The sequence below is a fragment of the Hyla sarda genome, chromosome 8 (assembly GCF_029499605.1).
Source record: "Hyla sarda isolate aHylSar1 chromosome 8, aHylSar1.hap1, whole genome shotgun sequence".
Lineage (NCBI taxonomy): Eukaryota > Metazoa > Chordata > Amphibia > Anura > Hylidae > Hyla > Hyla sarda.
In genome coordinates, this window is record NC_079196.1 from 12,824,944 (window position 1) to 12,969,122 (window position 144,179).

At 45.2% G+C, this 144,179-nt stretch overlaps 1 protein-coding gene across 1 annotated transcript; it reads right to left on the reverse strand.

Annotated features, from left to right (window-relative positions):
- Positions 1–16,542: 16,542 nt before the first annotated feature.
- On the reverse strand, positions 16,543–91,525 carry LOC130283808 (protein mono-ADP-ribosyltransferase PARP14-like). The gene is made up of 17 exons (XM_056533317.1): positions 91,016–91,525; positions 82,463–82,560; positions 69,869–69,929; positions 65,594–65,785; positions 65,132–65,368; positions 62,397–64,672; positions 58,883–59,119; positions 58,572–58,793; positions 52,617–52,692; positions 52,249–52,398; positions 45,785–45,847; positions 44,700–44,879; positions 35,889–36,095; positions 33,703–34,329; positions 32,535–32,677; positions 18,471–18,645; positions 16,543–17,466 (listed from the first exon to the last, which is right to left on the reverse strand). Exons 1-17 carry the CDS (start codon positions 91,203–91,205, stop codon positions 17,183–17,185), a joined length of 5,418 nt encoding a protein of 1,805 aa, XP_056389292.1. The 5' UTR covers positions 91,206–91,525; the 3' UTR covers positions 16,543–17,182.
- Positions 91,526–144,179: the final 52,654 nt, after the last annotated feature.

Consider the following 144,179-nt stretch of genomic DNA (forward strand, 5'->3'; position numbering starts at 1 on the left):
ATAATAGGACTAAATGCCCCCCAAAATTTGTAACCCCATCTCTTCTGAGTATGGAAATACCACATGTGTGGACGCCAAGTGCTCATTGACGTCATTGAGCGCCATTGAGATTTTGGAAAAAAATATTTTTGGAATGGAAGTCAGGGGCCATGTGCGTTTACAAAGCTGCCAGAACAGTGGACCCCGCCCCCCCCACATGTGACCCTATTTTGGAAACTACACCCCTCACAGAATTTAATAAGGGGTGAGTATTTACACCCCACTGGCATTTGACAGATCTTTGAAACAAAGAGCTGTGCAAATGCAAAATTAAATTTTTCATTTTCACGGACGACTGTTCCAAAAATCTGTCAGACACCTGTGGGGCATAAATGCTCACTCTACCCCTTATTACATTACATGAGGGGTGTAGTTTCCAAAATGGGGTCACATGTGGGAGGAGTCCATTGTTCTGGCACTATGAGGGCTTTGTAAACACACATGGCCTTCAATTCCGGACAAATTTTCTCTTCAAAATCCCAATGGCGCTCCTTCTCCTCTGAGCATTGTAGTTTGCCCGCAGAGCACTTTACATCCACACATGGGGTATGTTCTTACTCAGAAGAAATGGGGTTACAAATTTTGGGGGGCTTTTTTCCTATTTTCCCTTGTGAAAATGAAAAATTTAGGGTAACACCAGCATTTTAGTGAAAAATGTTTTTTTGTTTTAATTTTTACATCCAAATTTGATGAATTTTCATTAAAAACCTGTGGGATGTTAAGGCTCCCTGTACCCCTTGTTATGTTCCGTGAGGGGTGTAGTTTCCAAAATGGGGTCACATGTGGGTATTTATTTTTTTGCGTATATGTCAGAACCGCTGTAAAATCAGCCATCCCTGTGCAAATCACCAATTTAGGCCTCAAATGTACATAGTGCACTCTCACTCCTGAGCCTTGTTGTGCGCCCGCCGAGCATTTTACGCCCACATATGGAGTATTTCCGTACTCAGGAAAAATTGCGTTATAAATTTTGGGGGTCTTTTTTTCCTATTAACGCTTGTGAAAATAAAAAGTATGGTGCGACACCAGCATGTTATTGTAAAAATTATTAATTTTTTTACACTAACAAGCTGGTGTAGCCCCCAACTTTTCCTTTTCATAAGGGGTAAAAGGAGAAAAAGTTTGTACAAAATTTGTAGTGCAATTTCTCCCGAGTATGGAAATACCCCATATGTGGCCCTAAACTGTTTCCTTGAAATACGACAGGGCTCCGAAGTGAGAGAGCTCCATGCGCATTTGAGGACTAAAGTAGGGATTGCATAGGGGTGGACATAGGGGTATTCTACGCCAGTGATTCCCAAACGGTGACTCCAGCTGTTGCTAAACTCCGAGCATGCCTGGACAGTCAGTGGCTGTCCAGAAATGCTGGGAGTTGTTGTTTTGCAATAGCTGGAGGCTCTTTTGGTTTTGGAAACACTGACATACAGTAAATTTTTCATTTTTATTGGGGGGGGGGCAGTGTAAGGGGGTGTATATGTAGTGTTTTACCCTTTATTATGTGTTAGTGTAGTGTAGTGTTTTTAGGGTACATTTGCACTGGCGGGTTACGGTGAGTTTCCTGCTAGGATTTTTCGCTGCAACAAAAAATTTGCCGCAGCTCAAACTTCAAGCAGGAAACTTGCTGTAAACCTGCCCGTGTGAATGTACCCTGTACATTCACATGGGGGGGCTAACCTCCAGCTGTTTCAAAATTACAACTCCCAGCATGTACTGACAGACCGTGCATGCTGGGAGTTGTAATTTTGCAACAGCTGGAGGCACACTGGTTGGAAAACCTTCAGTTAGGTTCTGTTACCTAACTCAGTATTTTTCAACCAGCGTGTCTCCAGCTGTTGCAAAACTACAACTCCCAGCATGTACTTATGTCGTTCTGCAACAGCTGGAGGTTCGCAACTACAACTCCCAGCATGCTGAGACAGCTGTTTGCTGTTTGGGCATGCTGGGATTTGCAATTTTGCAACATCTGGAGGGCTACAGTTTAGAGTCCACTGAACAGTGATCTCCAAACTGTGGCCCTCCAGATGTTGCAAAACTGCAAATCCCAGCATGTCCAGGCAGCAAACAGCTGTGTGGGCATGCTATGAGTTGTAGTTTTGCAAGATCTATAGGGCTACAGTTTGGAGATTACTGTGCAGTGGCCTCTAAATTGTAGACCTCCAGCTGTTGCAAAACTACAACTCCCAGCATGCCCAAACAGCTGTCTGGGCATGCTGGTAGTTGTAGTTTTGCAACATTTGGAGGTCTACAGTTTAGACACCACTGTATAGTGGTCTCAAACTGTGGCCCTCCAGATGTTGCTAGGCAACTCACCGACTTCCGTAGGATCCAGGGAGCCAGCCGCACGACATCGCCACCCGCCAATCACCGTCTCCTGCAGCCTCCACAGATCGGTAAGTGACCTTTGGCGCCGGTCCCTGTTGGTTTTCCCGTCCTGCCCCGCCTATTGTGGGTGGGCGGAACGGGGAAACCGAAAGTAACCCCCCCCCGCCCCCGATCTGCTACTGCTTGTCGCGTTTATACGACCAATAGCAGGTATAGCAGGGGTGGCACCCCTGCCACTTCACTCCTATCCCTTCAGGGGGATTGTCGGTGTCTTGGACAACCACGATCCCCCTTATATTCCGGGTCACCATAGAGCCGTAATGACCCGGGAATCGCACAAATCGCAAGTGTGAATTCACTTGCGATTTGCCGCGATTGCCGACATGGGGGGGTCTGATGACCCCCCTGGGGGTTTTCACGGGATGCCTGCTGAATGATTTCAGCAGGCATCCTGGTCCGATCCCAGCCCAGCACGCGGCGTGGACCAGAATTCTCCATGACGTACGCATACGTCATGGGTCCTTAAGTACCAGGGTGTCATGACGTACGCGTATGTCAAGGGTCCTTTAGAGGTTAAAGGGGCATTCCAGTATTATTACGCAGGATTTGATGCACAGGATTTAATGGGCAGGATTTTATGCTGCAGATTTCAATGTAAACTAAATGACTGAACACAGCTTCAAATCCTCCACATCAAATCTGCGCAGGATACTGTAGAGTGATCCCTCAACTTACAATGGTCTCAACATACAATAGTGTCCACATACAATGGTGTTTTCTGGACCTTTGTAACTTGAAACCAGACTCAACATACAGTGTACAGACAGTCCAGATCTGAGAAACGTGTCAATGGCTGGAAGAACCGACCAATCAGAATGTTCATTCACTGGTATAACACCTGTATTACTGAAGTGCATGCACTGAATTCCTGTCTGTACAAGGAGGTACTACATGTTCTGTACTACTCTTTACCTGTGCCAGGGTTAGCTGGCGGCTCCATGTTACTTTTTTAGGACATTGCATGTTCTGTACAGGACCATGAAGAAGCTCCTGTCCTCTACATAGACAGTGATTACAGCTCCCAGCAGATCTTTACTACTTTTATATATCAGGATTTGCTTTATCTCTATTAGTTATCTACAAATTTTTCTATAATCCTGACTTTTTCCTATTTTTGGATGACAATTTGGGGCTTCAGAACCAATTAACAGGTTTCCATAGTTATAGTCTCAACATACAATGGTCTCACCATACAATGGTCATCCTGGAACCAATTAATATCGTAACATGAGGGACCATTGTACAGTGGGGATCAAAAGTTTGGGCATCCCAGGTAAAAATGTGTATTAATGTGCATAAAGAAGCCAAGGAAAGATGGAAAAATCTCCAAAATGCATCAAATTACAGATTAGACATTCTTATAATATGTCAACAAAAGTTACATTTTATTTCCATCATTTACACTTTCAAAATAACAGAAAACAAAAAAATGGTGTCTGCAAAAGTTTGGGCACCCTGCAGAGTTAATATCTTGTACTGCCCCCTTTGGTAAGTATCACAGCTTGTAAACGCTTTTTGTAGCAGCCAAGAGTCTTTCAATTCTTGTTTGAGGTATCTTTGCCCATTCTTCCTTACAAAAGTCTTCCAGTTCTTTGAGATTTCGGGGCTGTCTGTCACTCACTGCTCTTTTAAGGTCTTTCCATAGATTTTCAATTATGTTGAGGTCAGGAGATTGTGAAGGCCATGGCAAAACCTTCAGTTTACGCTTCTTGATGTAATCCCCCGTGGATTTCGAGGTGTGTTTAGGATCATTGTCCATTTGTAGAAGCCATCCTCTCTTTAACTTCAGCTTTTTCACAGATGGCATCAAGTTAGCATCCAAAATTTGCTGAAATGTTATTGAATCCATTTTTCCTTCTACTCGTGAGATGTTCCCTGTGCCACTGGCTGCAATACAACCCCAAAGCATGATTGATCCACCCCCATGCTTAACAGTTGGACAGAGGTTCTTTTAATTAAATTCTGTTCCCCTTCTTTTCCAAACGTACCTTTGCACATTCCGGCCAAAAAGTTCAATTTTAACCTCATCGGTCCACAGAACTTGTTTCCAAAATGCATCAGGCTTGTTTATATGTTCGTTTGCAAAGTTCAAACGCTGATTTCTGTGGTGAGGACGTAGTAATTTGATGCCTTTTGGAGATTTTTCCATCTTTCCTTGGCTTCTTTATGCACATTAATACAAATTTTTACCTGGGGTGCCCAAACTTTTGATCCCCACTGTACATGTGAACTAACCCTAAAGGTGTATTAACACGTACAGTATTCTGCGCAGATTTGAAGGGCAGGATTTGTAACTGCAGACTAGAAGCTGTCATTTAGTTTACATAGAAATCTGCAGCAGGATATCCTGTGCATCAAATCTGCACAGGATACTGTACGTGTGAACGCATCTTTAGGGTCATTTCAGACGTACAGAATCCTGTGCAGATTTGATGCGCAGGATTTGTAACTTCAGATTAGAAGCTGTGCTCAGTCATTTAGTTTACATTGAAATCAGCAGAAAATCCTTTGCATCAAATCCTGCGCATCAAATCTGCGCAGGATACTGTACGTGTGAACACACCATTAAGGGGTATTCCAGTATTAGAAAAATACAGCTTCATTATTTTTTTTCTACAAATACAGCGCCACTTCTGTCCACAGGTTGTGTGTGATATTGCAGCTCAGATCCATTGAAGTGAATAGAACTGAGCTGCAGCACTGCTGTTCTTAAAATACTGGAATACCCCTTTAGGGTCTATTCTCACGTACAGTATTCTGCACATATTTGATGCGGAGGATTTGAAGCTATGTTCAGTCATTTAGTTTAAATTGAAATCTGCAGCATAAAATCCTGCGCATCAAATATGCACAGAATACTGTACATGTGAATTCACCCTTAAGGAGTACCTCTCATTAACTTGATAACTTTTAGAATCCTCCCAGGTCACTGCCCCCATCTTGAGAAACCACCCCCCGCCTTTATTTTTTTTATTATTTGTTAGTTTTCTACCTTGATATTGCTCTGTATTTTCTGCTCAGTCTCAGTCAGATTCACAGACTGGGAAGGGGCGTTCCCCAGCAGGTGTGACATCATCTGAAGCCATACAGGGGAGAACTTCCTCCCTCACTCTGCAACCAACAGCAAACGGCAGTTAAGTGGGAAAGTAGCTATGATTGGATAAGGCTCCACACACCGCCCTCAGCACTCCAGGCTGCATTTCCTGATTTTGGACTTCTGCCAGGCCAGCAGGAGTCCAAAGTCTGTGCAAAAGATGGGGGGAAATGTGCTCTGGACTAGAGATGTCGCGAATTGTGATGTTCGATCCGCCACCTATTCATCATCATTGCAGTAAACTTTGACCCTGTGTGTCACAGTCAGCAGACACATTACAGCCAATCAGCAGCAGACCCTCCCTCCCAGACCCTCTCACCTCCTGCACGGACTCCATTTTAGATTCATTCTGAAGCTGCATGGTTAGAGAGAAGAGGGATAGTGAACCTGCTCCTCATTTAATAGGGAAAGCGATAGCTAGGTGGTTTATTCAGAGTCCACTACACTCCTGAAGCACTAATCTGATCTCTGCTGTAAGGACCGCACCCAAAAAAGCCTTTTTTAGAGCTCAAACATCAGTCTGCATTTTTTTTGTTTTCCCCCTGTGTACTCTAATAGCATTTGCCTGCCTGGCAGCGTGATTGGCAGGCTCACAACTTATATTGTGCCCACTTGCCCAGTGGCACCACTCATATCTGCTGTCACAATAGCTTGTAATATAGCAGTAGTATAGCAGTCAGTTCCTTTCACACATGTGTTTTGCAACAGCTGGAGGCACCCTGGTTGGGAACCACTGGTTAAAAGGGGTACTCCAGTGGAAAACTTTTTTTCTTTCAAGCAACTACAGTATTCTGAAGGACTCATCTGATCTCTGCTGTAAGGACAGCACCCAAAAAAAGCCCTTTTTAGGGCTCAAACATCAGTCTGCATTCATTTTTTCCTCCCAAAAAACACTTTCTTGGCTGTGAAATAATAACAGTCAGTTTCCATCACACAAGTGCATTTCAGGGCCTGCAAGGGCACAGTGTTACACCAGTGCTACTCAAATATGGTGTAACAGTAGTGTAAAAAATAAAATAAATAAATAAACTTTTTTGGCTGTGAAATAAAATCAGTCATTTTTCAAAACACTTGGGAGTTTTTGGGCCTGCAGGGCTCATTGTCACACTAGTGCAAGTCATATTTGGTGTAACAGTAGTGTAAATTTGAAAAAAAAAGGTAGTTCCTGGGTACTGAGTATCTAAATTCAGGTTCCAGGGTGCTCAATAGGCCCTGCCCAAAGGGGCACTGCCAAAAGACGTGCATAGATGTTTCCTCCACATAGGGGCACCTGGGGCAGTACCTGGTTTTTCACAGGCCACGGACATGCATGAATGACCTCAGAGATCGTCCCCCCTGAATGCCATCCATGACAAGTCCTTGTGTCCATTGGTTAGCCTTGCAGAGGCTACATTGTCCCAAACAATCTCTGCCGTGGCCTTAGGGAGCCCTGGAACTGGCAGCAAGTCCTTAGCTCTGATGAGCTTGTAAACAGTCTTAGGCTTCCACATATCGGGCTTGAGTCCCTCCAGTTGGTTTTCCCCTATGAACCGGACAACATCCCCATAGTACCAGGGAGTGGACCAGTTGTAAGGGATGGAGCTGTCCCACTTGTCCCAGCCGATCCTCTTCCAGTGGGGCAGGAGAAACAGGCGGGACATGGACCTGCCCGCGGAGCCTTTCTTATCGACCGAAGTCCTCTGCACGCTGGCACATGTAAAAGAAGCCCACAGCAGAGTCGGGACATCGGGGACTCCCTTCCCACCCTTGCTGGGCTCCTTGTACATAACAGTCCGTTTAACTCTGTCCATTTTGCCCCAGATGAAGCGGAACACGGTCCGGGTGATGGCCCTGCAAACGGTGGCAAGGGGGGGCATTTCCGAAAAACAGGTCCAAAGCGTAGGATCCGCATCAGGCACCAAATATAGTGCCACTCAACGGAATCAAAAGCCTTATAGATATCCAGGCTGACCACGTAACCAGGGGAGACTCTCTCCTTCGCTGCGGAGATGTTGAGCTGAAGTCTGAGCACAGGCCAGCAGAGAGGGGGTTAATGGAGCAGCAGCAGGATCAACTCAGCACCACTCAGGCTCCAGCAAGTCCTGCAGCCAGGACACTTCCTCAGCCCTTTATGGATTAAAACCAGACTCTGCATCATCTATGTAATTTTCCATGAGAGTTTTGCCATGGACCCCCCTCCGGCACGCCACAGTCCAGGTGTTAGTCCCCTTGAAACAACTTTTCCATCACTATTGTGGCCAGAAAGAGTCCCTGTGGGTTTTAAAATTCGCTTGCCTATTGAAGATTTGTGGAAATTCGCGTTCGCATTCGCGTCAAGTAGGGAACATCACTACCCTGGACAAGTAGGGAGACACATAGTGGCAGATTTTTTTTAACACAAATAAAACATAGAAAAGTTTTTTGTTTTTTTTAAATTTAAACAAAGGGTATTAGAAAGATTTTTATTTACCATAAGAAGTTCAATAGAAAAAATTACTTTTAATGATTGTGCCCATTGAATTCCAATTTGGGTCCAACAGCGACAGATGTTGCGATCTGACACTGAAGGACCTTGGCCTTGGCGTTCGTCTCTTATGTCTTTGGAACTTGTTTTTGGCTCTTTGGTCACCATTTGTGTTATACGTATTATTTTCTTCTTGCGGCCACATCCATGGCGGTCGTCTACAGTTCCGTGGACCTTAAACTTCTGCTTGGAGATGTCTTATGGCCTTTACCTGTAACATCCTTGTCTATCATTTTCTTTCTAATCTAAGACAATTATCTACTTTTCTTTCTGTGTCCATGATCAATGTTGTTCACACCATAATACCATCCAGCACAGGGACTACTTCTTACCCTATAAATAGGTGACCGACTTATTACAGGTTTGGAGACACCTGTGACCCTAATATCAGGACGCACCTTAGTCCCTATTGTCTGTTGAACCACAATTCAGAAGCAATGCCTGATTTTCATTAGTTAATTTTTAGTACATTTTTATTCATTATGACTTTTGTTCGTTTTAAGTCATTACGGAGCATTGTGGGGCTTTTTCTGTCTTTACCGGGTACCAACAATTTTGTTCACGTCTGTACAATGCACAAATATACCAAGAGACTAGTGGCAAGTTACTACTTTCTTCTTACCTAAGGTATATTTAAGAAACTGTACAATTTTCTCTGTAACAACCAAACTTATTTGCTTTGTATTGAACTGCACAGGAAGAAAAGAAAGTACTAAATTGTTTTCCAAAATCTCTGGCTTTTGAGGTTTTCTTTCCTGAGGCCTTATGTGCATTGAAGTAGTGGTTTGTGGGAATCCTCATAGTGATATAGGGTTCAACCACTCAAGCCACGTGATACTACAAACCTCATCCTATACTACAATATATATACACAAAACCCTATTTCTGGCATCAAAAACGTGACATTTTGCGTACTACAGTCATATCACCAAATTCGATAACCACACGCGCCTCATTACATTACTTTCTTTTGTCAGCCATTTGTAAAGGCCAAATACATGGACTATTTTCTTCGAGTATTAGCTCATAGTAAATTAACACTTGATACTCCTGGGTGGCGCAATGTACAGAGTGTGTGTATGTGCAGTGGCAGCTCCTGTTTATTATGGCATATAATGGGGTATGGGGTAGTTTTCTGGGTTCCACTAAGTAACAGATGCTTTTTTTTCTCAATGATCACACAGAGACGGGCAGTTTCAGTGTTTATTGAATTATTGCACATATCGTGATTGCACATATCGTGACAGTGTGTCAGCGGAGCAGCAACAGACTGGCAGAAAGAATAAGCTGGGGCATCTCTATAAGGCACAGTGTGGCCATGTCCAGTATCCAGACCTGCACATTGATCATACATTATTTTGTAGATGACAGGAAGGGGGACACCCCGTACCCCACAAGTAACATCCCAAGAAATCGGCCCCAAAAAGAGGCGGCTAATGTAGCCACAAATACAATGCGACACCCACAGTCCCTGAGACATATTTGTGAGTATTCCCCATGTAAAGTGAAGCTCCACCTGCTATTGGCCTCTGTAATCTGTAGAATAAAAACAACCACGTTTTTGCAATACAGTTCCCGTATCAGGTTTTGGATGAAAAACGGAATCCTCAAAACCAGACTAAACTGTATCAAAACGTGTGTACAAATTTTAACCCATATACGGTTTGAAAAATTATGTCCGGTTGCATCCGTTTTTTAACCCCTTAACGACAATGGACGTAAATGGACGTCATGGCGATGTGGTACTTAACGCACCATGACGTACATTTACGCGCCGCCATGATCGGCCAGGGACCCGCCGGTAATGGCGGCCATCCGCGACCGCGCCATTAACCCCTCAGATGCCGTGATCAATACAGATCACGGCATCTGCGGCAGTGCGGTACTTTGGATGATCGGATCGCCCGCAGCGCTGCCGCGGGGATCCGATCATCCAGCATGGCGGCCGGAGGTCCCCTCACCTGGCTCCGTCCGTCTCCCGGGGTCTTCTGCTCTGGTCTGAGATCGAGCAGACCAGAGCAGAAGATGACCGATAATACTGATCAGTGCTATGTCCTATACATAGCACTGAACAGTATTAGCAATCAAATGATTGCTATGAATAGTCCCCTATGGGGACATAAAAAGTGTTAAAAAAAAAAGTTTAAAAATTTGAAATAAAAAAGTAAAACAATTTGAAAAATCCCCTCCCCCGCAATAAAAAGTAAAATGTCAGTTTTTCCCATTTTACCCCCCAAAAAGCGTAAAAAAAAAAATGAATACACATATTTGGTATCACCGCGTGCGTAAGAGTCTGAACTATGAAAATATATTGTTAATTATCCCATACGGTGAACGGAGTAAACGTAAAAAAAATTTAAATGTCCAAAATTGCTGCTTTTTTGTCACATTTTATTCCAATAAAAATGTATAAAAAATTGATAAAAAGTAAAACCTCAGCAAAAGTGGTACAGATAAAAACTACAGATCATGGCGCAAAAAATGTGCCCTCATAATTTCAAACATACTAATTTTGTTAAAATGTTTTGAGATTTTTTTTAAGCAGTACAATTATAGAAAAGAATATAATCATGGGTATCATTTTAATCGTATTGACATACAGAATAAAGAAAACTTGTCATTTTTACCGGAAAGTGTACAGCGTGAAAACAAAACCTTCCAAAATTTGCTAAATTGTGGTTTTCTTTTAAAATTTCCTTCATAAATAATGTTTGGTTGTGCTGTACATTTTATGGTAAAATAAGTGATGTCATTACAAAGTACAATTGGTGACGCAAAAAACAAGCCCTCCTATGGGTCTGTGGATGGAAATATAAGAGAGTTACGATTTTTAGAAGGTGAGGAGGAAAAAACGAAAATGCAAAAATTAAAATTGGTCTGGTCCTTAAGGCCAAAATGGTCCTGGTCCTTAAGGGGTTAAGAAAAAAACAACATACATTTTTAAATTTCCACTCCATTTTGAATAAAGTTTCATTTGTTTGATTGAAATTCCAAGAAAAAAAAACAGTGCAAAGTCAAAAACCGCATGGTGCAAACCAGATGGAACCGTACGCACATACGGTTCTCATTGAGTCCCATGTTAAAAAAAAAAACAACAAAAAACGTATACGGTATAAGTTTTTTCACCCGGACCAAAAAACTTTGTAGTCTACGGTTTTCGGTAAGGGTAAAAAAAAGGACAAAACCGTATAGGATGCAAAATAGACTAAACCTGATGATGCGTTTGACATACGGTTTACAAGGTTAAGTCAATCTATACATACGGTTTTCTATATGGTTCCATACGGTTTTTAACTTGAAACCGTATACAGGAACTGTATAGCAAAAATGTGGTGTGCACCGGAGATTCTCAAATGTTTTCTTCAAGGTCTCGGCAGCGATGGGCTTAAAGGGGTATTCCTGACAAAAACTTTTTTTTATATATCAACTGGCTCCGAAAAGTTAAACAGATTTGTAAATTACTTCTATTAAAAAATCTTAATCCTTCCAATAGTTATTAGCTTCTGAAGTTTTCTGTCTAACTGCTCAATGATGATGTCACGTCCTGGGAGCTGTGCATGATGGGAGAATATCCCCATAGGAACTGCACAGCTCCCGGGACGTGACATCATCATTGAGCAGTTAGACAGAAAACAACAACTCAACTTCAGAAGCTAATAACTATTGGAAGGATTAAGATTTTTTAATAGAAGTAATTTACAAATCTGTTTAACTTTCCGGAGCCAGTTGATATATATATATATATATATATATATATATATATATATATATATATATATAAAAAGTTTTTGCCTGGAGTACCCCTTTAAGTGTTCAAAGAGCGACACTTTATTATGGTGTGAACAGTGTGCCAGTGTGTATGCCACCATAAGGCTATAGTCACACGCCAGAATTTCTGCATGGAATTCCGCATGAAAATTCTGCATGACTTTATAGCCAATACACTTCAATGGAATTCCGCTGACCCGTTCACACAGCAAAAATTCTGCTGCAGAATTTTGGCGGCAGGAGTTCCATTGAATTGAATGGGCAATTCATTTCTGCAGAATTTACGGCCGAATTTTTATGCTGAATTTCGTGGAGAAATTCTGCCGTGTGAACATAGCCTAACACTACAGACAACAGGACTAGCACTAGTACTAGCCTCATAGTCAGCACAGTCCTATCCTTCTCTATATTCTTGTCTCTTTTGAGCTCCTAGACCAGTGTTTCCCAACCAGGGTGCACCCAGCTGTTGCAAAACTACAACTCACAGCATGCCTGGACAGCCAAAGGCTGTCCAGGCATGCTGGGAGTTGTAGTTTTGCAATAGCTGGAGGCACTCTGGTTGGAAAACACCGCCCTAGAGGAAGGAGGATTTAACATTGGAGTTTAATAATATTGGCTTTCTCTCTTATTTTTTTTTTTTTTTTATGTGTAAATGTATTTATTGCTACATTCTATTACATGTACACTGTGTTTACACTGCTGCAGTTAAAGGGGTACTCCGGTGGAAAACGTTTTTTTAAATGAACTGGTGCCAGAAAGTTTAACAGATTTGTAAATTACTTCTATTTAAAAATCTTAATCCTTCCAGTACTTTTTAGCAGCTGTATGCTACAGAGGAAATTCTTTTCTTTTTGAATTTCTTTTTTGTCTTGTCCACAGAGCTCTCTGCTGACACCTCTGTCCATGTCAGGAACTGTCCAGAGCAGCATAGGTTTGCTATGGGGATTTTCTCCTGCTCTGGACAGTTCCTGATACGGGCATCAGGTGTCAGCAGAGAGAGCACTGTGGAGAAGACAAAAATGAAATTCAAAAAGAAAAGAATTTCCTCTGTAGCATACAGCTGCTAATAAATAAGGAAGGATTAAGATTTTTTAATAGAAGTCATTTACAAATCTGTTTAACTTTCTGGCACCAGTTCATAAAAAAAAAAAAAAAAAAAAAAATTATGTTTTCCACCGGAGTACCCCTTTAAACAACATGGTGCTGGGGAAATTCCAGCCTAGTGCACCTTAGAAGATAGAAGAGGCTAGCATAGTGATCCCTATTGGTAGTATCTGATTGTTGCGTGTGAGAGCAGGACTGTTGTGGTAGAGTCCCAATGCTCGCCATGTAAAGTCAGGGTGCCCACCCAAACTGTAAGGCTGAGGCCACCAAAAAAATCAGCTGGGGGTCAATAGGAAAATATGAAATGCCAGACCGACATGAGATTTTTATTTTTGCAGTTTTTTCACCCTTTAATGTCATTTTTAGGCTCAGTGGTAGTTCTTCTATGTTGCAGCATGCTCTTAGTATGGCGATTTTCCTCCCATGGTCCTTAAAGGGGTACTCCGGTGAAAAACTTTTTTTTTTTTAAATCAACTGGTGCCAGAAAGTTAAACAGATTTGTAAATGACTTCTATTAAAAAAATCTTAGTACTTATTAGCTGCTGAATACTACAGCGGAAATTCTTTTCTTTTTGAAGCACAGAGCACTGTGCTCATGATGTCAGCAGACAGCTCTGTGTTTCAACATGAAAAGAATTTCCGCTGTAGTATTCAGCAGCTAATAAGTACAGGAAGGATTAAGATTTTTTTTAATAGAAGTAATTTACAAATCTGTTTAACTTTCTGGCACCAGTTGATTTAAAAACAAAAAAGTTTTTCACCGGAGTACCCCTTTAACCTGTTCAGGACGCCGGGCGTATGCATACGCCCTGCATCCCGAGTCCTTAAGGACGTGGGGTGTATGCATACACCCATGGGAATTCTGGTCCCCGCCGCTAGCCGGTTGGAAACCGGACCGGAATGCCTGCCCCCCCCCCCATGTCGGCTATCGCAGAAAATCGCATGTCAATTCAGACATGCGATTTTCTGCTATTCCGGGCTGATCGGGTCTCTGGTGACCCGATCACCCGGAAAATAGGGATGATCGGAGCTGTCAGAGACAGCCCCGATCATTCTGAGGGCTAGGAGTGAGGTCGCAGTGCTGCAATCTCCTTCTATCCCATGCCATTGGTCAGAACTGATTCTGACTATGGTTGTCCATTTACTCTATCTATTTTAACATGTCTTTTGGGACTACTGGAAGGGTTGGACGGGGATAGTGGCTTGTATGTCGACATTAATAGGATCCTTTCTCAAGCCCGTAAACTGATAGCTCAGTATTGGTTGCGACCCTTACCGCCCACTATAGTAGAACTAATTGCTAAGCTGAATCACATTATTAGATTGGAGAAGGGGGTGTATACAAAAAGAAAAGCATTACATAAATTTGAATCTATCTGGGGTCCTTGGATAGATACCCCCGGGGTACCATCCACATACCTATACAGATCTTCTGTGGAAGTCCTTCTGGGGGGGTGATGGGGGCCCTGGCTGTTGATAATGTCTGTGTCTTTTTTAGCCAGCTCTCCTAATTTTTTGTTAATGCATTATGTGTGCCAGTCTGTTTGTGTCTTCCGAGTCTGTCTCCTTACTTGACCGTTTTTTTCATGTCTCTGTGCCTGTTGTACGCCATGTGTTTTACTTTTACTGTGTGATGTGTTTTATCCCTTCTATGGACCACCATTTGCCTCCTATATATGGCTACTGAGGAGAGGACACTGGGTTGGGGGGGGGGGGGAGGGACTTTGTCTATTTTGGTGTGGATGGGGGGGGAGGGTTTTGGGGAATGTCGGATTGTTTCGTATTGTATTGTATGTTTTTATTATAAAAATTTGTTTAATAAAAATTTTCTGATATAAAAAAAAAGAACTGATTCTGACCAATGGCAGAGCAGGGCAGTGGGTTGCCATGGTAATCCCCCGTTCTGCCCACCCCTGGATGTCTAGGGGAACATGGACAGAAGATGGAAGCCGGTACCTGGAGGAGAAGATGCCTGGGGACCCCCCGATCTTCGCTGGAGACAGACTGCTGGATCCTGGCTCAGGTAGGGAAGCGACGGTGGGGGGGGGGGGGATTGAAAGTAAAGTGATCTTTACTGTGGCAACCACTAGGAAGGCCAAACTGCAACTCCCAGCATGCCCAGACAGCCCAGGCATGCTGGGAGTTGTAGTTCTGTAACATAGGGCCCTTCAGATTTAGCAATTTTCATGAAATTTTTGAAAATTGCTGCTCTATAGAGATGAGCGAACTTACAGTAAATTCGATTCGTCACGAACTTCTCGGCTAGGCAGTTGATGACTTTTCCTGCATAAATTAGTTCAGCTTTCCGGTGCTCCCGTGGGCTGGAAAAGGTGGATACAGTCCTAGGAGACTCTTTCCTAGGACTGTATCCACCTTTTCCAGCCCACCGGAGCACCGTAAGCTGAACTAATTTATGCAGGAAAAGTCATCAACCGCCGAGCCGAGAAGTTCATGACGAATCGAATTTACTGTAAGTTTGCTCATCTCTACTGCTCCAGTTTGAAGCCCTCTAATTTTTTCAAAAAGCAAAAATATGTCCATTTTATGATGCCAACATAAAGTATTTGTGAATAAAAAAAAATTTTTTTGAATATCTATTTTCTTTAGAAGTAGAGAGCTTCAAAGTTAGAAAAATGCAAAATTTTCAAAATTTTTATGACATTTTGGGATTTTTCACCAAAAAAGGATGCAAGTAACGGCGAAAATTTACCACCAAAATAAAGTAGAATATGTCACGAAAAAACATGAGAATCAGAATATTCGGTAAAAGCGTTTTCGAGTTATTAATTCATAAAGCGACGGTGGTCAGAATTGCGAAAAAAGGGCTCAGTCCTTAAGGTGAAAAAGGTCTGCGTCCTTAAGGGGTTAAGCAGAAAAAGCATCATGTGTGCATGTATGTCGGCATTTTTTCCCTCCAGTCCTTCAACAGAAATCCTTAAGTCACATGATAAAAAAATCACATGACAAAAACAGCATCATGAAGGAGAAAAATGAGGGGACAGTTTTTCGTGGCTTTTTTTTATGCCACAAAAAATGCCAGACTATTGTGCCCATAGAGGGTCACTGCCAGGTCCCTTGTTATTTTATCACAAGCCCTAAGGCGTGATCCACATCACTTCACGCCTCCTACGGGTCTTCTCAAGTGGACTCCATATTGCTCCTGTTAGGACAGTCAGGCAGTCCTCCTTAAAGGGGTACTCCAGACCAAAACTTTTTTTTTTATATATATATCAACTGGCTCCGGAAAGTTAAACAGATTTGTAAAATTACTTCTATTAAAAAATCTTAATCCTTCCAATAGTTATTAGCTTCTGAAGTTGAGTTGTTATTTTCTGTCTAACTGCTCTCAGATGACTCACGTCCCGGGAGCTGTGCAGTTCCTATGGGGATATTCTCCCATCATGCACAGCTCCCGGGACGTGACATCATCATTGAGCAGTTAGACAGAAAACTTCAGAAGCTGATAACTATTGGAAGAATTAATATTTTTTAAAAGAAGTGATTTACAAATCTGTTTAACTTTCCGGAGCCAGTTGATATATATATATATATATATATATATATATATATATATATATATATATTTATTTATATATAAAAAGGTTTTGCCTGGAATACCCCTTTAATTCGGGAAGCTTGAAGAACTATGAAGCTATAATAGGATCTGTCAACAGCAGCCTCTCAGTGGTTTCCATGTAGCAACAGTACAGAAAAAAAATCTAAGTAAAACTACATAAAAATGGCCGAAAAAAAATATAATAGTGAGCTTCACATCTCACCTTGCTGTCATAACAACCAATCAGAGTTCCGCTTTTTACTTACTAAAGGAATTACGGTTGCTATGAAGAACAGGTCGATAGTAACAAGAGACAGTTTGACACTTGACAGCTATGGAGGCCTTTGTGGTTGGTGGACAGGGTTTGTTCCCCCCCCCCCCCCCCAGGATGTGGCAGTAAGGAGGAGGCCTGGGATTACTCCCTAGGTCTGTGGTCTTCAACCTGCGGACCTCCAGATGTTGCAAAACTACAACTCCCAGCATGGAGACAGACTGCTGGATCCTGGCTCAGGTAGGGAAGCGACGGTGGGGAGGGATTGAAAGTGAAAGTAAAGTGATCTTTACTGTGGCAACCACTAGGAAGGCCAAACTGCAACTCCCAGCATGCCCAGACAGCCAAAGGCTGTCTGGGCATGCTGGGAGTTGTAGTTTTGCAACATCTGGAGGTCCGCAGGTTGAAGACCACTGCCCTAGGTGATGGCCCGGCCCTCCGCCCCCATTGTATTATGACCGCTGCTTAGCAGAAAGTGATGTGATACTCTGGGTACGCTTGGATGTCATTGAATATGATGAACATGGAAGGGTTTCCTGGGTTGTCTGTGACGCTGTCATACAGGTCAGTAGAGTTAGATGGGTTCTTGGCCGGAGGAGCCACCATTCCTGACTGTCCCCCACAGAAGACTCCAGTAAGGACCCGGGCCAGGTACAGGTGCTTCTGTCCCTGTGCATCAGGTCGGGAGTAACCCCTAGCTGAGTAATTTGCATTTACAGCGAAGTACGTTCCATTTCCATACATTGCAGCTGTGAGGGGGAAAAAAACAAGAATTAGGAAAATTCTGCAAAACTACAGAAACTACAGGCATGACCGAGGGTCCCTGAGCAGGCCGGACATAGCTGGACAATGGACCCCAAAATATTTCAATAGTCTGGTGACCTCAGCTACTAAGACTTCATAACAGACAGAATGGGCATAGGGAGGCGGTGTGGCCCCTGGCCCTGTATTTCACCTCCTTTCTGTGATACCTGTGGAAATCTACATTGGCTTTATGATTAAAGCATTACAGCCATGGGCAGAGAATACCATATACTGCCCAAACTATGGGGCCCATTTGGTTAGCTCAGGTTAACCTTCTCCAGAACCAACCTGAAGGTGCTGCTGTTGCCTCTCCTAAAAGGGCTGTGAAAATGTATAAGGCCATGTTCACACGTGGAAATTTCCGTGTGAATTCCACATCGGAGATTCTGCTGCAGCAGAGTCCCATTGAATTCAACGGGATTCTGCTGCGCTGTCCACATGGCAGAATTTCCTTGCCAGCACGGAAATTCCGTTTTCCTTGTCTGCAGAAAGATATAAAAGGCTCATTCTTTCTGCGGACACCACACAGAATGTATAGGCATCTATGAGATGGCGCAGCATATTATGGCGTCCCGCAGTGTCTGGAATCTCCACACTGAGAATTCCATAGTGTGAACATAGCCACGATCACACGTCGGGATTTCCCTGCCAAATTCCACATTGGAATTCAGCCCGGAGATTCCACTGCGGCAGAGTCCCCTCACGAGAGAGAATCCCACAAAATAGGGTGGACCCTCTCTGTTTTTGGCACAGGAGCCTCTGTTACAGTCTCACCTCTCCCGCACCCTTTAACTTTGTCAAATGAATCACTTTGTCAGGTGGATTAATTTATAAACCTGAACGCCTATTTAACATTATTGTGTGCCCCCCATAAGAGTGGACATATCTGGAAGCCCCGGTTATGGGGTACACCTTCTGCTGCCATATTTGTGGGGCACTGGCTCCTCACCGTGTCTTCCTGCGTAGCCCCTGTTGAATCCATTATGATTAATATGTTTTACAGAGTTGAGGTCGGTTCCATGGAAGAGCTGCTTCTCGTTGTTCGTTGTCCCATTCCTGGTGTCGATGGTTTGTTTCTTTATCTGGTAATTTAGCCACAAATCCTTGTTCTGAATCCTTTGTATCTGTGAGGACAGAAAATTTTATATTTTACCAAGTGTAAAGTGGTTATAATGACGGAAGTAATAGGACTAGTACCCAGGACATTTGGGGGGAGATTTATCAAAACCAGTGCAGAGGAAAAAAGTTGCCCATAGCAACCAATGAGATCACTTCTTAAATTTTTCAGAGGCCTTGTTAAAAAATTAAAGAGGCAATCTGATTGGGTGCTATGGGCAACTTTTCCTCTGGACAGGTGGAATCTCCCCTAGAGATCACAGGACCAGCACCCATGACCTCAAGGGTTCACAGGATCAGCACCCGGGACCTCAAAGGTTCACAGGATCAGCACCTGGGACCTCAAGGGCTTACAGGACCATCACCCGGGACCTCAAAGGCTCACAGGACCATCACCCGGGACCTCAAAGGCTCACAGGATCAGCATCCAGAACCTCAAAGGCTCACAGGACCAGCACCCGGGACCTCAAGGGTTCACAGGACCAGCACCTGGACCCTCAAGGGTTCAAAGGACCAGCACCCAGACCCTCAAGGGTTTACAGGACCATCACCCGGGACCTCAAAGGCTCACAGGACTAGCATCTGGGACCTTAAAGGTTCACAGGACCAGCACCCGGGACCTCAAGGGTTCACAGGATCAGCACCCGGGACCTCAAGGGTTCACAGGACCAGCACCCGGGACCTCAAGGGTTCACAGGACCAGCACTCGGGACCTCAAGGGTTCACAGGACCAGCACCCGGGACCTCAAGGGTTCACAGGACCAGCACCCGGGAACTCAAGGGTTCACAGGACCAGCACCTGGGACCTCAAGGGTTCACAGGACCAGCACCTGGGACCTCAAGGGTTCACAGGACCAGCACCTGGGACCTAAAGGGTTCACAGGACCAGCACCCGGGACATTCTTTTTGCTCCTGGAAACTGCTACTAGGAACTATGAAGGAATCTTCTCCACAGGAAATTGTTGGTGAATAAAAAAATGGTGATAATGACCAAAGGGACCTGGAACCCATAGAGAAAAACACACCAGACGTCTCAGCCCTGGGTGCCAAAATCAGACATCATAATAGTGGACCTATTTTGATCTTTGCTATGGGACGCCCTTTCCTCTATGTATGCCATAGCATGCAAGGATGATCATACAAGGAATGTAGAAGTGGAGGGATGACTATATACACATAACATAAATAAAGAAAAAAACAACTGGCTAGTGCTCCGGGATATGTGACACAATATTCCAATATAAGCCCAAAATTATTGATAGTTAACTTACTCCACGATGGGGATGTGGGACTATCTCACTCTCCCCACTCCTGCTAGGCTCCATGTAATCCACGTAATATCTTGAATCACTGTAACCTCCCGGCCGGCCAGGCAGGCAGAATGGGGCAAACTGACACTAAAGATAGCGCCAGACGCAGGAATGCTGATTAAGGGGTTTATCAAATATGTACATACAGAGTCCAAAGGATAAGGCAACAGCAAGTCCAATAAATAGGCAGGGATAGGCACTTAGCAGTTCATGATACACGACCAGAATACAACCCTGCTGAGGCATCAGGTGTGGCTTCTTTATATCGGGAGGGTCTTGCAGGGATTGGAAGGGGAATCCTTAGGGGTTTCACAGAAGGGAAATAGTTAGCTTGCTTAAAACTTAACTTTTAGTAGTGTTTAGTAGTAAGATAAATGGTCCTCAAAGTACAAAAATAATTGGTAATAAGTATAGGTGAAGAGGAGCTCAGATAAATGTTATAGGGCTCAAAACTTCCCCCATTAAAGAAAATAAACAAGGATATGCAGCTGTGATACAATAACCGCCTGTTAGTGTGGAAAATAAGATGTCCGGTCCGGTGGGGACCACTCACTCAGACCCTAGGATACCGTCCTTGATGTGGGATGAAGGACCTGGGTGGCCGTATGATGAAGGCTAGTCCCCTCCTGGCAGCAGCCAATCATTAGGGAGCACACGCGACAGCCCTTAAAAACACAGCCAGGGCTCGCTAGTGGAAACAGCAGCAAGACACACATCAGAGCAGAAAATGCAGCAGAAACATGGCGCCGAGAATGTTGCACAATGCTAGTAAGACCCAGGACACATGGTATGCTAGTGGTTGTCAACAAACAGCATTAGATCCACAATCCGGCTGACTCTGGTGGAATTATGAGATAATTCAAACAGTCAAAACAACCTTCTCCCTATTAGGGTCCGGTAGTTTATTAATGTATAAAACAAAAAAATCCCATATAAAACATAGACCCTTAGGAGCAAAGCGTTTCGGGGGTAAAAGCAAGATCCCCCATCTTTAGAAACTAAACAATCTAATAAATCCACACTCTATTTCTCTGGGCCCACGCTACAGGAAGAAACAAGTTCTGGGGCGTCCGTGTCATGTGATGCCGCTCTCCGCTCAGCCGATGCACTCAGTGGAGCGCATGCACATTTCCGGCCGCAGCAGTGGAAAGCGATGCTATGTCCTGGTCTCAGCTGTTGGAACACATCCCCCCCCTTGGTGGTGGGACACATGGCATCGCATGCGCACCCTCCCAAGGAGCCATAGAAAACCCACAATTGGGCCGTGTTACCTCACACTATTGGATCTTACAACTGGATCCATGACCCTACATCAGGCTGATGAATGAAATAATATCCAATGGATGTATTTTCTTCATACACATTACATTTAATTAGTACACACCCCCATATATATAATCCTAAAAGTCCATCTAGGTTCATTAATCCATAAATCATATAAACATCATAAGTAAATCATATATACACTCAATCATAATAAATTAATAATAAATAGTTTTCATGATACTGAATTCATAATTCCTAACAAAATATATGATGCCCAACAATACCTATAGTTTATCTACAGGACAAATAGAACAATCGTGCCTCATCTCCCCCTCATAGGTCTCAAATAATAATTAGGAAACTAATCATGATACCAATATACTATATATACATTGTAAGAATATTTAATAAACTTGTTCTAACTCAATGGGCTCAATGTGCCCGTACGAAAGATCCAAAATGTCTCCCAGTTGTTAAAATACTTGGTATCCATATTTTCCATCCTTTCCAAAGGGGGTCACTGATAGTAAAGTATATATATTTTTTTTTTATGGTGTTCTACAAAATGTCACTATACACTAATGTGATGTCCTAGTATGGGATGTGACCCGTACTATCCTTCATCCCTATCAGGCAGAGTCCATGCATGTCCCCGGGGCTCTCCTGCAGCAAACCCCATTGTATATACAAGTTATGTGTTATAAATGTAATATCCCTTTAAGTGTTTGTACCACATGATTGTTACTTAGAGAACCCCACTTACCAGGTGAGCTCCTCGGTGACCTATGGGCTCGTTGCATAGCCCCCCTATATAACAAGGTCAGGAGCTGCAATCTCTCTTCTTTTAGCTCATGGCTACTTCTGCTGAGGTCAAGTGAAGTCAATTGTTCCAGTGTCTGTGTCCAGAGCATTGGAGGCCTCAAGCCTGAATTCCTGCAGCCACAAGTCTGTCATCTGTAAGTCATCTTTATTGTCTGTCACCATCTCAAGTCAGTCAAGTCATCTGTAGTCACCGTGGCCTGCACTAAAGTCAGTCTAACTACTGCAAGTCCCAGCAAGCCTGCGAGGTCCCCCTGTGTCACTGGTCACTTCTCTGGGATATTGGCCGAACTGCTTAGACTGTACTGTGGTACCCCGGCGGTGTAGTGCAGGTAGTAGTAGAGGCCGGGGGTAATAGCCCAGGGACAGATGGTCGTATAATCCCTTGTAGTGTTCGTGACGCCAGGATGTGGTTGTATGGTGTACGGCACCGCCGACAACCAACCCAGAAATGGCATATATTAAATGAGAGTCCAAAGCAGGTTTTGATGCATCTGGAAGTTTATTGAAGAAGGCCGTATAACATTTCTTACAGATAGCCAACTTCCACAGAGGCGACCGGGACACAGAGAACCTCTCAGGCTTGGACTTGTAGTGATAATAATGATGATGCAGCCACTGTGCTACTGTTATGACTTTGGTAGGAACAGTAGAGACTTGTAGACATAGATGAGGCAGATTAGATGTGGCTGCAGACTTGTAGGTGTTGGCCTAGCTGGACTGGATGGAGCTTGTACAGGACTGGTGCTTTACTGTCCAGGAACCAAGAGAGAGAGAGAGTGGAGACTACAGTCCTTTATATATCAGGGGCTGGACTGAAGCCCATTGGTAGCTGGTTCCTGTGGTTACCTGTGCCCCTTGAACTCTGGGTATCAGGTGATTACATATCACATGACCATGTCATATGACCTTAGGAAGGTCCTATAGAGTTTACAAATCCTAATAACCTTTGCACACAGTTTATTGTGGTGTCCCAGTACAGGACATGGTCCTGTACCATCCCTAAGTCCCATCAGGAAGACTCCCTGCAGTCCATAGGCCTCTCCTGCAGGGCCCACCCCTTGCTCACCTTCTATTGTCTCATATAAATGCATTGTATATATATTGTGTACATATTGTTCATTATACATAAAGTTGTACAAATGTATAGAGGTTAGCCATGTGAACCACTGTCATGTGACACTACCCAGAGTGCCATGGGTACAGGAACTCCAGGCTTAGCAACCAATGGGCTTTAGTCCAGCCTCCTTAGTATATAAGGGGCTGTAGTCTCTAAATTCACTCTCTTGTTCCTGCACTATCTTAGATCTTATCTCCAGGATTTCAGCACAATACCTGGACTATCTAAATTCATCTCATCTAGGCCAAAGCCTAAAGAACCTGCAGCCACTTCAAAACGTGAGTTATCAAGCTCTATCTACAATTCTAGTGACTACTACTCAACTCAAGAATATTATTAGTAGCACAGTGGCCTGCATAAATCATCTCGATACTACAAGTCCCAGCAAGCCTGTGAGGTATCCTGCATCCTGGTTGCCTCTAGAGAAACTGCATCATTGTAAAGACTGTTTAATAAGAATTCCATGTAAAAGTTCCAGTTCTTGCATAATCTTCTGTGCACATTCCTTTATTACAAAACCATTTTGGGTTGGTTGACGGCGGTAACCATACCGGAATAACCACATCCTGGCATCACGAATAATCAGGGGTTAATAACAACCTTACTCCACTGGGTTAATACCACCAGACCCTGCTACACTATTGCAACACCCCAGCACCACATTATATTCCCTGTACAATACCGATAATAAACATACATAATTAATGTACAATAGAAACCATAATAATGACCTAGGGGGATCCTGCAGGAGAGCCCTGTGGACTTGAGGGACTCTACCTGAGGGGACTTTGGGAACTGTACGGAACCATGTTCTGTACCGGGACACGACAGTACCTTCTGTCTTGCCTCAGTAAGGCTACCGTTATCCTTAATCTGGCCTTGGACTCTTTTATTGCCCCTGCCAAGCCTAGGATCAGCGGTACTACCTTTCGGGTGGTTTAGGCTAAACCACGCCCTGGCATCACGACAAGAAGGGGTTAATGCCATCTACCCCTTGGGCCATAACATCTTCCCCGCATCTACCTTACACTACACCCGTGGCACCACAGTAGGTTCAAGGTGTCCTCTGGTAATATTGGAACGATGCAGGTTTACTTTTTGTCGAAGACAGTTTTTTGTGGATCCAATGTATGTTAATTTCCAAGGACATTCTAACAAATATACTACAAATGTACTCTCACAGCCTAGATGTTGATATATGTAGCATGGAGATGGTTCACCCGATATACACACAACAAATAGACAAAGGGTGGACAGTAAGCTTCTTTATTGTTTTGTCCATTTTACTCTGGGCAATGCTTATCTTTGACCAGCCCAATCCAAGAACAGCAGACTCTGGAGGACGGCTCTGGCAGCCATTGTGTTATGTGTACGACCAGCGTTATGTTGAGATCCCCTCTACGTGTACGCCGGTCACACACACCAGACAAGGCAGGACATTTGTGCTTGAGTACAATTTGTCCATTGCTTTGTGGTCCCAGAGATCAGCGGCTCCCGGTAGTGTCATTACCTGATTTGTCATCACATTGGGCTAGTAAGTGTGTAAGTTGGATTTTTTGTGCCGAATTAAAGGGGTACTACTGTGGAAAACTTTTTTTTTTTTTTAAAGCAACTGGTGCCAGAAAGTTAAACAGATTTGTAAATTACTTCTATAAAAAAAAAAAAAAAATTTTAATCCTTCCAGTACTTTTTAGGGGCTGTATACTACAGACGAAATGTTTATCTTTTTGGATTTCTCTTATGTCACGAGCACAGTGCTCTCTGCTGACCTCTGCTGTTCATTTTAGGAAATGTCCAGAGCAGGAGAAAATCCCCATAGCAAACATATGCAGCTCTGGACAGTTCCTAAAATGGACAGCAGAGGTCAGCAGAGAGCATCGTGGTCGTGACATAAGAGAAATCCAAAAATATAAAACATTTCCTCTGTAGTTTACAGCCCCTAAAAAGTACTGGAAGGATTAAGATTTTTTAATAGAAGTAGTTTACAAATCTGTTTAACTTTCTGGCACCAGTTGGTCAAAAAAAAAAAAAAAAGTTTTTCACGGTAGTACCCCTTTAACCCCTTAAGGACCGGGGTTTTTTCCGTTTTTGCATTTTCGTTTGCCTTTAAAAAATCATAACTCTTTCAATTTTGCACCTAAAAATCCATATGATGGCTTATTTTTTGCGCTACCAATTCTACTTTGCAATGACATCAGTCATTTTGCCCAAAAATCATTGTGCGACAAAATTGAAAAATAAACGCCGTTTTGTAATTTTTGGGGGCTTCCGTTTCTACGTAGTACATTTTTCGGTAAAAATGACACCTGATATTTATTCTGTAGGTCCATACGATTAAAATGATCCCCTACTTATATAGGTTTGATTTTGTCGCACTTCTGGAAAAAATCATAACTACATGCAGGAAAATGTATACTGTTACGCCGAGCGCTCCGGGTCCCCGCTCCTCCCCGGAGCGCTCGCTACACTCTCCCCGCTGCAGCGCTCCGGTCAGATCCACTGACCCGGGGCGCTGCGATTCCGCTTCCAGCCGGGATGCGATTCGCGATGCGGGTAGCGCCCGCTCGCGATGCGCACCCCGGCTCCCGTACCTGACTCGCTCTCCCTCGGTCCTGTCCCGGCGCGCGCGGCCCCGCTCCCTAGGGCGCGCGCGCCGGGTCTTTGCGATTTAAAGGGCCACTGCGCCGCTGATTGGCGCAGTGATCCCAATTAGTGTGTTCACCTGTGCACTTCCCTATATCACCTCACTTCCCCTGCACTCCCTTGCCGGATCTTGTTGCCATCGTGCCAGTGAAAGCGTTTCCTTGTGTGTTCCTAGCCTGTGTTCCAGACCTCCTGCCGTTGCCCCTGACTACGATCCTTGCTGCCTGCCCCGACCTTCTGCTACGTCCGACCTTGCTTCTGTCTACTCCCTTGTACCGCGCCTATCTTCAGCAGCCAGAGAGGTGAGCCGTTGCTAGTGGATACGACCTGGTCACTACCGCCGCAGCAAGACCATCCCGCTTTGCGGCGGGCTCTGGTGAAAACCAGTAGTGACTTAGAACCGATCCACTAGCACGGTCCACGCCAATCCCTCTCTGGCACAGAGGATCCACTACCTGCCAGCCGGCATCGTGACAGTAGATCCGGCCATGGATCCCGCTGAAGTTCCTCTGCCAGTTGTCGCTGACCTTACCACGGTGGTCGCCCAGCAGTCACAACAGATAGCGCAACAAGGCCAACAGCTGTCTCAACTGACCGTTATGCTACAACAGTTACTACCACAGCTTCAGCAGTCATCTCCTCCGCCAGCTCCTGCACCTCCTCCGCAGCGAGTGGCCGCTCCTGGTCTACGCCTATCCTTGCCGGATAAATTTGATGGGGACTCTAAGTTTTGCCGTGGCTTTCTTTCGCAATGTTCCCTGCACTTAGAGATGATGTCGGACCAGTTTCCCACTGAAAGGTCTAAGGTGGCTTTCGTAGTCAGCCTTCTGTCTGGAAAAGCCCTGTCTTGGGCCACACCGCTCTGGGACCGCAATGACCCCGTCACTGCCTCTGTACACTCCTTCTTCTCGGAAATCCGAAGTGTCTTTGAGGAACCTGCCCGAGCCTCTTCTGCTGAGACTGCCCTGTTGAACCTGGTCCAGGGTAATTCTTCCGTTGGCGAGTATGCCGTACAATTCCGTACTCTTGCTTCAGAATTATCCTGGAATAATGAGGCCCTCTGCGCGACCTTTAAAAAAGGCCTATCCAGCAACATTAAAGATGTTCTGGCCGCACGAGAAATTCCTGCTAATCTACATGAACTCATTCACCTAGCCACTCGCATTGACATGCGTTTTTCCGAAAGGCGTCAGGAGCTCCGCCAAGATATGGACTCTGTTCGCACGAGGCGTTTCTTCTCCTCGGCTCCTCTCTCCTCTGGTCCCCTGCAATCCGTTCCTGTGCCTCCCGCCGTGGAGGCTATGCAGGTCGACCGGTCTCGCCTGACACCTCAAGAGAGGACACGACGCCGCATGGAGAACCTCTGCCTGTACTGTGCTAGTACCGAACACTTCCTGAGGGATTGTCCTATCCGTCCTCCCCGCCTGGAAAGACGTACGCTGACTCCGCACAAAGGTGAGACAGTCCTTGATGTCTACTCTGCTTCTCCACGTCTTACTGTGCCTGTGCGGATGTCTGCCTCTGCCTTCTCCTTCTCTACTGTGGCCTTCTTGGACTCTGGATCTGCAGGAAATTTTATTTTGGCCTCTCTCGTCAACAGGTTCAACATCCCAGTGACCAGTCTCGCCAGACCCCTTTACATCAATTGTGTAAACAATGAAAGATTGGACTGTACCATACGTTTCCGCACGGAGCCCCTTCTAATGAGCATCGGATCTCATCACGAGAGGATTGAACTTTTGGTCCTCCCCAATTGCACCTCGGAAATTCTCCTTGGACTTCCCTGGCTTCAACTTCATTCCCCAACCCTGGATTGGTCCACTGGGGAGATCAAGAGTTGGGGGCCCTCTTGTTCCAAGGACTGTCTAAAACCGGTTCCCAGTAACCCTTGCCGTGACTCTGTGGTTCCTCCAGTAACCGTTCTCCCTAAGGCCTATATGGACTTCGCGGATGTTTTCTGCAAAAAACAAGCTGAGACTCTACCTCCTCACAGGCCTTATGATTGTCCTATCGACCTCCTCCCGGGCACTACTCCACCCCGGGGCAGAATTTATCCTCTCTCTGCCCCAGAGACTCTTGCCATGTCTGAATACGTCCAGGAAAATTTAAAAAAGGGCTTTATCCGTAAATCCTCCTCTCCTGCCGGAGCCGGATTTTTCTTTGTGTCCAAAAAAGATGGCTCCCTACGTCCTTGCATTGACTACCGCGGTCTTAATAAAATCACGGTTAAGAACCGCTACCCCCTACCCCTCATCTCTGAACTCTTTGATCGCCTCCAAGGTGCCCACATCTTTACTAAACTGGACTTAAGAGGTGCCTATAACCTCATCCGCATCAGAGAGGGGGATGAGTGGAAAACGGCATTTAACACCAGAGATGGACACTTTGAGTATCTGGTCATGCCCTTTGGCCTGTGCAACGCCCCTGCTGTCTTCCAAGACTTTGTTAATGAAATTTTTCGTGATCTGTTATACTCCTGTGTTGTTGTATATCTGGACGATATCCTAATTTTTTCTGCCAATCTAGAAGAACACCGCCAGCATGTCCGTATGGTTCTTCAGAGACTTCGTGACAATCAACTCTATGCCAAAATTGAGAAATGTCTGTTTGAATGCCAATCTCTTCCTTTTCTAGGATATTTGGTCTCTGGCCAGGGACTACAAATGGATCCAGACAAACTCTCTGCCGTCTTAGATTGGCCACGCCCCTCCGGACTCCGTGCTATCCAACGCTTTTTGGGGTTCGCCAATTATTACAGGCAATTTATTCCACATTTTTCTACCGTTGTGGCTCCTATCGTGGCTTTAACCAAAAAAAATGCCGATCCCAAGTCTTGGCCTCCTCAAGCGGAAGACGCCTTTAAACGACTCAAGTCTGCCTTTTCTTCGGCTCCCGTGCTCTCCAGACCTGACCCTTCCAAACCCTTCCTATTGGAGGTTGATGCCTCCTCAGTGGGAGCTGGAGCTGTTCTTCTACAAAAAAATTCTTCCGGGCATGCTGTCACTTGTGGTTTTTTTTCTAGGACCTTCTCTCCGGCGGAGAGGAACTACTCCATCGGGGATCGAGAGCTTCTAGCCATCAAATTAGCACTTGAGGAATGGAGGCATCTGCTGGAGGGATCAAGATTTCCAGTTATTATTTACACCGACCACAAGAACCTCTCCTACCTCCAGTCTGCCCAACGGCTGAATCCTCGCCAGGCCCGGTGGTCTCTGTTCTTTGCCCGATTTAATTTTGAGATTCACTTTCGGCCTGCCGATAAGAACATTAGGGCCGATGCTCTCTCTCGTTCCTCGGATGCCTCAGAAGTTGAACTCTCTCCGCAACACATCATTTCACCTGACTGCCTGATCTCCACTTCTCCAGCCTCCATCAGGCAAACTCCTCCAGGAAAGACCTTTGTTTCTCCACGCCAACGCCTCGGAATCCTCAAATGGGGTCACTCCTCCCATCTCGCAGGTCATGTGGGCATCAAGAAATCTGTGCAACTCATCTCCCGCTTCTATTGGTGGCCGACTCTGGAGACGGATGTTGTGGACTTTGTGCGAGCCTGCACTATCTGTGCCCGGGATAAGACTCCTCGTCAGAAGCCCGCTGGTCTTCTTCATCCCCTGCCTGTCCCCGAACAGCCTTGGTCTCTGATTGGTATGGATTTTATTACTGATTTACCCCCTTCCCGTGGCAACACTGTTATTTGGGTGGTCGTTGATCGATTCTCCAAAATGGCACATTTCATCCCTCTTCCTGGTCTTCCTTCAGCGCCTCAGTTGGCTAAACAATTTTTTGTACACATTTTTCGTCTTCACGGGTTGCCTACGCAGATCGTCTCGGATAGAGGCGTCCAATTCGTGTCTAAATTCTGGAGGGCTCTCTGTAAACAACTCAAGATTAAATTAAATTTTTCTTCTGCATATCATCCCCAGTCCAATGGACAAGTAGAAAGAATTAACCAGGTCTTGGGTGATTATTTGCGACATTTTGTTTCCTCCCGCCAGGATGACTGGGCAGATCTCCTTCCATGGGCCGAATTCTCGTATAACTTCAGAGTCTCTGAATCTTCCTCCAAATCCCCATTTTTCGTGGTGTACGGCCGTCACCCTCTTCCCCCCCTCCCTACCCCCTTGCCCTCTGGTCTGCCCGCTGTGGATGAAATTTCTCGTGACCTTTCCATCATATGGAGAGAGACCCAAAATTCTCTCTTACAGGCTTCATCACGCATGAAGAAGTTCGCGGATAAGAAAAGAAGAGCCCCTCCCATTTTTTCCCCTGGAGACAAGGTATGGCTCTCCGCTAAATATGTCCGCTTCCGTGTCCCTAGCTACAAGTTGGGACCACGCTATCTTGGTCCTTTCAAAGTTTTGTGTCAGATTAATCCTGTCTCTTACAAACTTCTTCTTCCTCCTTCTCTTCGTATCCCTAATGCCTTTCACGTTTCTCTTCTTAAACCACTCATCCTCAACCGTTTTTCTCCCAAATCTGTTCCTCCCACTCCTGTTTCCGGCTCCTCGGACATCTTCTCTGTCAAAGAGATCTTAGCTTCTAAAAAGGTCAGAGGGAAAACTTTTTTTTTAGTGGATTGGGAGGGTTGTGGTCCTGAAGAGAGATCCTGGGAACCTGAGGACAACATCCTAGACAAAAGTCTGCTCCTCAGGTTCTCAGGCTCTAAGAAGAGGGGGAGACCCAAGGGGGGGGGTACTGTTACGCCGAGCGCTCCGGGTCCCCGCTCCTCCCCGGAGCGCTCGCTACACTCTCCCCGCTGCAGCGCTCCGGTCAGATCCACTGACCCGGGGCGCTGCGATTCCGCTTCCAGCCGGGATGCGATTCGCGATGCGGGTAGCGCCCGCTCGCGATGCGCACCCCGGCTCCCGTACCTGACTCGCTCTCCCTCGGTCCTGTCCCGGCGCGCGCGGCCCCGCTCCCTAGGGCGCGCGCGCGCCGGGTCTTTGCGATTTAAAGGGCCACTGCGCCGCTGATTGGCGCAGTGATCCCAATTAGTGTGTTCACCTGTGCACTTCCCTATATCACCTCACTTCCCCTGCACTCCCTTGCCGGATCTTGTTGCCATCGTGCCAGTGAAAGCGTTTCCTTGTGTGTTCCTAGCCTGTGTTCCAGACCTCCTGCCGTTGCCCCTGACTACGATCCTTGCTGCCTGCCCCGACCTTCTGCTACGTCCGACCTTGCTTCTGTCTACTCCCTTGTACCGCGCCTATCTTCAGCAGCCAGAGAGGTGAGCCGTTGCTAGTGGATACGACCTGGTCACTACCGCCGCAGCAAGACCATCCCGCTTTGCGGCGGGCTCTGGTGAAAACCAGTAGTGACTTAGAACCGATCCACTAGCACGGTCCACGCCAATCCCTCTCTGGCACAGAGGATCCACTACCTGCCAGCCGGCATCGTGACATATACGTTTAAATTGTCATCTTCTGACCCCTATAACTTTTTTATTTTTCCGTGTATGGGGCGGTATGAGGGCTCATTTTTTGCGCCGTGATCTGAAGTTTTTAATGGTACCATTTTTGCATTGATAGGACTTATTGATCATTTTGATCATTTTTAAATGATATAAAAAGTGACCAAAAATGCACTATTTTGGACTTTGGAATTTTTTGGCGCGTACGACATTGACCGAGCGGTTTAATTAACAATATATTTTTATAATTCGGACATTTCCACACGCGGTGATACCATATATGTTTATTTTTATTTACACTGTGTTTTTTTTTTATTTTTATGGGAAAAGGGGGTGATTCAAACTTTTAATAGGGGAGGAGTTAAATGATCTTCATTCACTTTTTTTTCCACTTTTTTTTGCAGTGTTATAGCTCCCATAGGGACCTATAACACTGCACACACTGATCTTTGTTATCCCATAGGGACCTATAACACTGCACACACTGATCTTTGTTATCCCATAGGGACCTATAACACTGCACACACTGATCTTTGTTATCCCATAGGGACCTATAACACTGCACACACTGATCTTTGTTATCCCATAGGGACCTATAACACTGCACACACTGATCTCTTATACTGATCTTTGTTATCCCATAGGGACCTATAACACTGCACACACTGATCTTTATCATTGATCATTGTTATTCCCATAGGGACCTATAACACTGCACACACTGATCTCTTATACTGATCATTGTTATCCCATAGGGACCTATAACACTGCACACACTGATCTTCATCATTGATCACTGGTTTCTCATAGGAAACCAGTGATCGATGATTCTGCCGCTTGACTGCTCATGCCTGGATCTCAGGCACTGAGCAGTCATTCGGCGATCGGACAGCGAGGAGGCAGGTAGGGGCCCTCCCGCTGTCCTGTAAGCTGTTTGGGATGCCGCGATTTCGCCGCGGCTATCCTGAACAGCCCACTGAGTTAACCGGCAGCTTCTACTTTCACTTATAGCCGCACGGCTCAGCTCTTAGCGCACGGCTAAAGGGTTAATAGCGCGCGGCGGCCGCGATCTGCGCTGCGCGTTATTAGCGGCGGGTCCCGGCTTCACTATGACGCCGGGCCCGCCGTGATATGATGCGGGGTTACCGTGTAACCCCGCGTTATATCACGGGAGCAGGACCAAGGACGTACCTGTACGTCCTTGGTCCTTAAGTGGTTAAGCAAATGTGCCATGGATGGACAGTGGAGCTTTTGCTCATCATATAGGGGAGAGGTAATTCTGGTGGGCCGAGGGATAATGGCTGGCCGCAGCATCAGTGACCTCCTTACCTTCAGTATCCTGTTTCCACATGTTTGTGCAAATTGCTGCTGAACCTGTGAATATTCAGAAGAACCGACCGGAAGATCGACCTCTATGACCAGACTGTTATTCATCGGCTGCCAGTGATCCGGTAACTTGAGAGATGTTTTTTCTGCAATACAAAATGTCTCATCAGTGCACATATTAGAACACTGCTGCCTGTGTTTCCATCATAAGGCCACTATACATGGGCCGATTATCGCGATCACAGGTGACTTATTGCCCTATGTAAAATGCCCAAAACAACCACCTCAGGAACTGCTCACAGCATAAACATTAAGGGCAGTAAACCAGGCTGAGACAAATTATGTTATACAGCATTACATAAGGATTTTCCATGAACAAAACTATAGAACCTTCTGGAAGGGATTGGAGCTTAGTGCCCAGGCCTCTCTTCAGGGGTCAGTCAGTGGTGTAGAGAGAAATCAAGAGGCAAATACTGTCTATGAAGATACAGTAGAAGCCTGTGAGAAGAAATGTAAGACAAAAGGACCTCACAGGCCTTGACTATGTTCTTGGGCTTCCATCCTGGCCTAGGATCCTGACAGCTGACCTGTTTCATCTATTTTGAGTATCTGCATCCTTCAGCTGGGAATTGCAGCACTGGATGAGACTGACTGGCAAGGAATTGCAGGATAAGCAGCTGTCTGCCTCTATGTGAGAAACCTACCTACTAAAGTTCAGAGAGAAGCAGAAAAATAGGGAAATTCAGGAAACCTGTTCCAGCCTCAGCAGAGGCTGGGTAGAATTTTTTTGGTTGGTGCCTCCATTTTGAATTGGAAGTGTTCACCTACTTGCCACTAAGTAAACTGATATTTTTTTTGTTTCAAGTTACCCAAGTCCACTGCCTATTTTGTGCACCTCACCATCAAGGGAACCCCAACTAACACTATCAATAGACATACACACAGGGAGTGCCCGGGGGACTGCTACCACCACCATAATGTGCCAGCCCAAGAATAATGGGAATTCTGGTGGAAAGACTCCATTCACCGTGACCAGGCCATGTCACCCAAGCACTACAACCTCCATCTTCCAGCCATCCCTGCACCACAGAAGAGTTGCGACACATGAATCACTTGCACACATGACACTTTCTTTGGGTTGAGGTCACCTCTAGAATCAGTGTGACGTTACCATGTTTGGGGGCTCGCCCGATCTCTATTTGATTTCCATGATTGTCTGTGGCCGTCAGGTTCTTCAGGTCAACAGTGATCTTCCGGTTTCTGATCTGGACGGTGACTTGGGTTTTATTTGCGTTTTTTGCCTCCTCCAGCTCCAGATTCGCCATATTATCGAATGGAATCATATTGGAGCCATGCTGGTATCTCCACTCCACCAGGTTCCCGGTGAGTTCCGCCGCCCGCTCTCTGCTTTTCCTGTCCTTCACACTGTTCACAATCTTTTGGATCTCACCAGACACCTCGAGAACATCCCGCGTGAGGCCGGATATCCGAATAGAAGGGTCGGGGGGCTTGTAGACTATAGAGACCTGGAACTTTCTTTGGAGAGTCCGTATTTTGTCGTATTCGATGTCCTCAAGCTCGGAGATGCACTCGTCTGTGAGCGTGGTCTCGTTCTGCTCGTATTCTATCTGCTGCTGCAGCCACTGCTTGGTCTTCTGCACATTCTCTTTATCATCCGAGCAGAGACTGAAGATGACCGGCTCTATGTTATCCAGGAGCTGGAAGGCCGTCAGCTTCTGCACCGGCTTCTTCTGAGCCTTTGGGATCAAGAAGGAAGGAACTGAAGGTAACAAAAGGTCTGAAGAAGAAGAAGAAGACATGAGAAATGTCACCATATGAGCTGAAAGGAAACAGAAATCTCAGATGTTGCAAAACTACAACTCCCAGCATTGAAAAAGAAAAAAGTTCCTGATACATGTAAATTATTTTATTTCCATTTCTGTTTTTTCATTTGTGCATTTTTGTGTATATTTGTGCATTTATAGTTCCATTTTTATATAGTTTATATGCCTGGATTTTTATATAGTTTATATGCCTGAAATATATTATTTTTGCATCTGTATTTTAGCAAAATTACCAAAAAAGCAAAAAATAAGCCAAAAAAGCTAGGGATGCATAGCATCAATACTTACCTCCGCCGGCTGTATAGTATTCAGTAGTGCATAGCTCCATCACTATACTGACATAAGTTCCTGCTCATATTGTGCCTGCAACTGTACAGCCGCGGGCACAGCTCATGCTGAGCAGTAGATATACACTGTATACCTCTTGCCCAACAAGAATTTACAGTAAAAAAAGCGCTGTATATACATTGCTGGTTTACAGCAACCCATTGCTGGGCTGAGTGCTATGCGCCAGCCCAGCAAGGAAGGAGTTAACTAGCGCTGGTGAGGAGTGCTAATTAACTCTTTGCGGCGTATACAGTATATCCAGCCATCTATAGATGTCTGCATATACTATATATCCCACAAAGAATTAACTTGCACTGCAGATCTATACAGAATGCAGTTTTTACTTTAAATTCATGCTGGGCAGGAGTCTCGGTCTCTGCAGGGACAGTTTCCAGCACAGCGCTATGCTGCGTTGGAAACTGTATGGCTGCGGAGGAAAGTACGGCTGCTATGCATCACTACTTCCCCCTGCTGCTGAGACGTTTTTTTTTCAAACTGCCAAATCGTAACAAAATGCCGGAGTCAGGCAAAAAATACGCCAAACCGACTAACACAAAGTGGGTTTGGCATTTTGCAGCTCCCTATTGACTCCCTACTAACATCTGGCTGAGGCTTTTTTCCTGTGGAAAAGGGTTATGGGGCAGTTTTAGTGGTTTTGGGGCCAAATAACTTAGCCTTACACGTGTGATCAGTTTTCTTCATACCTAAGCATGATTGAGACCTAAGGTTGTTCCCACTCACTGACAACAAGCAGAAGTCTTGAACACGAAGAAAAGCAACATCAGTGCAGGATTTTCGTTATACACCTATAAGGCTTTATATACAGACTGGGCACTTTAATCCCCATCCTAGTTGTTTAGAATGACTTCTGACATATTGGGGTTCCGCACTGAATTTGTGGACTAGAAATCTAAGATATTTAATGATTTTTTTAAATTATCATCACAGACAATTCATTAGCCAGGAATAGTGACTTATGTGTTTGTTTTCTTGGTTGGACATGTTGTTATTGAGTCATAGTATAAATGTCAGACTGGTCCAATATCCGGGACAAGCCATGTGCACCAATGAAGTGCCCCCTCATTCAAAATCATCAAAATAGTCTCCTCTGTGCAGCATCTCACTTTACTGCACCCTGTGCAGCCGCCTTGCCCCCCCCACACGTCCTATCACACGTAAATCTCACCAGTGAATTTACTGAACAGAGATTTGGGCCCCGGCAGCGCCGTCCCCTCCTTCTTCTTCATGCTCATGTAGAAGTCGTTCAGCATATGCTGCTGGAATATGACCACCTTCACTGTCTGAATGGACTTGGCTGCGCCGGAGTTGATAAAATCCATCACACCATCTAGAATAGCATCGGCCACCAGTGCAGGCGCTAAGCGACCGGCCCCTGAAGAAACAGAAGTAAAATCATTGATGTCGGTCTGTGGCCCAGGTCACATATAGGCTCAGTATAAGCAGGATCTAAGGTCATCTCCATAGGCATGGCTCTTTAGTAGAGGTGCACCGAAGATGACGCGCAGCCGGTCACTTACCAGGCCCCGGCCAGCGCGCGTTCTCCTGCGACGATCCTGCGGTCCTCCTGCGTCTCTATGGTTGTACGCACGGGACGTCAGTGACGTCCCGTGCGTACGACCATAGAGGCGGAGAAGCGAGGGACCGAAGGAGGATCGCAGGAGGACGCCGGGGAATGGTGATAGGAATACTTCTTTTTATGTGCCCGGGCCGGCTCCCGTGTGTGGCTGCAGGCGGGGGGCCGACCAGAGCATATAAAAACTAATACTGTATACTAAAAACCAGGGGGCCTCCAGCTGTTGTGAAACTACAACTCCCAGCATGCCTGGACAGACTTTGCCGGAGTGTCCTTAAAAATGATTTCAGGGACTTAGGCCGCAAGCTTAAGGCAAGGACCTCCAAGGTAGTATTTTCTGAAATACTACCAGTACCACGAGCCGCACCAGAGAGGCAGCGGGAGATCAGGGAGGTAAACAAGTGGCTCAGAAGCTGGTGTAGGAAGGAAGGGTTTGGGTTCATGGAGAACTGGGCTGACTTCGCTGTCGGTTACCGGCTTTACCGTAGGGACGGGCTGCACCTCAATGGGGAGGGTGCAGCTTTGGGAGAAGATGGCTAGAAGGGTGGAGGAGTGTTTAAACTAGGGACTTGGGGGGAGGGAACCTACAGCAAAGAGGGGGAAGATAGTGTAGATAGAGAGGTGGGAATTATAAATATACCTGGGGGTGGAGCGGAGGGAGGGGTTAGAATAGTTAATAGGAATAAGCTTCATAGGAAAATAAAACTTACACCCTTGAATCCCATTAACCCCAATAACATAAAGGATGGAAATGTAAAGTGTATGTTCACAAATGCCAGAAGCCCAGCAAATAAAATGGGGGAGCTTGAGGCCTTGATACTGGAGGAACATATTGATATAGTTGGGGTCACTGAGACATGGCTGGTGATATAGTTGGGGTCACTGAGACATGGCTGGTGATATAGTTGGGGTCACTGAGACATGGTTGGTGATATAGTTGGGGTCACTGAGACATGGCTGGATTCCTCGCATGACTGGGCTGTCAATCTGCAGGGGTTTACATTGTTTCGCAAGGATAGAATGAACAGAAAAGGTGGTGGAGTCTGTCTGTATGTAAGAAGTGGTATGAAAGTCAATGTGAACGATGCCATAGTGTGTGATGATTCTGAGGAGGTGGAATCATTGTGGGTAGAATTACAAAAGGAGGGAAATACTGAAAAAATAATATTTGGTGTAATCTACAGACCCCCTAATATCACTGAAGAGATAGAAGTTCGGCTTCATAAACAAATAGAGAGGCCGCCCGGGCAGGTACAGTGGTAATAATGGGAGATTTTAACTATCCAGATATAGATTGGGGTCCGGGGTTGGCTAAAACTACAAAGGGGCGACAATTCCTAAATTTATTGCAGGATAATTTTATGGGCCAGTTTGTGGAGGACCCAACAAGAAGTGATGCCTTGTGGGATCTGATCATTTCCAACAACACAGAGCTGGTTGGTAATGTAACTGTGCGGGAAAACCTTGGGAATAGCGACCACAATATAGTTACTTTTGACTTAAAATGTAGAAAACAAAGACAGACGGGGAAAGCAAAAACATATAACTTTAAAAAGGCAAATTTCCCTGGGCTGAAATCTGCACTACAGGACATAGACTGGGGGGAGGTGTTCTCAAATACTGATACAGAAGGTAAATGGGACATCTTTAAATCAACTCTAAATAACTATACAGCTAAATATATACCAAAGGGGAACAAATATAAACGATTAAAACTAAATCCTACATGGCTGACACATGATGTTAAAAGAGCAATAAACAACAAAAAAATAGCCTTCAAAAAATACAAATCTGATGGGTCAGCGATAACATTTAAACAGTACAAGGAGCTTAATAAAGTCTGTAAAAATGTAATAAAAACAGCAAAAATTCTAAATGAGAGACAGGTGGCCAAAGAAAGCAAAACTAATCCTAAATATTTTTTTAGATATATAAATGCAAAAAAACCAAGGACAGAGCATGTAGGACCCCTTAATAATGATAATGGGGAGGTTGTCACAGGCGATCAAGAGAAAGCGGAGCTACTGAATGGGTTCTTTAGTTCTGTATACACTATGGAAAAAGGAGCTGACATTGGCCAGGTCAGTGCTGGTAACACATCATGTACAGGTCAGTGCTGGTAACACATCATGTACAGGTCAGTGCTGGTAACACATCATGTACAGGTCAGTGCTGGTAACACATCATGTAATGTACTGAACTGGCTTAATGTAGAGATGGTACAAGGTAAGTTAAGTGATATAAATGTAAGCAAATCCCCAGGGCCGGATGGACTACACCCAAGAGTTCTTAGAGAGGTAAGTTCAGTAATATCTGTACCCCTGTTCATGATATTTAGAGATTCTCTGGTGTCTGGTATTGTGCCAAGGGACTGGCGCAAGGCGAATGTGGTGCCAATCTTCAAAAAGGGCTCTAGGTCTTCCCCAGGAAACTATAGACCGGTAAGTTTAACGTGCATTGTGGGTAAATTGTTTGAAGGACTTATAAGGGATTACATACAGGAATACATAGGGGATAATTGTATTATAAGTGATAGCCAGCATGGGTTTACTAAGGATAGAAGTTGTCAAACCAATCTAATCTGCTTTTATGAAGAGGTGAGTAGAAGCCTTGACAGAGGAATGGCTGTGTATATAGAGGGGGGCTGTGTATATAGAGGGGGGCTGTGTATATAGAGGGGGGCTGTGTATATAGAGGGGGGCTGTGTATATAGAGGGGGGCTGTGTATATAGAGGGGGGCTGTGTATATAGAGGGGGGCTGTGTATATAGAGGAATGGCTGTGGATATAGTGTTTCTGGATTTTGCTAAAGCATTTGATACTGTCCCTCATAGACGTCTGACAGGTAAGTTAAGGTCTTTGGGTTTGGAAATTTTAGTTGTAACTGGATTGAACACTGGCTCATGGATCGTACCCAGAGAGTGGTGGTCAATGATTTGTACTCTGATTGGTCCCCGGTTATTAGTGGTGTACCCCAAGGTTCTGTACTGGGCCCGCTGTTGTTTAATTAATTTATCAATGATATAGAGGATGGTATTAACAGCTCTGTTTCTATCTTTGCAGATGACACCAAGCTTTGTAGCACAGTACAGTCTATAGAGGATGTGTATATAGAGGGGGGCTGTGTATATAGAGGGGGGCTGTGTATATAGAGGGGGGGCTGTGTATATATAGAGGATGTGTATATAGAGGGGGGCTGTGTATATAGAGGGGGGTACAGTCTATAGAGGAGGTGTATAGGTTACAAGATGACTTGGATAGACTAAGTGTCTGGGCATCCACTTGGCAAATGAGGTTCAATGTGGATAAATGTAAAGTTCTGCATCTGGGTACTAATAACCTGCAGCGTCGTATGTCTTAGGGGGGCTGTGTATATAGAGGGGGGCTGTGTATATAGAGGGGGGCTGTGTATATAGAGGGGGGCTGTGTATATAGAGGGGGGGCTGTGTATATAGAGGGGGGCTGTGTATATAGTGGGGGGCTGTGTATATAGAGGGGGGCTGTGTATATAGAGGGGGGCTGTGTATATAGAGGGGGGGCTGTGTATATAGAGGGGGGCTGTGTATATAGAGGGGGGGCTGTGTATATAGTGGGGGGGCTGTGTATATAGAGGGGGGCTGTGTATATAGAGGGGGGCTGTGAATATAGTGGGGGGCTGTGTATATAGAGGGGGGCTGTGTATATAGAGGGGGGCTGTGTATATAGAGGGGGGCTGTGTATATAGAGTGGAGGCTGTGTATATAGAGGGGGGGCTGTGTATATAGAGGGGGGCTGTGTATACTAATAACCTGCATGCGTCGTATGTCTTAGGGGGGATTAAACTGGCAGAGTCACTGGTAGAGAAGGATCTGGGTGACTTGTAGATCACAGACTACAGAATAACACAATGTCAGGCTGCTGCTTCCAAAGCCGGCAGGATATTGTCATGTATAAAAAGAGGCATGGACTCGAGGGACAGGGACATAATACTCCCCCTTTATAAATCATTGGTACGGCCTCACCTGGAATATGCTGTTCAGTTTTGGGCACCAGTCCATAAAAGGGACACTGCGGAGTTGGAAAGGGTGCAGAGACGTGCGACTAAACTAATATGGGGCATGGAACATCTTAGCTATGAGGAGCGATTAAAGGAGTTACAATTGTTTAGTCTTGAGAAGAGACGTTTAAGGGGGGATATGATAAACGTATATAAGTATATAAATGGCCCATACAAAAAATATGGAGAAAAACTGTTCCAGGTTAAACCCCCCCAAAGGACGAGGGGGCACTCCCTCCGTCTGGAGAAGAAAAGGTTTAGTCTCAAGGGGCGACACGCCTTCTTTACCGTGAGGACTGTGAATTTATGGAACGGTCTACCTCAGGAACTGGTCACAGCAGGAACAATTAACAGCTTTAAAACAGGGTTAGATACATTCCTGGAACAAAATAACATTAATGCTTATGAAGAAATATAAAATCTCATCCCTTCCCCAATATCGCGCCGCACCCCTACCCCTTAATTCCCTGGTTGGACTTGATGGACATATGTATTTTTTCGACCGTACTAACTATGTAACTATGCCTAGTATTAAATTACCACATCTCCAACTCACACACAAAGGGGATGAGCCTGGAAAGCTACAAGAGCTTTATTAAAGGGGTATTCCAGTGAAAAAATATTTATTTATTTATTTTTCATATCAACTGGCTCCAGAAAGTTAAACAGATTTGTAAATTACTTCTATTAAAAAATCTTAATACCACCGGTACTTATCAGCTGCTGAAGTGGAGTTGTTCTTTTCTTTCTGACCACAGTGCTCTCTGCTGACACCTCTGTCTGTCCCAGGAACTGTCCAGAGTAGGAGCAAATCCCCATTGCAAACCTCTGTCAGCAGAGAGCACTGTTGTCAGACATAAAAGAACAACTCAACTTTAGCAGCTGATAAGTACTGGGAGGATTAAGATGTTTTAATAAAAGTAAGTTACAAATCTGTTTAACTTTCTGGAGCCAGTTGGAATACCACTTTAACCCCTTAAGGACGCAGGACGTAAATGTACGTCCTGGTGCGGTGGTACTTAACGCACCAGGACGTACATTTACGCCCTGTGCATAACCGCGGGCATCGGAGCGATGCCCGTGTCATAAGCGGCTGATCGCGGCTGCTGATCGCAGCCAGGGACCCGCCGGCGACGCCCGCGATCCGCCATTAACCCCTCAGATGCCGGGATCAATACAGATCCCGGCATCTGCGGCAGTACGCGATTTCAATGAATGATCGGATCGCCCCCAGCGCTGCTGCGGGGATCCGATCATTCAGAACGCCGCACAGGGCTCCCCTCTCCTTCCTCCGTCCGGCTCCCGGCGTCTCCTGCTCTGGTCTGTGATCGAGCAGACCAGAGCAGAAGATGACCGATAACACTGATCTGTTCTATGTCCTATACATTGAACAGATCAGTATTAGCAATCATGGTATTGCTATGAATAGTCTCCTATGGGGACTATTCAAGTGTAAAAAAAAAATGTTAAAAAATTTAAAAGTAAAGTAAAAAAAAAGTGAAAAATCCCCTCCCCCAATAAAAAAGTAAAACGTCAGTTTTTTCCTATTTTACCCCAAAAAGCGTAAAAAATAAATTTAATAGACATATTTGGTATCGCCGCGTGCATAAATGTCCGAACTATTAAAATAAAATGTTAACGATCCAGTACGGTGAACGGCGTGAACGTTAAAAAATAAAAAATTAAATTCCAAAATTGCTACTTTTTTAATACATTTTATTAAAAAAAAAATTATAAAAAATGTATTAAAAGTTTTTTATATGGAAATGTGGTATCAAAAAAAAGTACAGATCATGGCGCAAAAAATTAGCCCTCATACCACCGCTTATACGGAAAAATAAAAAAGTTAGAGGTCATCAAAATAAAGGGATTATAAACGTACTAATTTGGTTAAAAAGTTTGTGATTTTTTTTAAGCACAACAATAATAGAAAAGTATATAATAATGGGTATCATTTTAATCGTATTGACCTTCAGAATAAAGAACACATGTCATTTTTACCATAAATTGTACGGCGTGAAAACGAAACCTTCCAAAATTAGTAAAATTGCATTTTTCTTTTTAACACGATAACGACCACGGACGAGTATAGACGTCCAGGTTGGCGGGCGTTCCCGCACCTGGACGTCTATACTCGTCCATTCTTCTCGTGGGTGCTGCCCAGTGCACCCACGAGATCGCGGCAGGGACTCGGCTGTATCACACAGCCGGGACCCTGCTGCACTGCCAGGACCGAAGTAAACTTCGGTCCAGGCAGTTTTAACCCTTACAGCCGCGGTCGGAAGTGACCGCGGGCTGTAAGTGTTATGACAGAGGGAGGGAGCTCCCTCTTTCACTCCTGCAGCACCCCGCATCGCGATCACGGGGTGCTGCGTGTAATATGCGGCTGGCCGGGGCCTGCCGCACTGCCGGGAGTGAAGTTCACTTCACTCCCGGCAGTTTAACCCTTACAGCCGCGGTCAGAAGTGACCGCGCGCTGTAAGGAGTTCTGACAGAGGGAGGGGGCTCCCTCTGTCTCCTCTGCAGCACCCCGCAGCGCGATCGGGGGTGCTGCTGCATACCTGGGCAGCCGGGGGTCCTACAAAGACCCCCAGGTCTGCCCTGGGTATTGCCTGTAGGACATGCCAGAGGCACGTCCTAATATGCTGCCTGCTAGTGAAAACTGGCAGGCAGCATATAACTGCAATGCTTTGGAATACTAAGTATTCCAAAGCATTAAAAAGTGTAAAAAAAAAAAATATAAATAAAATAAAAGTGTAAATATGTAATAAAAGTGTAAAAAAAATAAAATAAAAAAAATAAAATATATATATATTTTATATATATGTATATATATATATATATATATATATATATATATATATATGTTAAAAATACATTTATTATCTAATTTACAAAAATGCATAATGTGTAGGATCTCATTGGCGGACATGTAATATGCTGCGGATGTCCACCATGTGATCCTACACATTATGCAGCAGTCACGGTATTGAGCTCCCTGCTGCGGCTGGGTAGCTTTGTGTGTCCACTCATAGCGGCGGATTTCCCGCCAGCAGTCATGAGCGGACACACTGAGCTACCCAGCCGCAGCAGTGATGGATATATTCGCCATGAGCGGGTGCTTATTCCCACAACATGGCGGATATATCCATGAGGAGCCTTAACTGTCACAGACAGACACGTTATACTGCCAGCCGACCAAGGACCAATCAGAGAGGTCCCTGGTCCAGCCAATAACTTGTAGGGGTGCGGTATAAAAATGGGGTCACTTGTGGGGGTGGGGGTATTGTTCTACCCTGAAAGCCAAATGGCGCTCCTCTCCTTCTGAGTCCTACCACGCGGCCAAGGAACCATATATGGCCAAAGCGGGGGTATTTCCGAACATGGGACAAGCAGCTAAATAAAATATAGGGTGCATTTCTTTCAACATCAGAAGTGATGTACAAAAAATATGCCCCCCAAATGATGCATTTGTTAAAAATTGCAAATTTCGAATTTTTAACACTGACTTTGTAATAATTCCTGCCAAAAAACTATGGTGTTAAAATACTCACTGTACCCCCTAGTGAATACCTTGAGGGGTCTAGTTTTTAAAATGGGGTCATTTGGGGGGTGTTCCTATGTTCTACTACCTTTTAATTTCTGCAAACCTTGCATAGCACACAAAAAAAGATGTACTTTTCAAATTTTCTAAATTTCAAGTTAAATTGTTAGGCTTCTAACGAATTTAAAATGTTAATTAAAAACAAAAAATGATGTAAAAATAAAGTAGACATCTGAAAGTATAAGTTTCATAAACTATTTGGTCAGTAAGTATAAATATATGCAACCTATTAGTGTTAAAATAGCAAAAAATCGTAATTTTTTGTAAAGATTTCATGATTTTTTGCATTGTAAAAAAAAACTACAAATGATATCGGCTTAATTTTACTATGTACATGAAGGACAACTTGTGACAAAAAAACAATGTCAGAATTATCGTGATTGGCAAAACGTTACCAGAGTTATTCTCTAATAAAGACAGACATCCCCGATTTGAAAAAACAGGCCTGGTCTTTCAGGGGCGTACAGGTTTATTTGTATTGGTCCTTAAGGGGTTAATTTCCCCACAAAAATAGTGTTTTTTGGTTGCGCCATACATTTTATGATATAATGAGTGATGTCATTACAAAGGACAACTGGTCGCGCAAAAAACAAGCCCTCATACTAGTCTGTGGATGAAAATATAAAAGAGTTATGATTTTTAGAAGGCGAGGAGGAAAAAATTAAAACGTAAAAATTAAATTGTCCTTAAGGCCAAAATTGGCTTAGTCCTTAAGGGGTTAACCTACCAATAACTTGGGCCTGATACACAATTTGTGCTTATACCTGTTCCCAGGGCCGGGAAGGCGACAGAAGTTGCCTGGTGCTTTTCGCATTCCCGCAGACAGTCCAGAACAATCTTCTTGATGTGTGTTGCCTGTGACGGCCCCGAAACATGAAGGATCCAGCTGCTCCCAACAAGATTCCCTGAGTTTGTGATGATGTAACCCTTGTGGGGCTGAGAACCTGAAGAAAAGGTACAAAGGATGAACAGAGCAGTCCTATATGAAGTGTGATGTGTACGATAAAGATGGCAATGTCACCTTAATATATTACTGCTTCTACCATCATCAAAGCCTAGAGCAATGCTTTCCAAATAGGGTGCCTCCAGCTGCTGCAAAGCTACAACTCCCAGCATGCCCGGACAGCCAAAGGCCATGCTGGGAGTTGTAGTTTTTCAACAGCTGGAAGCACCCTGGTTGGGAAACACTGGCCTAGAGACTACAGAAGAACCTATATATACTGTAGAATCTGCAGGTGTTAGCACCTAGTAAAGCTGGGTAAATGCAAAGCCTATTCCTATCCCTCCCGCTAAGTCTCCACTTGGTTTTTTGTGGCCCCAAAAAAGGCAAGAAAAAAGGCAACTGCATTTTCCTGTGTTTGGTGTTTTCTTCTGGCATTTTTTCTGGCGTTTTATTGCCTTTGAGTGGAAATTGCATTTTTGGCCTTTAAAAAAAAAAAAAAAAAAACATCTGGCCAATCACAGCTCTCTGCGGGAAATATGAATAGGTGTATATATACGGCAGCAGGGGACCATAGAAGAGCGGCTTCCGGCATCTATACATTATACAGAAGGATCGCAACAGGTGTCAGAAGTGACACCCGGGGCGATCTGTCTATTAGTATAGAAACTACTACTCCCATCATGGAACAGTGTGTTCCATGCTGGGAGTAGTAGTACTACCTGATGTCATGAGGGGGCGGGGCTGTGACATCACGAGTTCCCGGTGCTGGCTCTAAGCATTCAGAACATTTTCTTCCAAAATGCTGAGCAGTGGAGTACCCCTTTAAATCACAGATTGTATGATAACCTGAAGAATAACAAAATAATTCCTAAAAGACTAAAGTAAATAAAATCTGCATAATCATACCTAACGCTGCAGCAGCTAATTGGACATTCAGTCCAGCGGCTTCCAGAATGGCTTTCGATACACCTGAAAATCAAAAAGAATGCACAATTTTATACAGCACCAATTCAAAAGAGTTTATCTGGGAATCTCCTCAGAACTTGCTGTAGGATGTCATTTTTGTAAGGCAAGAAAGAAGTGGTACAAATTTGCGTTTTTTTTTTTTTAAGTTTGCGCATAAATTTTGCACCGTTTAAAAAAAAAAAAAAAAAAATGCAATTAATTAATCTCTCCCACTGCATAGTTAAGAATAAAGCACTGCATTTCACAGTCACTTTTGCCAAAGTTATCTATTATGAAAGGGCGCAAAATATATGCACTAAAATAAAATAAACTACGACAAAAAAGTGTCAGGAAGGCATTGATAAATTTCCCTTTATGTGTCAGTAGCATGGGGCTTTATGTGTCAAGTGTGGAGCTTATAGTAGCACAGGACTGTATATGTCTAGATTGGAGCTTATAATGGCAGCACAGGGCTTTATATGTCCAATTCGGAGCTTATTGCAACTAAGGGCTTTATGTGTCCAGTGTGGAGCTTACAGCAGCCAAGGGCTTTATGTGTTTTGTTTGGAGCTTACAGCAGCCAAGGGCTTTATGTGTCTAATGTGGAGCTTACAGCAGCCAAGGGCTTTATGTGTCCAGTGTGGAGCTTACAGCAGCCAAGGGCTTTATGTGTCCAGTGTAGAGATTACAGCAGCTAAGGGCTTTATGTGGCTAATGTGGAGCTTACAGCAGCCAAGGGCTTTATGTGTTCAGTGTGGAGATTACAGCAGCTAAGGGCTTTATGTGTCTAATGTGGAGCTTACAGCAGCCAAGGGCTTTGTGTGTCTAATGTGGAGCTTACAGCAGCCAAGGGCTTTATGTGTCCAGTGTGGAGCTTACAGCAGCCAAGGGCTTTATGTGTCCAGTGTGGAGCTTACAGCAGCCAAGGGCTTTATGTGTCCAGTGTGGAGCTTACAGAAGCTAAGGGCTTTATATGTCTAGTGTGGAGCTTACAGCAGCATGGGGCTTCATGTATCTAATGTGGAGCTCACTGCAGCTAAGAGCTTTATGTGTCCAGTGTGGAGTTTATAGCAGCAGAGGGTTTTATGCTTCCAGTGTCGAGCTTTCAACTGCTGAGGGCATTATGTGTCCAATGTGGAGCTTATAGCAGCATGTGTCTTTATATGTCTAGTGGGGAGCTTACAGCAGGCAAGGGCTTTATGTGTCCAATGTGGAGCTTACAGCAAAAAAAGGACTTTATGTGTCTAGAGTGAAGATTACGGCAGCACAGTGCTTTATGTGCCCAGTGTTGAGCTTACAGCAGCATATGGCTTTATATGTCTAGTGTTAAGCTTACAGCACCATAGGGCTTTATATGTCTAGTGTTGAGCTAACAGCAGCATAGGGCTTTATATGTCTAGTGTTGAGCTTACAGCAGCATATGGCTTTATATGTCTAGTGTGGAGCTTACAGCAGCATATGGCTTTATATGTCTAGTGTTCAGCTTACAGCAGCATATGGCTTTATATGTCTAGTGTGGAGCTTACAGCAGCATATGGCTTTATATGTCTAGTATTAAGCTTACAGCAGCATATGGCTTTATATGTCTAGTGTTAAGCTTACAGCAGCATATGGCTTTATATGTCTAGTGTTAAGCTTACAGCAGCATAGGGCTTTATATGTCTAGTGTTAAGCTTACAGCAGCATAGGGCTTTATATGTCTAGTGTTCAGCTTACAGCAGCATAGGGCTTTATATGTCTAGTGTGGAGCTTACAGCAGTATAGGGCTTTATATGTCTAGTGTTAAGCTTACAGCAGCATATGGCTTTATATGTCTAGTGTTACGCTTACAGCAGCATAGGGCTTTATATGTCTAGTGTGGAGCTTACAGCAGCATAGGGCTTTATATGTCTAGTGTGGAGCTTACAGCAGCATATGGCTTTATATGTCTAGTGTGGAGCTTACAGCAGCATATGGCTTTATATGTCTAGTGTTAAGCTTACAGCAGCATATGGCTTTATATGTCTAGTGTTGAGTTTACAGCAGCATAGGGCTTTATATGTCTAGTGTGGAGCTTACAGCAGCATATGGCTTTATATGTCTAGTGTGGAGCTTACAGCAGCATATGGCTTTATATGTCTAGTGTTAAGCTTACAGCAGCATAGGGCTTTATATGTCTAGTGTTAAGCTTACAGCAGCATGGGGCTTTATATGTCTAGTGCTGAGCTTACGGCAGCATAGGGCTTTATATGTCTAGTGCTGAGCTTACGGCAGCATAGGGCTATATATGTCTAGTGTGGAGCTTACAGCAGCATATGGCTTTATATGTCTAGTGTTAAGCTTACAGCAGCATATGGCTTTATATGTCTAGTGTTAAGCTTACAGCAGCATAGGGCTTTATATGTCTAGTGTTAAGCTTACAGCAGCATATGGCTTTATATGTCTAGTGTTAAGCTTACAGCAGCATATGGCTTTATATGTCTAGTGTTACGCTTACAGCAGCATAGGGCTTTATATGCCTAGTGTGGAGCTTACAGCAGCATAGGGCTTTATATGTCTAGTGTGGAGCTTACAGCAGCATATGGCTTTATATGTCTAGTGTGGAGCTTACAGCAGAATATGGCTTTATATGTCTAGTGTTAAGCTTACAGCAGCATATGGCTTTATATGTCTAGTGTTGAGCTTACAGCAGCATAGGGCTTTATATGTCTAGTGTGGAGCTTACAGCAGCATATGGCTTTATATGTCTAGTGTGGAGCTTACAGCAGCATATGGCTTTATATGTCTAGTGTTAAGCTTACAGCAGCATAGGGCTTTATATGTCTAGTGTTAAGCTTACAGCAGCATAGGGCTTTATATGTCTAGTGCTGAGCTTACGGCAGCATAGGGCTTTATATGTCTAGTGCTGAGCTTACGGCAGCATAGGGCTATATATGTCTAGTGTGGAGCTTACAGCAGCATATGGCTGTATATGTCTAGTGTTAAGCTTACAGCAGCATAGGGCTTTATATGTCTAGTGTTAAGCTTACAGCAGCATAGGGCTTTATATGTCTAGTGTTAAGCTTACAGCAGCATGGGGCTTTATATGTCTAGTGCTGAGCTTACGGCAGCATAGGGCTTTATATGTCTAGTGCTGAGCTTACGGCAGCATAGGGCTATATATGTCTAGTGTGGAGCTTACAGCAGCATATGGCTTTATATGTCTAGTGTTAAGCTTACAGCAGCATATGGCTTTATATGTCTAGTGTTAAGCTTACAGCAGCATAGGGCTTTATATGTCTAGTGTTAAGCTTACAGCAGCATATGGCTTTATATGTCTAGTGTTAAGCTTACAGCAGCATATGGCTTTATATGTCTAGTGTTACGCTTACAGCAGCATAGGGCTTTATATGCCTAGTGTGGAGCTTACAGCAGCATAGGGCTTTATATGTCTAGTGTGGAGCTTACAGCAGCATATGGCTTTATATGTCTAGTGTGGAGCTTACAGCAGAATATGGCTTTATATGTCTAGTGTTAAGCTTACAGCAGCATATGGCTTTATATGTCTAGTGTTGAGCTTACAGCAGCATAGGGCTTTATATGTCTAGTGTGGAGCTTACAGCAGCATATGGCTTTATATGTCTAGTGTGGAGCTTACAGCAGCATATGGCTTTATATGTCTAGTGTTAAGCTTACAGCAGCATAGGGCTTTATATGTCTAGTGTTAAGCTTACAGCAGCATAGGGCTTTATATGTCTAGTGCTGAGCTTACGGCAGCATAGGGCTTTATATGTCTAGTGCTGAGCTTACGGCAGCATAGGGCTATATATGTCTAGTGTGGAGCTTACAGCAGCATATGGCTGTATATGTCTAGTGTTAAGCTTACAGCAGCATAGGGCTTTATATGTCTAGTGTTAAGCTTACAGCAGCATAGGGCTTTATATGTCTAGTGTTAAGCTTACAGCAGCATAGGGCTTTATATGTCTAGTGTTCAGCTTACAGCAGCATAGGGCTTTATATGTCTAGTGTGGAGCTTACAGCAGCATAGGGCTTTATATGTCTAGTGTTAAGATTACAGCAGCATATGGCTTTATATGTCTAGTGTGGAGCTTACAGCAGCATAGGGCTTTATATGTCTAGTGTGGAGCTTACAGCAGCATAGGGCTTTATATGTCTAGTGTGGAGCTTACAGCAGCATATGGCTTTATATGTCTAGTGTGGAGCTTACAGCAGCATATGGCTTTACATGTCTAGTGTTAAGCTTACAGCAGCATATGGCTTTATATGTCTAGTGTGGAGCTTACAGCAGCATATGGCTTTATATGTCTAGTGTGGAGCTTACAGCAGAATATGGCTTTATATGTCTAGTGTTAAGCTTACAGCAGCATATGGCTTTATATGTCTAGTGTTGAGCTTACAGCAGCATAGGGCTTTATATGTCTAGTGTGAAGCTTACAGCAGCATATGGCTTTATATGTCTAGTGTGGAGCTTACAGCAGCATATGGCTTTATATGTCTAGTGTTAAGCTTACAGCAGCATAGGGCTTTATATGTCTAGTGTTAAGCTTACAGCAGCATAGGGCTTTATATGTCTAGTGCTGAGCTTACGGCAGCATAGGGCTTTATATGTCTAGTGCTGAGCTTACGGCAGCATAGGGCTATATATGTCTAGTGTGGAGCTTACAGCAGCATATGGCTGTATATGTCTAGTGTTAAGCTTACAGCAGCATATGGCTTTATATGTCTAGTGTTAAGCTTACAGCAGCATAGGGCTTTATATGTCTAGTGTTAAGCTTACAGCAGCATAGGGCTTTATATGTCTAGTGTTCAGCTTACAGCAGCATAGGGCTTTATATGTCTAGTGTGGAGCTTACAGCAGCATAGGGCTTTATATGTCTAGTGTTAAGATTACAGCAGCATATGGCTTTATATGTCTAGTGTTCAGCTTACAGCAGCATAGGGCTTTATATGTCTAGTGTGGAGCTTACAGCAGCATAGGGCTTTATATGTCTAGTGTGGAGCTTACAGCAGCATATGGCTTTATATGTCTAATGTGGAGCTTACAGCAGCATATGGCTTTATATGTCCAGTGTTAAGCTTACAGCAGCATATGGCTTTATATGTCTAGTGTTGAGCTTACAGCAGCATAGGGCTTTATATGTCTAGTGTGGAGCTTACAGCAGCATATGGCTTTATATGTCTAGTGTGGAGCTTACAGCAGCATAGGGCTTTATATGTCTAGTGTTAAGCTTACAGCAGCATAGGGCTTTATATGTCTAGTGCTGAGCTTACGGCAGCATAGGGCTTTATATGTCTAGTGTGGAGCTTACGGCAGCATAGGGCTATATATGTCTAGTGTGGAGCTTACAGCAGCATATGGCTGTATATGTCTAGTGTTAAGCTTACAGCAGCATATGGCTTTATATGTCTAGTGTTAAGCTTACAGCAGCATAGGGCTTTATATGTCTAGTGTTAAGCTTACAGCAGCATAGGGCTTTATATGTCTAGTGTTCAGCTTACAGCAGCATAGGGCTTTATATGTCTAGTGTGGAGCTTACAGCAGCATAGGGCTTTATATGTCTAGTGTTAAGATTACAGCAGCATATGGCTTTATATGTCTAGTGTGGAGCTTACAGCAGCATAGGGCTTTATATGTCTAGTGTGGAGCTTACAGCAGCATATGGCTTTATATGTCTAATGTGGAGCTTACAGCAGCATATGGCTTTATATGTCCAGTGTTAAGATTACAGCAGCATATGGCTTTATATGTCTAGTGTGGAGCTTACAGCAGCATAGGGCTTTATATGTCTAGTGTGGAGCTTACAGCAGCATATGGCTTTATATGTCTAATGTGGAGCTTACAGCAGCATATGGCTTTATATGTCCAGTGTTAAGCTTACAGCAGCATATGGCTTTATATGTCTAGTGTTGAGCTTACAGCAGCATAGGGCTTTATATGTCTAGTGTGGAGCTTACAGCAGCATATGGCTTTATATGTCTAGTGTGGAGCTTACAGCAGCATATGGCTTTATATGTCTAGTGTTAAGCTTACAGCAGCATAGGGCTTTATATGTCTAGTGTTAAGCTTACAGCAGCATAGGGATTTATATGTCTAGTGCTGAGCTTACGGCAGCATAGGGCTTTATATGTCTAGTGCTGAGCTTACGGCAGCATAGGGCTTTATATGTCTAGCGTTGGGCTTACAGCAGCATAGGGCTTGTTGCCTAGATTAATGGATGGAGTCAGTCCAACTGTCCTACATTTTAAGCTAGGTAGCAGGTTGGATAAAATTCACAGTGCTAAGAACTGAGCATGTGAGAATGACCCCCCCCCCCCCTCCCCCTTCCCCCCCTGATCTTGATATCCCGACACGGGCCTCCATTCCATCCACTCTTTGGGGCTGATTGTAGGATACCTAGGGATATCAAGGTCCGTTGTGATATTCTAGAAGCATTTCGAAGGATCACCTGAGTTAAGAGTAAAGTTGTTATTGGAGGAGTTGACAATGACGTCAGACGCTTCTTTGGTTATATCTCCTGTCTTGACTTGGAAGGTCAGGGATCCGATCCTCATTTCATGAACTCCCAAAGACGGATTTGTGACTGCACTATAGAAAACTACAAGACAGAACAAGGTCAAGGAATATCTGACAAAAATATGACTATTCCTACAGGTAACCTTCTCCAGTGCATCGCAGCATAACAAAGGTACCATGTAAACCTGCCTGACAAGCCCTATTTAGCAGTGCCGGGAGTTTCATTTGGCTAAACAATAGGCCTATCTGAAATAAGAGAGTAAAACCCAGTGACCAATAATATTCCCATCTGGAACTTACTTGATCCTGGTCGGTAGTTCTGCTTCGTGCTTGTCAAGCGATCATCAGTGTAATTAACCAACTCATTGTTAAATGCCTTAAAAAAATCACATAAAAATATAAAGTCATATAAAGTGACCATTTCACATCGACTAAGGGTTAAACATTCAGGGGCAGTATAACAGCAGTTATATTCTTGTACATAGGAGCAGTATTATAGTAGTTATATTCTTGTATATAGGAGCAGTATTATAGTAGTTATATTCTTGTATATAGGAGCAGTATTATAGTAGTTATATTCTTGTATATAGGAGCAGTATTATAATAGTTATATTCTTGTATATAGGAGCAGTATCATAGTAGTTATATTCTTGTATATAGGAGCAGTATTATAGTAGTTATATTCTTGTATATAGGAGCAGTATTATAGTAGTTATATTCTTGTATATAGGAGGCAGTATTATAGTAGTTATTTTCTTGTATATAGGAGCAGTATTATAGTAGTTATATTCTTGTATATAGGGGGCAGTATTATAGTAGTTATATTCTTGTATATAGGAGCAGTATTATAGTAGTTATATTCTTGTATATAGGAGCAGTATTATAGCAGTTATATTTTTGTATATAGGGGCAGTATTATAGTAGTTATATTCTTGTATATAGGAGGCAGTATTATAGTAGTTATATTGTATATAGGAGCAGTATTATAGTAGTTATATTCTTGTATATAGGAGCAGTATTATAGTTGTTATATTGTTGTATATAGGAGACAGTATTATAGTAGTTATATTCTTGTATATAGGAGCAGTATTATAGTAGTTATATTCTTGTATATAGGGGCAGTATTATAGTAGTTATATTCTTGCATATAGGAGCAGTATTATAGTAGTTATATTGTTGTATATAGGAGCAGTATTATAGTAGTTATATTGTTGTATATAGGAGCAGTATTATAGTAGTTATATTCTTGTATATAGGAGCAGTATAATAGTTGTTATATTCTTGTATATAGGAGCAGTATTATAGTTGTTATATTGTTGTATATAGGAGCAGTATTATAGTAGTTATATTCTTGTATATAGGAGCAGTATTATAGTAGTTATATTCTTGTATATAGGAACAGTATTATAGTAGTTATATTCTTGTATATAGGAACAGTATTATAGTAGTTATATTCTTGTATATAGGAGCAGTATTATAGTAGTTATATTCTTGTATATAGGAGCAGTATTATAGTAGTTATATTCTTGTATATAGGTGCAGTATTATAGTAGTTATATTCTTGTATATAGGAGCAGTATTATAGTAGTTATATTCTTGTATATAGGAGCAGTATTATAGTAGTTATATTCTTGTATATAGGAGCAGTATTATAGTAGTTTTATTCTTGTATATAGGAGCAGTATTATAGTAGTTATATTCTTGTATATAGGAGCAGTATTATAGTAGTTATATTCTTGTATATAGGAGCAGTATTATAGTAGTTATATTCTTGTATATAGGAGCAGTATTATAGTAGTTATATTCTTGTATATAGGAGCAGTATTATAGTAGTTATATTCTTGTATATAGGAGCAGTATTATAGTAGTTATATTCTTGTATATAGGAGCAGTATTATAGTAGTTATATTCTTGTATATAGGAGCAGTATTATAGTAGTTATATTCTTGTATATAGGGGCAGTATTATAGTAGTTATATTCTTGTATATAGGAGCAGTATTATAGTAGTTATATTCTTGTATATAGGAGCAGTATTATAGTAGTTATATTCTTGTATATAGGAGCAGTATTATAGTAGTTATATTCTTGTATATAGGGGCAGTATTATAGTAGTTATATTCTTGTATATAGGAGCAGTATTATAGTAGTTATATTCTTGTATATAGCAGCAGTATTATAGTAGTTATATTCTTGTATATAGGAGACAGTATTATAGTAGTTATATTCTTGTATATAGGAGCAGTATTATAGTAGTTACCGTATTTATCGGCGTATAACACGCACTTTTTAGGCTAAAATTTTTAGCCTAAAGTCTGTGTGCGTGTTATACGCCGATACACCCCCAGGAAAGGCAGGGGGAGAGAGGCCGCCGCTGCCCCGTTGCCTCCCCCCATCCCCGGTGGCATAATTACCTGAGTCGGGTCCGCGCTGCTCCAGGCCTCCGTCGTGCGCCCCCGGCGTCATTGCTATGCGCTGAACGGCGCGGCGCATGATGTCAGAGCGCCGCGCCGTGCATAGCAACGACGCTGGGGACGCACGACGGAGGCCTGGAGCAGCGCGGACCCGACTAAGGTAATTATGCCACCGGGGATGGGGGGAGGCAACGGGGCAGCGGCGCCGGCAATGGGTGCCGCTGCCCCTTCTCTCCCCCTGGCTGTCGGCGCCGCTTCTCTCCCCCTGGCTATCGGCGCCGGCACCGATAGTCACGGGGACAGAACGGGCAGCGGCGCCGATAACCAGGGGGTGAAAAGGGCCTACAGCAGCGCTCTAGACCCCAGGAGAGGCAGGGGGAGAGAAGCGGGCAGCGACGGCCTCTCTCCCCTGCCTTTCCTGGGGGTATATCGGGGTATACACGCGCACACACGCACCCTCATTTTATCATGGATATTTGGGTAAAAAACTTTTTTTACCCAAATATCCTTGTTAAAATGAGGGTGCGTGTTATAGGCCGGTGCGTGGTATACCCCGATAAATACGGTATATTCTTGTATATAGGAGCAGTATTATAGTAGTTATATTCTTGTATATAGGAGCAGTATTATAGTAGATATATTCTTGTATATAGGAGCAGTATTATAGTAGTTATATTCCTGTATATAGGAGCAGTATTATAGTAGTTATATTCTTGTATATAGGGGCAGTATTATAGTAGTTATATTCTTGTATATAGGAGCAGTATTATAGTAGTTATATTCTTGTATATAGGGGCAGTATTATAGTAGTTATATTCTTGTATATAGGAGCAGTATTATAGTAGTTATATTCTTGTATATACTCTTGTATATAGGAGCAGTATTATAGTAGTTATATTCTTGTATATAGGAGCAGTATTATAGTAGTTATATTCTTGTATATAGGAACAGTATTATAGTAGTTATATTCTTGTATATAGGAGCAGTATTATAGTAGTTATATTCTTGTATATAGGAGCAGTATTATAGTAGTTATATTCTTGTATATAGGAGCAGTATTATAGTAGTTATATTCTTGTATATAGGTGCAGTATTATAGTAGTTGTTACGCCTAGCGCTCCGGGTCCCCGCTCCTCCCCGGAGCGCTCACGGCGTCTTTCTCCCTGCAGCGCTCCGGTCAGTCCCGCTGACCGGGAGCGCTGCACTGTCATGGCCGTCGGGGATGCGATTCGCACAGCGGGACGCGCCCGCTCGCGAATCGCATCCCAGGTCACTTACCCGTCCCGGTCCCCTGCTGTCATGCGCTGGCGCGCGCGGCTCCGCCCTCTACGGCGCGCGCGCCAGCTCTCTGAGACTTAAAGGGCCAGTGCACCAATGATTGGTGCCTGGCCCAATTAGCTTAATTGGCTTCCACCTGCTCCCAGACTATATCTGCTCACTGCCCCTGCACTCCCCTGCCGGATCTTGTTGCCTTGTGTCAGTGAAAGCGTTTAGTGTGTCCAAAGCCTGTGTTACCTGAACTTCTGCTATCCATCCTGACTACGAACCTTGCCGCCTGCCCCGACCTTCTGCTACGTCTGACCTTGCCTCTGCCTAGTCCTTCTGTCCCACGCCTTCTCAGCAGTCAGCGAGGTTGAGCCATTGCTAGTGGATACGACCTGGTTGCTACTGCCGCAGCAAGACCATCCCGCTTTGCGGCGGGCTCTGGTGAAAACCAGTAGCCTCTTAGAACCGGTCCACTAGCACAGTCCACGCCAATCCCTCGCTGACACAGAGGATCCACTACCTGTAAGCCGAATCGTGACAGTAGTTATATTCTTGTATATAGGAGCAGTATTATAGTAGTTATATTCTTGTATATAGGAGCAGTATTATAGTAGTTATATTCTTGTATATAGGAGCAGTATTATAGTAGTTATATTCTTGTATATAGGAGCAGTATTATAGTAGTTATATTCTTGTATATAGGAGCAGTATTATAGTAGTTATATTCTTGTATATAGGAGCAGTATTATAGTAGTTATATTCTTGTATATAGGAGCAGTATTATAGTAGTTATATTCTTGTATATAGGAGCAGTATTATAGTAGTTATATTCTTGTATATAGGAGCAGTATTATAGTAGTTATATTCTTGTATATAGGGGCAGTATTATAGTAGTTATATTCTTGTATATAGGAGCAGTATTATAGTAGTTATATTCTTGTATATAGGGGCAGTATTATAGTAGTTATATTCTTGTATATAGGAGCAGTATTATAGTAGTTATATTCTTGTATATAGGAGCAGTATTATAGTAGTTATATTCTTGTATATAGGGGCAGTATTATAGTAGTTATATTCTTGTATATAGGAGCAGTATTATAGTAGTTATATTCTTGTATATAGGAGCAGTATTATAGTAGTTATATTCTTGTATATAGGAGCAGTATTATAGTAGTTATATTCTTGTATATAGGAGCAGTATTATAGTAATTATATTCTTGTATATAGGAGCAGTATTATAGTAGATATATTCTTGTATATAGGAGCAGTATTATAGTAATTATATTCTTGTATATAGGAGCAGTATTATAGTAGATATATTCTTGTACATATGAGCAGTATTATAGTAGTTATATTCTTGTATATAGAAGCAGTATTATAGTAGTTATATTCTTGTATATAGGGGCAGTATTATAGTAGTTATATTCTTGTATATAGGAGCAGTATTATAGTAGTTATATTCTTGTATATAGGAGGCAGTATTATAGTAGTTATATTCTTGTACATAGGAGCAGTATTATAGTAGTTATATTCTTGTATATAGGAGGCAGTATTATAGTAGTTATATTCTTGTATATAGGAGGCAGTATTATAGTAGTTATATTCTTGCATATAGGAGCAGTATTATAGTAGTTATATTCTTGTATATAGGAGCAGTATTATAGTAGATATATTCTTGTATATAGGAGGCAGTATTATAGTAGTTATATTCTTCTATAAAGGAGCAGTATTATAGTAGTTATATTCTTGTACATAGGAGCAGTATTATAGTAGTTATATTCTTGTATATAGGAGGCAGTATTATAGTAGTTATATTCTTGTATATAGGAGGCAGTATTATAGTAGTTATATTCTTCTATATAGGAGCAGTATTATAGTAGTTATATTCTTGTATATAGGGGCAGTATTATAGTAGATATATTCTTGTATATAGGAGGCAGTATTATAGTAGTTATATTCTTCTATATAGGAGCAGTATTATAGTAGTTATATTCTTGTACATAGGAGCAGTATTATAGTAGTTATATTCTTGTATATAGGAGGCAGTATTATAGTAGTTATATTCTTGTATATAGGAGCAGTATTATAGTAGATATATTCTTGTATATAGGAGCAGTATTATAGTAGTTATATTCTTGTATATAGGAGCAGTATTATAGTAGATATATTCTTGTATATAGGAGGCAGTATTATAGTAGTTATATTCTTGTACATAGGCGCAGAAGTGTTCCTCAAGTGTTGTGAAGCTAGTTATTTCAGTGTTACACCCCTTGCACCCCAAGCACTGACTCTCCCTCTCTGCATGGGAATTATGGGGGGAGATTTATCAAAACCTGTCCAGAGGAAGTTGCTGAGTTGCCCATAGCAACCAATCAGATCGCTTCTTTCATGTTTGAAAAGGCCTCTGAAAAATGAAAGAAGCGATCTGATTGGTTGCTATGGGTAACTGAGTAACTTTTCCCTTGGACAGGTTTTGATGAATCTCCCCCTTTATCCCTATTTGTTCGTACTGATGGAATGAATAAAGCCTACATTCCTACATTTCTTCTGATTCTACATTGGTGACATAACCATTACCTGGATTGTGTCGGTGTCACTTGGGTGAAGAACAATTTCTACTTCTTGAAGATTTTGGGGTTTGTTTCTAGTGCTGAACTGGCAAATTGCATCAAACATTAAAGCTGCTACTTGTACTTTGGGGAAGCCCAGATTACCCGTTCCCAGGGCTGGGATGGACAGTGACGTCATACCCTGCTGTTCAGTCCATGTCAAGCACTGCTGGATAATTTTTCGCAATACCTGGTATAAGGATTGGAAGTGATAATAAGATTCAGTCCTTGTGTACCTAGTAATAACACATGATACATCTCAGAAAGGAATTAGAGTACCGTCTCTGAAGTTCCTCGTCCTTTGTCCCACTGCGGAGTCACAACATGAAGAACCTTATTGCAGTTGAGATTGCAGCCATCGGTTGGAATGACTGTGCCGGGGGATACCTGGGCCCCCATATTCTCATCTATAACAAGCTGCTGGAGGTCAACGCCAGCCCGTTTGTAAATGGCCTTAGACACCTGACCCTGGGTGAGAACCAGATCAGTCCCCACGCTGTTCACTATCACATTTGTCTGCAATAAGGAAACACAAGTCATACAGAGTCTGGAATATAGAGGCATTTATCATACAAAGACATAATAAGGATGGGTTCACACCACGATTTTTCGATACAGTTTTTGATACTTTTTTATTTTTTTAAACGTATGCAACCGTACAGCAAACCGTGGCCATAGACTTTCCATTCAAAACCGTATGCACCATATTGTATACGGGTGTCTCCATTTTTCAAACCACACGGTTTTTGACTTTTTTTTTTCTGGACAGAAAACCGTGGCCTACCGCAGTTTATGGTCCGGGTGAAAAACCGTATTAACACGTATACATTTTTTTTTTTTTTTAACATGGGAGTCAATGGGAACCGTGCAGAACTGTATGTGCGTACGGTTCCATCCGGTTTTCACTATACGGTTTTTGACTTTGCACAGTTTTTTTTCTTGGAATTTCAATCAAACAAGTGAAACTTAATTTATAATGGAGTGAAAAGTTCAAAACGTATACGTTTTTTTTCTTAAAAAACGGATGCAACCGGACATCATTTTTCAAACCGTATACGGTTTTGAACCGTATACAGATAAAACTTTGTGCATACGTTTTGATACAGTTTAGTCAGGTTTTGGGGAATCCATTAAAAAAAAATAAAAAACCTGATAAAAAACTGTATTGCAAAAACGTGGTGTGAACCCACCCTAACTTTCTGTGCAGCACTTCTGCTTTTCTAGGTTCCTGGGATGTGTACTGAACATGGCTTATCCACCATATGTGACCCTATTATGGCCATATAGCCCTGTAATGTGTCCGCTGTATATAAACTGTTACCACTGATTCCACAAGCATCTTACGTGGACACTAGAGATGAGCGAACTTACAGTAAATTTGATTCGTCACGAACTTCTCGGCTCGGCAGTTGATGACTTTTCCTACATAAATTAGTTCAGCTTTCATGTGCTCCAGTGGGCTGGAAAAGGTGGATACAGTCCTAGGAAAGAGTCTCCTAGGACTGTATCCACCTTTTCCAGCCCACGGGAGCACCTGAAAACGGAACTATTTTATGCAGGATAAGTCATCAACTGCCGAGCCGAGAAGTTCGTGACGAATCAAATTTACTGTAAGTTCGCTCATCTCTAGTGGACATCTTGGTGGACATTTTGACCGCAGCGCCTTTCTCAAGCCGAAACATCACGTTTGTTGTTTTTCAAACTTCCGGCCCTCTGCTTTCTTACTGTGATCGCATTTCACTTGTTTTGATTACGTTTCCAGTTTGGCATACCCGTTGGTCACCTGCGTTAACAGATGGTGTCTAGTGCTGACTTCCCTTAAATATTATGGTATAGTGGAACCGATATTGCCAGCCCCTGCAGACCGCCATCCATGACATTCCGGCTACAGGAACCCACTACAACAATGTATTTAGGCTGTTATCGTGTTGTAAAGTTGCAAAGTTGTTCTTATTATGTTGTTTTGGGTCCTGTTTACATTTAAAGGGGTACTCCGGCCCCAAGACATCTTATCCCCTATTCTAAGGATAGGGGATAAGATGTCTGATTGCGGGGGTCCCGCCGCTGGCGACCCCCGCAATCTAGCATGCAGCACCCACCTGTAAGTACTGCCGGAAGCGCTGGAGGTTCGCAGTCTTTTGCCTCCCGACCACGGGGACGGAGTATTGTGATGTCACGACTCCGCCCTGCGTGCCGTCATGCCCCGCCCCCTCAATGCAAGTCTATGGGAGGGGGCGTGACGGCCATCACGCCCCCTCCCATAGACTTGCATTGAGGGGGCATGACATCACACGGGGGGGGCGGAGTCGTGACACCACGATACTCCGTCCCCGTGGTCGGGAGGCAAAAGACTGCGAACCTCCAGCGCTTCCGGCAGTACTTACAGGTGGGTGCTGCATGCTAGATTGCAGGGGTCCCCAGCAGCGGGACCCCCGCAATCAGGCATCTTATCTCCTATCCTTTGGATAGGGATAAGATGTCTTGGGGCCGGAGTACCCCTTTAAAGTGTACCTGTCACAAAATGTTACCCTATATAAGAGTGGCAACACGTAATAGAGGGTAATATCATGTGTCCTATCATGCCTGAATGTCTGCTGGTCTGTAATTGTGGAGAAAACTTTTATAAATGTCACACGCAGTATGTAAACGAGGCTCAAGTAGTCTTGGCACCCCGGGCTGTAATCACGCCTATTTAGGCTCTAATAACGCCTATCCAGATATGATTTACAGCCTAGCTGTGAGCAATGACATCAGGCCCTGACTAAGCTGCTCAGTCATACCTTGAACCTGAATAGGTGCGATTATAGCCATGGGGGGGGGGGGGGGGGTCGTGACTACTTGAGCATGCCTGGTGACTACTTGAGCCTCGTTTACATACTGCGCGTGACATTTATTAATAGTGGTTTTATCCACATTTTTAGACCAGCACACATTCAGGTATGGGAGGACACGTGATAATTACCTCTATTATGCGTCACCACTTGCTATATAGGGTAAAACTTGGTGACAGGTTCCCTTTAAAGCCTATACACTGCAGGGACAAAAGACCACCAGGTATGGCTGTACTGCTGACCCCTGCTTTATAAAGATATCTTGACAATAGGGAGATATTTAAGCAAATAAAATCTATTAAAAAGGTGCATAAAGTACATAGTGAAGACGTTTAGCTGGGCCTGGATGAGCCAGGTTCATCAGCCATGTGAAGAAGTTACCATGTATGTTTTGTGCAGTGAGTGGTGAATCCTGGCTAAAAATCTCCTCCTGCCCCGCAGCTACATAATGGTTCTGCTAACTTTATAAACAGAGTATTAATCCTGGACTATAATATCTGTAACAGGCCCCCCACCTACTATGTGCCATCTATAATACTGCTGTCTTCTTGTATGGCAAAGAGGCCTTTGGGCCCCGTCAAGCACAAGGGTCCCTGGGCGACTGCTGTCTTTGCACCCCTACAGCTGCATCCAAGGACATACGTACCATTGTGGCCGACCATGCAGCTAATATGAGGCCCTTGTATAGAGGGGGCCAAGTCCCAGTTGTTCGTATACCTTTTTCTATTGTTATAAATGTGCAGAACTCCTCTCTCCAGTTATCTGTATTGTCAACAAATTAATGGATGGAGGAATTGAACAATGGGTCACAGAAAGTAATAGGAAAAAACAGACCTTTCTGTCCCGAGGGGACAAAATCAGACACCACAATAAGGGGGCTTGTTTTGACCTTTGTTATGGGCCCCCACTGTCTCCCATGTAAGCCATTGGCTGCACCCCTGTTAATAAGTTGAGGTACGTACTGTGGCATCTTCTATTTTCTTCTGAACAAGCTTGATGATCAGCCCCATTGGAGTTGCCACTGTCACGTCTTCCCTGCTCACTGTAACTTGTGGCTTCTCACTTCTTCCTGAACTGATATGGCCCTGGTGCCCACTTGCTACAGGGGCCCCACTGCTCTTTTTGTCTCCAAATCTGTTTCTTAAAAGCTCAGAAAAGAATTGTGTTGTCTGTACATTCATATCAACAATGTGTATTCGCTTTAAACTGGTGCTGCTCCCCTGCTTCTCCATATAGTTTTCTATGCCGTCCAGTATATTTTCAGCACATTGTTTAAGGGGGAAGCCATAAATTCCAGAGCTGACGGCCGGGATTGCAATAGAGCTGTGGCCGTTTTCTGCAGCTAGGTCCAAGCTGGTAGTTATTGCTCTTCGCAGATGTTTCTCACATCTCACTTGGGTCTGAGGGTCCCACCGGGGCCCAACTGTATGTATGACCTGTTTGCATGGCAGATTTCCCGCATTGGTAATGACTGACTCCCCTGTGGGCACCTTTCCCATCTTCTTGATTATATGATTACAATCGTCTTGGAGTATGGGTCCTGCTGCTTTCAGCAATGCCAGGGCCAGGCCCCCACAGTGTTTCAGGTCTTCATTTGCAGCATTAACAATGACATCCACATTGTGGCGGCACAGATCGTCTTGATACACTGCGATGGTCACCCCACTTTGTATCTTCACTTCATATTCGGCTTTATGTATTGGTTTGTATTCTCCATCTCTTTCTAAGAGAATCACACAATTGAATTTGGTCCTTGCTGTAGTAGCGTGAATTTCTTCATAGTTCTTACAAAATTTCCTGGCTCCTGGTTTATCTATACGCAGGGAGTCACAATATAAGGAGGACAGAAGAACGAGGACCTGAGCAGCTGCCTCCTCAGCCTGAAGTCTTGGGGCAAATATTGACAAACTGTTCTCATTCTTCATGAGTTTCACCTTCGTGTTAATCTTCTGCCATGTCTGCTGGTTTACTTCTTCAATAAACCGCAGCATGAGCCTGGACGGGACAGGAACCTTCACTTCCTTCTCTGCATTATTGTCCACAAAATCTTTCAGTTGTTGGTAACCAAGTTGTACATTGGAGGACAAACCAGCGACCACCACATCGACCACATTGTTCTTTACTTTGTGGGGGAATTCTTGGATTAGGACTGTGCAGGTCTCAGAATTAAAGGAGTCATGAAGATGTGATTTCAGATTTTTCCACTCTGGACTTTGTAGGAGATCCTTGTCCTCAACTGGAATCACCTGACAACTTAATTCTCGATCAATTTGTTCTTTAGCATTCATCCAGTCTTTTTTTGAGTAACCGGTCAGTTTTATCCCATTATCTTCCATTTCAATTAAAGCATTGATATTGTGACGTATGAACAGGAAACACAAGACCTCTTTATGGTCAGTGAACTTCAAGAACTGGAGGATGTGCGGGTCCAGCGGGATGGATTTGGATTCCAGCTGCTGTTTAACACTAAGTATTTCACACTTGGCTTGGAGAACTTCATCTCGCAGTCCGGTAAGGTGGATATTTTGTGTGGATGGGTCATATTCCATCTTCAGCTCTGGGACATCTGCCAGTATCTTCTTCTCCACACCACTGTTACGTATAATATGATAGAGAGCTGCAGACATCGGTTCTGTCATGGTGGACAGCTGACTTTTTCTTTCTGTTTTTTTGCTAATTTTCTCTACCAGTTCCCTGAAGGTTTTCTCCATCTTATTAACATCCTTCATTGTGCCCGCCAGGAAGACCTTCTCAGCCTCAGGGTTGGGTTTGATCAGTACTCCTTCATAGGCAGAAGTGGAGGTCTGTTCCTTTATGTCCTCCCACGCTAAAGGGTTAATTTTACAGTCTATGACTTTATACCTTGAAATAATCATTGAGAACTCATTGGAGACCTTCTCGGTCCATGTGCGGGCAACCTTTGCCATAGTCCTCAGATTAGAAGATAGGGTCTGAGATATCTCAATTATAATGACGGGATTCTGGCAGTCAGGACTTGGCCATTTGATCATACAATCTTTGTCCTCCATCTTGCTATCTATGCTGTGTTTAATCTGGTTATTATTCAGGATGTACTCTAATATATATGGACTGATATCAAACTTGATAGGATCCGGTATTGCCACATGAGGTTGATTCTTCCCGTAGAGATGTATATTTAGTGATGGGTAGTAAGGATACACATTTATGGCAATCCTATTAAACACATGCTGCTCCTTCTTCAATATTTTCTTCACAGCTGGAAAAGAGCGGGAACAAGAACAAAGTCAACATCACAGCATCAAATTTGGAAACAGGGCTTGGCTTCCCAGCTGACTGTCAATTAAGCAGGGATAGGGATGGGAGGGGAAGGGAGTAGGGGTTCCTATCATCAGCATTCCTGGGGCTTGGGAACGCATCTTTGACACTTAGCATTAGAATAGATAAGGCAGATGGCAATATACATTACTGAACAACATGATAACATTACTATTCATCACTGCACCCCTTTATACCTCTCACCCTACCTTTATACCTCTCTATACATCTCTCTACCTCTTTATATCTCTCTATGTTATTATACATTGCATGTGAAGCCAAGGTCCACCACTGAGGCCTCCATTGTGTGAAAGGTGGCCCAGCACTGCTATAAAGTCTTTATGGAGGACCGTCTACTCCTTCCCGATAGTCCTCCAGGCACTGCCAGACGACCCTTTACCTTCTGTGTCACAGAACTGAAGCAGTGCGGCCCCCTCCTCTTCTAACATCACAGTTTCTTGAACTTTTCCTCCTCCAAGTCTGGGGCTCTCAAAGTAAAACGTGAGGTGCTGCTCGGATGTGTTTTTAGGTAAGTTCTCCACTCTGATACTTGTAGTTCCCTCCAAAAGCTTCACTTTTAGTCGAAGCTGTGTCACTCGGAGACTGCTGGAGAAGTTCTGCATGAAGTGGTGAATATCTGAAAATGTAAAGATGTTCTCTTATGTGAAGAATCCGCTATAAGTGATAGGACACACATATTTTTGAAACGACATTAGATGAAGGAGTTTTGTTCTGCCACATCAAGGCGGCAGTATAGTATTACAGGGGACTGGAAGAGAGACAGAACTGTACAATGTATACTGTATATGGGGGTAAAGATGGTTCAACAGAGACTTCATACTGGTCCATGACCCTCCCTTACCTATGTCACACGTGAAGGTGATGACGGCAGCAGAATGAGGAATCATCTCCACATAGAAGTCTTTGTCAATGTTCTTCTCGCTGATGTTTTCCACCAGGATGCTCAGCATTTCAGAAGAGCAGGAGTCCGGGATATTCTCTATTAAAATGGTGGACCAGGTTTCTTCCGGCTGCCTGGCATCTTCACCAGTCACTGAGGATAAGTCAGAACAGATTTAATGTATAGAGATCAAGAAGTGGATGCCTCTATGTTGAGGAGCTACGAATACCTGCAGGGGCTCACAAACATGTACTGTAAATAATTGGCACCAACAAACGCCATCCATTGGGGGGTTATGGGAGTCACATGAGAAACACATGCACTGGATTTCTGCTTATTTTCAGTCTTCCTTTCTCTTTATTAGCTCAGGTATCCTTGACGTACCCATGACTGTACCCTGGCACAGATGATCCAACTATTAAATGATTCCCACCGGTCACCTATTTGTCAGAGCTGCAAAGAGCTGATAATGAGAGTAGTGGCTCCCAACAGCATGTAGCCCAGTGATGGCGAACCTAAGGCATGCGTACCATAGGTGGCACGCCGATCCCCCTCTGTGGACACGCGGCCATAGTTCGCCATCAGCCCATTCAGGACATCCCTGTGTTCCGAAAGATCTTTTCGGGACACAAGGATGTCCCGGTTACCTTTCTGTGGCCCCGCATTAAGTTTAAAAATGCAGGGGCCGCCGGGAGGTAGCGCACGCAGGGACGTCACTGACATCCCGTGCGTGCGCCCATAGCAACAGCAGAGCGGAGTGGAGCAGCGAGGAGGAGGACGCGCGCAAGAGCATGGTAAGTTACCTACCTGCATGTCATCTTCAGTGCTCCAACCACCGCTCCTCTGGTCCCGGGACCTACTGCTATGGCCTACAGGCCATAGCAGTAGATTGTGACCCCTGACCAGAGGAGCGGTGGACGGAGCACTGAAGTGGGGCTTTACACAGGCATACAGCCTCCAGCCATACACTGTATATGACTGAAGGCTGTATGTCTGTGGGGGAGCTATACTGCACCTAATGTGGGAAACTATACTGCCAACCTAATGTGGGGGAACTATACTGCCAACCTAATGCGTGGGGAACTATACTGCCAACCTAATGCGGGGGGAACTATACTGCCAACCTAATGCGGGGGGAACTATACTGCCAACCTAATGCGGGGGAACTATACTGCACCTAATGTGGGGGAACTATACTGCACCTGATGTGGGGGGAACTATACTGCACCTAATGTGGGGGTCCTATATTGCCAACCTAATGTGGGGGGAACTATACTGCTAACCTAATGTAGGGGAACTACAACCTAATGTGGGGGAACTGTGCTGCCAACCTAATGTGGGGGAACTACAACCTAATGTGGGGGAACTATAAACTATCAATTAAAAAAAAGTTTGGATCATTGGACTGTTGTTGTGTTCTTCTTTTAAAACAAAAGATGTCAATTAGTTGCCCATAGCAACCAATCAGATCACTTCTTTTATTTTTTAGCGGCCTTTATAAGAATTAATGAAGCAATCTGATTGGCTGCTATGGGTAACTGCTCCACTCTTCCTCTGCACAGGTTTTGATAAATCTCCCCCTGGGGCTAGCCACAAGAGGGTGTAAAGGGCTTCCCTCGCTGCCTTATAGAAAGGCCACCAGAAGATGGTGACAGCTAGAAAAGCCTCTACAACGCACATTTTACATAGTTGAGCAACTTTTTTGGTGGGGAAGGGGGATGAGAGAAGCAGAATGGTCATTTTGACAAGTTGCCTGCCATCTTGTCTGTTCTTCCTGTGCTGTTAGGAGCAGTGGTTACACGAGGACGTGCACAACAGACAGATTCTGGACGGCCCAGATAGATCACCAGTAGAGAGAATCATTTGACCCGCACAAGTAGCACCCACAATTTCTATGTCCACTATAAAGACACAAGTGACCTCTTTATTACACCCCCTGCCTCTTCATTACACCCCCTGCCTCTTCATTACACAGCCCTCTCTTCATTACACACCCTGTCTCTTCATTACACCCCCTGCCTCTTCATTACACCCCCTGCCTCTTCATTACACCCCCTGCCTCTTCATTACACCCCCTGCCTCTTCATAGCACCTCCTGTCTCTTCATTACACACCCTGTCTCTTCATTACACCCCCTGCCTCTTCATTACACCCCCTGCCTCTTCATTACACCCCCTGCCTCTTCATTACACCCCCTGCCTCTTCATTACACCCCCTGCCTCTTCATAGCACCTCCTGTCTCTTCATTACACACCCTGTCTCTTCATTACACCCCCTGCCTCTTCATTACACCCCCTGCCTCTTCATTACACCCCCTGCCTCTTCATTACACCCCCTGCCTCTTCATTACACCCCCTGCCTCTTCATTACACCCCCTGCCTCTTCATTACACCCCCTGCCTCTTCATTACACCCAATGCCTCTTCATTGCACCCCCTGCCTCTTCATAGCACCTCCTGTCTCTTCATTACACACCCTGTCTCTTCATTACACCCCCTGCCTCTTCATTACACCCCTTGCCTCTTCATTACACCCCCGGCCTCTTCATTACACCCCTGCCTCTTCATTACACCCCCTGCCTCTTCATTACACAGCCCTCTCTTCATTACACCCCCTGCCTCTTCATTACACCCCCTGCCTCTTCATTACACAGCCCTCTCTTCATTACACCCCCTGCCTCTTCATTACACCCCCTGCCTCTTCATAACACCTCCTGTCTCTTCATTACACACCCTGTCTCTTCATTACACCCCCCTGCTTCTTCATTACACCCCATATCTCATCTTGTATCCAGGCTGGAGGACTAGAGCCTCCATGTATCCCATCTGTATCTCATCTTGTATCCCAGCTGGAGTACTAGAGCCTCCATGTATCCCATCTGTATCTCATCTTGTATCCAGGCTGGAGTACTAGAGCCTCCATGTATCCCATCTGTATCTCATCTTGTATCCCAGCTGGAGTACTAGAGCCTCCATGTATCCCATCTGTATCTCATCTTGTATCCAGGCTGGAGTACTAGAGCCTCCATGTATCCCATCTGTATCTCATCTTGTATCCAGGCTGGAGTACTAGAGCCTCCATGTATCCCATCTGTATCTCATCTTGTATCCAGGCTGGAGTACTAGAGCCTCCATGTATCCCATCTGTATCTCATCTTGTATCCCAGCTGGAGTACTAGAGCCTCCATGTATCCCATCTGTATCTCATCTTGTATCCAGGCTGGAGTACTAGAGCCTCCATGTATCCCATCTGTATCTCATCTTGTATCCAGGCTGGAGTACTAGAGCCTCAATGTATCCCATCTGTATCTCATCTTGTATCCAGGCTGGAGTACTAGAGCCTCCATGTATCCCATCTGTATCTCATCTTGTATCCAGGCTGGAGTACTAGAGCCTCCATGTATCCCAACCGTATCTCATCTTGTATCCAGGCTGGAGTACTAGAGCCTCCATGTATCTCATCTTGTATCCAGGCTGGAGTACTAGAACCTCCATGTATCCCATGTGTATCTCATCTTGTATCCCGGCTGGAGTACTAGAGCCTCCATGTATCCCATGTGTATCTCATCTTGTATCCCGGCTGGAGTACTAGAGCCTCCATGTATCCCATCTGTATCTCATCTTGTATCCCTGCTGGAGTACTAGAACCTCCATGTTTCCCATCTGTATCTCATTTTGTATCCAGGCTGGAGTACTAGAGCCTCCATGTATCTCATCTTGTATCCCAGCTGGAGTACTAGAACCTCCATGTATCCCATCTGTATCTCATCTTGTATCCCAGCTGGAGTACTAGAACCTCCATGTATCCCATCTGTATCTCATCTTGTATCCCAGCTGGAGTACTAGAGCCTCCATGTATCCCATCTGTATCTCATCTTGTATCCCAGCTGGAGTACTAGATCCTCCATGTATCCCATCTGTATCTCATCTTGTATCCCAGCTGGAGTACTAGATCCTCCATGTATCCCATCTGTATCTCATCTTGTATCCCAGCTGGAGTACTAGAGCCTCCATTCTATTGTAGTTTTCCACAATAATCTCCTTTCCTCTAATATTGTCATCACTTCCATAGATCATTACAGTCACATAGAAAGTTCTATTTGATTCCTTCCATTATTATGGTCTGTGTGTATAGACCACATGACATTATTCCCCATCTATCACATGACCGGGGATCACATGACCGGGGATCACATGACCGGGGATCTCCAGGACAATAGATTACACTCAGTGATTACCAGATCCAGACGTCGTCCCTCGTGTCCCTCTTGTCTCCACAATTCGGTGGGTTTGTAACTTCTAAAAAGAAGATAAAAAAATAGTAACCAACCTGGAATCTAGTGTAAATACTTATAGTCAGTGACTGATGATTCTGGTGTATGCGGTGTCTCTGTGATGTATGATGAGTGATGATTCTGGTGTATGCGGTGTCTCTGTGATGTATGATGAGTGATGATTCTGGTGTATGCGGTGTCTGTGATGTATGATGAGTGATGATTCTGGTGTATGTTCTGTCTCTGATGTATGATGAGTGATGATTCTGGTGTATGTGGTGTCTCTGTGATGTATGATGAGTGATGATTCTGGTGTATGTGGTGTCTCTGTGATGTATGATGAGTGATGATTCTGGTGTATGAGGTCTCTGTGATGTATGATGAGTGATGATTCTGGTGTATGCGGTGTCTCTGTGATGTATGATGAGTGATGATTCTGATGTATGTGGTGTGTCTGTGATGTATGATGAGTGATGATTCTGGTGTATATAAGGTCTCTGTGATGTATGATGAGTGATGATTCTGATGTATGCGGTGTCTCTGTGATGTATGATGAGTGATGACTCTGGTGTATGCGGTGTCTCTGTGATGTATGATGAGTGATGATTCTGATGTATGCGGTGTCTCTGTGATGTATGATGAGTGATGACTCTGGTGTATGCGGTGTCTCTGTGATGTATGATGAGTGATGACTCTGATGTATGTGGTGTCTCTGTGATGTATGATGAGTGATGATTCTGATGTATGTGGTGTCTCTGTGATGTATGATAACTGATGATTCTGGTGTATATAAGGTCTCTGTGATGTATGATGAGTGATGATTCTGATGTATGCGGTGTCTCTGTGATGTATGATGAATGATGATTCTGATGTATGCGGTGTCTCTGATGTATGATGAGTGATGATTCTGGTGTATGCGGTGTCTCTGTGATGTATGATGAGTGATGACTCTGGTGTATGCAGAGTCTCTGTGATGTATGATGAGTGATGATTCTGATGTATGCAGTGTCTCTGTGATGTATGATGAGTGATGATTCTGATGTATGTGGTGTCTCTGAGATGTATGATGAGTGATGATTCTGATGTATGTGGTGTCTCTGAGATGTATGATGATTGATGATTCTGGTGTATGCGGTGTCTCTGTGATGTATGATGAGTGATGATTCTGATGTATGCGGTGTCTCTGATGTATGATGAGTGATGATTCTGATGTATGCGGTGTCTCTGTGATGTATGATGAGTGATGACTCTGGTGTATGCGGTGTCTCTGTGATGTATGATGAGTGATGACTCTGGTGTATGCAGTGTCTCAGTGATGTATGATGAGTGATGATTCTGATGTATGTGGTGTCTCTGAGATGTATGATGAGTGATGATTCTGATGTATGTGGTGTCTCTGAGATGTATGATGACTGATGATTCTGGTGTATGCGGTGTCTCTGTGATGTATGATGAGTGATGATTCTGGTGTATGCGGTGTCTCTGTGATGTATGATGAGTGATGATTCTGATGTATGTGGTGTCGCTGTGATGTATGATGAGTGATGATTCTGGTGTATGCGGTGTCTCTGTGATGTATGATGAGTGATGATTCTGATGTATGTAGTGTCGCTGTGATGTATGATGAGTGATGATTCTGGTGTATGCGGTGTCTCTGTGATGTATGACGAGTGATTCTGATGTATGCGGTGTCTCTGTGATGTATGATGAGTGATTCTGATGTATGCGGTGTCTCTGTGATGTATGATGAGTGATGATTCTGGTGTATACGGTGTCTCTGTGATGTATGATGAGTGATGATTCTGGTGTATGCGGTGTCTGTGATGCATGATGAGTGATGATTCTGGTGTATGTGGTGTCTCTGTGATGTATGATGGATGATGATTCTGGTGTATGCGGTGTCTCTGTGATGTATGATGAGTCATGATTCTGGTGTATATGGTGTCTGTGATATATGATGAGTGATGATTCTGGTGTATGCGGTGTCTCTGTGATGTATGATGAGTGATGATTCTGATGTATATGGTGTCTGTGATGTATGATGGGTGATGATTCTGGTGTATGCGGTGTCTCTGTGATGTATGATGAGTGATGATTCTGGTGTATATGGTGTCTCTGTGATGTATGATGAGTGATGATTCTGGTGTATATGGTGTCTCTGTGATGTATGAGTGATGATTCTGGTGTATATGGTGTCTCTGTAATGTATGATGAGTGATGATTCTGGTGTATGTGGTGTCTCTGTGATGTATGATGAGTGATGATTCCGGTGTATGTGGTGTCTCTGTGATGTATGATGAGTGATGATTCTGATGTATGCGGTGTCTCTGTGATGTATGATGAGTGATGATTCTGGTGTACACGGTGTCTCTGATGTATGATGAGTGATGATTCAGGTGTATGTGGTGTCTCTGTGATGTATTATGATTCTGATGTATGCGGTGTCTCTGTGATGTATGATAAGTGATGATTCTGGTGTATGCGGTGTCTCTGTGATGTATGATGAGTGATGATTCTGATGTATGTGGTGTCTGTGATGTATGATGAGTGATGATTCTGGTGTATGTGGTGTCTCTGTGATGTATGATGAGTGATGATTCTGGTGTATGCGGTGTCTCTGTGATGTATGATCAGTGAGGATTCTGGTGTATGCGGTGTTTCTGTGATATATGATGAGTGATGATTCTGGTGTATGCAGTGTCTCTGTGATGTATGATGAGTGATGATTCTGGTGTATGTGGTGTCTCTGTGATGTATGATGAGTGATGATTCTGGTGTATGCGGTGTCTCTGTGATGTATGATGAGTGATGATTCTGATGTATGTGGTGTCTCTGTGATGTATGATGAGTGATGATTCTGGTGTATGTGGTGTCTCTGTGATGTATGATGAGTGATGATTCTGGTGTATGCGGTGTCTCTGTGATGTATGATGAGTGATGATTCTGATGTATGTGGTGTCTCTGTGATGTATGAGGAGTGATGATTCTGGTGTATGCGGTGTCTGTGATGTATGATGAGTGATGATTCTGATGTATGCGGTGTCTCTGTGATATATGATGAGTGATGATTCTGGTGTATGCGGTATCTCTGTGATGTATGATGAGTGATGATTTTGGTGTATGTGGTGTCTCTGTGATGTATGATGACTGATGATTCTGATGTATATGATGTCTGTGATGTATGATGAGTGATGATTCTGGTGTATGCAGTGTCTCTGTGATGTATGATGAGTGATGATTCTGATGTATGCGGTGTCTCTGTGATGTATGATGACTGATGATTCTGATGTATATGGTGTCTGTGATATATGATGAGTGATGATTCTGGTGTATGCGGTGTCTCTGTGATGTATGATGAGTGATGATTCTGATGTATGCGGTGTCTCTGTGATGTATGATGACTGATGATTCTGATGTATATGGTGTCTGTAATATATGATGAGTGATGATTCTGGTGTATGCGGTGTCTCTGTGATGTATGATGAGTGATGATTCTGATGTATGCGGTGTCTCTGTGATGTATGATGAGTGATGATTCTGGTGTATGCGGTGTCTCTGTGATGTATGATGAGTGATGATTCTGGTGTATGCGGTGTCTCTGTGATGTATGATGACTGATGATTCTGATGTATATGGTGTCTGTGATATATGATGAGTGATGATTCTGATGTATGCGGTGTCTCTGTGATGTATGATGAGTGATGATTCTGATGTATATGGTGTCTGTGATATATGGTGAGTGATGATTCTGGTGTATGCGGTGTCTCTGTGATGTATGATGAGTGATGATTCTGGTGTATGCGGTGTCTCTTTGATGTATGATGACTGATGATTCTGGTGTATGAGGTCTCTGTGATGTATGATGAGTGATGATTCTGATGTATATGGTGTCTCTGATGTATGATGACTGATGATTCTGATGTATATGGTGTCTGTGATATATGATGAGTGATGATTCTGGTGTATGCGGTGTCTCTGTGATGTATGATGAGTGATGATTCTGATGTATATGGTGTCTGTGATATATGATGAGTGATGATTCTGGTGTATGCGGTGTCTCTGTGATGTATGATGAGTGATGATTCTGGTGTATGCTGTGTCTCTTTGATGTATGATGACTGATGATTCTGGTGTATGAGGTCTCTGTGATGTATGATGACTGATGATTCTGATGTATATGGTGTCTGTGATATATGATGAGTGATGATTCTGGTGTATGCGGTGTCTCTGTGATGTATGATGAGTGATGATTCTGGTGTATATGGTGTCTCTGTGATGTATGATGAGTGATGATTCTGGTGTATGCGGTGTCTCTTTGATGTATGATGACTGATGATTCTGGTGTATGAGGTCTCTGTGATGTATGATGAGTGATGATTCTGGTGTATATGGTGTCTCTGTGATGTATGATGAGTGATGATTCTGGTGTATGTGGTGTCTCTGTGATGTATGATGAGTGATGATTCTGGTGTATGCAGTGTCTCTGTGATGTATGATGAGTGATGATTCTGGTGTATATGGTGTCTCTGTGATGTATGATGAGTGATGATTCTGGTTTATGTGGTGTCTCTGTGATGTATGATGAGTGATGATTCTGATGTATGCGGCGTCTCTGTGATGTATGATGAGTAATGACTCTGGTGTATGTGGTGTCTCTATGATGTATGATGAGTGATGATTCTGATGTATATGGTGTCTGTGATGTATGATAAGTGATGATTCTGGTGTATGCGGTGTCTCTGTGATGTATGATGAGTGATGACTGATGATTCTGATGTATGCGGTGTCTGTGATATATGATGAGTGATGATTATGATGTATGCGGTGTCTCTGTGATGTATGATGAGTGATGATTCTGATGTATATGGTGTCTGTGATATATGATGAGTGATGATTCTGGTGTATGCGGTATCTCTGTGATGTATGATGAATGATGATTCTGATGTATATGGTGTCTCTGTGATGTATGATGACTGATGATTCTGATGTATATGGTGTCTGTGATATATGATGAGTGATGATTCTGGTGTATGCGGTGTCTCTGTGATGTATGATGAGTGATGATTCTGATGTATATGGTGTCTGTGATATATGATGAGTGATGATTCTGGTGTATGCGGTGTCTCTGTGATGTATGATGAGTGATGATTCTGGTGTATATAAGTCTCTGTGATGTATGATGAGTGATGACTCTGGTGTATGATGTCTCTGTGATGTATGATGAGTGATGATTCTGGTGTATGCGGTGTCTCTGTGATGTATGATGAGTGATGATTCTGGTGTATGCGGTGTCTCTGTGATGTATGATGACTGATGATTCTGATGTATGCGGTGTCTCTGTGATGTATGATGAGTGATGATTCTGATGTATGCGGTGTCTCTGTGATGTATGATGAGTGATGATTCTGGTGTATGTGGTGTCTCTGTGATGTATGATGAGTGATGATTCTGGTGTATATGGTGTCTCTGTGATGTATGATGAGTGATGATTCTTGTGTATGCGGTGTCTCTGTGATGTATGATGAGTGATGATTCTGGTGTATGTGATGTTTCTGTGATGTATGATGAGTGATGATTCTGATGTATGCGGTGTCTCTGTGATGTATGATGAGTGATGATTCTGATGTATATGGTGTCTCTGTGATGTATGATGAGTGATGATTCTGTTGTATGTGGTGTCTCTGTGATGTATGATGAGTGATGATTCTGGTGTATGTGGTGTCTCTGTGATGTATGATGAGTGATGATTCTGGTGTATGTGGTGTCTCTGTGATGTATGATGAGTGATGATTCTGGTGTATGCAGTGTCTCTGTGATGTATGATGAGTGATGATTCTGGTGTATATGGTGTCTCTGTGATGTATGATGAGTGATGATTCTGGTTTATGTGGTGTCTCTGTGATGTATGATGAGTGATGATTCTGATGTATGCGGCGTCTCTGTGATGTATGATGAGTGAGGATTCTGGTGTATGTGGTGTCTCTATGATGTATGATGAGTGATGATTCTGATGTATATGGTGTCTGTGATGTATGATAAGTGATGATTCTGGTGTATGCGGTGTCTCTGTGATGTATGATGAGTGATGATTCTGATGTATATGGTGTCTGTGATGTATGATGAGTGATGATTCTGATGTATGTGGTGTCTCTGTGATGTATGAGGAGTGATGATTCTGGTGTATGCGGTGTCTCTGTGATGTATGATGAGTGATGATTCTGGTGTATGCGGTGTCTCTGTGATGTATGATGAGTGATGATTCTGGTGTATGCGGTGTCTCTGTGATGTATGATGACTGATGAGTGATGATTCTGATGTATGCGGTGTCTCTGTGATGTATGATGAGTGATGATTCTGGTGTATGTGGTGTCTCTGTGATGTATGATGACTGATGATTCTGATGTATGCGGTGTCTCTGTGATGTATGATGAGTGATGATTCTGGTGTATGTGGTGTCTCTGTGATGTATGATGAGTGATGATTCTGGTGTATGCGGTATCTCTGTGATGTATGATGAGTGATGATTCTGGTGTATGTGGTGTCTCTGTGATGTATGATGAGTGATGATTCTGATGTATGCGGTGTCTCTGTGATTTATGATGAGTGATGATTCTGGTGTATGAGGTGTCTCTGTGATGTATGATGAGTGATGATTCTGGTGTATGCGGTGTCTCTGTGATGTATGATGAGTGATGATTCTGGTGTATGCGGTGTCTCTGTGATGTATGATGACTGATGAGTGATGATTCTGATGTATGCGGTGTCTCTGTGATGTATGATGAGTGATGATTCTGGTGTATGTGGTGTCTCTGTGATGTATGATGACTGATGATTCTGATGTATGCGGTGTCTCTGTGATGTATGATGAGTGATGATTCTGGTGTATGTGGTGTCTCTGTGATGTATGATGAGTGATGATTCTGGTGTATGTGGTGTCTCTGTGATGTATGATGAGTGATGATTCTGATGTATGTGGTGTCTCTGTGATGTATGATGAGTGATGATTCTGGTGTATGCGGTGTCTCTGTGATGTATGATGAGTGATGATTCTGATGTATGTGGTGTCTCTGTGATGTATGATGAGTGATGATTCTGGTGTATGCGGTGTCTCTGTGATATATGATGAGTGATGATTCTGGTGTATGTGGTGTCTCTGTGATGTATGATGAGTGATGATTCTGATGTATGTGGTGTCTCTGTGATGTATGATGAGTGATGATTCTGGTGTATGCGGTGTTTCTGTGATATATGATGAGTGATGATTCTGGTGTATGCAGTGTCTCTGTGATGTATGAGGAGTGATGATTCTGGTGTATGCAGTGTCTCTGTGATGTATGATGAGTGATGATTTTGGTGTATGTGGTGTCTCTGTGATGTATGATGACTGATGATTCTGATGTATATGATGTCTGTGATGTATGATGAGTGATGATTCTGGTGTATGCAGTGTCTCTGTGATGTATGATGAGTAATGGTTCTGGTGTATATACGGTCTCTGTGATGTATGATGACTGATGATTCTGATGTATATGGTGTCTGTGATATATGATGAGTGATGATTCTGGTGTATGCGGTGTCTCTGTGATGTATGATGAGTGATGATTCTGATGTATGTGGTGTCTCTGTGATGTATGATGAGTGATGATTCTGGTGTATGTGGTGTCTCTGTGATGTATGAGGAGTGATGATTCTGATGTATGCGGTGTCTCTGTGATGTATGATGACTGATGATTCTGATGTATATGGTGTCTGTAATATATGATGAGTGATGATTCTGGTGTATGCGGTGTCTCTGTGATGTATGATGAGTGATGATTCTGATGTATGCGGTGTCTCTGTGATGTATGATGAGTGATGATTCTGGTGTATGCGGTGTCTCTGTGATGTATGATGAGTGATGATTCTGGTGTATGCGGTGTCTCTGTGATGTATGATGACTGATGATTCTGATGTATATGGTGTCTGTGATATATGATGAGTGATGATTCTGATGTATGCAGTGTCTCTGTGATGTATGATGAGTGATGATTCTGATGTATATGGTGTCTGTGATATATGATGAGTGATGATTCTGGTGTATGCGGTGTCTCTGTGATGTATGATGAGTGATGATTCTGGTGTATGCGGTGTCTCTTTGATGTATGATGACTGATGATTCTGGTGTATGAGGTCTCTGTGATGTATGATGAGTGATGATTCTGATGTATATGGTGTCTGTGATATATGATGAGTGATGATTCTGGTGTATGCGGTGTCTCTGTGATGTATGATGAGTGATGATTCTGATGTATATGATGAGTGATGATTCTGGTGTATGCGGTGTCTCTTTGATGTATGATGACTGATGATTCTGGTGTATGCGGTGTCTCTGTGATGTATGATGAGTGATGATTCTGATGTATGTGGTGTGTCTGTGATGTATGATGAGTGATGATTCTGGTGTATATAAGGTCTCTGTGATGTATGATGAGTGATGATTCTGATGTATGCGGTGTCTCTGTGATGTATGATGAGTGATGACTCTGGTGTATGCGGTGTCTCTGTGATGTATGATGAGTGATGATTCTGATGTATGTGGTGTCTCTGTGATGTATGATACCTGATGATTCTGGTGTATATAAGGTCTCTGTGATGTATGATGAGTGATGATTCTGATGTATGCGGTGTCTCTGTGATGTATGATGAGTGATGATTCTGATGTATGCGGTGTCTCTGATGTATGATGAGTGATGATTCTGGTGTATGCGGTGTCTCTGTGATGTATGATGAGTGATGACTCTGGTGTATGCAGAGTCTCTGTGATGTATGATGAGTGATGATTCTGATGTATGCGGTGTCTCTGTGATGTATGATGAGTGATGATTCTGATGTATGCGGTGTCTCTGATGTATGATGAGTGATGATTCTGGTGTATGCGGTGTCTCTGTGATGTATGATGAGTGATGACTCTGGTGTATGCAGAGTCTCTGTGATGTATGATGAGTGATGATTCTGATGTATGCAGTGTCTCTGTGATGTATGATGAGTGATGATTCTGATGTATGTGGTGTCTCTGAGATGTATGATGAGTGATGATTCTGATGTATGTGGTGTCTCTGAGATGTATGATGATTGATGATTCTGGTGTATGCGGTGTCTCTGTGATGTATGATGAGTGATGATTCTGATGTATGCGGTGTCTCTGATGTATGATGAGTGATGATTCTGATGTATGCGGTGTCTCTGTGATGTATGATGAGTGATGACTCTGGTGTATGCGGTGTCTCTGTGATGTATGATGAGTGATGACTCTGGTGTATGCAGTGTCTCTGTGATATATGATGAGTGATGATTCTGGTGTATGTGGTGTCTCTGTGATGTATGATGAGTGATGATTCTGGTGTATGCGGTGTCTCTGTGATGTATGATGAGTGATGATTCTGATGTATGTGGTGTCTCTGAGATGTATGATGAGTGATGATTCTGATGTATGTGGTGTCTCTGAGATGTATGATGACTGATGATTCTGGTGTATGCGGTGTCTCTGTGATGTATGATAAGTGATGATTCTGGTGTATGCGGTGTCTCTGTGATGTATGATAAGTGATGATTCTGGTGTATGTGGTGTCTCTGTGATGTATGATGAGTGATGATTCTGGTGTATGCGGTGTCTCTGTGATGTATGATGAGTGATGATTCTGATGTATGTGGTGTCGCTGTGATGTATGATGAGTGATGATTCTGGTGTATGCGGTGTCTCTGTGATGTATGATGAGTGATGATTCTGGTGTATGTGGTGTCTCTGTGATGTATGATGGATGATGATTCTGGTGTATGCGGTGTCTCTGTGATGTATGATGAGTCATGATTCTGGTGTATATGGTGTCTGTGATATATGATGAGTGATGATTCTGGTGTATGCGGTGTCTCTGTGATGTATGATGAGTGATGATTCTGATGTATATGGTGTCTGTGATGTATGATGGGTGATGATTCTGGTGTATGCGGTGTCTCTGTGATGTATGATGAGTGATGATTCTGGTGTATATGGTGTCTCTGTGATGTATGATGAGTGATGATTCTGGTGTATATGGTGTCTCTGTGATGTATGAGTGATGATTCTGGTGTATATGGTGTCTCTGTAATGTATGATGAGTGATGATTCTGGTGTATGTGGTGTCTCTGTGATGTATGATGAGTGATGATTCCGGTGTATGTGGTGTCTCTGTGATGTATGATGAGTGATGATTCTGATGTATGCGGTGTCTCTGTGATGTATGATGAGTGATGATTCTGGTGTACACGGTGTCTCTGATGTATGATGAGTGATGATTCAGGTGTATATGGTGTCTCTGTGATGTATGATGAGTGATGATTCTGGTGTATGCGGTGTTTCTGTGATATATGATGAGTGATGATTCTGGTGTATGCAGTGTCTCTGTGATGTATGATGAGTGATGATTCTGGTGTATGCGGTGTCTCTGTGATGTATGATGAGTGATGATTCTGATGTATGCTGTGTCTCTGTGATGTATGATGAGTCATGATTCTGGTGTATGCGGTGTCTCTGTGATGTATGATGAGTGATGATTCTGGTGTATGCGGTGTTTCTGTGATGTATGATGAGTGATGATTCTGGTGTATGCGGTGTCTCTGTGATGTATGATGAGTGATGATTCTGGTGTATGCGGTGTCTCTGTGATGTATGATGAGTGATGATTCTGGTGTATGCGGTGTCTCTGTGATGTATGATGAGTGATGATTCTGGTGTATGCGGTGTCTCTGTGATGTATGATGAGTGATGATTCTGGTGTATGCGGTGTCTCTGTGATGTATGATGAGTGATGATTCTGGTGTATGCGGTGTCTCTGTGATGTATGATGAGTGATGATTCTGGTGTATGCGGTGTCTCTGTGATGTATGATGAGTGATGATTCTGGTGTATGCGGTGTCTCTGTGATGTATGATGAGTCATGATTCTGGTGTATGTGGTGTCTCTGTGATGTATGATGAGTGATGATTCTGGTGTATGCGGTGTCTCTGTGATGTATGATGAGTGATTATTCTGGTGTATGCGTTGTCTCTGTGATGTATGATGAGTGATGATTCTGGTGTATGCGGTGTCTCTGTGATGTATGATGACTGATGATTCCGGTGTATGCGGTGTCTCTGTGATGTATGATGAGTGATGATTCTGGTGTATGAGGTCTCTGTGATGTATGATGAGTGATGATTCTGGTGTATGCGGTGTCTCTGTGATGTATGATGAGTGATGATTCTGATGTATGCGGTGTCTCTGTGATGTATGATGAATGATGATTCTGGTGTATATGGTGTCTCTGTGATGTATGATGAGTGATGATTCTGATGTATGTGGTGTCTCTGTGATGTATGATGAGTGATGATTCTGGTGTATGCGGTGTCTCTGTGATGTATGATGAGTGATGATTCTGTTGTATATGGTGTCTCTGTGATGTATGATGAGTGATGATTCTGATGTATGTGGTGTCTCTGTGATGTATGATAACTGATGATTCTGGTGTATATAAGGTCTCTGTGATGTATGATGAGTGATGATTCTGGTGTATATGGTGTCTCTGTGATGTATGATGAGTGATGATTCTGGTGTATGTGGTGTCTCTGTGATGTATGATGAGTGATGATTCTGATGTATGCGGTGTCTCTGTGATGTATGATGAGTGATTATTCTGATGTATGCGGTGTCTCTGTGATGTATGATGAGTGATTATTCTGATGTATGCGGTGTCTCTGTGATATATGATGAGTGATGATTCTGGTGTATGCGGTGTCTCTGTGATGTATGATGAGTGATTATTCTGGTGTATGCGGTGTCTCTGTGATGTATGATGAATGATGATTCTGGTGTATGTGGTGTCTGTGATGTATGATGAGTGAAGATTCTGGTGTATGAGGTCTCTGTGATGTATGATGAGTGATGATTCTGATGTATGCGGTGTCTCTGTGATGTATGATGATTCTGGTGTATATGGTGTCTCTGTGATGTATGATGAGTGATGATTCTGATGTATGCGGTGTCTCTGTGATATATGATGAGTGATGATTCTGGTGTATGCGGTGTCTCTGTGATGTATGATGAGTGATGATTCTGGTGTATGCGGTGTCTCTGTGATGTATGATGAGTGATTATTCTGGTGTATGCGGTGTCTCTGTGATGTATGATGAATGATGATTCTGGTGTATGTGGTGTCTGTGATGTATGATGAGTGATGATTCTGGTGTATGAGGTCTCTGTGATGTATGATGAGTGATGATTCTGGTGTATGTGGTGTCTGTGATGTATGATGACTGATGATTCTGATGTATGCGGTGTCTCTGTGATGTATGATGAGTGATGATTCTGATGTATGCGGTGTCTCTGTGATGTATGATGAATGATGATTCTGGTGTATATGGTGTCTCTGAGATGTATGATGAGTGATGATTCTGGTGTATGCGGTATCTCTGTGATGTATGATGAGTGATGATTCTGGTGTATGCGGTGTCTCTGTGATGTATGATGAGTGATGATCCGGCGGGGTCCCTGTTTTATTCACTTACCTCCTGTGTATCTTCTGGGAGGGTAACACTCAGATTTAGTGTTTTTCCTTTGGATATTTTCAGCTCCTGGTTGTGTTTCTGCAGAACCTGATCCCGGACTGTAGAATAGAGAAGAGAATATTAGTGGTCACGGCCGTACGGGACGTCATTCTACAGGTGGTCCCAAGGACCCTGCCCCATGATCGGGGCCCAGAAGAGGAGGAGCCTATATAACACATTATACGGCAAAATGGGCCACATACAGATGTAGTAAAGGAGATCCCCAGCATTACATGGAGAGTTCACTGCTAATTTATTTATTTAATTATTTATTTTAAATCAACTGGCGCCAGAAAGTTAAAAAGATTTGTAAATCACTTCTATCAAAAAATCTTAATCCTTCCAGTACTTTTTAGGGGCTGTATTCTACAGAGGAAATGCTTTTCTTTTTGGATTTCTCTTCTGTCACAACCACAGTGCTCTCTGCTGACCTCTGCTGTCCATTTTAGGAACTGTCCAGAACAGGGGAAAATCCCCGTAGCAAACATATGCTGCTCTGGACAGCTCCTAAAATGGACAGCAGAGGTCAGCAGAGAGCACTGTGGTTGTGACAGAAGAGAAATCCAAAAAGATAAGCATTTCTTCTGTGGAATACAGCCCCTAAAAAGTACTGGAAGGATTAAGATTTTTTTGATAGAAGTAATTTAAAAATCTGTTTAACTTTCTGGCACCAGTTGATTTAAAAAAAAAAAAAAAAAAGTTTTCCACGGGAGTACCCCTTTAAAACTGGTTTCACCCTTTGCATGTGTCTGTCTGTATGCGTCTTGACCAGTGTTTCCCAACCAGGGTGCCTCCAGCTGTTGCAAAACTACAACTCCCAGCATGCCCGGACAGCCGAAGGCTGTCCGGGCATGCTGGGAGTTGTAGTTTTGCAACAGCTGGAGGCACCCCAGTTGGGAAACACTGATCTGAGGACCTCCGACAGGAGATGTGTATCCGGGATGTCTCCATAGTGTTGTTCTGATGGTGAAGCTGCTCCTAAAATGGACAGCAGAGGTCAGCAGAGAGCACTGTGGTTGTGACAGAAGAGAAATCCAAAAAGAAAATCATTTCCTCTGTAGTCTACAGCCCCTAAAAAGTACTGGAAGGATTAAGATTTTTTTGATAGAAGTAATTTAAAAATCTGTTTAACTTTCTGGCACCAGTTGATTAAAAAAAAAAAAAAAAAAGTTTTCCACGGAAGTACCCCTTTAAAGCTGGTTTTACCCTTTGCATGTGTCTGTCTGTATGCGTCTTGACCGGTGTTTCCAAACCAGGGTGCCTCCACCTGTTGCAAAACTACAACTCCCAGCATGTCCGGGCATGCTGGGAGTTGTAGTTTTGCAACAGCTGGAGGCACCCCGGTTAGGAAACACTGATCTGAGGACCTCCGACAGGAGGTGTGTATCCGGGATGTCTCCATAGTGTTGTTCTCATGGTGAAGCTGCTCTGATGCCTCTGTAGCTGCTGAGTTATTATTGTGAGCCTGTGATTTGTTCCTATGTTATCCTCTGGGGGGCGCCACAGCTGCTGTCACCGAATGATGGGATCTCAGGGGCAAATAAATGGAATCACCTTTTACATGCACCAAGAATAGCGGGGAGGGGGCATCTGTGCGGATCATGAACCTCTCATATAAGGGGCATTAGAAGGATCTCTGTAGGATCGGGGTATAGACGCCAGCGATGGGGGCAAAGATTCACACGCCACAAAATGTACTAAATAAAACTTCTGCTTCTTGTGGATGAGTTTTTTTTTTTTTTTTTTTATCTGATTTACGTGAAAACTTTCGTAATCTACTGCAGATTTGTTTTTTTTGCACAAATCAACATTTCCAACCCGTAGAACTGGTTCCATTTAAAGGGGCAGTGCAGCTTGTAAAAAACATATCCCTTGTCTGCAGGATAGGACATAAGTGTCTGATGGCTGCAGCAGGGAGAGACGGAGGCCTGTTCTGGAGACCGTTGGGGTCCCACCGGTCGGACCCCCGTGACCAAACACTTTCCCCCTATCGTGGGGATATGTAGGGACATTTATCAATGTTTGCTTATGTATTCCTTTTTTTTAGTACTTTTTTCTTTACTTTTTTTTTGCTTATATGCGACGTATTTATCAACTGCTTTCAGCCTGTTGATGACTTTCTTTCACGTAAGCGCTTTTTTTCTTTTTTACTTTGGTTGTAGCTTTTTCTGCTCCATGTTTGAGCTGGAGTAAATTTAGTCAATTTTTATAACCTTTTTTTTTGCGCAGTTGATAAATACCTGACTACCCGTAGTCCATTTTAAAATGATTACTTCGTAGTTAAGTTTTTGAAAACTTGCTTTTCTCGCTTTCCAGTCAAAATGTCGCACGAAAAATCGTGTAGTCGCAGGTGCGACATTTTTGCGACATTTTTAGTAAAGAAAAATTTACTAAATCGCTTGATAAATGCCTGTCATGGAGTATGTTTTGGAACTGGCAGACCCCTTTAAGCCTTTTGGAATGTCCCAGTACAGGACATGGTCCTGCACTACACTTAGGTCCTGTCAGGTTGAGTCCCTCAGTGTCCTGGGGGCTCTCCTGCAGTGTCTCCTCTGCTGTTATTATTAGTGTCATTTATGGTCATAGGATTATAGTCAGTGTATTAATGTATAGCTAGTCTAAAGGACCTGTGAGATGTCATATGTTATGTTGTCACATGATGTTACCCAGAGGGCTCCAGTGTAACACATGACCCGCAGCTTGACCAATGGGCTTTGGCTCAGCCCCGCTCTATATAAGGGGGGCGGCCATTACAATTCTTTCTCTTCTATCACTTTACTGAGACCAGCAAACACCAGAGATCTCAGTGTCCAGTACCTGGAAGGCCTAAAATCTACAGTCATTCCAGTAAGTCAAGTCTATGTCTGCTGTCACTATCTACAGTCATTCCAGTAAGTCAAGTCTATGTCTGCTGTCACTATCTACAGTCATTCCAGTAAGTCAAGTCTATGTCTGCTGTCACTATCTACAGTCATTCCATTAAGTCAAGTCTATGTCTGCTGTCACTATCTACAGTCTAGTCCAGTAAGTCAAGTCTATGTCTGCTGTCACTATCTACAGTCATTCCAGTAAGTCAAGTCTATGTCTGCTGTCACTATCTACAGTCATTCCAGTAAGTCAAGTCTATGTCTGCTGTCACTATCTACAGTCATTCCAGTAAGTCAAGTCTATGTCTGCTGTCACTATCTACAGTCATTCCAGTAAGTCAAGTCTATGTCTGCTGTCACTATCTACAGTCATTCCAGTAAGTCAAGTCTATGTCTGCTGTCACTATCTACAGTCATTCCATTAAGTCAAGTCTATGTCTGCTGTCACTATCTACAGTCATTCCAGTAAGTCAAGTCTATGTCTGCTGTCACTATCTACAGTCATTCCAGTAAGTCAAGTCTATGTCTGCTGTCACTATCTACATTCTAGTCCAGTAAGTCAAATCTATGTCTGCTGTCACTATCTACAGTCATTCCAGTAAGTCAAGTCTATGTCTGCTGTCCCTATCTACAGTCTAGTCCAGCCTAAAGTCAATTATCTAAAGTCCATTACAAGTATAATTGGTCCCAGCAAGCTGCGAGGTCCTTCTGTGTTCCTGGCCACCTCTCTGGGATTCTGGGCTAGCTGTGAAGATAATAACACCTACCTGACCTCAGTAAAGCCTCCGTTACACCATAACTGGTTGTGGACTCTCTATTCACTGTCTAGCCATTGAGATAGCGAAGATACCGTCCGTGTGGTTCCGGTACCCAAAAACCACTCTGGCGTCACGAATATTCGGGGCTAATAACACCTTGCCCCTGGGGTTATACCATCTTGCCCCATCCACCTACACCGCTACACCCTGTGGTCCCGCCATCACCGTGGGTCACCGCACTTTGTTCACATTTTTTAAGTGCAGTACGTCAGGATACTGGCAAAAAGGTATTCCAACGTATAGCACGGCGTAGCCATTGATTTTTGTCATTTGATGTTTGCCCTGTCTTGTGAATGCTGTATATACTTTTTTCCCAAGACTTAAAGGGGTACTCCTAAGACAACTTAGGATAGGGGATAAGATGCCTGATCGCGGGAGTCCCGCTGCTAGGGACCCCCGCAATCTCTCATGCAGCACCCACCTGTCTCAGCTGCAGGAAGCGATGATCGCTCCGTGTCTGAAGCCTCACGACCACAGGGCCGGAGTATCGTGACCTCACACTCTGCCCCCTCAATGCAAGTCTATGGGAGGGGGCGTGACGATCATCGCTTTGTGCAGCGGTGGGTGGGAGACAGGTGGGTGCTTCATGAGAGATTGCGGGCGTCCCCAGCAGCAGGACCCCCGCGATCAGACATCTTATCCCCTATCCTTTGGATAGGGGATAGTGTTAGGGCTGGAGTACCCCTTAAAAGAAGAAGTTACAGGTCTGTGAGAGGCAGAAATCTTCTTGTTTGTAGGTGACCAAATACTTATTTTACTGAGGAATTTACCAATTATTAATTAGAAATCCCATAATGTAATTTCCTGTGTTATTTCCCTCATTCTGTCTCATAGTTGAGGTTATAACCTATGATGACAATTACAGCCTCTCATCTTTATAATTGGTGGCTGACTAAATACTTTTTCCCCCACTGTATAAGAAGAACCTAGTCCTCAGTACTCACCACCTCCTCTTTCTGATATATAAGAATTACCCCCCAGTCCTCAGTACCCACCCGCCTCCTCTCTCTGATATATAAGAATTACCCCCCAGTCCTCAGTACTCACCCGCCTCATCCCTGAGGTATATAGGAATTACCCCCCAGTCCTCAGTACTCACCACCTCCTCTGTCTGATATATAAGAATTACCCCCCAGTCCTCAGTACTCACCACCTCCTCTTTCTGATATATAAGAATTACCCCCCAGTCCTCAGTACTCACCCACCTCCTCTTTCTGATATATAAGAATTACCCCCCAGTCCTCAGTACCCACCCACCTCCTCTCTCTGATATATAAGAATTACCCCCCAGTCCTCAGTACTCACCACCTCCTCTTTCTGATATATAAGAATTACCCCCCAGTCCTCAGTACCCACCCACCTCCTCTCTCTGATATATAAGAATTACCCCCCAGTCCTCAGTACTCACCACCTCCTCTCTCTGATATATAAGAATTACCCCCCAGTCCTCAGTACTCACCACCTCCTCTCTCTGATATATAAGAATTACCCCCCAGTCCTCAGTACTCACCACCTCCTCTCTCTGATATATAGGAATTACCCCCCAGTCCTCAGTACCCACCCGCCTCCTCTCTCAAGTATATTAGGATGTTCCCCCAGTCCTCAGTACTCACCCGCCTCCTCTCTGAAGTATATTAGGATGTACCCCTCAGTCCTCAGTACTCACCCGCCTCCTCTCTGAAGTATATAAGGATGTACCCCTCAGTCCTCACCCGCCTCCTCTCTCTGATATATAAGAATTACCCCCAGTCCTCAGTACTCACCACCTCCTCTCTCTGATATATAAGAATTACCCCCCAGTCCTCAGTACTCACCACCTCCTCTCTCTGATATATAAGAATTACCCCCCAGTCCTCAGTACTCACCCGCCTCATCCCTGAGGTATATAGGAATTACCCCCCAGTCCTCAGTACTCACCCGCCTCATCCCTGAGGTATATAGGAATTACCCCCCAGTCCTCAGTACTCACCCGCCTCATCCCTGAGGTATATAGGAATTACCCCCCAGTCCTCAGTACCCACCCACCTCCTCTCTGAAGTATATTAGGATGTACCCCCCAGTCCTCAGTACTCACCCGCCTCCTCTCTGAAATATATTAGGATGTACCCCCCAGTCCTCAGTACTCACCACCTCCTCTCTGAAGTATATTAGGATGTACCCCCCAGTCCTCAGTACACACCCGCCTCCTCTCTGAAGTATATTAGGATGTACCCCCCAGTCCTCAGTACTCACCCGCCTCCTCTCTGAAGTATATTAGGATGTACCCCCCAGTACTCACCCGCCTCCTCTCTGAAGTATATTAGGATGTACCCCCAGTACTCACCCGCCTCCTCTCTGAAGTATATTAGGATGTACCCTCCAGTCCTCAGTACTCACCCGCCTCCTCTCTGAAGTATATTAGGATGTACCCCCCCCCAGTCCTCAGTACTCACCCGCCTCCTCTCTGAAGTATATTAGGATGTACCCCCCCCCCCCAGTCCTCAGTACTCACCTGCCTCCTCTTTGAAGTATATTAGGATGTACCCCCCAGTCCTCAGTACTCACCCGCCTCCTCTCTGAAGTATATTAGGATGTACCCCCCAGTCCTCAGTACTCACCCGCCTCCTCTCTGAAGTATATTAGGATGTACCCCCCAGTCCTCAGTACTCACCCGCCTCCTCTCTGAAGTATATTAGGATGTACCCCCAGTCCTCAGTACTCACCTGCCTCCTCTCTGAGGTATATAGGAATTACCCCCCAGTCCTCAGTACTCACCCGCCTCCTCTCTGAGATATATAGGAATTACCCCCCAGTCCTCAGTACTCACCCGCCTCCTCTCTGAGGTATATTAGGAATTACCCCCCAGTCCTCAGTACTCACCTGCCTACTCTCTGAAGTATATAGGAATTACCCCCCAGTCCTCAGTACTCACTCGCCTCCTCTCTGAAGTATATTAGGATGTACCCCCAGTCCTCAGTACTCACCTGCCTCCTCTCTGAAGTATATAAGGATGTACCCCCCAGTCCTCAGTACTCACCTGCCTCCTCTCTGAAGTATATAAGGATGTACCCCCCCAGTCCTCAGTACTCACCCGCCTCCTCTCTGAGGTATATAGGAATTACCCCCCAGTCCTCAGTACTCACCCGCCTCCTCTCTGAGGTATATAGGAATTACCCCCCAGTCCTCAGTACTCACCCGCCTCCTCTCTGAAGTATATTAGGATGTACCCCCATTCCTCAGTACTCACCCGCCTCCTCTCTGAAGTATATTAGGATGTACCCCCGGTCCTCAGTACTCACCCGCCTCCTCTCTGAAGTATATTAGGATGTACCCCCAGTCTTCAGTACTCACCCGCCTCCTCTCTGAAGTATATTAGGATGTACCCCCCAGTCCTCAGTACTCACCCTCCTCCTCTCTGAAGTATATTAGGATGTACCCCCAGTCCTCAGTACTCACCCGCCTCCTCTCTGAAGTATATTAAGATGTACCCCCAGTCTTCAGTACTCACCCGCCTCCTCTCTGAAGTATATTAGGATGTACCCCCCAGTCCTCAGTACTCACCCTCCTCCTCTCTGAAGTATATTAGGATGTACCCCCAGTCCTCAGTACTCACCCGCCTCCTCTTTGAAGTATATTAGGATGTACCCCCCAGTACTCACCCGCCTCCTCTCTGAAGTATATTAGGATGTACCCCCCAGTCCTCAGTACTCACCCGCCTCCTCTCTGAAGTATATTAGGATGTAACCCCAGTCCTCAGTACTCACCTGCCTCCTCTCTGAAGTATATTAGGATGTACCCACCAGTCCTCACCCGCCTCCTCTCTGAAGTATATTAGGATGTACCCCCAGTCCTCAGTACTCACCCGCCTCCTCTCTGAAGTATATTAGGATGTACCCCCAGTCCTCAGTACTCACCCGCCTCCTCTCTGAAGTATATTAGGATGTACCCCCCAGTCCTCAGTACTCACCCGCCTCCTCTTTGAAGTATATTAGGATGTACCCCCCAGTCCTCAGTACTCACCTGCCTCCTCTCTGAAGTATATTAGGATGTACCCCCCAGTCCTCAGTACTCACCCGCCTCCTCTCTGAAGTATATTAGGATGTACCCCCCAGTCCTCAGTACTCACCCGCCTCCTCTCTGAAGTATATTAGGATGTAACCCCAGTCCTCAGTACTCACCTGCCTCCTCTCTGAAGTATATTAGGATGTACCCACCAGTCCTCACCCGCCTCCTCTCTGAAGTATATTAGGATGTACCCCCAGTCCTCAGTACTCACCTGCCTCCTCTCTGAAGTATATTAGGATGTACCCACCAGTCCTCACCCGCCTCCTCTCTGAAGTATATTAGGATGTACCCCCAGTCCTCAGTACTCACCCGCCTCCTCTCTGAAGTATATTAGGATGTACCCCCCAGTCCTCAGTACTCACCCGCTTCCTCTCTGAAGTATATTAGGATGTACCCCCCAGTCCTCAGTACTCACCCGCCTCCTCTCTGAAGTATATTAGGATGTACCCCCAGTCCTCAGTACTCACCCGCCTCCTCTCTGAAGTATATTAGGATGTACCCCCCAGTCCTCAGTACTCACCCGCTTCCTCTCTGAAGTATATGAGGATGTACCCCCCAGTCCTCAGTACTCACCCGCCTCCTCTCTGAAGTATATTAGGATGTACCCCCCAGTCCTCAGTACTCACCCGCCTCCTCTCTGAAGTATATTAGGATGTACCCCCCAGTCCTCAGTACTCACCCGCTTCCTCTCTGAAGTATATGAGGATGTACCCCCCAGTCCTCAGTACTCACCCGCTTCCTCTCTGAAGTATATGAGGATGTACCCCCCAGTCCTCAGTACTCACCCGCCTCCTCTCTGAAGTATATTAGGATGTACCCCCGACTACAGTCCAGGTCCCGGATCTGACATTCTCCTCCATTAGACTTGTTCTTACTCTGGAAATGCACCAGAAGTTTGTTTCTTAGCTGTTTTAGGCTGTCGGGGCCCTCGTCCCACTTAAGGGCCACAGGGAACTGGTAGGAGGCGTCCCCCATGCTAGGGGTCTTCTGAGGCACATAGGGGCTCGGCCAGTGTTGTCCCTATACACTCTATACTGGGTGTGGGACACGGCCCTGACTTTCACTTTCATTTACTCCTCTGTCTCCTCCTTCTCTGGGACATTTCCTGATCTCAGCTGCTGAGTGATGTAGACACAAGAGCTGACACCCGCCTGAGGAGGAAGGGGAACGTGCGATGGAGGCCTACAGCTAAAATAGCCAGAATTTACAGAGATTGTTAACCCTGACAATGCCAAGCTGCTGCTCACAGGTCATAGTTGTGCCATATCTAAGGCTCCATGTGATCACAACTTGAAGGCTGTGGTTGTCCTAGGATTCTACCCTAAGTTTTAGGTGACACCTGTCAGCGCAGTCCCTTTATTTTTTGGGGAGAGCAGTAATCCCACTCGAAGGGTCCATATAATACAAAATATCTCTCACACTATTGAGTAACAAAGAGATTCCCTGATTTATTGGGGGTATCACATACTTATATGGGTATACAGTGACCCCCCGACCTACGATGGCCCCGACATACGATAATTTCAACATGTTGAAGGCAGCATCACCATACGATGCTTTTGTATGTCGGGGTCATCGTATAAACGGCTATCCGGCAGCACAGACTGCTTCAGCCGCCACCGGATAGCCGTTTACGGTGCCCTGTGTGCTCCGGGTATGGTCTCCTACCTGTCCTTGGTGCTCCGGAGCATCCTCTTCGGGATCCCCTGCACCGCCGGTGCTCTCCATCGTCGTCATCACATCGCCACACACGCTGTCCCGTCATCCAATAGGAGCAGCATGCGTAATGACGTGATGGCGGCGAGGGAGAGCGAGGATCCTCGGGAAGCACACCCCTGGGACGCCCCGGGGACGCGGCAACAGCGATGGAGGGAGACATCCAGGGCAGCGGCGACGCGTCCGGAGCGGCGGGGACAGGTGAGTGTTACGTCCTACACTTTACATTGCACGGATCCCTCAACATACGATGGTTTCAACAAACGATGGTTCGTTTGGAACGGATTACCATCGTATGTTGAGGGACCACTGTATTAGAATAATACAAATATGGAGAGTAGTCAGGTGACTCCTTTTAGGCAGGTATGTGACCTTGAGTTAGCACAGCTACACAATAAATAAAGGACAGTGTTAGAAAACAAGAACATAAAGAAACATCATACTACAACCTCTGTACACCACAAGCTAACTATTTCTTTAACCCTTAAACATCTTCTCAGGAGAACAAGATGGCCTCCCAAGGCAAAATGGCCTCTTGAATAAACCCATATATATATATATATATATATATATATATATATATATTTAATTCCTACTTTAACATAAAACTTGACTGTGGGGGTCCACCGAGATCTGCAGCAGAAATGATTTGGAACGTTACCTGAGGCCTCCATTGCGTCCACAGTAGGGGTCCGATAAATGCGGGTGTATGAATAGGCACAACACTATGGATGATGACATCTTATACTCCGCTAGAATGAAGAAAAAGCGTTCTGTACTGTGATACTGCAAAGACCCAGTAGGCGCATATAAAAGTGTTCGCTTAGGCTGAGTTCACATATGTCCGGAATCCGGCATAGGTGAACTCAGCCTAGATCTCGACACAACTGATGTCAAAACTGATGACAAGTTGTCATCAGTTGTATGGCATCTGGTGTCCGTTGTTTCTGGACGGCGGACAGCAAGCTGCATTACTCTGTCCGGTGATGTCCCGAATGTCCAACTATCCGGCGTCAAAATTGAGACAATGGATGATTGAGCGGGATCAGTTCTAGCATCAGTTTCCCTCCGGTGCACGCCTGAAGAAAACTGTGCCGGATGACTGATACAGTGGTCCCTCTACATACGATGGGAATCTGTTCCAAATGGACCATCGTTTGTTGAAACCATCGTATGTTGAGGGATCCGTGCAATGTAAAGTATAGGACAGTGGTCTACAACCTGCGGACCTCCAGATGTTGCAAAACTACAACACCCAGCATGCCCGCACAGCCAACGGCTGTCCGGGCATGCTGGGAGTTGTAGTTTTGCAACATCTGGAGGTCCGCAGGTTGAAGACCACTGGTATTGGAAGTTATACTCACATGTCCCCGCCGCTCCGGACCGTCGCCGCTCGTCACCGCTGCCCTGGATGTCGCCTTCCATCGCTGTCCCCGGGGTGTCCCCGACGCTCCGGCAAGGCCTCTGCTTCCCCGGGATCCTCGCTCTCCGTCGCCGTCATCACGTCGTTACGCACGCCGCTCCTATTGGATGACGGGACGGTGCGCGCAGCGACGTGATGACGACGATGGAGAGCGCCGACGATGCAGGGGATCCCGAAGAGGACACGCCAGAGCCCCGAGGACAGGTAAGTGATCGTCAGCGGACCACACGGGGCACCGTAAACGGCTATCCGGTGGCAGCTGAAGCAGTCTGCGCTGTCGGATAGCCGTTTATACGATGGCCCCGACATACAAAAGCATCGTATGTTGAAATGATCGTATGTCGGGGCCATCGTAGGTTGGGGTCACTGTATATGTAAACTCAGCCTTACCGGAGATGGTTGTGCGGACACAAACACAACATTGGGATACGTATCACAACAAATGGTGGAGTCTACTGCAGCCTTTTTCCAGACAGATTCATAATGGCACTCCAAACTTTTTCCTCCAGGTTGTGGCGGGATAGAATCAGGAACGCGGTTCACCGAAGCTCTGCCCGTGGTTGTAAATTTTTCAACTTCTGTATTTGGACAACGCACTTCAAGATAGGTCAGATCTTCATCAGGTCCATACGAACATCATTCAAGAATAATAGTCAATGGCACCGTCCGTAGGTAGTCTGTTGGTAATCCGCCCCTGTATGTAGGACCCTCTGTAGGTCATTTTTATCCCTGTACAAGGGACCCTCGTATATGTAGTTTGCTTTAAAAAGGGCTCTCCAGAATAAGGATCTTTTTTTTTTTTTTTTTTTTTTTTATTAACAGAAACAGCATTCCTCCTGTATTGGGGTGATATGCAATACCAGAAACAACCATGGCCAGGAGGGGCACTGTTTCATAAATTCAAAAGTAACTGGTATGAAATCATGCATTTCTATGTTGTGTGTGTTGAGATTTTTGTGATGCAGTAGGGGGTGAAACGTTCTACCCTACCAGTAGAGAGCGCCATACCCTCTCTGACCTGTAGAACCTCACATTATCACCTCTAGGGGATGATCTGTATATATGAGTCATATTAACCAAAAGGGGCGCTATATCCAGGACTAGTGTTGCCAATCACTTATAAATTACTAGGCAGTGTAAAAATCTGAGGACTTTATTCGGCGGTCTCGAAAAGTACTTGATATGTTGGCTGTAGTGTTTACAGTCAGATATATAATGGTGTTATCCAAATAAACCTACACGAGCACGGACCGAGTCTGATCAACTGCTTTACTACAATGGAGGACACAACAAGGCAAAATAATCAACAACTGAGGGAAAAATGGATCAGGATTCAAAATCAATCACAGCACTAATATTTACAATGGCGCTAACTGAACACACTTTTTAAAGCTGAAGCATTTTGTGCAGGATTTTTGCGACATTTTACCGATCACACGGAATGCCGCAAATTTCTTCATATCAGTATCAGAATTTTTGGATAAGTTGCACGGATCCCCACCTAGTGAAGTCTCTTTAAAGGGGTACTCCGGGGAACTAATCCCATAGCCCATCCTTTCCCTCTCACCATCCTATTTATTCATCTAAATATCATTCATTAGCTATATAGAGCAGTTTCCTTCTTTCAGCTGTCACATGCAGGGAGTAAGAGAAAGACGTCATTATCAGATCCTCCTTGTCTCTGTTATATGTTACTCAGTACCTCATCATGTACATGTAAATCTCTATCACCGATGTTTCACTAAAAAATAGCATATTAATGCTGCACAATGTCGTTTTAGTTGTCTCAAAGGAAGGGAGCGTGTGATGACCCCCTCCCTCACTCTGCTGACTCACTGCTCTTGGGAGTCTGGCAGCCCTGCTCTGTAACCTTTTCCTCTCTGGATTTATGCTGTACACACACGTGATCATTGGAGATTGCCTGTACTCTACCACCAAAGACAATATGGTCAGAATATAACTTACATCTTCCTATTTGAAATGCAAAAAAACAGAAAGACCAATGCGCATCGAAGCACAATTATCCTTTTAAAAGAAATGCAATGAAAAAATAAGTGGAGGTTTGCTCACCTTCGGGGGTTGTACTATGAGCACAACACCACAGATCACTTGTTTCCACAATAAGTGGTATGGAGAGGAGTGCAGCCTGCACTGGTCCCGTATTCAGCTGGTGAAGAACGGTCTGGTAGAATCCAAGGTATGGAAGAGAAAATCTCCCAGAAATGTGGTGCAGTCAGCAGCGCTCTCCTCTCCGCTGACTGCACCACATTTCTGGGAGATTTTCTCTTCCATACCTTGGATTACATCTTCCTATGTCATTCATGTGTTTCATCCTTAGGCAGTCCCGTAATGCTGGGACTTGTAGTTTTGGAAAAGTTGGAGGTACACTGTTTGGATAACTCTTTTTTTGCAGCAGTGTTGCCTTCAGCTGTGCGCCTACAACTTTTGCAGAACTACAACTCCCAGGATGCTGAGACATCCTTTGACTTTCCAGGCATGCTTGGAGTTGTAGTTTTGCAACAGCTGGAGGCGCATGTTTGGTAAAACTCTGTGTTACAGCAGTGTTCCTGCAGGCTGTGTTCCTCCTGCAGCCTTGTCCATCAGCCATCTTGTGTCCATGACCCTTGGACAGGTTCATGCTTTGGGACTCATTATTGTCTCAGGAGGTATGGAGACCCCTAGTGGTGGGATTTTCATGGGCAGTTTTCTTTAATAAAATGTGATTTCTTTTTTTTAAAGAAGTATATTAGAAAAACTATTGTTTTGCCAAGATTTACAACATATAAAAAGTTTTTAGATCTGACAGTGCCCATTTAACTTCCCCGGAGAACCCCTTTAAGTAAGCTTCATTATAAGGCTACTTGTGTTTCTGCTGGCGGTGGCCGAACGGGGAAGGAAAAAAACTGGTAATTTTGAAGAAACACTGGTATGTTTTAAGAGAGGACCCTATATTAGGACCAGGCCTAAAAGATAACCCAGGGAGCACCCACCCTAAAGAACATCTTAGCCCTTAGCCAACTGCGGAGACATAAAAACAAGAATAAATGGGAAAATAGGGACCACCATCAAACCTTGCCAAAAGGAGTGTACAAATGTGGTAGAGTGCCTATGTTGTTTATGCATTATGAGCAACAAAACTGAGTTCAGAAGTCACCAAACTGGGGAAGTGTTCCCAATAACATCCCACATGACAAACCATTCTAAATTCGTTATTTACCTAATTGAATGTGTATGCAAAAAGCAATATGTGGGATGAACCACACAAGAATTACATGCGAGACTCAACCAACACAGGCCCAATATCCAGAAAGGGTATCAATTACACAGCTTATCCAGACATTGTCAGTCGGGGCACCCACAAGTGCCTCAATATATATATATGTATAAAATTATTTATTTTTTTATCATTATTATTTTTTCAGTCCATTAGAACTGCAGGCTTTTATTATTTATTATCTATATTATCTATAAAATAATTCTAAAAATATAAATAGTTTTTTTTTTTCTGGAAAGCGAGAACGCAGTCCCCATATAAATAATTTAAAATTGACTCGCCATCAGGTGTCTTGAACTCAAGACCCTCTGGTAGCTTTCAACATCAAAAGTATTTCCTTTCTAGCAACACCACAGAGACTTCATTGAAAATTGTCCCTCTAGAACTTATATTTATACTTAGTTTTCCATAACATAAATAAAAAAATGCTTTTCAGACCCACCTTCACCCCCCCCAGCCCCCCCCCCCTCCGGGCACAGCCATATTGGAGGTACCGGCTGCTGCGTCCGGCTCTGCCTCTATCCGTCAAGCACCCGCTGCAGCGCTTCAGCAATTTTCCTAAAGGGGACAGCACCTTATTCTTCTTAAAGCGACAGCGTACTCAAAATCCCACCACATGTCAGAACCCAGCTCTCCAGATCAACTGGGCGACGGTGCCTCTCCATCTCCAGCAGCGGGATCATCACCTGCCCCAGCAGCCGGAATGTTGCCAGTTTTGCCTGCAGTCCACATTAACAACACTGGTGTTCCAGTGTCTGCATTGGTATTCATGGGGAACCCTCTCCTCCCTACCTACAAAGGAGACCCCTTCACCCTGAGGGATTTCAAGGAAAGGATCCAGAGTTTGTTTGTCTTTTACTCTTTCCCTCCTAATCAACAGGTGCAATTGCTCACAGGAAAACTACAAGGACCATCGTCAGAGGAAGTCCGCACCTGGCCAGCCTCCGAGAAGGCAACTGAACTGTAGAGCAGATCTTTGAAGGACTGTGCCAGGTATTTGAGTCACATTTTCCATCAGAGGTACGTCTCCGGCTGTATGAAAGGCGACAGAAGCCAGGTGAGACCTTGAGAGCATATGCCGTAGCCCTACAGAATGCTCTAGAGACTGTCCAAAAATTAAACGGTATAACTCCCGAGCAGGGCAACAAAGTGTTACTAGACAGATTTGTTGATGGGGCTCATAATAAATGGGACAAGGCCCAGCTGAGAATGTTAGTGGTCCAAAACCCTAACATGTCATTCCCCGCTTTCAAGAGATTGGCTATCCAAATGATTGAGTCCGGGGAGTTAGAGGGAGCTTGTCCAACTCTCCAAGAACCACTAGGAGCGGTATCTAGACCTATACAACCACCAGCCCCCGCCCCAGTGTCACGGATTGTCTCGGATTTACAGAGTGTTAGGCAAGACATTGAACCGTTGGCTAAGGCTGTGAAGGAGCTTGCCACCCGGTCTGCTCCACCTGCCCATGAACCTCCCCTGCATAGAAAATCTACCCTTGCTCTTGCTCCCCCAGGGACTCAAAGACCCTTCTGTACCCATTGTAATAAACCCGGACATTGGAAAAAACAGTGTTGGGATTTAAACGGATTTCCCCTGAGGTCGCAGACCGGCCCTCAGGAAAACAGTCATTAGATACAATCCCAGAACGACCTAAGTCAGGACTCACACTTTATGTCGCCTCTTTCCCCTATGTAAAAGTTATGGTAGAAGGTGTACCATTGGGAGGCGTTGATAGATACAGGGTCACATGTGTCTACTATACCTAAAAGCAGTTTCTATCAACATTTGGATGCTAGTTTATTGTGTGAACCGGAGGATGTTAACTTCAGAGTAGTTATGGGTGATGGGCCACCAGTCCCCAGATATGGATACTGAGAGCCAACCATTCAGTTGGGAGAGCATGCACTTAGTGGCAGGGAGTGATTGTAACTAATGTGACAGATAAGTGGTCTGCTGAGTTTATATTGGGGAAGAACATTATGAAAAACTGTTTTGTTGAAATAGTAAATGCCTTGCATGCCTCTCTTCCCCTTATGTCCCCTTCAGGCCAGCGGGCTACGCAGCACCACTTGAAAGTTCTACAAGCAGAGCAGAAGTTTGCCAACAAGCAAGGTGAAATCTGCAGAGTACAAATTCAAGACATCAGGTCGGTGACCTTACAACCCAACTCGGAGACCATCATCTGGTGTCGTGCACGTCCTGGAGTCAAGAATAGGGACTATCAAGCCCTGCTGGAACCTATGCAATTGGAAGATCATCCTCTTGTCTGAGCTGCGAGAAGCCTTGTCACTGTCACCAATGGGAAGGTCCCGATGCGGTTAGTAAACCTGTCTGATTCTGCTACTGTCTTGCCCAAATACACTCCTGTAGCACAGCTGTACCTCCTAGAGTCGAAAGACATTGTGACAGAACGTCTGGTGGCCCGACAGCGTGCAACTCAAGTGGCTGAAGGATCCGGTACAAGTCCTCCCGAGCCCTGGTTGGCGCAACTCCAAGTTGGAGATGATACTACCCCAAGGGACCAAGTCAACGGAATCATTAATGTTGCCAAGAGGTACCATGAGGCTTTCAGCAAGCACCCCACAGACTTAGGGAAGACTTCAATGATCCAGCACCGTATCCTCACAGGTGACAGCCCACCTGTCAAGGAAAGACACCGCCTGGTCGCGCCAGGCATTTATCAGACTGTCAAGTAGATGCTGGCCAACATGAAAGAGGCAGACGTGATCCAAGAGAGTCAGAGCCCCTGGGTGGCGCCACTTGTCTTGGTCAAGTAAAAGCCAAACGGCGAAACGATGTTGGGGTACTGGTGTTGTGTGGGTAGGTACACTGTCTATGTCTTCCAGCCTGTGTTCTGTGAGTGGGGAAGCTCTATATTTATGTTGCTCATTGTGCTCAAGACGTGCGGGTGTTGATTGTTATCCCGCAGCTTTATCTGGGCTCTTATCTGTACTTTGTTACTCCCCTTTCTTCCTGAACACTCGCTGGAGGACATTTGTTCAGTGACCTCCTTATCTATGTATTGATATCTGTGCAATTCTTGCATGACTTTTATGTGTAACTTATTTTTTGTTGGAGAAATGAAGAGAAAGTCCAGCGTGGCAAGTCAAGCAATACTTGGTACTTTATTTAGCAATCAGCCAACATGGAAAACAGGTGACGCGTTTCGGCCACAGTACGTAGCCTTAGTCGTACAATTAACAGACATGGGTGCATGTTATTTATAGAGGAAGGGGATGGAATCACCACGGGGCTTAGCCCAGGTGCTTAACCCCCTCCCTCCCTAACAAACCAAGATAACAATAAAAACGCAAGGAAGTGATATCTTGCAATGTGAACATGAATGTAAACACCTTGAATATAAAATATATATATGTAAAAGAGAGAAATTTATATATCAAACAATATATGTTATCTTCAATGCTTGAAAGATCGATCTGGATATAGGGTTTAAACGTTCTCTCCATTTTCTCTCTGTCTTTTCCGATATCGCACATGAGCATATGGAAAGAGAAAAATAATTTTTTATTATTATTTGATTTTTATATATATGATTTCTTCCTTTTTCTTCAAACTGAATAATATCAGGAAAATATTCCAAATGTCCATGTTGGGAAAAAATCCAGGAGTAGTATGCCCATGTGCGCTACTCACAAGAAAGAGAAAAAATGGGAATAAAAAGAAAGAGAGAAAAAGAACATTTTTATCATTATTAGAATAAATTATACAAATGGATATATGTATATATAAAAATGTATATATTTTTAGATTTTAACAGTGGAAAATGAAATAAAATAAAATGAAATAAATGAATAGGAGCACAGGTACAATCGGGAGAAATATGAAAAATAAAAATGGAAAATACAAAATAATAAAAAATATATGATGAAAAATGAAAGGGAAAGCAGGTATGAATCCATAAGACACGGGTATAATTTCAAGTATAAAACCTCTTAAGAGAAGCAAAAAATGTATATATGTATATAACGTTCATGCCACCCTCAAAGTCTTCTATAAAACGTATGCAAAATAGTACATATATAAATATAGATAATAAATTTAAATGAATTGAAGACACTAATAGTGGAGAATAACATCTTGTCTTAGGTTCATACCGTTTGGATATCTAGTTTGAAGCTCTATTATCCAAAAAACTTCCCTATCAATAATTTCTGCCTGACACCCCCTCCCCTCATGGGGTTAACAATTTTTTCAATGCCGAGGAGAGACAGGGAGGAGGAATCTCCCCCGTGTTTCTCAACACAATGTTTGGTGGCCATAGAGACATGGCGAGACAAAAAGTGTGGGATATCGGACAGATGCTTTCTAATCCGAACCTTAACCCCTTAACGACGCAGGACGTATATTTACGTCCTGCGCCGGCTCCCGCGATATGAAGCGGGATCGCGCCGCGATCCCGCATCATATCGCGTCGGTCCCGGCGCTAATCAACGGCCGGGACCCGCGGCTAATACCACACATCGCCGATCGCGGCGATGTGCGGTATTAACCCTTTAGAAGCGGCGGTCAAAGCTGACCGCCGCTTCTAAAGTGAAAGTGAAAGTGACCCGGCTGCTCAGTCGGGCTGTTCGGGACCGCCGCGGTGAAATCGCGGCGTCCCGAACAGCTGATCGGACACCGGGAGGGCTCTTACCTGCCTCCCCGGTGTCCGATCGACGAATGACTGCTCCGTGCCTGAGATCCAGGCAGGAGCAGTCAAGCGCCGATAATGCTGATCACAGGCGTGTTAATGCACGCCAGTGATCAGCATAGGAGATCAGTGTGTGCAGTGTTATAGGTCCCTATGGGACCTATAACACTGCAAAAAAAATGTAAAAAAAAAGTGTTAATAAAGGTCATTTAACCCCTTCCCTAATAAAAGTTTGAATCACCCCCCTTTTCCCATAAAAAAAATAAAACAGTGTAAAAAAAATAAAAAATAAACATATGTGGTATTGCCGCGTGCGTAAATGTCCGAACTATAAAAATATATCATTAATTAAGCCGTATGGTCAATGGCGTACGCGCAAAAAAATTCCAAAGTCCAAAAAAGCGTATTTTGGTCACTTTTTATATCATTAAAAAATGAATAAAAAGTGATCAAAAAGTCCGATCAAAACAAAAATCATACCGATAAAAACTTCAGATCACGGCGCAAAAAATGAGTCCTCATACCGCCCTGTACGTGGAAAAATAAAAAAGTTATAGGGGTCGGAAGATGACATTTTTAAACGTATAAATTTTCCTGCATGTAGTTATGATTTTTTCCAGAAGTGCGACAAAATCAAACCTATATAAGTAGGGTATCATTTTAACCGTATGGACCTACAGAATAAAGATAAGGTGTAATTTTTACCGAAATATGCACTGCGTAGAAACGAAAGCCCCCAAAAGTTACAAAATGGCGCTTTTTTTGGATTTTGTCGCACAATGATTTTTTTTTCCGTTTCGCCGTGCATTTTTGGGTAAAATGACTAATGTCACTGCAAAGTAGAATTGGCGACGCAAAAAATAAGCCATAATATGGATTTTTAGGTGGAAAATTGAAAGGGTTATGATTTTTAAAAGGTAAGGAGGAAAAAACGAAAGTGCAAAAACGGAAAAACCCTGAGTCCTTAAGGGGTTAAGAGCATTCGAAGTACAACCCACATATTGTACATGGCATTTTTCACAGGTTAATAGATATATAACATTTGCCGTATTGCAATTAATAAAATGTTTAATATTGTATTGTTGTTTGGTAACCATAGAGGTAAAAGTTTTACTGTTCTTCATAATGCCACAAACATTACATTTATTATGTCCACATTTAAAACTGCCATTAGTGTCAAGCCATGTTCTAGTAGATGGTGTTTGGGAAGTATAAAGACTTGGGGAGACAGATTGTCCTATTGTTTTGGCTCGTCTAGCAACACATTTGTACCCGTTTTCAAACACTTTTGCATATTGATTATCATTAGATATCATGGGAATATATTTATGTACAATGTTGCAAACTGCCCTGTAATTTTGACTATAGGTAGTAGAGAAAACCAATTGTTTATTGGTGTTCTTGTGGACAATACTAGAGTTTTCCCCATAGATGAGAGTATTTCTATTTTTGAGTCTAGCAATATTTTTGGCCTTCTCTAGGGTCCATTTTTTATAGCCCCTGGCTAATAAGCGATTAGTGATGTCGCCCGCCTCTTTTTCAAATAAAGTATCCGAGGAACAATTACGTTTAGCTCTTATCATTTCTCCAACTGGGAGATTAGAAATTACATGAGGCGGGTGGCATGACTCGGCTTGTAATATAGAATTGGCTGCCAGCTCCTTGCGAAATGTGCTGGTAATAATTTTAGCTAGTTCCAAGTTGCCACTCAGTGTTAGATCTAGAAAACAAATCTCCTCATGCTCACAATTTATAGTAAATTTTAATTCATAAGGATTATCATTAAGAAAGGCACCAAACTCATGTATGGCCAGCATAGACGACCCCCCAATAAATAGGAGGTCGTCTATGTACCGGCCATACCAAACTATGTGGTCCGCAAAAATGTTGCTATGGGAAAACAGATACTCTTTTTCCCACCACGCCATATAAATGTTCGCGAGGGATGGTGAGAACTTGGCTCCCATAGAAGCTCCGGTGATCTGCAGGAAATAACATCTATCAAACATAAAAAAATTGTATTTCAAAAGATAATTGACCACTAATATAATGTATTCCTGCAGATCACCGGAGTATGGGGCATAGGTGGTCAGAAACCATGTCAAAGAAAGAATTGCCTTATCGTGAGGTATCACAGAATAAAGTGACGTGACGTCAGCCGTTATCCATCTCATGCCCGGCTTCCACCTGATGTTGTCCATGGCAACCAGAACATCTCTGGTGTCCTGGAGGAAGCCGGGTATGAGAGGGACCAACGGCTGGAGTCTCGAATCCACCCATTCACATAATTTTTCATTCAAAGATCCTATGCCCGCTACAATCGGGCGCATGGGGGGAGGAAAAACATTTTTATGTATTTTGGGCAATGAGTGAAAAATAGCCACAATCGGATCAGACACCTTCATATAATCTGCTTCTTTACCTATAATATGCCCCTCTTTAACCCCATAATCAATAAGATCAAACATGATATCCTTAAATCGTGGTGTTGGATTCGAACTCAATTTAATATATGTAGTATTATCAGATAAGATATCCATATTTAATTTATAGTAGAGTCCGTCATCCAACACCACGATTGCGCCCCCCTTATCCGCACTGCGGATCACAACATCCCTGCTTTCCACAAGTTCCTGTAAGGCCATTCTCTCCCGATAGCATAAATTATGTTTAACCGGAGGTATGTTTTTGGAGAGGTTATACAACTCTTTTTCAACCAGTGTCTGGAAATGTTCCAGAACTGGGGTTCTAGACATAATAGGATAAAACCTGGGGTTCGGCACATGAAATTGTGGTAGAACCTCAGGTTTTTGATCGCCTAAATGATGCAACTCTGAAAGGGTGGTGAGTTCACGGAAAGAAAACCCCTCCACCCTGTCAGAAAGAGTGGTGTGATCACTGCTAGAAAAAACATGGGTATCAGAAAAATGTTGGGTTTGACCAATATCATCGGACATGTCTCCATCTATCACACTCTGGGAAAATATGTCCCCCATATCACAATTAGAAATATTTTCTGAGTTCATGTTGGAAAAATGTTTTCGAACAGTAATGGAGCGAACAAACTTGTTTACGTCTAGCATCGTTCTGTAGAAGTTAAATGAGCAGGCTGGGGAAAATGTTAAGCCCTTAGACAGTACCTGGAGTTGGTAATCAGTCAGAGTCCTCGCCGATAGATTGAATACAGGGACAGTGTCTAGTTCCTCTTTATGTTTTGCCTCCTCGTGGTTTTTCTTGGAGGCGCGGTGTTTCCGACCGCCGCGTCGTTTTTTGATGATGACATCTTGTTATTACGACCCTCTCGTACTGGTGAAGAGGCGGCATCTGGAGTATACGGACCGGCAGACATGTCTGCTGATTCAACACCCGAGATGGACTCTGCATCGGTCTCATTGAAGCTTACTCTGGCAGGTTTGATATTCTTGGTATTGTTGCCATATCTTCTACTGCGTTGACTCTTCAATATGGACCTTGGAGTGGGGTTGGCACTTCTGCTGTTAGGCCATTCAAAAACATTTCTAGACTTATAGTCCTGTAGATCCCTTTTGAACTTGTCCTCCTTGATTTGTGAAATTGTAGTTTCCAATTTCACCAAGTTTCCACTGATTTTTTGATTTAATTCCAAATAGGTTGGATGTTGGTCATATTTGGTAATAGATGCTTGTAAATCTGTAATCTTGGTGTTAATTTCCTTCAATGCTCTCTCTTCGTGTTTTATAATCAGTTGAATGAATTTTAATGATGAATCATTCAATAGAATTTCCCATTCGCTTTTAAATTCTTCTGAGAATATTGTGGTGGGGAATTTTTTAATTAATTATTAATTAATTAATTAATTAATTATTTTTTGTTATACTGGTGGCCCTACTCTTTAGGTAGGAATAGTTATGCTGTTTTTGCATTTATGCTAATTAATGATACATTACCTACCTCACTAACTCCAGTTTTTGTCTGGCTATACTGTCCTTTTTAATTGTTTTTATCAAATTATGTTCTCAATAAAGTTTATTATTAACGTATGGAGTGTGTGTATATAGGATCTCTTGTTAGTTACTAGCACACCTGACTGAATATATATTGTTACTGCTTTGCCCCTTTTTCTTTGGATATATTGGTCAAGTAAAAGGATGGTACCATCCGCTTCTGTGTTGACTACAGGAAATTGAACAATGTCACACACAAGGACGCTCATTCATTGCCAAAGGATCGAGTAGTCACTCACTGCCTTCGGGTCGGCTGCTTACTTCTCCACCCTAGACTTAACCAGTGGAGGATAGGGTGAAGACCGCCTTCGTGTCGCCTATTGGACTGTTCAAGTTTAAAAGTATGCCATGTTGGCTGTACAATGCCCCTGCTATGTTCCAGCGTTTGATGGAAAGGTGCCTGGGCCATCTGAATTTTCAAAGTGTCCTATTGTACCTGGACGATGTCAATGTGTATTCAAAGTCCTACCAGGAACACCTCAGTCATCTGTCAGACGTCTTCCAAGTCCTGATCAAGCATGGGCTAAAGATCAAGCCGTCAAAGAGTAATCTGCTTAACCCTCAGGTTCACTACTTGGGTCATGTTGTCAGCGCCGAGGGAGTTCATCCCAATCCTGATAAGGTGGAAGTTGTCAAGAACTTGCCTACCCCGCGCATGGTGAAAGATGTCAGGAGCTTTCTGGGATTTGCTGGCTACTATCGCCGCTTCATTCCCCACTTTTCCCAGATTGCAGAACCCCTCACAGCACTCTTACGGGGTACGGCAAGGAGAACTACAATGGAAGACTACCTATTGAATAGGCCGAAGAGAAAGAGACAGCATTCCAAGCTCTTAAACGTCTGCTGACAGAACCCCCCCATCTTGGCGTATCCAGACTACTTTCAGCCATTCCGGCTATATACTGATGCCACTTTTGAGGGTCTGGGAGCTGTTTTGTCCCAAGTCCAAGAGGGGCAAGAGAGAGTGATTGCTTATGCCAGTCGTAACCTGCGAGGGGCATAGAAGAACGATGAAAATTACAGCTCATTCAAGTTTGAACTTCTCACCCTGGTATGGGCTGTGACCGAAAAGTTCAAAGACTATTGTCTACATGGATAATAACCTGTTGACCCACCTAAACACTGCCAAGTTGGGTACCATTGAACAAAGTTGGGCTTCAAGATTAGCCAATTACAGTTTCACCATCAAGTACAGAAGCGCAAGTCGAATGTCAATGCCGACGTATTGTCTAGGATGACCCCCGGTGAAGAACCCCCTGACGAAGACGTGTGGGAAGACGTGGAGATGCCCCCATTTTACCAATGGTTCGTGAACCAGAATGTTGTGACCGCCCTCAAGGACGGTGAACCCAGGTTTAAAAAGGTTAAAGAAGACCTATACACCTGGAAGACTTTTCAAGACAAAATTCGAGTCATGGGGGATTTGTTGGACTACCTTCTGGCGAAAAACATACCAACCCGTCTACGCTGTGCTCAGTGTGTCTACGAGCTGAAACGTCTGTGGGGAAGGAGGAAGCAACTGTTTGTGCACAAGGGAGTGTTGTAATGAAATTCTTAGGATCTGGTTTCTGGTGATCGACTTCGTCAGATCCTGGTTCCCCGAAGAGACGCGGCGATGGTCCTCAACATATACCATGATCATTCGGGACACTTTGGAGTCCACAACACCGAAGCTACTGTGAGGAGAATATTCTATTGGATTCGAATGAGGAGCGACGTTGAGAAATGGTGTAGTGAATGTGCAGTCTGTAAAGTCACTAAGAATGTGCACAAGGACTCAAGACCACCCCTCCATTCCATCCAGAGTGAAAGGCCTAACCAGTTGGTCACGCTAGATCATGTCAAGTTGTCTGCTACCCGGTCCGGGTACACTTATGCTCTCACCATGGTGGATCACTACTCTAAGTGGGTTGTCGTTGTACCCGTTAAGGACCTCACAGCCAAGACAGCGGCCCAGATATTCTATTCCAACTGGGTGCAAACCCTTGGGTGTCCGGAGTGTTTCCTGACAGACTGTGGAATGGCCTTTTAGGCCCAACTCTTCCAAGAGCTGTGTCAATTCCATGCCTGTAAGAAACTCCGGACTACTGCTTACCACCCCTAGGGGAATGGGCTCTGTGAGCGCATCAATCAAGTCTTTATCTACATGTTGCGAGCAGCCTCTGTCTCGAGACATGAAAAGTGGCCCGAACTATTTGCTGCCCGAACTATTGGAGATCTATAATAACACAGTCCATTCTTCTACGGGGTACACCCCATTCTACTTGATGATGGGGCAACATGGGCAGCTGCCTAAGGAGCGAGCATTTGGGCTCCAAGGCCCATTCAACAACTCTCTGAAAGCCTCCCTGGAGTGGGTCTCTGACCACCAGAGAAGAATCCAAGAAGACAAAGAAATTGTCGGCAAGAAGATGACCAAGGCTCAGCAAAGACAACAACAGGACTATAATCGTCATGCCTCTGCCAAAAAATGGGGCGACAAAGTGTGGCTGCGGAAATTTCCAAGAGCCCATAAGTTGGAATCTATCTGGGAGACGGAACCGTACATGGTGACGGCCATACCCCATCCAAAGCATAGGTATGAGCCGCAAGTTGTTCACCGGAACCGGATCAAGTTGTGTCTAAAAGAAGATCTGTCAGTGCTCCCAGCACCATCTCCTCCAGCCGTCAGACCTGCAAGAGAGTACGTCCCAGTTGAAGGGACCCATCTATGGATTTCCCTATGTTTTCTCCAAGTCAGCCTGCGATCTTCTGTGTCTCACCAACCCCGGGGCCGGTCCAACCGACACTAATCTACACCTCAGTCCCAGTCTTGTCACAGTTGGCTCCAGCTTATACCTGTCTCTAGAGTGCCGACCCTGTCACCAGTCTCTCGACCACTGCTGTCAGAGACTCCGAATCCAACTAGTCCTGGACTAAAATCAGCTTCCAAGTTCACTGAGGAAGGGCCAGCTGCCGTTCAAGAGGTTCCAAGAGCTCCCGAAGATGAAGGCGTTCAAGACTCTCCAGAAGTGGTGTTGCGCAGGTCCCAAAGGTCAACACAGGGACAAATTCCCGCAAGGTACAAAGATTAGCTCACAATATAGGTTATGTACCACACATAGTCAGTTCATATGTAAACACTTAAAGTAGTTATCCACCATAAGGTGATTTTAGTACGTACCTGGCAGACAGTAATGGACATGCTTAGGAAGGATCTGCGCTTGTCTTGGGGCTAAATGGCTATATTGTGAGATTACCATAACACTGTGGGTAGCTTTTTATGAACTGATATTTCCTGTTTGACTTTTCTTTTTTTGACTACAAATCCCACAATTCCATCTTCCTCCCTCCCACACATCAGCCACCCCACCCATTGTAACATAAATGAGCTAGATCCATTCAAATCAGTGTTGTTTTCAATCAGGGTGCCTACAGCTGTTGCATTAGTTGCAGATTGATCCCTCCACCCATTGAAGCAGACAGGGTCCCTGTCATCAGCTGACTAGTGAGTCAGGTCTCGGGTGCATTGCAAGCTGGGAAAATCTGAGACAACAGTAATTTTGTATGCAGTTAAAAATAAATATTGGGGTGAAAATCACAGAAGAATTGTGAGAAAACCGTCACACACAGGTACAGACACTATATTATGAACTACACTAACTTTACAGCCCCTGTAGCATAGTCAAATAAAAATATCCTGGAATACCCCTTTAAGTTAGGACTGTAACATTATTTGTAGTCCCAGTCCACAAATGTCCAATGTATATATGTCTAACATTTTTCTGTCCTCGTGTACAGGGTAATCTACTGGCCAGAGGGTTCCCCTGAAACTAAAAGTAAGATACGTGTAGAGGCAGAGTACATTATACAGAGGTAAAATGGTTATATAGTATCACACTACTTGTTGAGTTTTGGGGAGAAGTGTTAAGAACCGAGGGGCCCCAGCAGCCAAAGCATTGGGTAGATAGCCTTCGGCAGCCCAATCTGGAAACTTGTGTGTATTATGGTCTAAAATGTGTTCCTAGAGCAGTTACAAAGCTCATTAATCCACATGTTTACCAAACCAAAGAGCATGTATGAACATTTACAGTGCTACATGGACTTGTTTCTACCTTGTTCTATAACCAGACCTGTGAAGGACATTTTGCATAAAGTTCCAGGAACTGTCATTAGGCCCCTGTGGCCACTTCAATCCTCCGCCCTCCAGGACTGGACTTCGAGGATGACTGTATTTAAGAGGAGGAGTTTATGGTGGCCCAGTACTGAAGATGTTGCCCTGTACCCTTGCTGTCCTGTCAGGCAGCCTCCTTCAGTGTCCCCAGGGCCCCTTGCACCTATTTCCCCCCTGTACATATGCTCTGCAGTGCATTGTATTATAAAGTGTGTTGTATCTTTAAGAGTTATGTCATGTGATATGTCATGTGATTGTTACCCAGGAGGTACCAGTGACCAGGTGATCCCAGGAGTGACCTATGGGCTCCCTGCTAGTCTCCCCATATAAGCCCTGGGTGGAGCTTCTCTCTTTCTTCTGCTGAGGTCCAGTGCAGTCGTCTAGTGAGTGTGTCCAGAGTGTTGGAGTCAGAGTCAAGTCAGTCCCTGTCATCTGTCAAGTCAGCGTGGTCTGCATTCAATTGTCCAGTCCTACTACAAGTCCCAGCAAGCCCTTAAGGTCTCTGTGCCACTGGTCACCTCCTTGGGCCCTGGCTGAACTGTATAGACTTTACCATCTCTCTACCCTCAGTAAAGCTACCGTTATATAACCTGGCGTCGGAGTCATTATTGCCCCCGTGCCTAGCCCAGGATCCAGCTGTATACTTTTTGGTGGTTTTAGGCTAAACCACACCCTGGCGTCACGAATACAAGGGGTTAATGACATCTGCCTCTAGGGTAACAACATCTGCCCTCATCACACCCCACTACCACACCACAAAAACCAGATACGGGGCAAAATGAACCGACCGGAGACACTATCTGACTCGGGCCGGCGCATTTAAAAGAATGAGATTCAGCGGCGGTCTGGCTGGGAAACGGGAGCGCCGGTTTTGAAATTTCTCTACCGGATTTCGCGAAAATTCCTTCTGGAGCTTCTGAGTGCGACAATGTCACGATAGATGGCAGTGTATACAGAGCTGATACCGCCTGAAGAATGAACAGGTTCATTCTTTAGGGGGCAGATGTTCCGCCGCTGAACTTCCGTAGTGTGCACTGTGCAGCCGAATTCCATTGCCAGCTAAGAGATTCTGCTGTACAGGAATTTCCAACCGAAATTTCTAAGCGTAATTTTGGTTGGAAATTCCATAGTGGGAACCAATCCTTAGGGTATTAGAAAGACAATCCAGGTATGTTTGTGGTGTCCCGGTACCGTATTGTATACGTTACCTGTATAGAGGTCCCCATAGTCAGAGTCCCTAGGACGTCGGGGTCCCTCTTTTGTAGTTTTCCCCTTGTCACCCTTCACTTAGTCGATGACTGTATAGCAGTTCTTATCAATATAAGTATAAGTATAAGTAAAGATATGTAGATATTTAGTTATCCACCTGTTTGGAGCGTAGCAGGACCTGCGGGTCACGTGATTAGGTTGGAACTCTATGGTTTTGCTACAGGACCTTTGGAGGTTCCCATGACGTGTTCACCCACAATGCACTGTAACGCTGAGTGACAGTCGTTACGGACCAATCAAAAATGACCAGCCCCTGCCCATATAAGGGACCCGCGCCATCTTGATCCCTCTCTTGGGTTGCTGACTCTGGAAGAGGTAGGACCTCCGCAGCTTACAAGACGATTTACTAGGCCAAAGCCTTGCGGCCTCGGCCTCTGACATAGCGGATAGACTAAGCAATTCCCCGCTACTCATCGCTAGATCACTGGACCTAAATTCTCCCTTAAATCCAGCGGATCTCTGCTATACAATCCTTAAGAAGCTAAATTGGGCTTATCTGATCCCAACCCGACTGTCAATCGCTGATCAGCCATATCTATAGAGACTCTGTTATCTGGACTGTTACTATTGCTGCATGTACAGAAATTCTTCAGTAAAAGTTCCTGCAAGTTTTCAGTTAACAGCGGTGGTGGACAATCCTTTATTTCTGCATCACCTATTGCTCTTGGGAAGGGTGGCAATAGGCCTATCAAGAATACAGCATTTAACCCTCACCCTGGCGTCACGAGCGACAAGGGTTAACAGCGCCCTTAATTATCCTCAACAGCAACACCCTAACTACCCTACACCCCACGAGACGTTCTCCTTTCATCCGCCACCACATGTTGGTGTTATATCTTGGTGAGCTTTGCCCCGTGCGGTGTATAACTCCTCCTCACTTACTCCTTAGGACAGTGGTTTCCAAGCAGAATGCCTCCAGATCTTGCAAAACTACAGCTCCCAGCATACCCGGACAGCCAAAGGCTGTCCGGGCATGCTGGGAGTTGTAGTTTTACAAGAGCTGGAGACACCCTGGTTGGGAAACACTGTCTTAGCAGCAGAGCGCAAAGTGTCAGCACATAAGGGTCCGACATAATCTCGTTTGGATTTCCTTTGTTTTCGAGACGGGTTCAGACCGGTGTTTTTGTGTGTGTCCGTGGATCATACATATTCGGTGTTTCTGTGTTTCTCGCAGTTGCTATTTGCAGTTTCGTCCACGCCCTGCTGCACATTGTGATGTCACCTATGGGGACTTTCCTGGAGTTTGCAGATACCATTCATTGCAGGAGCCCAGAGATCCTTACACGTAATCGACATTTCTCAACGTATCTGGGCCTGTGCCCCCTACTAAAAAGAAATTACATTAAAATACCAGAAAGGGAGAGGGATTTGGCGCGTTTATTATAATTAATGTCAAGAGAGTACAGTGTTTATTATAATCAATATCAAGGGGCACAGTATGTATTGCAATTAACCCCTTCCCGCCCCAGCACATGTGCATAAGTCCCAACTGCTAACATGTGCGCACAACTGAAGAAAATAAGTACCCGTATTCTTCGCCCTATAGGACGCACCGGCATATAAGACGCACCCAATTTTAATGGTGCAAAATCTAGAAATAAAAAAGATTCTGAACCCAACAGTGATCTTCAACCTGCGGACCTCCAGATGTTGCAAAACTACAACTCCCAGCATGCCCGGACAGCCGTTGGCTGTCCGGGCATGCTGGGAGTTGTAGTTTTGCAACATCTGGAGGTCCGCAGGTTTAAGACCACTGGTATAGGAGGTAGTACTCACGTGTCCCCGCCTCTCCGGACCCGTCACCGCTGCCCTGGATGTCGCTCCATCGCTGTCGCCGCGTCCCCGTGGTGTCCCCGACGCTCTGGACGTCTTCTTCCCCGGGATCCTCGCTCTCAGTCGCCGTCATCACGTCGCTACGCACACGCCGCACGATGTGATGATGTCGAAGGAGAGCGCCGGCCATGCAGGGGATCCCGGCACGGAGCAGACACCGAGGAGGCAGGTAAGGTCCCTGCCGGTGTCCTGTAAGCTGTTCGGGATGCTGCGATTTCACCGCGGCAGTCACGAACAGCCCGACTGAGCAGCCGGGTTAGTGTCACTTTCCCTTCAGACGCGTCGGTCAGCTTTGATTGCCGCGTCTGAAGGGTTAATACAGGGCATCACCGCGGTGATGTCCTGTATTAGCCACGGGTCCCGGCCGTTGATGGCCGCAGGGACCGCCGCGATAGGTGTGTATTCGCCGTATAAGACGCACCAACTTTTTCCCCCCAGTTTTGGGGAAGAAAAAGTGCGTCTTATACGGCGAAAAATACGGTATGTGTATGGCATTCACCAACCACATCCGATCTACCAGCGCATGCGATATCAGTGTGCACTTACTTAACCACCGTCGTTGTTATAACTGGCTATCATAAGTACCTATCCCAGTGTGTTGCAGTTGTTGATATAGGAGAAGATCTTGCATGTAATCCATTGAAAGTGCATTGAGATGTGCTCCGCTATGAATGACTATAATTCTGTATTATATCCCATATGCAAAACTATAAGGTGTGAGGCATCAAGTGTTACGCAACAGTAACGGATCCTTTTCACACTTGTGATATAATACAGTATATTTTTGCGGCTATTTACTGATGGCGAAATAATGCAATTTTATATATATATATATTATTTTTTGATACCTTATATGTTTTTTGCACACTTATTTTTTATATATGTGCACATTAAAAGTTAAAGGGGTTCTCCGGTGCTTACACATCTTTTGGATAGGGGATAAGATGCCTGATCGCGGGGGTCCTGCCGCTGGGGACCCCCGTGATCATGCACGCGGCACCCCATTTATAATCAGTCCCGGGAAACCCGTAGTGGACTAAGGGTGTGGACTGGAACACTCTCACATCCAACCTGTCCTCCAGCCACCGACCTCGACACCTTGAAATAGGGAAACCCGTAGTGGACTAGAGGTGTAGCACTCTCACATCCAACCTGTCCTCCAGCCACCGACCTCGACACCTTGAAATAGGGAAACCCGTAGTGGACTAAGGGTGTGGACTGGAGCACTCTCACATCCAACCTGTCCTCCAGCCACAGACCTCGACACCTTGAAATAGGGAAACCCGTAGTGGACTAGGGGTGTGGACAGGAGCACTCTCACATCCAACCTGTCCTCCAGCCACCGACCTCGACACCTTGAAATAGGGAAACCCGTAGTGGACTAGGGGTGTGGACTGGAGCACTCTCACATCTAACCTGTCCTCCAGCCACCGACCTCGACACCTTGAAATAGGGAAACCCGTAGTGGACTAGGGGTGTGGACTGGAGCACTCTCACATCCAACCTGTCCTCCAGCCACCGACCTCGACACCTTGAAATAGGGAAACCCGTAGTGGACTAGGGGTGTGGACAGGAGCACTCTCACATCCAACCTGTCCTCCAGCCACCGACCTCGACACCTTGAAATAGGGAAACCCGCAGTGGCAGTGGACTAGGGGTGTGGACAGGAGCACTCTCACATCCAACCTGTCCTCCAGCCACCGACCTCGACACCTTGAAATAGGGAAACCCGTAGTGGACTAGGGGTGTGGACTGGAGCACTCTCACATCCAACCTGTCCTCCAGCCACCGACCTCGACACCTTGAAATAGGGAAACCCGTAGTGGACTAAGGGTGTGGACTGGAGCACTCTCAAATCCAACCTGTCCTCCAGCCACCGACCTCGACACCTTGAAATAGGGAAACCCGTAGTGGACTAGGGGGGGGTGGACTGGAGCACTCTCAAATCCAACCTGTCCTCCAGCCACCGACCTCGACACCTTGAAATAGGGAAACCCGTAGTGGACTAGGGGGGGTGGACTGGAGCACTCTCACATCCAACCTGTCCTCCAGTCTAGGAAATCCAGCCCATTTACATAAACAAGAATAGCCCCAGCAGACTATGCTCTGCTAAAGCAACATAACCTTCTGGATTTCCTTTATCGTGTCTGGCAGAGGAAACCAGGCGAAATATACACCCCATCCACCACGTTCTCATACACTTTACCACAATAGGTTCTACCGATTTTCTGCACAGCGTGATGCACTGCAGGAGATCACCGGCGGGACCCGGCTTCAGGGGCGGGCTGACTGGCCAGTCTGTTCGGACATAGTCTGAGGGCCCAGCCGGTTAAAGGGCTCGCCGCTGCCGCCGCTGCTACTGGGGATCCCCAGGCAGACAATGCTGCTTTCTATTGTATGTGTAGCTCACGCACATACAACAAAGAGCATCCTCTCTGTGTGAGCTGCATTTGCGGCCTACACAGTAAGGAGACGTGACCTCCGCCCCCACTCAGCAAGTAGTGCAGGTGCCGATGACGTTACTCATCAGCGCCTGCACTGTGGAGGATAAAAGACATGGTCCCTGCTGTGCTCCGGAGGAGATCGCTGTGTGGGACATAATCAGGTGAGCAAATTTTTGTTTTTTTGTTTCCATCCTGGGGAGGGGGTGTTAGGGTGAGGGGGGGAATCTGCCGCCTTTACCTACTGTGGGGAAACTCTGCTGCTGCCTATACCTACTGTGGGGGAACTCTGCTGTCACCTATACCTACTGTGGGGGAACTCTGCTGCCGCCTATACCTACTGTGGGGGAACTCCGCAGCCTGTTCATACTGTGTAGGGGAACTCTGCTGCCACCTATACCTACTGTGTAGGGGAACTCTGCTGCCACCTATACCTACTGTGGGGGAATTCTGCTGCCACCTATACCTACTGTGGGAGAACTCTGCTGCCACCTATACCTACTGTGGGGGAATTCTGCTGCCGCCTATACCTACTGTGGGGGAATTCTGCTGCCGCCTATACCTACTGTGGGGGAACTCTGCTGCCTACTGAATGGGGGAGACTATCTACTATGTTCCTGCCTAGCTAATATGGGGGTAAACTACCAAACTAATAGGGGGACCACCTACTACCTACATAGGGGGTTTTCATACAGGGGGCAGCTATCTGGGGAATATACCTACAGGGAACATGACTACCTACTTGTGAGACATTAACTACCTGGGGGCATGACCTACTAGAGGCCACTACCTCCTGGGGACACTACCTACCTGGGGGCGTTACCTAACAGTAACTTCCGTAAGCAACACCTTATTTTCTGTCCACTAACACAAAATACTCTGATTGTGCTCCTCCCCAGACTAGACTCTGGATCCGCCACTGTGTTGAGGGGGGTGCTGGCTACCTACTTGACTAACTACCTGGCCACCTAATTTTTTACCTGGATGCCTAACTACTTACCTACATACCTGGCTGCCTAACTAAATACCTACATATATTGCTACCTACCCACATACCTGGCTACCTAACTTTGTAAATACCCTGCCTTTATAAATGGCTGCCTAACTACCTAGCTAGCCACTTACCTACATATCTGGCTACCTGATCTACCTACCTACTTGCCCTTGTTCTGTGCAGGACACCAAGGAGGGCATTATTACAGTTTGTGGGCCTATAGATTGAAAGATTTTGTAGAATAGGGCACTGGAAAAATGCAGAGTCTACCATGTTTGTCCTGCAGATGTGAAGAGATCGACATGGCGGTCTAATCCGGACAGAGAAGAAAAAGAAAGAGGACGCTGTTGATCAGAAAAGACGTAATTGTGAGTCCCTAGATGTAACTGTAAGCACTTCTATGGTGTACAGATCCTGTGTACAGCTGATATCTACCGCCATATGGTCCTGTATATAATCACTTATATGGTATACAGATCTCTGTACAGCTGGTATCTACTTCCATATGTCCTGTATATAATCACATATTGTATACAGTTCTCTATACAGCTGGTATCTACCGCTATATGGGCACTGTATATAATCACTTATATAGTATACAGATCCTGTATAGTATACTGGTCTGTATAGTGGTTTTATTCAGTATAGTATGGTGGTATTATTCAGTTATTGTGTGGTGGTATATATTTTCTCCTTGTATACCGGTATTATTGGTCATGGAAATTATTTAAAGGTTTCTTACATATATATATACATTTTAGTTTATTTTGTGTGTGCGAGAGGGTGGAATAGGGGCGTGGCAGAAGTGTGACCAGCAGCAGAGCCTCGCAGGGGCCCTTGCCTTTTTTGGTCCAGGGGCCCTGAGTGTTGTCAGTCCTCCACTGCCTGGCTTTCAATCAGGATCACAATCACACCGGTCTCAGCAGCATTAAAGGGGTACTCCACTGGAAAAAAAAATTTAATCAACTGGTGCCAGAAAATTAAACAGATTTGTAAATTACTTCTATTAAAAAATCTTAATCCTTCCAGTGTTTATCAGCTGCTGTATGCTCCAGAGGAATTACTTTTTCTTTTTGAATTTTCTTTCTGTCTGACCACAGTGCTCTCTGCTGACCCCTCTGTCCCTTTTAGGAACTGTCCAAAGCAAACCTGTCTTGCTGTGGACAGTTCCTAAAATGGACAGAGATGTCAGCAGAGAGCACTGTGGTCAGACAGAATGGAAATTCAAAAAGATAACTTCCTGTGGAGCAAACAGCAGCTCATAAGTACTGGAAGGATTAATATTTTTAAATAGAAGTAATTTACAAATCTGTACAGAGGGATAAAGAAGGGGGTGGACTGGCAATGCCGAATCCTTGGCTATATTATCTTGCCTCTCAGATGCAACATTTGAGAGGTTGGGCGATAAATGATAGGGAAACGAAAATTGCTAAATTATTAATGTATTGGACGGGAGCGGATAATTTGATAGAAGCCCTCGAAATTGGGGCCTTCACTGATAAAGCGACCCAATTGCCTACGTTCCTGGGCATACAAAAAATATGGGATAAATCTAAGCAGTCGCTTGAAGGCTACACAAAATATACACCAATATGGCCGAATCATATTTATCCTGAGATTGGTAAGGTTTGTAAAATAGAAAGTTGGGTTAGGAAAGGGGTAACTTGAATGTCCTCCCTATTTCATAATAATCTTCTTAAATCATTCTCCCAGCTCCAAACAGAATATGAACTCAGAATATGAAGTGCCCCAAAATAGTTTATTTTACTATTTACAGATAAGAAGTGTGGATAATTAAACAGGGTAAAACAAAAAGGATAGTTCTATCGAAAAACTTTCAACCAATGGATTTAACCCCTTAAGGATGTAAATGTACATCCTGGTGCGGTGGTACTTAACGCACCAGGACGTACATTTACGTCCTGTACATAACCACGGGCATCGGAGCGATGCCCGTGTCATGCGCGGCTGATCCCGGCTGCTGATCGCAGCCAGGGACCCGCCGGCAATGGCTGACGCCTGCGATCTCGCGGGCGTCCGCCATTAACCCCTCAGATGCCAGGATCAATACAGATCCCGGCATCTGCGGCAGTACGCGATTTCAATGAATGATCTGATCGCCCGCAGCGCTGCTGCGGGGATCCGATCATTCATAACGCTGCACGGAGCTCCCCTCACCTTCCTCCGTCCGGCTCCCGGCGTCTCCTGCTCTGGTCTGAGATCGAGAAGACAATACTAGAAGATAACCGATAACACTGATCTGTTCTATGTCCTATACATAGAACAGATCAGTATTAGCAATCATGGTATTGCTATGAATAGTCCCCTATTTTTTCCTATTTTACCCCCAAAAAGCGTAAAAAATTAATTTTAATAGACATATTGTCACGATTCGGCTGGCTGGAGGTGGATCCTCTGTGCCAGAGAGGGATTGGCGTGGACCGTGTCGGTGGACCGGTTCTAAGTTGCTACTGGTATTCACCAGAGCCCGCCGCAAAGCGGGATGGTCTCGCAGCGGCGGTAGCAACCAGGTCGTATCCACTGGCAACGGCTCAACCTCTCTGACTGCTGAGATAGGCGCGGTACAAGGGATTAGACAAGAGCAAGGTCGGACGTAGCAGAAGGTCAGGGCAGGCAGCAAGGATCGTAGTCAGGGGCAACGGCAGGAGGTCTGGAACACAGGCTAGGAACACACAAGGGAACACTTTCACTGGCACAATGGCAACAAGATCCGGCAAGGAAGGGAAGGGGAAGTGAGGTATAAGTAGGGAAGTGCACAGGTGAAGGTACTGATTAAAACCTCATGCGCCAATCAGTGGCGCACCGGCCCTTTAAATCGCAAAGACCCGGCGCGCGCGCCCTAAGGAGCGGGGCCACGCGTGCCGGGACAGCACAGACGGGGAACGGGTCTGGTAAGCGAGTCGGGATGCGCATCGCGAGCGGGCGCGTCCCGCATCCAGAATCGCATCCCGGCTGGGAACATTATCGCAGCGCACCCGGTCGGCAGGTCTGACCGGGGCGCTGCGAATAGGAGAACGCTGTTGTTACGCCGAGCGCTCCGGGTCCCCGCTCCTCCCCGGAGCGCTCGCTTCACTCTCGCTACCGCAGCGCTCCGGGCAGCTCCACTGACCCGGTGCGCTGCGATACCGTCTCCAGCCGGGATGCGATTCGCGATGCGGGTGGCGCCCGCTCGCGATGCGCATCCCGGCTCCCGTACCTGACTCGCTCTCCGTCTGTCCTGTCCCGGCGCGCGCGGCCCCGCTCCCTAGGGCGCGCGCGCGCCGGGTCTCTGCGATTTAAAGGGCCACTGCGCCGCTGATTGGCGCAGTGGTTCCAATTAGTGTGTTCACCTGTGCACTCCCTATTTATACATCACTTCCCCTTCACTCCCTCGCCGGATCTTGTTGCCATTGTGCCAGTGAAAGCGTTCCCTTGTGTGTTCCTAGCCTGTGTTCCAGACCTTCTGCCGTTGCCCCTGACTACGATCCTTGCTGCCTGCCCCGACCTTCTGCTACGTCCGACCTTGCTTCTGTCTACTCCCTTGTACCGCGCCTATCTTCAGCAGTCAGAGAGGTTGAGCCGTTGCTAGTGGATACGACCTGGTCACTACCGCCGCAGCAAGACCATCCCGCTTTGCGGCGGGCTCTGGTGAAAACCAGTAGTGACTTAGAACCGGTCCACTAGCACGGTCCACGCCAATCCCTCTCTGGCACAGAGGATCCACCTCCTGCCAGCCGGCATCGTGACAGTAGATCCGGCCATGGATCCCGCTGAAGTACCTCTGCCAGATGTCGCTGACCTCACTACGGTGGTCGCCCAGCAGTCACAACAGATAGCGCAACAAGGCCACCAGCTGTCTCAACTGACCGTGATGCTACAGCAGCTACTACCACAGCTTCAGCAATCATCTCCTCCGCCAGCTCCTGCACCTCCTCCGCAGCAAGTGGCCGCTTCAGGCCTACGACTATCCTTGCCGGATAAATTTGATGGGGACTCTAAGTTTTGCCGTGGCTTTCTTTCACAATGTTCCCTGCACTTGGAGATGATGTCGGACCAGTTTCCTACTGAAAGGTCTAAGGTGGCTTTCGTAGTCAGCCTTCTGTCTGGAAAAGCTCTGTCATGGGCCACACCGCTCTGGGACCGCAATGACCCTGTCACTGCCTCTGTACACTCCTTCTTCTCGGAATTTCGTAGTGTCTTTGAGGAACCTGCCCGAGCCTCTTCTGCTGAGACTGCCCTGTTGAACCTGGTCCAGGGTAATTCTTCCGTTGGCGAGTACGCCGTACAATTCCGTACTCTTGCTTCAGAACTATCCTGGAATAATGAGGCCCTCTGCGCGACCTTTAAAAAAGGCCTATCCAGCAACATTAAAGATGTTCTGGCCGCACGAGAAATCCCTGCTAATCTACATGAACTCATTCATCTTGCCACTCGCATTGACATGCGTTTTTCCGAAAGGCGTCAGGAGCTCCGCCAGGATATGGACTTTGTTCGCTCGAGGCGTTTTTTCTCCCCGGCTCCTCTCTCCTCTGGTCCTCTGCAATCCGTTCCTGTGCCTCCCGCCGTGGAGGCTATGCAAGTTGACCGGTCTCGCCTGACACCTCAAGAGAGGACACGACGCCGCATGGAGAATCTCTGCCTGTACTGTGCCAGTACCGAACACTTCCTGAAGGATTGTCCTATCCGTCCTCCCCGCCTGGAAAGACGTACGCTGACTCCGCACAAAGGTGAAACAGTCCTTGAAGTCAACTCCGCTTCTCCACGTCTTACTGTGCCTGTGCGGATATCTGCCTCTACCTTCTCCTTCTCCACTAAGGCCTTCTTGGACTCCGGATCTGCAGGAAACTTTATTTTGGCCTCTCTCATCAACAGGTTCAACATCCCAGTGACCAGTCTCGCCAGACCTCTCTACATCAATTGCGTTAACAATGAAAGATTGGACTGTGCCGTGCGTTACCGCACGGAACCCCTCCTAATGTGCATTGGACCTCATCACGAAAAAATTGAGTTTTTGGTCCTCTCCAATTGCACTTCCGAAATTCTCCTTGGACTACCCTGGCTTCAACACCATTCCCCAACCCTGGATTGGTCCACTGGGGAGATCAAGAGTTGGGGCCCCTCTTGTTCCAAGGACTGTCTTAAACCGATTCCCAGTACTCCTTGCCGTGACCCTGTGGTTTCCCCTGTAACCGGTCTCCCTAAGGCCTATATGGACTTTGCGGATGTTTTTTGCAAAAAACAAGCTGAGACTTTACCTCCTCACAGGCCTTATGACTGTCCTATTGACCTCCTCCCGGGCACTACTCCACCCCGGGGCAGAATTTATCCTCTCTCTGTCCCAGAGACTCTTGCTATGTCTGAGTATATCCAGGAAAATTTAAAGAAGGGCTTTATCCGCAAATCCTCCTCTCCTGCCGGAGCCGGATTTTTCTTTGTGTCCAAAAAAGATGGCTCCCTACGTCCTTGCATTGACTACCGCGGTCTTAATAAAATCACGGTAAAAAACCGCTATCCCCTACCTCTCATCTCTGAACTCTTTGATCGCCTCCAAGGTGCCCACATCTTTACCAAACTGGACTTAAGAGGTGCCTATAATCTCATCCGCATCAGAGAGGGGGATGAATGGAAAACGGCATTTAACACTAGAGATGGACACTTTGAGTATCTGGTCATGCCCTTTGGCCTGTGCAACGCCCCTGCCGTCTTCCAAGACTTTGTTAATGAAATTTTTCGTGATCTCTTATATTCCTGTGTTGTTGTATATCTGGACGATATCCTGATTTTTTCTGCCAACTTAGAAGAACACCGCCAGCATGTCCGCATGGTTCTTCAGAGACTTCGTGACAATCAACTTTATGCCAAAATGGAGAAATGTCTGTTTGAATGTCAATCTCTTCCTTTCCTAGGATACTTGGTCTCTGGCCAGGGACTACAAATGGATCCAGATAAACTCTCTGCCGTCTTAGATTGGCCACGCCCCTCCGGACTCCGTGCTATCCAACGTTTTTTGGGGTTCGCCAATTATTACAGACAATTTATTCCACGTTTTTCCACCATTGTGGCTCCTATTGTGGCTTTAACCAAAAAGAATGCCAATCCTAAGTCATGGCCTCCTCAAGCGGAAGACGCCTTTAAACAGCTCAAGTCTGCCTTTTCTTCGGCTCCCGTGCTCTCCAGACCTGACCCATCTAAACCCTTCCTATTGGAGGTTGATGCCTCCTCTGTAGGAGCTGGAGCGGTCCTTCTACAAAAAAATTCTTCCGGGCATGCTGTTACTTGTGGGTTTTTTTTTCTAGGACCTTCTCTCCGGCTGAGAGGAACTACTCCATCGGGGACCGAGAGCTTCTAGCCATTAAATTAGCACTTGAGGAATGGAGGCATCTGTTGGAGGGATCAAGATTTCCCGTTATTATTTACACCGATCACAAGAACCTCTCCTATCTCCAGTCTGCCCAACGGCTGAATCCTCGCCAGGCCAGGTGGTCTCTGTTCTTTGCCCGATTTAATTTTGAAATTCACTTTCGGCCTGCCGATAAGAACATTAGGGCCGATGCTCTCTCTCGTTCCTCGGATGCCTCGGAAGTAGAGCTCTCTCCGCAACACATCATTCCCCCTGACTGCCTGATCTCCACTTCTCCAGCCTCCATCAGGCAAACTCCTCCAGGGAAGACCTTCGTTTCTCCACGCCAACGCCTCGGAATCCTCAAATGGGGTCACTCCTCCCATCTCGCAGGTCATGCGGGTATCAAGAAATCCGTGCAACTCATCTCTCGTTTCTATTGGTGGCCGACTCTGGAGACGGATGTTGTGGATTTTGTGCGAGCCTGCACTGTCTGTGCCCGGGATAAGACTCCTCGCCAGAAGCCCGCTGGCCTTCTTCATCCTCTGCCTGTCCCCGAACAGCCTTGGTCTCTGATTGGTATGGACTTTATTACAGACTTACCTCCATCCCGTGGCAACACTGTTGTTTGGGTGGTCGTTGATCGATTCTCCAAGATGGCACATTTCATCCCTCTTCCTGGTCTTCCTTCAGCGCCTCAGTTGGCAAAACAATTTTTTGTACACATTTTTCGTCTTCACGGCTTGCCCACACAGATAGTCTCGGATAGAGGCGTCCAATTCGTGTCAAAATTCTGGAGGGCTCTCTGTAAACAACTCAAGATTAAATTAAACTTTTCCTCTGCATATCACCCTCAATCCAATGGGCAAGTGGAAAGAATTAACCAGGTCCTGGGTGATTATTTACGCCATTTTGTTTCCTCCCGCCAGGATGACTGGGCAGATCTTCTACCATGGGCCGAATTCTCGTATAACTTCAGAGTCTCTGAATCTTCCTCCAAATCCCCATTTTTCGTGGTGTACGGCCGTCACCCTCTTCCCCCCCTCCCTACTCCCTTGCCCTCTGGTTTGCCCGCTGTAGATGAAGTGACTCGTGATCTTTCCACCATATGGAAAGAGACCCAAAATTCTCTTTTACAGGCTTCATCTCGCATGAAAAAGTTTGCCGATATGAAAAGAAGAGCTCCCCCCATTTTTGCTCCCGGAGACAAGGTATGGCTCTCCGCTAAATATGTCCGCTTTCGTGTCCCCAGTTACAAACTGGGACCACGCTATCTTGGTCCTTTCAAAGTCTTGTGCCAAATTAATCCTGTCTCTTACAAACTTCTTCTTCCTCCTTCTCTTCGTATTCCTAATGCCTTTCATGTCTCTCTTCTTAAACCACTCATCATCAACCGTTTCTCTCCCAAGTTAGTTTCTCCCACTCCTGTCTCCGGTTCTTCTGACGTCTTCTCAGTGAAAGAGATACTGGCCTCCAAGACGGTCAGAGGAAAAAGGTTCTTTTTGGTGGATTGGGAGGGCTGTGGACCTGAAGAGAGATCCTGGGAACCTGAGGACAACATCCTAGACAAAAGTCTGCTCCTCAGGTTCCCAGGCTCTAAGAAGAGGGGGAGACCCAAGGGGGGGGGTACTGTTACGCCGAGCGAGTTTCACTCTCGCTACCGCAGCGCTCCGGGCAGCTCCACTGACCCGGTGCGCTGCGATACCGTCTCCAGCCGGGATGCGATTCGCGATGCGGGTGGCGCCCGCTCGCGATGCGCATCCCGGCTCCCGTACCTGACTCGCTCTCCGTCTGTCCTGTCCCGGCGCGCGCGGCCCCGCTCCCTAGGGCGCGCGCGCGCCGGGTCTCTGCGATTTAAAGGGCCACTGCGCCGCTGATTGGCGCAGTGGTTCCAATTAGTGTGTTCACCTGTGCACTCCCTATTTATACATCACTTGCCCTTCACTCCCTCGCCGGATCTTGTTGCCATTGTGCCAGTGAAAGCGTTCCCTTGTGTGTTCCTAGCCTGTGTTCCAGACCTTCTGCCGTTGCCCCTGACTACGATCCTTGCTGCCTGCCCCGACCTTCTGCTACGTCCGACCTTGCTTCTGTCTACTCCCTTGTACCGCGCCTATCTTCAGCAGCCAGAGAGGTTGAGCCGTTGCTAGTGGATACGACCTGGTCACTACCGCCGCAGCAAGACCATCCCGCTTTGCGGCGGGCTCTGGTGAAAACCAGTAGTGACTTAGAACCGGTCCACTAGCATGGTCCACGCCAATCCCTCTCTGGCACAGAGGATCCACCTCCTGCCAGCCGGCATCGTGACAGCTGTGAGCGCTCCGGGGAGGAGCAGGGACCCGGAGCGCTCGGCGTAACAGTACCCCCCCCCCTTGGGTCTCCCCCTCTTTTTGGAACCTGAGAATTTGAGGATAAGATCCTTGTCCAGGATGTTGTCCTCAGGTTCCCATGATCTCTCCTCTGGGCCGCAATTCTCCCAATCAACCAAAAAAAAATTTTTTACCTCTGACCGTCTTGGATGCCAGAATTTCTTTCACCGAAAAAACGTCAGAGGACCCGGAAACTGGAGTGGGAGAAACAACCTTGGGAGAGAAGCGGTTAAGGATGAGTGGTTTAAGGAGAGAGACATGAAAAGCATTAGGAATACGGAGAGAAGGAGGAAGAAGGAGTTTGTAGGAGACAGGGTTGATTTGGCATTTGATTTTGAAAGGACCAAGATAACATGGTCCCAGTTTATAACTGGGGACACGAAAGCGGACATACTTGGCGGAGAGCGATACTTTGTCTCCGGGAGAAAAAATGGGGGGAATTCTTCTTTTCCTATCGGCATGTTTTTTCATCCGGGATGAGGCCTGTAAGAGAGAATTTTGAGTCTCTTTCCATATGGTGGAGAAGTCCCGAATCACCTCATCAACAGTGGGCAAACCAGAGGGCATGGGAGTGCGAAGGGGGGGGGGGAGGAGGGTGACGGCCGTACACCACGAAGAATGGGGATTTAGCGGAAGATTCAGAGACTCTGAAATTGTTCCTGGCGGGAGGAAACAAAATGTCGCAAATAGTCACCCAGAACCTGATTAATTCTTTCTACTTTCTACCATTGGATTGGGGATGATAAGAAGACGAGAAGTTTAATTTGATTTTGAGCTGATTACAGAGGGCCCTCCAGAATTTAGACACAAATTGAACGCCTCTATCCGAGACGATATGCGTGGGCAGCCCGTGAAGGCGAAAAATGTGTATAAAAAATTGTTTCGCCAACTGAGGCGCAGAAGGAAGACCTGGAAGAGGGATAAAATGTGCCATCTTGGAGAATCGATCAACGACCACCCAAATAACTGTGTTGCCATGGGATAAAGGTAAGTCAGTAATAAAGTCCATACCAATCTGAGACCATGGTCGTTCAGGAACAGGCAGAGGATGGAGGAGACCAGCAGGCTTCTGGCGAGGGGTCTTGTCCCGGGCACAGACTGTACAAGCCCGCACGAAATCAACAACATCAGCTTCCAGGGTAGGCCACCAATAAAATCGAGAGATGAGCTGGATGGATTTTTTGATGCCAGCATGGCCTGCGAGGTGTGAGGAGTGTCCCCACTTGAGAATCCTGAGGCGCTGGCGTGGAGAGACGAAGGTCTTCCCTGGAGGAGTTTGTCAGATGGAAGCTGGAGAAGTGGAGATTAGACAGTCCGGAGGAATAATGTGTTGCGGGGAAGCTTCGACTTCAGAGGCATCCGATGAACGAGAGAGGGCATCAGCCCTAATGTTCTTGTCAGCAGGGCGAAAATGAATTTCAAAGTTAAAACGGGCAAAGAACAACGACCACCTAGCCTGGCGAGGGTTCAGCCGTTGGGCAGACTGAAGATAAGAGAGATTCTTGTGATCAGTGTATATAATAACTGGATATTTGGATCCCTCCAGCAGGTGCCTCCATTCCTCAAGCGACAATTTTATGGCCAGTAGTTCTCGATCACCAATGGAATAGTTTCTCTCCGCCGGAGAGAAGGTCCTAGAAAAGAAGCCACAAGTAACAGCATGCCCGGAAGAATTTTTTTGTAGGAGTACCGCTCCAGCTCCCACCGAGGAGGCATCTACCTCCAGCGAGAAGGGCTTAGATGGATCAGTTCTGGAGATAACGGGAGCAGAAGAAAAGGCAGTCTTGAGATGATTGAATGCGTCTTCCGCTTGAGGAGGCCAGGACTTAGGGTTGGCGTTTTTCTTGGTTAGGGCCACGATAGGAGCCACAATAGTGGAAAAGTGCGGAATAAATTGTCTGTAATAATTGGCAAACCCCAAAAAACTTTGGATAGCACGGAGTCCGGAGGGGCGTGGCCAATCCAATACGGCTGATAGTTTATCTGGGTCCATTTGTAGTCCCTGGCCAGAGACTAAGTATCCTAGGAAGGGAAGAGATTGACATTCAAAGAGACATTTTTCCATTTTGGCATATAATTGACTGTCCCGAAGTCTCTGAAGAATCATGCGGACATGCTGGCGGTGTTCTTCTAGGTTAGCAGAAAAAATCAGAATATCGTCTAAGTAGACCACAACACAGGTATATAGAAGATCACGAAAAATTTCATTTACAAAGTCTTGGAAGACGGCAGGGGCGTTGCAAAGCCCAAAGGGCATAATCAGATATTCAAAGTGTCCATCTCTGGTGTTAAATGCGGTCTTCCACTCGTCCCCCTCCCTGATGCGGATGAGATTATATGCACCTCTTAAGTCCAGTTTGGTAAAGATGTGGGCGCCTCGTAGGCGATCAAAGAGTTCCGAGATAAGAGGTAGGGGATAGCGGTTTTTTACAGTGATTTTATTAAGTCCGCGGTAATCAATGCAAGGGCGTAAGGAGCCGTCTTTTTTGGAAACGAAAAAAAATCCAGCTCCGGCAGGGGAGGAAGACTTGCGGATAAACCCCTTTTTCAAATTCTCTTGGATGTACTCCGACATGGCTTGTGTTTCCGGGGCAGACAGAGGATAGATTCTGCCCCGGGGTGGAGTAGTACCAGGGAGGAGGTCAATAGGACAGTCATAAGGCCTGTGAGGAGGCAAAGTCTCTGCTTGTTTTTTGCAAAAAACATCAGCATAATCCAGATAGGCCTTGGGGAGACCAGATATCGGAGGAACCACAGGGTCTTGACTGACAGTACAGGGAGCAGGCTTAAGACAGTCCTTGTGGCAAGAAGTACCCCAGTTCTTGATTTCCCCGGTGGTCCAATCGAGGGTTGGGGAATGGCGTTGAAGCCACGGTAATCCAAGAAGAATTTCCGAAGTGCAGTTAGAGAGGACCAGAAATTAAATTTTTTCGTGATGGGGTCCGATGCACATTAAGAGGGGTTCCGTGCGGTAACGCACAGTACAGTCCAATCTTTCATTATTAACAGATTAACAGAGGCGATGTAGAGGGGTCTGGCGAGACTGGTCACCGGGATGTTGAACCTGTTGATGAAAGAGGCCAAAATAAAATTTCCTGCAGATCCGGAATCCAAGAAGGCCATAGCTGAGAAGGAGAAGGTAGAAGAAGAAATCCGCACAAGCACAGTAAGACGTGGAGAAGCAGAGTTCACACCTAGAGCTGTCTCACCTTTGTGCGGAGTCAGCGTGCGTCTTTCCTGACGTGGAGGTCGGATAGGACAATCCTTCAAGAAATGTTCGGTAACGGCACAGTACAGGCAAAGGTTCTCCATGCGGCGTCGTGTCCTCTCTTGAGATGTCAAGCGAGACCGGTCAACTTGCATAGCCTCCACAGCGGAAGGCACAGGAACGGATTGCAGAGGACCAGAGGAGAGAGGAGCCGGGGGGAAAAAACGCCTCGTGCGAACAAAGTCCATATCCTGGCGGAGCTCCTGACGCCTTTCGGAAAAACGCATGTCAATGCGGGTGGCAAGATGAATAAGTTCATGCAGGTTAGCAGGGATTTCTCGTGCGGCCAGCACATCTTTGATGTTACTGGATAGGCCTTTTTTAAAGGTCGCGCAGAGGGCCTCGTTATTCCAGGACAATTCGGAGGCGAGAGTACGGAATTGGATGGCATACTCGCCAACGGAAGAATTACCCTGGACCAGGTTCAGCAGGGCAGTCTCGGCAGAAGAGGCTCGGGCAAGTTCCTCGAAGACACTTCGGATCTCCGTGAAGAAAGAGTGTACAGAGGCAGTGACGAGGTCATTGCGGTCCCAGAGCGGTGTGGCCCATGACAGGGCTTTCCCAGACAGAAGGCTGACTATGAAAGCCACCTTTGACCTTTCAGTTGGAAACTGGTCCGACATCATCTCCAAATGCAGGGAACATTGTGAAAGAAAACCACGGCAAAATTTAGAGTCCCCATCAAATTTGTCCGGCAAAGATAAGCGAAGGCTGGATGCGGCCACTCGCTGCGGAGGAGGTGCAGGAGATGATTGTTGAAGCTGTGGTAGTAGCTGCTGTAGCATCACGGTCAGTTGAGACAGCTGGTGGCCTTGTTGCGCTATCTGTTGCGACTGCTGGGCGACCACCGTGGTGAGGTCAGCGACAACTGGCAGCGGGACCTCAGCGGGATCCATGGCCGGATCTACTGTCACGATTCGGCTGGCTGGAGGTGGATCCTCTGTGCCAGAGAGGGATTGGCGTGGACCGTGCTAGTGGACCGGTTCTAAGTTGCTACTGGTATTCACCAGAGCCCGCCGCAAAGCGGGATGGTCTTGCAGCGGCGGTAGCAACCAGGTCGTATCCACCGGCAACGGCTCAACCTCTCTGACTGCTGAGATAGGCGCGGTACAAGGGATTGGACAAGAGCAAGGTCGGACGTAGCAGAAGGTCAGGGCAGGCAGCAAGGATCGTAGTCAGGGGCAACGGCAGGAGGTCTGGAACACAGGCTAGGAACACACAAGGAAACGCTTTCACTGGCACAATGGCAACAAGATCCGGCGAGGGAGTGCAGGGGAAGTGAGGTATAAGTAGGGAAGTGCACAGGTGAAGGTACTGATTAAAACCTCATGCGCCAATCAGTGGCGCACCGGCCCTTTAAATCGCAAAGACCCGGCGCGCGCGCGCCCTAAGGAGCGGGGCCGCGCGCGCCGGGACAGCACAGACGGGTCTGGTAAGCGAGTCGGGGTGCGCATCGCGAGCAGGCGCGTCCCGCATCGCGAATCGCATCCCGGCTGGGAACATTATCGCAGCGCACCCGGTCGGCAGGCGCTGCGAATAGGAGAACGCTGTGAGTGCTCCGGGGAGGAGCGGGGACCCGGAGCGCTCGGCGTAACACATATTTGGTATCGCCGCATGCGTAAATGTCCAAACTATTAAAATAAAATGTTAATGATCCCGTACGGTGAACGGCGTGAACGTAAAAAAAAAAAATGTCCAAAATTGCTACTTTTTTAATACATTTTATTTAAAAAAAATTATTAAAAATGTATTAAAAGTTTTTATATGCAAATGTGGTATCAAAAAAAAGTACAGATCATGGCGCAAAAAATGAGCCCTCATACCGCCGCTTATACGGAAAAATAAAAAAGTTATAGGTCATCAAAATAAAGGGATTATAAACGTACTAATTTGGTTAAAAAGTTTGTGATTTTTTTAAAGCGCAACAATAATATAAAAGTATGTAATAAGGGGTATCATTTTAATCGTATTAATCAGCCACCCCTGTGCAAATCGCCTCAAATGTACATGGTGCACTCTCCCTTCTGGGCCTTGTTGTGCGCCCCCAGAGCACTTTGCGCCCACATATGGGGTATCTCCGTACTCGGGAGAAATTGCATTACAAATTTAGAGGGTCTTTTTTCCCTTTTACCTCTTGTGAAAATGAAAAGTATAGGGCAACACCAGCATGTCAGTGTAAAAAATTTATTTTTTTACACTAACATGCTGGTGTAGACCCCAACTTCACCTTTTCATAAGGGGTTAAAGAAGAAAAAGCCCCCCAAAATTTGTAAGGCAATTTCTCCCGAGTACGGCGATACCCCATATGTGTCCCAAAACTGTTGCCCTGAAATACGACAGGGCTCCAAAGTGAGAGAGCGCCATGCGCATTTGAGGCCTGAATTAGGGATTTGCATAGGGGTGGACATAGGGGTATTCTACGCCAGTGATTCCCAAACAGGGTGCCTCCAGCTGTTGCAAAACTCCCAGCATGCCTGGACAGTCAATGGCTGTCCGGCAATACTGGGAATTATTATTTTGCAACAGCTGGAGGCTCCGTTTTGGAAACAGTAGCGTACCAGACGTTTTTCATTTTTTGGGGGGAGGGGGGGCTGTGTAGGGGTATGTGTATATGTAGTGTTTTTTACTTTTTATTTTAGGTTAGTGTTAGTGTAGTGTAGTGTTTTTAGGGTACAGTCACATGGGCAGAGGTTCACAGCAAGTTTGCCGCTGGAAGTTTGAGCTGCAGCGCAAAATTTGCGCCATCTCAAACTTGCAGCACTCACTGTAAACCTCCGCCCATGTGAGTGTACCCTGTACATTCACATTGGGGGGAGGGGGCAAACATCCAGCTGTTGCAAACTCCGAGCATGCCCTTTGGCGGTCCGTGCATGCTGGGAGTTGTAGTTTTGCAACAGCTGGAGGAACACTGGTTTGGAAACACTAAGTTAAGTAATAAACTTTCAAGTGTTTTGCAACCAAACTTAGTGTTTCCAAACCAGTGTGCCTCCAGCTGTTGCAAAACTACAACTCCCAGCATGCATGGTCTGTCAGTGCATGCTGGGAGTTATAGTTTTGCAACAATTGCAACAGCTGGAGGCACTGAGGTAGGAAACGGACAATGTTTCCCAACTAGTGTGCCTCCAGTTGTTGCAAAACTACAACTCCCAGCATGCCCAGACTGCCAAGGCATGCTGGAAGTTATAGTTCGGCAATATCTGAAGGATCAGATGTTGCCGAACTACAACTTCCAGCATGCTTGGGCAGTCTGGGCATGCTGGGAGTTGTAGTTTTGCAACATCTGGAGGTCCACAGTTTGGAGACCACTGTATAATGGTCTCCAATCTGTGCTCTTCCAGATGTTAGAGAACTACAACTCCCAGCATGCCTGGACAGACTGAGCATGCTGAGATTTGTAGTTTTGCAACATCTGGAAGAGCACAGATTGGAGACCATTATACAGTGGTCTCCAAACTGAGGACCTCCAGATGTTGCAAAACTACAACTCCCAGCATGCCCAGAAAGCCAAAGGCTGTCTGGGCATGCTGGGAGTTGCAGTTTTGAAACTCTCAGAGGCAGCAGTGAGATCGCTTTACGGCGATCTCACTGCTGCCAATGAAGATGCCGCCCTGCTGCCGGAAACTCACCTCCGGGACGCAGCGCAGCCGGGACCGCACGGAGGACGCCGGGACCGCACGGAGGACGCCGGGACCGCTCGGGACACCGCTCCGACGGGTAAGTGACGCCGGGGGACGGGTCAGGGACACTTAGCAGAGCGGTGTGTGTCCTGATCCCCGTGATCGGGACTCACAGACCGCGCTGCTAAGTATTTTCATAGCGAAACGCTGCTATCAGCTAGTCAGATTTGACCAGCTGATAGCAGCGATCGCTGGGGGGGGGGGGGGGATGAAACCCCCCGTGGTCGCACGGTAAGATGGCTGGCTATCGGTGATAGCCACCATCTTTCCGGGCGCTGCGGGATGCCGCGAGTAGCAGCAGTAATGTCCATGACGTACCTGTATGTCATGGGTCGGGAACACCTTGCCACCCTTGACGTACAGGTATGTCATAGGTCGGGAAGGGGTTAAAGGGGTATTCCAGGCAAAACCTTTTTTTTATATATATATCAACTGGCTCTGGAAAGTTAAACAGATTTGTAAATTACTTCTATAAAAAAATCAATTTCTCTCGAGTAAGGAAATACCTCATATGTGTATGTCAAGTGTTCGGCGGGTGCACTAGAGGGCTCAGAAAGGAAGGAGCAACAATGGGATTTTGGAGAGTGAGTTTTTCTGAAATGGTTTTTGGGGGGCATGTCACATTTAAGAAGCCCCTATGGTGCCAGAACAGCAAAAAAAAAAAAAAAAAAAAAACACATGGCATACTATTTTGGAAACTACACCCCTCAAGGAACATAACAAGGGGTACAGTGAGCCTTAGCACCCCACAGGTGTTTGACGACTTTACGTTAAAGTTGGATGTGTAAATGATTTTTTTTTTCACAAGAGTGCTAGTTTCCCCCCAATTTTAAAATTTTTACAAGGAGTAATAGGAGAAAATGCCCCCCAAAATTTGTAACCCCATCTCTTCTGAGTAAGGAAATACCCCATGTGTGAACGTCAAGTGCTCTGCAGGCGCACTACAATGCTCAGAAGAGAAAGAGTCACATTTGGCTTTTGGAAAGCAAATTTTGCTGAAATGGTTTTTGGGGGGCATGTTGCATTTAGGAAGCTGCTATGGAGCCAGGACAGCAAAAAAAAAAAAACACATGGCATACTATTTTGGGGTCCAGTGAGCCTTAACACCCCACAGGTGTTTGACGACTTTTTTATTTAAAGTTGGATGTGTAAATGAATTTTTTATTTTATTTTTTTTTACTAAAATGCAGTTTTTTCCCCAAATTTTACATTTTTACAAGGGGTAATAGGAAAAAATGTTCCCCAAAATGTGTAACCCCATCTCTTCTGAGTATGGAAATACCCCATGTGTGGATGACAAGTGCACTGCGGGCGCACTACAATGCTCAGAAGAGAAGGAGTCACATTTGCAACTTTTGCTGAAATGGGGGGGGGGGCATGTCGCATTTAGTGCCATAACAGCAAAAAAAATATCTGGACATAAAACAGCTCTGCGGGTGCACCCTGGTCACGGAGGAACAGGAGGGCAGTCAGGGGCCTTGAGCTTCTGTATAGCTGCCTATGGAGCCAGAACAGTGGGACCACCCTCAAGGGGCATTATATGGGGTACACTAATTACTAACAAGGGGTAAAGTGGGACATAAAATTATAAAACAGATTATGTTCCCAGAATGATGACCCAGAGCATAGCCAAAACTAAAAAATATGCCCACCCCAAACCCTATGCTTTGAATGATCATTCTGGGAATGTGATGTGTGTGGCCGTCCCTAACCTGTTGCCTCAAATGCGCACACGCTCAGGTGGAGAGAGAGCGCTGCGCATTTGAGGCAACGTAAGAAAGTCCCCAATGATAGTGACTCATGGCCCTTCCTTTTTTTTTTTTTTTTTTTTTTTTTAAATACCCCCAGAGGTCTTATCAGGTTTTTTTTTTTGTTTTTTTGATGAAAGAGTTTTTTGGGCAATTTAGTGGTTTATGGGGTTAAAACTTGGAATGTACTCTGGACTTGGTACATTGGGGTCAAATTATGGAAAATTAAAATGAGAAGGGAAAATTTAGTACTGCATGGAAGTGTGATCCTCCCTGAAGCAGCCTATGCAGAGGCCCAGATGATCTGGGAAAGTGTCACATTGGGTGCTGGTGTCCTTCCGAATCCCCCTCCTGTTACACACTCTGCATTTTTTCTGGGATCGTCCCATCGGGCAGAGCTGCAAGAAGATGCTGTTAACCCCTCCCCTGCTGGCTGCTATTGGCTGGACGATCGTCCAGCCAATAGCAGCGCTCCTGGGGGAGGGGGGGGGGGGGGTGGCAAAATCGCCACCTCCCCATAGATACAGTAGGTGATTGGGGGGTGTATTGTACACCCCCGATCACCTTGTGTCTCCGGGTCATTCGGGTCACGTGTGATCCACACATGACCCGTATGACCCGAATTGAAGCAGATCGCTGGTGTGAATTCACCAGCGATCTGTGGCGATCGCCGACATGGGGGGGTCTCAGGACCCCCCTCGGAATTTGCTTGGGATGTCTGCTGAATGATTTCAGCAGGCATCCCGGTCCGATCCCCGCCCGGCGTGCGGCGGGGACCGAAATTCCCACGGGCGTATGGATATGCCCTGGGGCCTTAAAGGAGTTCTCCACCATAAGGTGATTTTAGTACGTACCTGGCAGGCAGTAATGGACATGCTTAGGAAGGATCTGCGCTTGTCTTGGGGCTAAATGGCTATTCTGTGAGATTACCATAACACTGTGGCTAGCTTTCTGTGAACTTGTATTTCCTGTTTTCAGTTTTCTTGTTTGCCTACAAATCCCATTATTCCATTTTCCTGCCACCCACTCATTGAAACATAAATGAGCTGCAGACCTGTGGTCTTCAATCAGGGTGCCTACAGCTGTTGCATTAGTTGCAGATTGATCTCTCTCCCACCAAGCGATCCCTCCACCCATTGAAACAGACAGGCTCCCTGTCATCAGCTGACTAGTGAGTCAGGTCTCGTAATAATATTGGGCAGTACTACGCCATCTGGGAAAATGGTTGGGCTTTTCGTTCTCTGGAATAGGTATTAGAGAGAGAGAGGAATTCTAAATTTACTTATGGTGCCTAGTCTCTTATAAAGAAAAGCAGAAGGAAAGGGGAAAGAAAAATATATATATATTTTGTATCTGTTTTTGTTTTTTCTTTCTCTTTTTGCTTTTATAGATTTTCGGTATTTGGATGGAAATAAAGAGGGAGAAGAATCCTTATTCACCCTGTGTTATTTAGTATTTTGTAGGAAATATTGGTTCTATAGAACTATAGTTCAATTATTTTATTTTTCTTTTGTCATTTCTGTTTCTTTTTTTCCCGTCTTTCCCTACCTTAGTCGGTTTGATAATCTTTTTTTGTTTCTTCTTTCTTCTTTAAAGGGAATGTGTCACCAAATGTTATTTTTTTTTTAGAGGTTAAATACTGTTTTCACATTTTGAAAATATTTTTGGAAATATTTAAAAAATTTTCTACCGTACTTGTCACAAAATATGAAAAATAATAAATTATAAAAATAAATAAAAATAATAAATAATAACTTGTCATATTTCCCACTGTTGACCAGCAGAGGGAGCTAACAGGAGGAATCTTGGGAAGGCAATTAACTTGTGAATACACTGCTGAAAATCTGGTCTCGCTTGTCTACCTTCCCTTTTGTCTGTGTGCATGAGAGGGGGAGGGGCTTTTTGTAGTCTTTTCAGTTCCACTGTGTGCACCATTTTGTTGGTGTCTAAAGAGTGGTAAAGAACAGACAACTGGATGTTACCTCCAGAGCTGGGTCATTGCAGACTAAGGATATGTTCACACTACGGAATGTCCACACAGAGAATCTCTGTGCGGACATCCTGCAAACTGCAAAGGAATATGCCGTTTCATAGACTATTATGCATTCCGCGTGGAGTCCGCAGAAAGAAAAAACACGTTCATTCTTTCTGAAAATGGAATTGCCATGCCGGAATCATCTGTGGTGAACACGGGGTGTTGCAATGGATTTAGCAGGGTCTGGTGGTATTAACCCTGGGGGCAATATGTTGTTAACCCCTTAGTGTTCGTGACACCAGGATTTGGTTGTTTCGGTATAGGGACTGCCGACAACCAGCCCCAAAACAGCATGCAGTGAAGGAATGTCCACAGCAAGGGTTTTGAAGTAACTGGAACTTATACTTGCAATATGCAGGAAACAGTCTTTACAATAATGCAGTTTCCTCAGAGGCAACTGAGGGACACAGGGAACACAGGGACACAGGGAACCTCGAAGGCTTGCTTGGACTTGTATTTATGGTGAAAATGCAGCAGGCCACTGTGCTAAGAATATATATATCTTAAGCTGAATAGTAGTCACTTGATTTGCAGAGATATTTGTAACTCACGGTTTAGAAGTGGCTGCTGGACTTTAGGCTTTGGCCTAGATGCTATTGTACTTGGATAGTACAGGACTTGTGCTTTCTTTAAGGTCCAGGAGATAAGAGAGTGAATGTGGAGACTACGGCCCCTTATATACTAGGGGGCTGGACTAAAGCTCATTGGTTGCTAGTTGCCTGGGGTACCTGTGCCCTTGGAACTCTGGGTATGTCACATGACTGCAGGTCACATGACCAACACTCTATACACTTTGTACAACTTTATACATAATGAACATTCACATTAAATGAACATAAGAAATATACATAGAATTTATACAATACACTTAATATGACATAACCAGGGGGAAGCCCTGCAGGAGAGCCCTGTGGACCTAAGGGACTCTTCCTGAGGGGACTTAAGGATGGTTCTGAATTGGGTTCGGTACCGGGACACCACAAACCCCCTTACTTAATGAAAGTCACCCTCGATATCTGTCCCCTTAGGGAGAGAAGCGAAATGGCCACTGGGCCGGATGCAGTCCTGAAGCATTTATTAATAACGTCCAATTTCAGGCTGATGAACGAGAAAACAATGAAATGCTGATGAGAGTCTCTGTACACATTATAATGTCCATACATGTTCTGTAACTTTAACGAACAGGATGACATTGGTTATCTTTAGGACTGGCTGGATATAAGGAACCATTTAATGGTTGAGACAAGGTTCCTTAAGAATGACCATAAATAGAAAGGAAAAAGCAGAAAGTGATAGCACACCAAAAATGTATATATATCAAAACAAATCTTTATTGTACAAAAAATAGCCATATGGAATTAAAAACATTTAAAAAGGAGGTCCACAAAACATCTCGGACCACCTTAAGCCATAGGGAGGGATCCCAGACTTAATCTGGTACTCCCCCCACAAACAAAGACACCCGTCTAATGTCTAAATATCTCAAAAATAAAGTGCAATAGTCCCCCTGTGACTTCTGGCCCCAACACAGTATAATATAGGGTGCACAAATGGCAGCTCTATAGGTCCAAAAATGTATATAGTCTTACTGCAAAAAGTGCAGTTTCTACATCAACAATGCTTAACAATCCATACACTGCAGCTGCAACAATAAATAGATCAAATAACCCAAGTCACATTATGTAATCAAAGGAGCAAATACATATACGTCACACTGTCATGTAGAGAGCGGGTGTCTCCCAAAAACCCTAAGTCCCCACGCGTTCCGTCACTCTTGGTGACTTTCTCAGGGGGTGTTTTTGGGAGACACCCGCTCTCTACATGACAGTGTGACGTATATGTATTTGCTCCTTTGATTACATAATGTGACTTGGGTTATTTGATCTATTTATTGTTGCAGCTGCAGTGTATGGATTGTTAAGCATTGTTGATGTAGAAACTGCACTTTTTGCAGTAAGACTATATACATTTTTGGACCTATAGAGCTGCCATTCGTGCACCCTATATTATACTGTGTTGGGGCCAGAAGTCACAGGGGGACTATTGCACTTTATTTTTTAGATATTTAGACATTAGACGGGTGTCTTTGTTTGTGGGGGGAGTACCAGATTAAGTCTGGGATCCCTCCCTATGGCTTAAGGTGGTCCGAGATGTTTTGTGGACCTCCTTTTTAAATGTTTTTAATTCCATATGGCTATTTTTTGTACAATAAAGATTTATTTTGATATATATACTGTTACGCCGAGCGCTCCGGGTCCCCGCTCCTCCCCGGAGCGCTCGCTACACTCTCGCTACTGCAGCGCTCCGGTCAGATCCACTGACCCGGTGCGCTGCGATACCGCCTCCAGCCGGGATGCGATTCGCGATGCGGGTGGCGCCCGCTCGCGATGCGCACCCCGGCTCCCGTACCTGACTCGCTCTCCGTCGGTCCTGTCCCGGCGCGCGCGGCCCCGCTCCCTAGGGCGCGCGCGCGCCGGGTCTCTGCGATTTAAAGGGCCACTGCGCCGCTGATTGGCGCAAGTGGTTCTAATTAGTGTGTTCACCTGTGCACTCCCTATATATACCTCACTTCCCCTGCACTCCCTCGCCGGATCTTGTTGCCATTGTGCCAGTGAAAGCGTTTCCTTGTGTGTTCCTAGCCTGTGTTCCAGACCTCCTGCCGTTGCCCCTGACTACGATCCTTGCTGCCTGCCCCGACCTTCTGCTACGTCCGACCTTGCTTCTGTCTACTCCCTTGTACCGCGCCTATCTTCAGCAGTCAGAGAGGTTGAGCCGTTGCTAGTGGATACGACCTGGTCACTACCGCCGCAGCAAGACCATCCCGCTTTGCGGCGGGCTCTGGTGAAAACCAGTAGTGACTTAGAACCGGTCCACTAGCACGGTCCACGCCCATCCCTCTCTGGCACAGAGGATCCACCTCCTGCCAGCCGGCACCGTGACAGTAGATCCGGCCATGGATCCCGCTGAAGTCCCTCTGCCAGTTGTCGCCGACCTCACCACGGTGGTCGCCCAGCAGTCACAACAGATAGCGCAACAAGGCCACCAGCTGTCTCAACTAACCGTGATGCTACAGCAGCTACTACCACAGCTTCAGCAATCATTTCCTCTGCCAGCTCCTGCACCTCCTCCGCAGCGAGTGGCCGCTTCAGGCCTACGACTATCCTTGCCGGATAAATTTGATGGGGACTCTAAATTTTGCCGTGGCTTTCTTTCTCAATGTTCCCTGCACTTGGAGATGATGTCGGACCAGTTTCCTACTGAAAGGTCTAAGGTGGCTTTCGTAGTCAGCCTTCTGTCTGGAAAAGCTCTGTCATGGGCCACACCGCTCTGGGACCGCAATGACCCCGTCACTGCCTCTGTACACTCCTTCTTCTCGGAAATTCGAAGTGTCTTTGAGGAACCTGCCCGAGCCTCTTCTGCTGAGACTGCCCTGTTGAACCTGGTCCAGGGTAATTCTTCCGTTGGCGAGTACGCCGTACAATTCCGTACTCTTGCTTCTGAACTATCCTGGAATAATGAGGCCCTCTGCGCGACCTTTAAAAAAGGCCTATCCAGCAACATTAAAGATGTTCTGGCCGCACGAGAAATCCCTGCTAACCTACATGAACTCATTCATCTAGCCACTCGCATTGACATGCGTTTTTCCGAAAGGCGTCAGGAGCTCCGCCAGGATATGGACTTTGTTCGCACGAGGCGTTTTTTCTCCCCGGCTCCTCTCTCCTCTGGTCCCCTGCAATCCGTTCCTGTGCCTCCCGCCGTGGAGGCTATGCAGGTCGACCGGTCTCGCCTGACACCTCAAGAGAGGACACGACGCCGCATGGAGAATCTCTGCCTGTACTGTGCCGGTACCGAACACTTCCTGAAGGATTGTCCTATCCGTCCTCCCCGCCTGGAAAGACGTACGCTGACTCCGCACAAAGGTGAGACAGTCCTTGATGTCAACTCTGCTTCTCCACGTCTTACTGTGCCTGTGCGGATATCTGCCTCTACCTTCTCCTTCTCTACTATGGCCTTCTTGGATTCCGGATCTGCAGGAAATTTTATTTTGGCCTCTCTCATCAACAGGTTCAACATCCCGGTGACCAGTCTCGCCCGACCCCTCTACATCAATTGTGTTAACAATGAAAGATTGGACTGTACCATACGTTTCCGCACGGAGCCCCTCCTAATGTGCATCGGACCTCATCACGAGAAAATTGAGTTTTTGGTCCTCCCCAATTGCACTTCCGAAATTCTCCTCGGACTACCCTGGCTTCAACACCATTCCCCAACCCTGGATTGGTCCACTGGGGAGATCAAGAGTTGGGGTTCCTCTTGTTTCAAGGACTGCCTTAAACCGGTTCCCAGTTCTCCTTGCCGTGACCCTGTGGTCCCCCCTGTAACCGGTCTCCCTAAGGCCTATATGGACTTTGCGGATGTTTTTTGCAAAAAACAAGCTGAGACTCTACCTCCTCACAGGCCTTATGACTGTCCTATTGACCTCCTCCCGGGCACTACTCCACCCCGGGGCAGAATTTATCCTCTCTCTGCCCCAGAGACTCTTGCTATGTCTGAGTACATCCAGGAAAATTTAAAAAAGGGCTTTATCCGCAAATCCTCCTCTCCTGCCGGAGCCGGATTTTTCTTTGTGTCCAAAAAAGATGGCTCCCTACGTCCTTGCATTGACTACCGCGGTCTTAATAAAATCACGGTAAAGAACCGCTACCCCCTACCTCTCATCTCTGAACTCTTTGATCGCCTCCAAGGTGCCCACATCTTTACCAAACTGGACTTAAGAGGTGCTTATAATCTCATCCGCATCAGAGAGGGGGATGAATGGAAAACGGCATTTAACACTAGAGATGGACACTTTGAGTATCTGGTCATGCCCTTTGGCCTGTGCAACGCCCCTGCCGTCTTCCAAGACTTTGTTAATGAAATTTTTCGTGATCTCTTATATTCCTGTGTTGTTGTGTATCTGGACGATATCCTGATTTTTTCTGCCAACCTAGAAGAACACCGCCAGCATGTCCGCATGGTTCTTCAGAGACTTCGTGACAATCAACTTTATGCCAAAATGGAGAAATGTCTGTTTGAATGTCAATCTCTTCCTTTCCTAGGATACTTGGTCTCTGGCCAGGGACTACAAATGTATCCAGACAAACTCTCTGCCGTCTTAGATTGGCCACGCCCCTCCGGACTCCGTGCTATCCAACGTTTTTTGGGGTTCGCCAATTATTACAGACAATTTATTCCACATTTTTCTACCATTGTGGCTCCTATCGTGGCTTTAACCAAAAAGAATGCCAATCCTAAGTCATGGCCTCCTCAAGCGGAAGACGCCTTTAAACAGCTCAAGTCTGCCTTTTCTTCGGCTCCCGTGCTCTCCAGACCTGACCCATCTAAACCCTTCCTATTGGAGGTTGATGCCTCCTCAGTAGGAGCTGGAGCGGTCCTTCTACAAAAAAATTCTTCCGGGCATGCTGTTACTTGTGGGTTTTTTTCTAGGACCTTCTCTCCGGCGGAGAGGAACTACTCCATCGGGGATCGAGAGCTACTAGCCATTAAATTAGCACTTGAGGAATGGAGGCATCTGCTGGAGGGATCAAGATTTCCAGTTATTATTTACACCGATCACAAGAACCTCTCCTATCTCCAGTCTGCCCAACGGCTGAATCCTCGCCAGGCCAGGTGGTCTCTGTTCTTTGCCCGATTTAATTTTGAAATTCACTTTCGGCCTGCCGATAAGAACATTAGGGCCGATGCTCTCTCTCGTTCCTCGGATGCCTCGGAAGTAGAGCTCTCTCCGCAACACATCATTCCTCCTGACTGCCTAATCTCCACTTCTCCAGCCTCCATCAGGCAAACTCCTCCAGGGAAGACCTTCGTCTCTCCACGCCAACGCCTCGGAATCCTCAAATGGGGTCACTCCTCCCATCTCGCAGGTCATGCAGGCATCAAGAAATCCGTGCAACTCATCTCTCGTTTCTATTGGTGGCCGACTCTGGAGACGGATGTTGTGTATTTTTTGCGAGCCTGCACTGTCTGTGCCCGGGATAAGACTCCTCGCCAGAAGCCCGCTGGTCTTCTTCATCCTCTGCCTGTCCCCGAACAGCCTTGGTCTCTGATTGGTATGGACTTTATTACAGACTTACCCCCATCCCGTGGCAACACTGTTGTTTGGGTGGTCGTTGATCGATTCTCCAAGATGGCACATTTCATCCCTCTTCCTGGTCTCCCTTCAGCGCCTCAGTTGGCAAAACAATTTTTTGTACACATTTTTCGTCTTCACGGGTTGCCCACGCAGATCGTCTCGGACAGAGGCGTCCAATTCGTGTCAAAATTCTGGAGGGCTCTCTGTAAACAACTCAAGATTAAATTAAACTTTTCTTCTGCCTATCATCCTCAATCCAATGGGCAAGTAGAAAGAATTAACCAGGTCCTGGGTGATTATTTACGGCATTTTGTTTCCTCCCGCCAGGATGACTGGGCAGATCTTCTACCATGGGCCGAATTCTCGTATAACTTCAGAGTCTCTGAATCTTCCTCCAAATCCCCATTTTTCGTGGTGTACGGCCGTCACCCTCTTCCCCCCCCCTCCCTACTCCCTTGCCCTCTGGTTTGCCCGCTGTGGATGAAATATCTCGTGATCTTTCCACCATATGGAAAGAGACCCAAAATTCTCTCTTACAGGCTTCATCACGCATGAAGAAGTTTGCTGATAAGAAAAGAAGAGCTCCCCCCATTTTTTCTCCTGGAGACAAGGTATGGCTCTCCGCTAAATATGTCCGCTTCCGTGTCCCTAGCTACAAATTGGGACCACGCTATCTTGGTCCTTTCAAAATTTTGTGCCAGATTAATCCTGTCTCTTACAAACTTCTTCTTCCTCCTTCTCTTCGTATTCCTAATGCCTTTCACGTTTCTCTTCTTAAACCACTCATCATCAACCGTTTCTCTCCCAAACTTGTTTCTCCTACTCCTGTTTCCGGCTCCTCGGACATCTTCTCCGTAAAGGAGATACTGGCCTCCAAGAAGGTCAGAGGGAAAACTTTTTTTTTGGTCGATTGGGAGGGTTGTGGTCCTGAAGAGAGATCCTGGGAACCTGAGGACAATATCCTAGACAAAAGTCTGCTCCTCAGGTTCTCAGGCTCTAAGAAGAGGGGGAGACCCAAGGGGGGGGGGGTACTGTTACGCCGAGCGCTCCGGGTCCCCGCTCCTCCCCGGAGCGCTCGCTACACTCTCGCTACTGCAGCGCTCCGGTCAGATCCACTGACCCGGTGCGCTGCGATACCGCCTCCAGCCGGGATGCGATTCGCGATGCGGGTGGCGCCCGCTCGCGATGCGCACCCCGGCTCCCGTACCTGACTCGCTCTCCGTCGGTCCTGTCCCGGCGCGCGCGGCCCCGCTCCCTAGGGCGTGCGCGCGCCGGGTCTCTGCGATTTAAAGGGCCACTGCGCCGCTGATTGGCGCAAGTGGTTCTAATTAGTGTGTTCACCTGTGCACTCCCTATGTATACCTCACTTCCCCTGCACTCCCTCGCCGGATCTTGTTGCCATTGTGCCAGTGAAAGCGTTTCCTTGTGTGTTCCTAGCCTGTGTTCCAGACCTCCTGCCGTTGCCCCTGACTACGATCCTTGCTGCCTGCCCCGACCTTCTGCTACGTCCGACCTTGCTTCTGTCTACTCCCTTGTACCGCGCCTATCTTCAGCAGTCAGAGAGGTTGAGCCGTTGCTAGTGGATACGACCTGGTCACTACCGCCGCAGCAAGACCATCCCGCTTTGCGGCGGGCTCTGGTGAAAACCAGTAGTGACTTAGAACCGGTCCACTAGCACGGTCCACGCCCATCCCTCTCTGGCACAGAGGATCCACCTCCTGCCAGCCGGCACCGTGACATATACATTTTTGGTGTGCTATCACTTTCTGCTTTTTCCTTTCTATTTATGGTTGTACATTTTGCTTTGAAGCAGGGATAAGCACCCATTAATAATAATAGTCTTTGTGGTTGAGCCCACTTATCTATTAACATTACAAGGTTCCTTAAGAACACAACCATGACTGTGGTAACATTACTTTTACATTTTACAACAATACCTTTTTTTACTTTTTATACGTAGACCTATATATTGTGCACCTCTAATGACTATGCATATATTAGACTATATTAGACCATACAGACTATACAGCTGTAATTGACTAATACATTTTGTTATGACTATAGCATATTTTATGAGTACTATCACATTTGACTATGACTGACATTCTTACAGTTTATCATACTTTTAATGACATTTGGAATATTAGACGGTTATATATGGTATGCATGGTGACTGAAATGCTTATACATACTCTTGACATTACATTACTCTTGACATTAGATCACTTTTACTTTTGTTGGTAGATATTTTATATTATACCACTGGTTTTTTCTGCTGTTATACACTGGTTGCGGATTGAATTGCCTGAGGCTTTCTGCCCAATGCCTTAGCTGCTAGGGTCTATCGGTACTACACACTATCCCTAGAATACTTTATTCTAGATAACATTTGACATACTATTACCTTACTTTTATACGTGCGTTTGGTTAACTACAGGAATACCTTCCTGCCACAAAAGTACCCTGGGCACACAAAGACAAGAAGAAATAGCATTTGTTACATGACATTTAGTGCATAACAGGGGTGTGGACTGGCATAAAAAGGTTACAATCCCTGAAGTACATTTAACTGCATGTTAGTGTTTTATGTACATGAATTTGTGATCTATGTGTACTGGATTTACGTATGTACACTAATCAGGTTT

Bases quoted from the DNA above. Each gene is read 5' to 3' on its own strand.
- LOC130283808 (XM_056533317.1), bottom strand. From the start codon at position 91,205: ATGGGGGACGCCTCCTACCAGTTCCCTGTGGCCCTTAAGTGGGACGAG. The intron at 64,673-65,131 runs GTAAAGGGTCGT...GCTCTTTTCCAG, and splicing joins TCAGTTCTGTGACACAGAAG to CTGTGAAGAAAATATTGAAG. The intron at 17,467-18,470 runs GTGAGGAGCCAG...TCCCCCTCACAG, and splicing joins GGGCTACGCAGGAAGACACG to CTGCAATGTATGGAAATGGA.